Source organism: Mytilus californianus, unplaced genomic scaffold (assembly GCF_021869535.1).
Source record: "Mytilus californianus isolate M0D057914Y unplaced genomic scaffold, xbMytCali1.0.p SCAF_1, whole genome shotgun sequence".
In the NCBI taxonomy this organism is placed as follows: Eukaryota; Metazoa; Mollusca; class Bivalvia; order Mytilida; family Mytilidae; genus Mytilus; species Mytilus californianus.
The window spans coordinates 100,421,325-100,555,724 of NW_026262581.1; the positions used below are offsets into that span (position 1 = coordinate 100,421,325).

At 32.6% G+C, this 134,400-nt stretch overlaps 2 protein-coding genes and 2 long non-coding RNA genes across 10 annotated transcripts; 2 read left to right on the top strand and 2 right to left on the bottom strand.

The window, feature by feature from the left end:
• Positions 1–13,195: 13,195 nt before the first annotated feature.
• On the bottom strand, positions 13,196–115,095 carry LOC127727728 (cAMP-dependent protein kinase catalytic subunit alpha). Of its 7 annotated transcripts, XM_052234859.1 has the most exons (11): positions 114,921–115,095; positions 90,798–90,938; positions 40,034–40,095; positions 35,724–35,852; positions 33,385–33,483; positions 30,310–30,392; positions 29,215–29,341; positions 23,549–23,644; positions 22,282–22,404; positions 18,680–18,844; positions 13,196–17,020 (listed from the first exon to the last, which is right to left on the bottom strand). In XM_052234859.1, the coding sequence occupies exons 2-11, from the start codon at positions 90,904–90,906 to the stop codon at positions 16,895–16,897; spliced, it is 1,119 nt and encodes a 372-aa protein (XP_052090819.1). In that variant the 5' UTR covers positions 90,907–90,938; positions 114,921–115,095; the 3' UTR covers positions 13,196–16,894. The 7 variants fall into 7 exon arrangements, with proteins under 7 accessions (XP_052090819.1, XP_052090841.1, XP_052090848.1 ...); XM_052234881.1 differs by lacking the exons at positions 90,798–90,938; positions 114,921–115,095 and adding an exon at positions 78,302–78,743; XM_052234888.1 differs by lacking the exons at positions 90,798–90,938; positions 114,921–115,095 and adding an exon at positions 66,914–67,165.
• Positions 58,514–62,970, top strand: LOC127727855 (uncharacterized). The gene is made up of 2 exons (XR_007993870.1): positions 58,514–58,601; positions 59,306–62,970. It is a non-coding gene; the product is annotated as an uncharacterized LOC127727855 (long non-coding RNA).
• On the bottom strand, positions 89,025–89,462 carry LOC127727859 (uncharacterized). Its single transcript, XR_007993871.1, has 3 exons — positions 89,417–89,462; positions 89,291–89,353; positions 89,025–89,101 (listed from the first exon to the last, which is right to left on the bottom strand). It is a non-coding gene; the product is annotated as an uncharacterized LOC127727859 (long non-coding RNA).
• A 6,975-nt stretch (positions 115,096–122,070) lies between the features above and the next one.
• Positions 122,071–133,365, top strand: LOC127727717 (alpha-1,3/1,6-mannosyltransferase ALG2-like). Its single transcript, XM_052234835.1, has 4 exons — positions 122,071–122,214; positions 130,111–130,625; positions 131,584–131,781; positions 132,698–133,365. The coding sequence occupies exons 2-4, from the start codon at positions 130,124–130,126 to the stop codon at positions 133,291–133,293; spliced, it is 1,296 nt and encodes a 431-aa protein (XP_052090795.1). The 5' UTR covers positions 122,071–122,214; positions 130,111–130,123; the 3' UTR covers positions 133,294–133,365.
• The last annotated feature ends 1,035 nt before the right edge of the window (positions 133,366–134,400 follow it).

The window sequence follows — 134,400 nt, forward strand, 5'->3', positions numbered from 1 at the left end:
GAAAATTGAAATTTGAGGTTTACCTATCCTTACGAAGTCCATGAAAATTGGTATCCCATGAATATTATTGAATCCACAGTATATCGGTGCATTGAATTTCAAATGGATGCAAAGGGTTGTTGATTTTCTGTATATGCATTATTCAAATGATTTAACAAATTATTATTGGATAAATTCAATAACGCATTAATTTTTTCTTTTACAATTTTCTCCCTACACAAAGTAAAATATTAATATTGAATTGTGGTTTTTCTGTTTTTTTTAATGTAAGTTGAGATATTCTGCTCAGCTGATTCTGCTGCAATTTTAATAGATGAACAACGGTAAAAGATTTATTTAGCATATTATTTATTAAATTGTGATTGAAACATTTAATATAAATTGTGGATTTTGTAGAGAAAATAGCAACAACAGAGTAATTATGTATATTTTGTTCTGATAACTGTTATGTAAATAAATAATCTTACTAAAGGGAAAACATCATAATTTGATGTCAGTCAATAAAATATTTGCAAACAGAAGTACACGTATTCTTTTTTTCCATTGGTAGTGAAAATTTCTTCTTCATAATTAACAATCATGTTCAAGTGAAAAAAAATAATGCAGAATGATTTGTGCACTGTGTATTAATTAACTGAACTGAAAATTCACAGAAATTTTCAGCTTTTTTTTTTCTCACTTTTTTTCTGGTCTTTTTATCTTAAATCCATCAAAATGTCAAGTCTTGTAAAAAATTTCTTTTGATTGATTTACCTGATATATAAACCCAGTCAGGGGAAATGTCGTCAAAGTCGTTGTTTTTGTTTTGAAACAAGAAATACAGCTGCTAAATTCTGCAATAATTAACACATTCAAAATTGAGGGAATCACAAATATTCTTATCAACATGCAAGTTTTACAAGGCATTTTTGTGCAGAAATAACAGGAAAATTCAGAAGTTACCAGCTTTAATTTACTTGTTGCATATTTTTTGTATAAAGAAGAAAAAACATCTAGAGGCCACCTCTGAATTCAGAATTTGGTAGTGTATGAATAGGGGGAACAAATGTTTAACATAAACTTGAACTATCTCCCAAGTTGTGTGATATTTAAACTTGCATACTAAAATATCATACAAACCTGCCCAATGACATTTTTATTCTCAAAATAGATTAGTATATCCCTTTATATACTGATCCATACTTTTCTTTCAGTCTTGTGAAATGTGTTATGATATTTTGTGTCATGAATTACTGATCTTGCACCACATTCCTTCAATGCATTACTTTGATTGAAGGAGATGGATGCATAATATTAAAAAATAAAAGGCTCAGATTTAAAACTTTTTTTACAGGCAACAGTTTGTTAGGTAATTAACAGCCCTTTGATGAAATAAGATATATTGTTGTATTTGTTGCTTTTAATGAAATCTATATTTTCCATAAATAACTAGTCTATATTGATTTGGTGAAAACAGATGTGGCCACATGCAAGTAACAAAAACTAAACATTATATTGAGATAAAGCTTTCATTACTGTTACATGAAGCTGTCAATTTCAAAATTTAGAAAATAAGTCAAAAATAAAAATGATATAATTTAAGTAAGGGTTCTTAAAAAACTGCACATGTGTGACATTCAGGCTTAATGTTCATGTTCATAAAAGAAGCAAAGTCCACTATTGTAGAATGTTGTCCTAGTCTATTGTTATCTATTTGAGTGAATACTATCTTTGTGATACAATAGCATACATTTCTAAATTTAACGACAAATAAAGCTTTATTCTTGAAAAGAAATTTAATCTGGATAAATACATAATATGTTTTTAAATAGGTACAGAAAAAAGGGGATAATTCTGGTTTAAAACATTGATTGATTGTGCTTTTAGTCCCCTGCAACACTGGCCTTTTCTGTCCCTCCCTCTGCAACATCCTGATTTTCTGTTTGCTAAAAAACTTTCATATTTGGCAGGATTATTTTTCATTATATTCACTTGGCTACTATACCATCTTTTTTTATTTTACAATCATTGCTGAGTAATGGGAATTTAGGTTTGCACTCTGTCTGTCTGTCTGTCTCTCTGTCTGTGTCTGTCTGTCTGTCTGTCTCTGTCTGTCTGTCTCTCTGTCTGTGTCTGTCTGTCTGTCTGTCTGTCTCTGTCTGTCTGTCTGTCTGTCTGTCTGTCTGTCTGTCCGTCCGTCCGTCAGGCCGGCAAATCAGTTTTCCACACTTTTTTGAGATATTGATTTTTTGATATTTGGTGTATTGTTTAATCATGACAAGTTACAGATCAAGGTCGAATTTAGTTCGGTCTGACGATTTTGTGCAGAGTTATGGTCCTTGAACTTAGAAAATTCACTCAAATAATCAGTTTTCCGCATTTTTATACGACCACAAAAAAATTTTTGTGGTCGTATATTGGTATGACGTTGGCGTCGTCGTCGTCCGGCGTCGTCTGGCGTCGTCCGAAGACACATTGGTTTTCGCACTCTAACTTTAGTTTAAGTGAATGGATCTTTATGAAATTTTACCACAAGGTTCAATACCACAAAAGGAAGGTTGGGATTGATTTTGGGGGTTATGGTAATAACAGTAAAGGAATTAGGGGCCAAAAAGGGGCCAAAAATAAGCATTTTTGTAACTTCCAGACATAACTTGTGTGTTAGTGTATGGATCTCTCTGACATTGTACCACAAGGTTCCATATCACTAAAGGAATGCTGGGATTGATTTTGGGGGTAATTGCCTCCAAATTTTAGGAATTAGGGGGCCAAAAAAGGGGCAAAAAACAAGCATTTTTCTAGTTTCATGACAATAACTTGTGTGTAAGTGTATGGATCTTTCTGAAATTGTACTACAAGGTTCCATATCACAAAGGGAAAGCTGGGTTTGAGTTTGGGGGTAATTGCCCTAAACGTTTAGGAATTTGGGGCCAAAAAGGGGCCAAAGAAACACATTTTTTTCTAGTTTCCAGACAATAACTTGTGTTCAAGTGTATGGATCTCTCTGAAATTGTACTGCAAGGTACCATACCACAAAGGGAAGGCTGGGATTGAGTTTGGGGGTGATGAATCATAATGGGGGTTCAAAAAATTTTGGGGGGGGATTTATTTTTTTTTCCTTTTTTTTTCTTTTTTTCCTTTTCTGTTTCTTTTAAAATTTTCCATTTTAAGTTGGTTATTTCTGATTTATATTTAAAATCAAATAATAATGATATGGTAGGAGATACACACCAAACAGGATGTGTAAATTATTATATAATAAGTATTGTGCAATAGCAAGAAATTTTCAATTGCACAGTATTGCACAATAGCAAGAAATCTTCAATTGCACAGTATTGCGCAATAGCAAGAAATCTTCAATTGCACAGTATTGCGCAATAGCAAGAAATATCCAATAGCACAATATTGCGCAATAGCAAGAAATTGTCAATTGTACAGTATTGCGCAATAGCAAGAAATATTTAATAGCACAGGATTGTGCAAAAGAAGATACTTCCTATAAATTGCTTATTTCTTGACCAATTTCAATGGGGTTTTATTCTTGATTTCATGGGGTTCTTTAATATGCTGAATCTAACCGTGTATTTAGTTTTTGGATTTTGGGCCCCGTTTTTAAATTGGTCCACATTGAGGTCCAAAGGGTCCAAAATTAAACTTTGTTTGATTTCATCAAAAATTGAATTATTGGGGTTCTTTGATATGCCGAATCTAACTGTGTATTTAGATTCTTAAATTTTGGTTCCGTTTTCAAATTGGTCTACATTAAGGTCCAAAGGGTCCAAAATTAAACTTAGTTTGATTTTAACAAAAATTGAATTCTTAGGGTTCTTTGATATGCTGAATCTAAACATGTATTTAGATTTTTGATTATGGGCCCAGTTTTCAAGTTGGTCCAAATCGGGGTCCAAAATTAAACTTTGTTTGATTTCAACAAAAATTGAATATATGGGGTTCTTTGATATGCTGAATCAAACCATGTATTTAGATTTTTGATTTTTGGGCCCCGTTATCAACTTTGTCCACATTGAGGTCAAAAGGGTCCAAAATTAAACTTTGTTTGATTTCATCAAAAATTGAATTATTGGGGTTCTTTGATATGCCGAATCTAACCGTGTATTTAGATTCTTAATTTTTGGTTCCGTTTTCAAATTGGTCTACATTAAGGTCCAAAGGGTCCAAAATTAAACTTAGTTTGATTTTAACAAAAATTGAATTCTTAGGGTTCTTTGATATGCTGAATCTAAACATGTATTTAGATTTTTGATTATGGGCCCAGTTTTCAAGTTGGTCCAAATCGGGGTCCAAAATTAAACTTTGTTTGATTTCAACAAAAATTGAATATATGGGGTTCTTTGATATGCTGAATCTAACCATGTATTTAGATTTTTTGATTTTTGGGCCCCGTTATCAACTTTGTCTACATTGAGGTCAAAAGGGTCCAAAATTAAACTTTGTTTGATTTCATCAAAAATTGAATTATTGGGGTTCTTTGATATGCCGAATCTAACCGTTTATTTAGATTCTTAATTTTTGGTTCCGTTTTCAAATTGGTCTACATTAAGGTCCAAAGGGTCCAAAATTAAACTTAGTTTGATTTTAACAAAAATTGAATTCTTATGGTTCTTTGATATGCTGAATCTAAACATGTATTTAGATTTTTGATTATGGGCCCAGTTTTCAAGTTGGTCCAAATCGGGGTCCAAAATTAAACTTTGTTTGATTTCAACAAAAATTGAATATATGGGGTTCTTTGATATGCTGAATCTAACCATGTATTTAGATTTTTGATTTATGGGCCCCGTTATCAACTTTGTCCACATTGAGGTCAAAAGGGTCCAAAATTAAACTTTGTTTGATTTCATCAAAAATTGAATTATTGGGGTTCTTTGATATGCCGAATCTAACCGTGTATTTAGATTCTTAATTTTTGGTTCCGTTTTCAAATTGGTCTACATTAAGGTCCAAAGGGTCCAAAATTAAACTTAGTTTGATTTTAACAAAAATTGAATTCTTAGGGTTTCTTTGATATGCTGAATCTAAACATGTATTTAGATTTTTGATTATGGGCCCAGTTTTCAAGTTGGTCCAAATCGGGGTCCAAAATTAAACTTTGTTTGATTTTAACAAAAATTGAATATATGGGGTTCTTTGATATGCTGAATCTAACCATGTATTTAGATTTTTGATTTTTGGGCCCCGTTATCAACTTTGTCCACATTGAGGTCAAAAGGGTCCAAAATTAAACTTTGTTTGATTTCATCAAAAATTGAATTCTTGGGGTTCTTTGATATGCTGAATCTAACCATGTATTTAGATTTTGGATATTGGACCATAATAGGTGAATGTCCAATTTAAAATTTTTAAGTTCTTAGACCACATTCAATCTGTGTTAGAAACCTATGCAGCTGTGTCAAATATTTAATCACAATCCAAATCCAAAGCTGTATCAAGCTTGAATGTTGTGTCCATACTTCCCCCAACTGTTCAGGGTTCGACCTCTGCGGTCGTATCAAGCTGCGCCCTGCGGAGCATTTTATTTTTTTTCTTTTACTATTATACTTACTCTGAGAACATTTTTGAAAAGCTTTCATTTTAAGTAAAAAGAAATTGGCTTCATGTGTTGTAGACAATACTTGAATGTCATTTTGATTTAAACATATTCTTGTGGGTGTTATGGGACTTTGACCCCTTTTTATACGACTGCAAAAAATGTTTGTTCGTATAATACTATCACGTCATCGTCGGCGTCGTCCGAAGACATTTGGTTTCCAGACAATAACTTTAGTTTAAGTGTATGGATCTCTATGAAATTAAACAAAAGGTTCAATACCACAAAAGGAAGGTTGGGATTGTTTTTGGGGGTGATGGTCCCAACCATTTAGGAATTAGGGGCCAAAAAGGGGCCCAAAACTAAGCATTTTTCTAGTTTCAGGACAATAACTTGTGTATAAGTATTTTGATTGCACTGAAATTATACCACAAGTAGAAGGTTGGGATTCATTTTGGGGGTAATTGCCCAAACCGTTCAGGAATTAGGGGCCAAAACAAGCAATTTTCTAGTTTTCAGTCAATAACTTGTGTTTAAGTGAATGAATGTCTCTTAAGTTGTACCATGTTTTACAAAAAGAAAATTTCTTCAAATATTATTTTTTGTAGAAGAAAAAAAAAAATTTTGGGGAGGGGTCAATTTTTTTCCTCAAGATTTAAGAAATTATCAGTCAACTCTTTGTATATAGTCTGAAAACAGATTTACTAAGTATTGCGCAACATCACAGTGTATTGCACAACAACAAGAAATCTTCAATTGGATATAAATTCAAATCAAATAACCAAAAATTTAAGTTCTTTGACTACATTTATTCTGTGTCAGAAACCTATAATGTGTCAGAAACCTATAATGTGTCAAATGTTTAATTACAATCCAAATTCAGACCTGTATCAAGCTTGAATATTGTGTCCATTTTTGACCCAACTGTTCAGGGTTGGACCTCTCCAGTCGTATCCAGCTGCGCTTGGCGAAGCAGTTTATTTACTGTTGTAACACAATGACACCTTATAAAGGTAATTCCTCTAAGACTGTTTGACAAGAGCTTTCATATATGGTAGGATTGTTTGTCATGAGCAGTTGACCATATTATCCTGTCATTTTGATTTGATAATGTTTGCTGGAGTTATATGACTTTGACTTTCCCTGACCTATTGCACGAAATCCACATCTTGTGACTGCTTCTCTCCTGAAACTATATGTAAGAACCCTGTCATATGTGGTATAATATTGATTATCATCCTATTTACTTGACCATACTATACTGCCATCTTGTGGGAGTTAAGGGAATTTGACCATTTAAGGTCTATTGTACTATCTTGGCACATTGTGAACACATCTCCTTATGGACTGTTTAAAGATAAACTTTTAAAATGAGTATTTGTTATATGTAGTTGACTATATAATAACACCTTTTTGACTTGACAATTTTTCCGAGAGTTTTTGGACTCTTGACCATGTTAAGCCTATCAAAAATGAAGGCTGTGAATGCATTGCTATCATCTCCTGTTCCCAGTGCTAACCATAGTATAACATCAGTATCTTTCCATTAACAGGTAACCTGATTACATAATCCTTGATTTGATATGCAAAGTTGTTGATGATAACTTTTTATTTTTACTGTTTTTTATTATCCATCACATCATGCCAATTCCTAATTTCACAAAAGGACCACATTTCCTTTTAAATGCTAAGAATTACAGAAATAATTACAAAAACTCCAATCTGTGATGATGAAGTATTTCACAGTTAAAAGTCTACAAGAGACAAATTTATCACACGAAGTGATAATTTGTGCTAGTATTTAAGTGTGAATAAGTGCCACATGGTGAGGATGAATAATATTTACATTTCTTGACATTTAAAAAGAAATGTGTCACAATCATCATCAGGATATCTAGTTTAAAAATTGTATCCTGCAATAGAAGTCATTTTTCCTGAATGATGATTTTTATCCTCTTTTTTTTGTTATTGCATTTTTGTCAAAAACTTTTGGACTGTTAAAAGAGAAATTTTAAAAAGCAAAAAAAAAACAGCAAAACAAGATTTGCAAGTCACACAAGTAGTAGGATTTATTGCCTTTAAACTGATTGCTATTAAAAAAAAATCAATATCAAAATGGCATATTTTAACAGGTATAGAAATTAGGCTGTTGGTAGCCTCTTGTTTCAAATTGCAAAACAATGACACCTTATGGAGGTAATTCCTCTAAGATAGCTAATTGACAGGATTGTTGTCATCGTGAGCAGTTGACCATATTAAAGGAGGACAGAGAAAAAGGAGAGATGAGGTGGGAGAAAGGAGATGACTTCCCCCTCCTCCTCATATTATCCTGTCATTTTGATTTGACATTTTCTGCTAGAGTTATATGACTTTGACTTTCCCTGACCTATTGCAGAAAATCCACATCTTGTGACTGCTTCTCTCCTGAAACTAGATGTAAGAACCCTGTCATATGTGGTATAATATTGATTATCATCTTATTCACTTGACCATACTATGTTGCCTTAGAATTTTGATAATTCTTGTGGGAGTTAAGGGACTTTGACAACTTATGCTAGTATTTAAATGTGAATAAGTGCCACATGGTGAGGATGAATAATATTTATAATTCTTCACATTTAAAAGGAAATGTGGTCAGAATAATCATTGGGTATCTGCTATCCCGCCAACCAACAACCAACATGGCCTACATGGCTAAGCCTAGAACATAGGGGTAAAATGCAAGTTTTGTCTACTATCTTTTTAAAAAACCTCTATAGTTCGAAAAAATCTGACAGGGACGGAAATGTTCAGAACATTGAGATCTACCTATTATCCGTTTAAACCAAAACTGTCAGACAACTCCTTATAGGAGTTATTACCCTCAAATAACGATTTTATCCATTTTTAGCTCACCTGACGTAAAAGGGCATGTGAGCTTTTTCCATCACATGGCTTCCGTTGTCACAAACTTTTTTTAAAAATGCAGTTTTTGGCTTATATCTCAAGTGGTAAGAGCAAATTTGACTGGTAAAAATGGTCAGCAGGTCGTTTCAGAAAAATGGGACAACCCATTTTGGAGTAATTGCTCCATAAATGTCAATTTTAAAATTTCACAGTTGTTGGTTATGATCTTGATACACTTTAACAGTTAGAGAGAAATTTTTAGCAGTAAAAATGTCCAGAACAATAAGATCTACAAATAAGTCAACTTTGCAGAAATCGTCAATTGACTGCTTACAGTTATTGCCATTGAAAGTTGGTTTAACTTATTACTATACATTTGTATAACTTATTGCAATGAAGGAAAAAAATAAATATTAAAATAGCATATTTTTTACCAGATGAGCAATTCAGGCTCTAAAAAGCCTGTTGTTTAAAACTTTTTGCCTGTTATCTAGAAAAATTCAAATAGACCGTTGACCAATTCTTTTTAAAAGGTATTGTCCCTAATGACAATTTTTATCTATTTTTGCATTTTAGGCCAAAATTACAGTAGATGAAGAAAAATTGTAAAAAAGCAAAATTGATCAGAAAAACAAGATCTTCAAATATATCATCTTTTTTATGGATTGAGCAAAATCTAAAGTAGATAAAGAGAAACAGCAAAAAATGATCGAACAAGATCTACAATTACGTCAAGCCGAAATTGTAAGTCTGCTTCTTAGAAAAGTTATTGCCCTTAAATGTCAATTTTTACCTCTTTTTTTTTGTATTTTGGGCAAACATTTTAGTAGATGGAGAGAAATTAATTACAGAAAAATTATGAGCAGTAGATGATCAACAAAAATGAGACCAAAGTCAAGAACTTTAAAGTTAAATGTTGAAGATGCCCATAAACTATTTTAAGCCTCTTATTTCTCATTCCACTAATTTGTTTATAGTAATTATTATGAAGATAACTCCAATAAGTTGCCCTATCAGAAGACCTATACTTCGGTAAGAATTGTCAAAATGTTCCAAGTTCTTATCCATGATGTTTGTCAGAGATAAGCCTTTTTAAAACTTTGAAAATTTTGGCCCTGTAAGGCATCATCCTTGTCATTTGATTTATCTTAAATAATAATATAGATGTTTACATGAAACACAACAGTGTTAGATCATAATATGCAAATTTTGCATGAAAATAAGATGTTCCAGCCATGGTTTTAAATAAAAAAAGTTAATCCCCTTTGACCAGTGGTCCTTTTCATTAACCACCTTTGTCCTCATACATTGTTTATACTATGTAGGTGAAATATTAGACAGTTTTACAGGTATTAATCCCTCATAGTAAATCACTTCTAATAAACCCTTGGTCACTGGTCAATAACAGGATGTTATTATCCATTAATACTGAATCATTCACTTGACTATGCAGAAAGATCCTGCTCATATTTGTTTTTTTTTTATTTCACAAATAAAAGTACAGCTACCATCAAGATAAATATAATACTTGCAATTAAACTGTGTCTGAATCAAAAATAATTAAAACTTCAAAGGAATAAACAGTTTCAGTATTTAGTAGTAAATAATTTTGATAATATTTATAAATTTGTGTGGAAGTTAAAACTTTTATGCGCTTGAATATCAAATTTTTCCACTAATAATTTAAATGCAACAATTATACTGCAAAATGAAGTGATCAATTTTCATTCAAAATGTTTTGTTTACTTTGCTTTTGTACTTTTATGTATCATCCTATACCAACCTAATCTGTATTAACTTGATGGGAAAAGGAAAAGATACTCAATAGATAAATAAACATGTTAGCACTGATAATAGAAAAAATAAGGAGATGTATCTTAGTATCATTGTAAATGAAACAACTATACAACATAGAAGGTACAGGTCACCATACAACCATCAATGATGTGCAAAACCCATTCCGTATGTTAAGCTTTGACAGGCCCTTAAATGGGCAAAATGTGAAGCACTAAATAACAACCACTGGACTAAAGGCTCCTTGTTTGGAGAAGGCACATAAAGAATGTAGCAGGATTAAACATGGTTGTAAGTGTTCAACCTTCCACCTAACATGGGACAGTTGTGTAACAGCACAACATTTAAACAAATGTTGAAAGTCAATTGAAAAATGACTTGACACTTCTTACAAAAAAAAGACACCATATATTGATATAGAGTAGGCACAGCTACTGAGAGCTAGTCTAATTTAAGCAAATAACTATCTGTCTGAAAAATACAAACAGAATCTTTAATAACACACAGTGACACAACAAAGCTTGTTAACCTTTCTATACTGGTCAGAAATTTAATATCAGTATTATCTTTTACCTATAGGATATAAACTACCAGTTATTCAATGACCAATCACATTATCATGCTATCTCCTATATTTTCAATAATAAGATATACATGATCTGTCTATTATCAGGATATTTATATGGTCATTTACCTTATGAACTTTAGAAGTAAACAAGATTTAGTAATTGATTTGGGATAATGAATTAAAGCATGAAATAATAATCTCATGCTCATACTGGTATATTACATTTTTTTAGATACAGTTACAGTAAATCATTTTTCATAACATTTTATATTCCTGTTGTTATTATGTTTTTAAATGTAAATAAGTGTTGTGATTTCTATTTTATTTTCATTAAACTGGTAAATTAAAATCCCAATTCAGTAAATTAAAAATGATTTGGATATTTCAGTTTCCGATGGAAAACTTTGTACCAAAATTTTAAGACAAAAGAGATAATTGTTTGTTACTTATTGGTTATTTTGCTGTTTTGGCCCCCTCTTATGATATGTATATTTTGCTGTTTTGGCCCCTTCTTATGATATGTATATTTTGCAAACTCGTTCTCTATGCCCATGGTTATATTTTAGATTTCAATGACTGTCTACAGGTATATATCTGAAAAATTACATATTCAGTGATTTTGTTATAACAAATTATTTAAAACCCTTATTAAATTATTTCATAGATACCAATATTTGCTTTGGAAGTTTGGCTGTTTCTGTGGAAATCTTATAATAAAATGTTGACATAGTTATATGACTTGGCTCTATGTAATTTTCATAGTATAATGTAAATGTTGAAATAAAATGGCAATACTTTTGATATGTAAACTAGGCAAAACATTCAGTCAATGAGCCATGACTGAAGGTGCAGGGCCAAATAATCTTTGTGGAAATGAGAAATGCCAATGCTAATACAACTGCATACCAAATACCACAAAACTTATTATATTAGGTGGTTCCCTTTAAACTGACCTAAACCAAAATTTTTAACATGTTAACTATGCAACAGTTTTAAAGTCATTGAACCATGATTGGCAGGGCCATATTATTACCATGAAATGATATGTGCAAATGCAAATACATGTACAACTGCATACCAAATATCATTGACTAACCTTTGGGGGTTCATCTTAAATACCTTAACATGTAATATTATGTATTGTCGTTAACATGTATGAAATATTTGCCACTGGACATTAAGCAACCAACAATCATGTATAACACTATGCCAAAGTTTCAAGGTCAATAGACCATGACAGATGGGGTGGGGCCAACTAAATTCTATGGAAATAAAACTACATGCAATACATTGTTGACACTGCTGGAAACAACACCCCTTAGTTTTGCTTTCTCGCCTTGTTGAGACATGACAGAAATGGAATATCACATCCTAATTTTTATGTTGCTTATAGAGCTTGTAAATGAAGATACCTCTGAATAAACCCATTCTAAAAGGTTATCAATTTAGCATTGTTATAAGATCTTTGAATATTATCTTTACCAATGCATTCAATGATTTTATTCTTAACAGTTTAATACACAACTTAACATGTATTGCCTTCCAGGTAATAACACTCATGGTCCTACATCTGGTTGATACTTATATTTTGGCATTGCACAAGTTGGTGCCCTTCTGAGAAAGATCACGATGTATTTCCACTATATCTGTAGATGTACTGATTGACACTTTAGTCCATGGGAACATGTTTTTTTTATTAATTGAAATTGGGCTTTGAACTTGTTATAAATAAGGTATTATAGTACCACCATCTGATGAGTCAAACCCTTTCCAACTAACTTTTACAGTTTTTCTTATGTTTTGTGCTGTTACACCACTGTCTAGGTTATTTGGAAAGTTGAGCACTCAGTCATGTTTAACCTTGCCACATTCTTTATGTGCCTGTTCCAAGCCAGGAACTTGTAATCAAGTGGTTGTCATTGATTGCTGTCGACCATATTTGTTTTTCATTCATTGTTATAATATAGATCGGGCCTTTGGTTTTCTCTTTTGAATTGTTTCAGATTTTGCCATGCCAGGATCTTTTATAGCTTACTATACACTATAGGTTTTGCCTCTTATGAAGGCAGTGAGTGACCTGTAATTGTTCACATCTTTGTCCTTTTGTCTCCTTGGCAATCCTACCAAATTTCCTCATTTATTCATGTTTTCCTACCTACAGTCACTGACTATGATAGACAACCTTGCTATGATACACATATAATGCTTTTATCCTTTATTGATATTTGGCAAAAAATACACCATTTCCAACAAAACATGGAAAGGGAGGACCTGAAAATCATAGTTTGAAAAATCAAGGAAAATGTCATGATTTTCAAGTCCATCATTTCCATGTTTTGTCTATGACATGGTGTAATTTTATCAGGGGGAAAAAGCCTTCTATAAAAGACTGGATGAATATTAAAGAAAAACACAATATATTATAGACTGAATTGTTTATTTTTTGGTTTGGATTTGCAATTAAATAACAAAAATACATACAGAACTAGTAACACCAGACAAAGATAAATGCCTGATAGTAGTTCTTAATACATTTTTTTGTACCACTGATATTAAAATATATCATTTCATGAAATCCTAAAAATTCCTACGCGAGACAGAAATGTTTTTCTTTCTAGGATATTGAAATAGAGGTTTGAGCCATGAAGAAGGTTCCAAATGGATAAGGAATACTATTGGCTGTAAATAGAGAATGTCTTTTGGCTATTTTGTTTGTATTATCCTACCCAATAAACATTTAAATTAAATTGTGTCACAGAATTTGAACAAAGATTTTATGCAGATTTAAGAATCAGCATATATATATACAATTCTTCAAAAGAACTTCCATTTACTTTCAAGACAAGCACTAATTATAAATAAATTTATACATCTTGATTTGCTTGAAAACCATTCAAAGTTACTTCATGCCATAAAGATAAATAACAGAGACTAATATAATTTTGATTAACACTGGCTTGCAGCAACATTTTATACTCCAAATCATTCCTGGTCTTTGGTCATTCAGTTTCAACATTCCTGAACAGTCATTGTATTTTTACTTGAAATTCTGAATTATGCATTTGAATGTGTTGCTATTTGTTTATAAAATATAATATTAGAATATTCTTAAAGTTGAGAACAGCTTGGAGGGGAAAAGCCAAACAGTAAATGCATTATGCAACTAAACATAACATGCAAATAATTATAGACGTAACAAATATCAAACCAAAAACTAGATATTACACATACAAACAAGCATTTTCAAATTATTATTTTACCTATTATGGTACATTTACACACATAAAATTTCTTTCTATATATAGGTATAAAATTTGTATAATAGTGTATTCTTATAGCACTAATATGTTATTAATGTGCAATTACCCAAAATGTACAAGTTTGGTAAAAGCAAATAATTGCAAAGCAGTTCTCTTAGAAATCCAACAACACAAGTGAAAACATTCTGAACTCATAACAACACATACAAGGCCCTTTCCCAAGATTTGTTTGACATTTTGAGTGATTTGATAAGTTAAACAATGACAAGCTTGTAAGAGAACAAAAATTTCCTATGTTGTACATACAAAGTATCTAGCAGTATCTGACATTTTAATTCCCTTAATACAGCCTAGCTACTTAACATGGTAGGTAAATCTAAGTCTTAACAGGTACATGTTTTAATCCCCCCCCTTTCACAAAAAAAAATGTACCTTCCTCTTTAATTCCGGATATTGAATGATTTTTAACTATATCTGAAATTTCTGCAGGTCTACACACAAAGCTTTAATTGATTTTTAATTTAGCCACAGATTTTTGCTATGATTATATGAAAACTGAAAACCGTCTAAAAAAGCCAGTGAATTTTCCTCACTATTGTGATATTATCAGATTTACCGGTAGTTCTACACAAACCTACAATAAAACCAACATCATTTGTTTATACGTCAACATATAATTTACAGCATGCATCAAACCATCATTTGACTAAAATATCATTGACAATTATATACCAGTAGTTTGCTTTTAAGATTCAAGAATCAGTTTTCACTTATCATGATGGATTTGCTAGATTCTATGTGTACCCTGTATGTTCAAAACACTATTCCATGTTTAGACATTTTGGAAGTTATTATTACTAATACTGCTAAATGAATTTACTGGTGATGTGTAAATGTGCATTCTTAGGCTGGTGTTAGAATCTATGTTACAAGATGGATACAGAAATATGCCAACCTTTGAAAAAACAAAATGGCTTTCAATGATATATGATAACATTTATCAATTTAATGTACTAAGATTTTTAGAGAAAGGAAATCTCCGATGTTTTCATACAAGTGCTTATATCCTAACCTTCCATGGGTTGATGTTCTGACCAAAGAACCAACGAATCTCAGTGGTTTGATAATTATTGAATACTCATATCACACATCAACAGGTCCCGATTTGGGTATGGGAAACCCCAAAAATCAATGTGCAATAAAACATTTCAAACTGAAGATTTTGATTGAATTTGGTTGGTTTCTAGTAAGTCATTTTTTATGAGTTCCAAGATGGATATGTATACCCTTTAAGAAACATGTAACAGCCCTTGTTTGGTTATGGGGAACCCTACAAAATCAATGAAAATGAAAAAAAGATGGCACAATACTATTCACCTATGGGAGATTATGTTCAAATTTGTTTGGTTTTTGTTAAAGTTTCAGATAATGGAAAATGTGATGGACTATGGTCAATGACACAGAAAGTGGATTGTGACATATCCAGGTTACGTTCAACTTATTTTGCTCAATTCTTTGGGATTTGTCTTTTGATTTTGTACAAAAAAAATGTCTTCATATCCAGACCTTATTCATATTTTCCACTCTCAACTTTCAAGAAAAACTTCATCCATAAGAATTCCAAATACCAGAGTATGTAAGTTTAACATATCTGTAACAGTGGCATTACCGTTTGGTAACCAACAATTCTGTATAATAAAAGTTAACAAATCCTTTATTGTGACATAGATTCTAAACACCCATTGATCTAATGAGTACAAAAGTTCTGAGTATCAGAGCTATAATTCACATAGATATACAAACAAATGTCAATCATCTGAACCATACAATTATATACAGACATTATTACACACATATACATGTATTATATATGTCATATGAATAATTAATAAAGACTAGTTCTAACTTCTGAAACCACTAGACATATACATGTAATGTAATTAGGTAGACAAATCTTAACAAAATATAAACAAACTCTACATAGTAAAAACTGTAAACATCATATACATTTCTACGCTCATGTAAACTAAAAATAAAATAATATCTTTAAATAGTCAACAAAATGGAGTTTTTTATCCTCCACTAGAAGTAAAAGTATGCAGTGATTAAACTTCAATCACTACTACATAATGAAACATGAAATAGAATCAATTAGTTGATCAATTTTGAAAATTGCCAAGAACTAAGATTATGAATACATGACTTTAAATGAATTATTCAATCAGTACTGGTGTTTGTCGTCTTTATTAAAACTGACAAACGAGCAATATAAATTTATTCAACTTGATATAAACAATAGCTGACAATTCACTAAAGCTGATGTCATACAAATTTCTAGAAATACTAGATAACTAGCCATAATAATACCATACCATACACAATTCCTGTTTTGCTTTAAAAAATTGAAATTCTTTAGAGATTTTCCTGTCAGTTAAAACCACTTTATATATAGCAAGTTCTTTTTGCTACGTTCAAGGCTATACACATAAAACAAATATCTGTAAACCATTCACTAATACAAATCAGACATGGAACTACACATGAACATCATTTCTTTTGTAAAGCAGCAGCTGTAAAAAGCCTAAAATTTGTCCAACATCACTCCTGGCTATCAGCATTCTACGAGGTTTTATATAATGCTGTTAAGATTGGCAGTAACATCACAGAACGTTCTACTGCTCCAGATGATATAACATACACACAACCTAACATTGATCACTCAATATTGCACATGTGGGGGAAAAAACTGGATGAGATCTAAACAGATATTAATGATAAATGTTCGTTCATTCCCTCTCCAGCATGACTTGTGTAATTTGTAATGACCCACATGACACCTCTCCATTGTTAAATGAACTCTTAAAAATCAGCAAACTCTTTTGCACATTTTTCTGTAGATGAAATCCTGAGTGGTTCTTCTTCATAGTCATCAAAATTACTGGCATCTCCAGGTCCTTTGCATTTAGGTATAAATGGAGCATCAACCTGGATAATACAAAAAAAAAAGTTAAATATAGTGGTCTAAGCTAGTGTGGCTCTAAAAAGACAATAATGTAATATTTCGATAGATGTAACTGTGAATGTGGGATTATCTTTTTACACAAAGTGTTCGAAATTTGGCTAAATGTCATCCAGTCATTTATGCATAAAAATTTTAGTGTAAGTGATCCAAATTTGTTTCAGTGACCCTCCATTACTATCCAACCTGAGCAATCAACAAATATCTATGATTTGTAGTTCAGTAGCCTTAATCAGGATAGCATTTCACAAAAGGATGTAGGACTTACTATGAGCAATGTTTTTTTTAGGTTTGCAGGTTTGTCAGCTAACTTTTTTAAAAGCAAGTCTGGATCCGAGGCATTCATGTGTAACATGTAGATCCCAATGACCAAATGTTTGCACTTCTTAATATAAAACATGTACCCAGTGACAAAACACCACTTCAGTCCCTAGTTGCTGCTTAGATCTGTGCTTTTTACACAAAATAGACCCAAAGTCAACATTGGGTTTAATGTAGGTCAAGTTCAAGGTGACCTTTTTTCCCCATGAATCTTTATTTTTAACTAAGGTATGCACACTAACTGAAAGCATTCCTTATTTAAAGCTGGACCTTAACACAAAACTTTGAAAGATTTTTTAATTTTTAATTTGTTGCTATCACATGGATGTATTCCTCTTTAAGATTCCATTAATATTCTCCTCTCTTTAAATTACATAAATCTTCCCCTGAACACAACACTTAATTGGAATAGACGGCTGAATGAATAAATATATAAATGTACATTTGTACTTTAAAAACAAACTAAACATGTTCATCTTTTTTTCCTTACTTATTTTTGAAGTTACATATCTGACAGTGAAAACGCTAACAAATTATGTGAAACTTTATTGTCAAAGTATTGTTATTCTAAGAGTTTCTAATTGTTGTTATTGAAATAAGAATGCTAAGTCTGAAAGGACTCTCCAAAACTAATAAAACAATATAAAATTGACATCCACCAATGAATACACTCCTACATAGTAAAACTCCTCTTATATTTTTTTAGACCATCATGTTTCTGACTTTCAATATTACTATTACATGCAATTAATCTTATATAAAGGAAGGAGTAATTTTCTAAAGTACTACTTCAGATCGATCCAAGAAAAGAAACACATTATCCCAGATTTAATTTTAATCATACTGCTGAGAATAACAATCAAATCAGAACAACATCATTATCAATTATGTAAACAAGATAATGTCTGGCATGTTTCCATCTTTACTGACATAAAACAGAATATAGTTTTTTTTCATTTGTGTAGTCATCAGGCCATTACTAGCTTTTGTTGTTTAATTTAGCTGCAGTAATATTGATCCAAGATTTCAAATTTGCTTTGAATAATGACAGTTCAGGGCCTGACAATATGAATTTTCAAGTGAAACTTCCTCCTTAAAAAGGTCAAAGGTCCTGTATAAAGCATCAGTGTAAAGAATGAGATGTCCTTGACTTTTGTAAATCAAAAGTTCCTTCTTAGATCCACACAATTTGAACACCGGTCAATCTCTATTTCAAACTTATAAGCTACTCTATAAGGAGAACATGTATCAGATATTGTTATATTCTATGATTCTGTAAAAGTTGCTTATATTCCATACATTACCTTTCTTTGATATATTGCTATCCAGTCTGTAGACTGAAACCATTTGTGGTTTTTGATATCATTAACACCATTTTTCAGATTTCCAAAACGTTTAGTCAAATCTACTTGTAGTAATGACCTCAAAAGATCTTTTAAATCTGAACTAAAGTGGGATGGAAATCGAACCTGAAAACAAACAATATAAATTTAGTTATATGTAAATTCACTTTTCATGATTAAATGATAACAACACATGACCTTGGAGAAATACTATTTGAACCATAGCTGCAGTGAAAGGTTACCTTATTGCTAGAACAGATTTTTTTACATATCAAAACCAAATATCTCACTTCCAAAGGCCTAAGTATTGTAGTATAAACACTGAAAAAATCAAAGGGCCATCTGGCATAGTCAGCTGGAATTATGCAGCTAGCTATAAGTTTAATTTGCTTCCCAATATAATTTGATATTTTTACTGTTAATCTTTAACAACTTATGATAATGCAAAATTAATGAATATGGTTCCTGTATTACAATAAAAATAAAATGCTTTGCAGAGCGCAGCCTGATACGACCGCAGAGGTCGAACCCTAAACAGTAGGGGAAAGTTTGGACACAATATTCAAGCTTGATACTGTCTGAATTTGGATTGTGATCAAATTTATGACATAATATAGGTTTCTGACACAAAACAAATGTGGTCAAAGATCTTAAAAATTTGAAATGGGACATTTAAGTTACCTAGTATGGTCTGATATCTAAAATCTAACAACATGGTTAGGTTCAGCATATAAAAAAAAACCAAAATATTAATTTTAGTTGAAATCAAACAGTTTAATTTTGGACCCTTCAAACCTTAATATGGACTTATTTGAAAACAGGGCCCAAAATAAAAAATCTAAATGCACAATAAGATTCAGCATATCATAGAGCCGCAATAATTCAGTTCTTGATGAAATCAAACAAAGTTTAATTTTGGACCCTTTGGACCTCAATGTAGATCAATTCAAAAATGGGGCCCAATATCCAAAATAGTAATACAAGGTTAGAACCCCCAAAAATTAAAGACTAAATTAATCCCATTGAAATTGGTTAAAAGATTTGTATTTATTTTCAATTGAAGTTTTCTTGCTATTGCGCGATACTGTGCTGTTGCACACTACTTAGTTAATCTGTTATATATAACAATTTACACACCCTATTTGGTGTGTATCTCCTGCCATATCAGTATTTGTTGCTTTTTTTTAAATATAAATCAGAAATAATCAATGTAAAAATGGAAATATTTTGGGGGAAAAAACCCAAAAATTATGAAATGAAAAATCTTGAAAAAAAAATATGAACCCCCAAAAAAATTTGAAAAAAAATCCAACCCCAAACTTTTAGAAACCCCCCGATCCCAAATTTTTTTGAAATTTTGAAGATTACTTTCTTTTCAGGAAAAATGTACAATTTCAGAGAGTTCCATAAACTTTAACACAAGTTATTGTCTAGAAACTAGAAAAATGCTTGTTTTTGGCTCCTTTTTTGCCCTTAATTTCTAAACGTTTGGGGCAATTACCCCCAAACTCAATTCCAAGCCTTCCCTTTGTGGTATGGAACCTTGTAGTACAATTTCAGAGAGATCCATACACTTAAACACAAGTTATTGTCTGGAAACTTGAAAAATGCTTGTTTTTGGCCCCTTATTCCTGAACGTTTGGGGCAATTCACCCAAACTCAATCCCAGCCTTCCCTTTGTGATATGGAACCTTGTGGTACAATTTCAGAGAGATCCATACACTTACACACACGTTATTGTCCGGAAACTACAAAAATTATTGTTTTTGGCCCCTTTTTCCTAAACTATTGGTACCATAACCCCCAAAATCAATCCAAACCTTTGAACCTTCTGGTAAAATTTCATAGAGATCCATTCACTTAAACTAAAGTTATTGTCCGTAAACCATATGTGTCTTAGGACGACGACAACATGATAGCATTATACGAAAACAAATTTTTTTTCGGTCGTATAAAAATGTGTTAAGTATAGCTCAATTAGTCTTGCAATATTATTCACTTAAATAAAACCTCAATTGACTTCTAGATTTACTCTTTTATTTCACTAGACATAATTTGCAAAATTATTTCTGGAATGGAAAAAAACAACATTCCGTTCAAGTCAAAGGTTTTATAAAAATATTTATAATATTCATGTTTTGGAGATACTTACCTATTGTATTCAGTTTTGTTGTGCCAACATGCATAACTTGGCAAAATTTTATCATTTTCATATTAAAATAAAATAAAGTTAAACTTTACTTCCTTATGAATTAAATAATTTATAGAATAAAAATTAGTTTTTCCTTAAATAACTGAAATTTTATAAGCATTTTTTGTTTGTTTTGCTAACTATGCTTTTGTTTTATTGGCTGCCAATTTATTGTTAATTTCCAGGCTAATTAGTGAAGATGACATTTCTGATCAAATCTCCTGAGCTTGTAAGTTGTCATGACAACAAGATAATTGGAAATACAAAATTAATATACACAAGGGATTTACCTGATCTGATAATCTACATAAATCTCAGTCATTCTCAATTTCACACAATATCTTATTAATAAACAAAGAAATAAACTACAACAATTGATGTGATACCTATTTATCAAGTTTTTTTAGATCTTGTTTGAAGATCAAAATTGTTAAAGTGAACTCAACAGACAGCAGAAAATCAAAGAACTATTTCCAGTAGAAGTTTTCAAAAATAACTTGAGAAAATCGACCAAGATTAGCCTTTGACAGCATTAGGCTGGCTTCCAGCATAAAAACTTACTTCTACACGATCTTTAACAGAAAATAATGGAAAAGAAAACAGTAAATCTATTCATTTTCAAATAAACATCTAATCAATGATTTTGGAACTAATAAAACAATGTTGAATACTGTTATCAGATAATCACAAACTGTCAGAAAATGACAAATCAATGGCTAAATATAGAAACCTAATCTAAATGTATGTAAATGAAGATATGACAATATCTTATTCCAATGATTTATTGACATAGACCAACCATAACTTTCCAGTACAAAATTAATAAATCAATACATCCTTGCCATTAATGTAAGCTTACTTTATTTATAAGTAAATTTTCATTTCCAACTGAAATATTTATTATCTTGAACTTAGAATACTAAATGTATGTTCCAGATGACTGATTGCCATAAACTATACTTTTACAGGGGAAGATTTATAGATGTTATTTGAAGACAGTTTGATTTAATTATTTTGTTCTGAATGACAGGTCATTGTACTGTACTTAAAACAAGATTAAAGTACACCAAAAGAAAACCGTTAAAATTCTTGTGGCAGTTGTAAAATAAATAATAAAAGTACATTTTGTTATGCCTTCGGTACATAGATACTGTGTATTTTCTTCAATGAAGTTATACAGTATAGGGTCCTTCTCTATCTTCAACAGAGAAAATGTTGTGAGTAACAAAAACAATACCACTTCTGATATGCAAAATAAAATTGGCCAATTATGATGGGGAACACTGTATTTACATGGGAATAATCAATGAAAGTTTCACTTCTTTCTGTAATTATACTTGACAATTAACATATAAAGTTTTCTTATATTTACCTTTCCAGAGACAATTTTCTCATAGATTTGGATGGGTTGATCTGCGAAGAATGGAGGATAACCTGCTGCCATTTCATAGACTAGAACTCCTAATGCCCACCAATCTACTGCTTTGTTGTAACCCTAAAATATACAATACAATTATAAACAAGCATTCTGTAACTTGTCATGATATAACAATACACCAAATATCAAATCAATATCTTCACAGCACAAAGAAATAAAGTGTGGAAAACTGATTTGCCAGACTGACAGTGGACAGACAGATGGACGGAGTGCAAACCTAAAGTCCACTTCGAAATCATCAGGAGGGGACTAATAACTGGCTTTTCATTGGTTAAAACTAATACCCAAACGGAATTATCAAAAACATATATCATTACATCAATACTACTTTTCCAAGTTTTAACTTCAGTACTAAGGTTTCATTTCATTTCCACTATTTTAACTAATACGACTATTGCTTTCGGACGAAATTTTTTTACATCTTCCATTTGGAGAATCAATGCAAATATGCCCTAAAACAGCACAGACAAATAGGAACATGTCGAATGTGACATTATGTTTTTGTGCCTGAACGACACATATGATACAACTGCATATGATATAAATTATATGATTATATATTTTGTATTCTTTTTTAAAACCATGTACCCTAAATGGGAAATTAAAAAACAGCTGGTAATTTTATGGATAATCTGATGGGGGATTCAAAGAAGTTCCAACATGCAGTTCAACAAGTATTTAAAATTTTGTGAAAAAGTGATGAAAATCACAATCCTTCTGACACGGACAGGTTGATATAATTATGTACAATTGTTTGCAAAATACAAAATTACTAGTTTCTAAATTATAAGAGAATTTAACTAACAACCCCAATATGCTAAATGAGAAATTTCCATAAAAAATTGACTAAGTTCATTAATCTGTAATATTATAAGAAAAGGAAGAAAATCAAAATCCTGTCTACATGCACATCTTCAAGATTTTTACAAGTCTTTATAATATAAAGGTTCTTCTTTCTAAAGTGTAAGAGCAGTATGACAGACAAACCCAGTACCCTATATGAGAATTTCCCCAAAAATTGACCAAGTTCACCAACTGGAAACTAGGTGAAAATCAAAATCCTGTCAACAAGCACATCTTTAGTATATATGTACAACCAAAGGTTCTACCTTTTAAATTATTTAAACAAACCATAATACCCCATTCCCCTACATACTTGTTGTCCCTTAGGCATAAAAAAAAATTTCCAAATTCAATTTACCTTGCTAAGAATAATTTCAGGAGCCAAATATTCTGGAGTACCACATAATGTCCATGTTCTGCCCTTTACTCTCTTTGCAAAGCCAAAATCTGTCACCTGTTTAAAAGAAACACAAGTATGTAACTGATTATCTAAATCTTTTAGAAATTCTATAGTTATTTAATGAACTTGTTCTCAACTAGGAATGCTGTTTAATATGCAGCTAATTTCTATTGCAGACTTAGTACCTATAGCAACCTTTTTCCTATATATTGTGTGACCTTATGGGACAGATAGCAAATTTATATTTTAATGACCTGAATATATGCTTTGAATGAGAAAGCCTTTCTCTTACACTTCTTTCTTAACTAAAAACATTTTAACATACAAGCCAGAATAAGTGCATATTCATCATTTACTAGACATTCACACCTACCAACATTGTTTCACATTTTAATTTTTTGACAATGGAAACAACTCCTTGAAATGTAAATTATTTTCTAGGTATGGCAGAAGCATGGTGCATTGTGCATATAATGACAATAAATTTGACTTCCAAAGTGCTTCACATAAATGGTAAAATAGAGGATTGCAAAATACTGCATATCTGGTTTTGATAATTTTTGTAACATTATATCAACAGAGCATTTGTAATCAGTCACCACGTTCAACCACAGGCCCACCAGCCCAGGCTTGTAAAAATGCGGTTGGGCCTGTAAAAATCATCTCTACAGGCCAATAGAATCTAACTAAAATTTTTGTAAAATTCTGCTTTGGGCCTGTAGATTCAAAAGTTTATCTTGAAGACTGTGTAATGATTAGGCATTTTAATTGTAGTGAAAACAGATAACTTGGTTAAATATGCACATTCTTATGATGTCTTGCTGTATATCATATTTGTTTTTTTCGTTCATTATTTTGTACATAAATCAGGCCATTAGTTTTCTTGTTTGAATAGTTTTTTATTTGTCATTTCGGGGCGTTTTATAGCTGACTATGCGGTATGGACTTTGCTCATTGTTGAAGGCCATACGGTGACCTATTGTTGTTACTCTCTGTGTCATTTGGTCTCTTGTGGAGAGTTGTCTCATTGGTAATCATAACGCATCTTCTTATTTTTATATATACAATAGACCTTATATATTCTTTTTTATTTAACATTAAGGGGAAAATGTGTTCAAAAACTGTATAATGTATTAAACATTTAAACAGCAATAAATCTAGAATATGCAGGAAAATTTAAGTGGGAGTTAAATTTTTACGCTTTTAAGCCTTGAAAAAAGCCAAAATAAAACCCTAACATACAGTAGATGGTTATGAAATAAGGTATAGATTTGTTTCTTTTGTCAAAAATTCTTAATTGGAAAATAAATAAGTAATTTTAAAACATATTCTACTATGAAGAAATATGATAAAAAATTACCCTAAGAAAAACCAACCAAATTTTTGAAAGCAAACCATTGTTAAAAAATTTTAAACAAATTTACATTAGCTAGAGTACGAAGTCAGACCTATACATATAACAGTGACAATGAGTAAGAAGTAAGTCTGCAATACAAATTAGGTATTAAATTGACCATTCAGATTTCTCTAATGTAATAAAAAGATCATTTAGACCTTTCTTTACATATTTTCTACTTACAATTGAAGATATGTAACCAATTACGCAAATGATTGTACATTGTACAAGACTCAATGTATTAATTGAAACATTCAGGACCTTGAAAGATTAGAGGTTAACTTATGGAAATCTCAAAAACATTTTCAATCCAGATTTACTGGCCATGTCATTCATATGTATTAGTTTTGGAATGTCTAAAAACTGATGACATGCAAAACAAAGGGTGGTAAAATAGTTAATTACACAAAATGGGATTTTTATTTTCATAGCTGAACACTTGCCTATGCAGCAAAGATTGTGCATATACTACTTTACAAAAAATCTGTATTATATATGTATGTTATTAACAAACAAAAACACACAAATTAAAGCTAATCTATTCTAGACAAAACTGTTTGCACAATAATACATAATACATTAAATTCATCATTAGTCTTTATAAAATATTAATTGACTTTTTGATGTTGAAAAAAGAGATGTCAAGTCCACATACTACAAGACAAATATAAATAAGCATTCTCAAGGACAGAAAGCTTTGATTTTACATGCTAGAAATGAAACAGATTATTATTATCATTCAAATATAACACCAAGTATACCATGATAGTGTTTACTCTATTTCTTCTCTCAAGATTATGTAATTTAAACACATAAAACCAGAAACATTTACTACATAGAATTGAAAAGTATTAGTCTTACTCCACCCATTGACAATGTATGTATTCAAAATATTTCAACCCACTGATAAGGAATTTCTAAAGACCTAAGAATAATCCAAACTAACATAAACCCTTCTGAACACTGCATCAATTCTACATACACTGATAACATAGCAATCAAGTTAACCAAAACATTTATATAGCTGTCAATAAAGACACAAATGTATATCAATATTTCAGTATCATTACACAATATCAAAAAGTTGAAAAGTTATATACAGAGCTGAAAAACAAACTGCAAAAAAATCCAGACTTTCAGTATTTCTTTATATTTCAAAAGAAATTATAAATCAACAACCAAAACACCCTTTGGCAATAAACAAAGTCAATTTATTGCAATCTACAACTTGTTACCAGTTAACAATTGATCACTAGGATTATTTTAACAAACTATTTGTCCTCGCTGGGAAGTAGATTATTGATGACGTAGACAAGTGTTGTCATATTTTTTTCCTACGTAAACGCCAAAGTTGATGTTTTTGTGGACAGCAAAATAAACAATTATTAAAATCAAAAGATCTTTACTGAAAAAACAAGAATTATGGTGTTTGACGTCCCACAGAAGTTCACATAGAAATATATCTTAACAATTTGGTTGTTTATTTCACATCAGATAAAATTTTCAAATGCAGATTAGCATTTGAATACCTTGTGAGTTGAAAATAATTGCTCAGGTGATTTAAGTACATAGCAAAATATCAAAGAGAGAATCAATAAACCCCTCCCTTCTTCCTTATTACATGTAATCCTCAAATAATTTTCATAAACATGGCTTATTTTTCTTCTCACATATCACCAGACAAAATAATATCATATTAAGTAACTTGATATTTTTGCACATAAGAAAGGAAATTTTAATTTAAAACCAAAATGTTTTTCTTCATATAAAATTCAAAGGACATTGCTCCGAATGGGGGATAGACATTCAATCAATATTTTCATAGTTAACTGAAGGTTGTCTTATTTATTCACTTACAAATAATCCCTTAACAGAGGAAATCAAGTGGAAATTTTCCACAAATGATTTTCTAATATATTAGTAAATCTGTTGACCTAGGTTGTGGATTTAAATGTGGACATCAATAATCAATACATCTAAAATCAGAGGTTGTCCTTTCTCCAGATACACAACTAAGATAAATCACTGGTGATCAACCATGTAACAAGGTCAAGAGAAACTTTAATGACTATTTATGGTAACATCCTAAGGGTGAACATTCAATCTATCTTTAAATAGACCTATCACTAACATAATTATCTGATGACTAAAGGACAACAGGTTAAAAAGCTGGGAAACATGCAAGGTGAAATAAGTCAAGTATAATGAACAACTAAAGGTATACTAATTATCTAACTACAACTAAAATTTCAACCCCCCCCCCCCCCCCCCCCCTTTTTTTAACGGGATGCCCAAAGATTTAATAAGAGAAGAATAAACAGAAATCATGACATCTGTCATTGACAAAGCAACCCAACACAAAAAAACACAAATAGGACATTTAGAGGTCAATTTATGGTCTTCAACAACAGCAGTCAAGGTCAACTAAGGAAATTTTCCCATTTATGTTTCTCTTTTGAAAATCCCAACAGCAAACTAAATAGGAATATAACAATGTTTCTTTCAGTTGATAGGATTTCAAAAAAAGTAAATTATTTTCTTTATTCATTCACAATAGGTTTGCAATATCAAAAATTAAATGCCAAAACTTCATTTTTTCAATCTGATTCAATACTGCAATATTAGATTGACAGTTTGGATTTTTAAATGCACTACATAATGTTATTATCAGATAAACAATTGACAATATCAGTTCATCGTTATGTGATAAACTCAACATATAATGCTGTCTTACCAATTCAAGTGTAGTATTAACAAAACAAAAATTTAGGGAAACATGGGTCTTGTTTAAGGAAAATCTTGTCAAGCATGAAAGAATGTCAGATGATTTCAAATGAAATTTATCAGCAAACAATAATTCAAAAAGCGAACAGAAGTGATAACTTCAACAGAAATGAATGAAAATGATGTATTTTCATGGAATGCTTTTGTCTGCCATAAAAATAAAAATTCTTGTGCAGTTCTTTGATGCAACCATAATTATCGCAAGATAATACATCACATAATAATACACATTCATCTCTGAAAAAGGTTAAAATTTACTTAACTTCTTTTGAAATATGTATTAGTACAAACAAGTTTGAAGGTCGATGCATTTTGCAAAAACAGGAAAATCTATTAATACATTTTTGTTGGCATAACACCAAGTTGAATGAACTTTTATGAAATATCCATAGCAGAAACTGATTATGTCAATTTGAGGACAAGAACAGTGATTTACATAAAATTCTAATTTCAATTTTGTCACTTTTTGTAGTACTCATTTTAGCTACACTACAGCAGAATTAAGACTAAATAATGTAAACACTGTTTATTAGTGTCGATAGAAAGATGAGTCAGGTCTAGCAGAACAACACTATAAACTCTGTAAACTAAAATATACAATGAAACCACCGCCACCAATACAGAAACATAACTGGTAATTAGAAATTATATCAACATAAATGAGAAGGATGTTAGCAGAGCGAGATTTAATATTAAAGCAACACAAGCTTGGGAAGATATCACCACCACCATAGAGGCATGCTATTGTTACTGTAAGCTATGTGTTGTTATCAGTAGTAGCCAGACAAGTTTCTCTTGTAACCATAGTTACCTGACAACAATGCAGCACAAAGACATAGTAAAGCTTACCCAGGCCAATACAGGTACAGCCAATTATCAAAGACTTGTCTTTTTTATGCTAATGACAACGAACAAATTCCAACAAAGCTCATCAAATGTTTCCTTTTAAAATAAGGCATGATAAAACAATGCAGTAATAATCATATTTTAGTATTCATCTTATTTTTTAAAAGAAAATGTTATATTTTTGATCAAATGTAAAATGCAAAGGAAATCAGAATCTACAGTAATCTCCCCTTTTGTTTTTACTGAATGCATAAACTGAACCAATGCAATATGCAAATATGAAGAAAGGAAACAAGATGCTTAGTAAACTGGGAAAAAAGGATGCTTTGTACTTTTATGCAAATGGCTCTGAACTTAACACAAGTTAGTATCATTGTCTTTTAGTTTGTTTCTTTCATGCTCATGAACAAATAGGTTAAACATTTCCAAATAAGAAAAGACTGCTGAAAATGAGCTTTGCTATGAAACAAATTTGTCTTACAAAAGCATGAAATATAAAAATCTTTTGTAACTGGCTGCAGAGAAAGACATGAGACAGTTGCTATAAGCAACAGAACAATCCTAGGTTTGTTTTGTCCAAAACAACACCACACTATACCTTCAGATAGCCCATCGTATCAACTAGTAAATTCTCTGGTTTTAAATCACGGTACATAATATCCAAATGATGCAAGTATTCCAAAACCAACACAATTTGTGCAGCATAAAACCTGGAATGATGCTCACTGTCAAAAATAACAAAATATATTAATTCAAACTTAAAATCACACTGGATGCACGTGGATAACAAACGACAAACTGATCAACCTAGCACCAAAATTTAAAACAAGTTCTGTTTTTCTAAATAATAAATAAACACTTAGTGATTGTGATGAAATCACTCTTGCTAGTGAATTGGAATCATTGAAAATATGTACAAAGTGGTTGTAGATCATGTAATCACAATCACCCTGTTTGACAATGAAACACTCATAACTACCAAGAGTTGTAGTTCACGAAATCTCTTTGTGAGTATAGTCTCAACTTGAATTTAAATAAATTGTGTGTATTCACTGATTTCAGTCAACCACTTATTCTTTTTTTGGTGATAGCTTGATATACATGACATCATAAAGAACAATATCCAGGGCTAAATCCTAACGGCTTTACTTACTTTAAGGTACCCATGGGAATCTATTAGTAAATTCTCAGGCTTCAAATCTCTGTATATAAGATCTAAATAATGAAGATATTCAAAGGCCAATACAATTTGGGCTGCATAAAACCTGGAATGTGGCTCACTGTAGGAAAAAGAACACAATAGACATACAATTTATATCTTCCTGTGAATTATGAGAAGGAGATAAAAGCACATCTGTAATATGGTAAGAATGGTTAACATGTATACATACTTTTTCTATTTGATTACTTCAGCACATTAATTATATGAAAATGATCACTTTTGTCAATAATGTTCAAAATGTCTGATGCATCATAAAAACAATTGATTTAGAATAAATCAAACCACTGTAAAGAGTTAATTTTCTGACAGCTATATTTTGTAAACAATAAATGAAAAAATTAAACATTGAAAGGTGAAAACACAACTTTCTTCATGATAAATTACTAATGTTAATTAGCTTTGTGATCAAAGGTTAAGAATCTTTTTTTATAGAATTCACAAGATCTGCGAACAAGGTGGTGAAAAACATACCTGAACCTTCCTATACGTCGCAAATGTGAGAACATTTCTCCTCCAGTGACAAATTCCAATACCATGTATAAATTTGAGTTGTCCTAAAATTAAAGAATACAAAAATTTGCCAAATTCCAGCATTGTTACTAAAAGCACTTTTGTTTTTTTTAACAGGAATAAAAGAAAGATAAATATGGGTACATCATACTGGAGTGAAACATCTCAGCTAATCCTGCAATTTGATTGGTTACCTTGACAGGGTATAAGAGCCCATACACCCTGTGAACAAAAACGAAGATCAGAATGGTATCAGGACATTCCAGTATAATATAATTGTTATTTGAGCTTCTGACATGGATATTATTATCTAAACTTTAAAATGAATTGTTTCTTTATAATATTGTTTCCCCTTCTGAAAGAATTTTTGATTGATCTAAAAATAACTAAAAAGAACATTTATAATCATTGAAAGTTAACTCTCTATACAACAGACCATGGACTTTATCCATTTCTTGTCCAATAAATTAAATGTAATCAGTAAATTCAATACCCTGAGACAGTATAACATACACTAATATAATAAAATGCTCTGCAGGGCGCAGCTTGATACGACCGCAGAGGTCGAACCCTGAACAGTTGGGGCAAGTATGGACACAACATTCAAGATTGATACAGCTTTGCATTTGGATTGTGATTAAATATTTGACACAGCATAGGTTTCTGACACAGAATGAATGTGGTCTAAGAACTTAAAAATTTTAAAATTGGACATTCACCTATTATGGTCCAATATCCAAAATCTAAATACATGGTTAGATTCAGCATATCAAAGAACCCCAAGAATTCAATTTTTGATGAAATCAAACAAAGTTTAATTTTGGACCCTTTTGACCTCAATGTGGACAAAGTTGATAACGGGGCCCAAAAATCAAAAATCTAAATACATGGTTAGATTCAGCATATCAAAGAACCCCATATATTCAATTTTTGTTGAAATCAAACAAAGTTTTATTTTGGACCCCGATTTGGACCAACTTGAAAACTGGGCCCATAATCAAAAATCTAAATACATGTTTAGATTCAGCATATCAAAGAACCCTAAGAATTCAATTTTTGTTAAAATCAAACTAAGTTTAATTTTGGACCCTTTGGACCTAAATGTAGACCAATTTGAAAATGGAACCAAAAATTAAGAATCTAAATACACGGTTAGATTCGGCATATCAAAGAACCCCAATAATTCAATTTTTTATGAAATCAAACAAAGCTTATTTTTGGACCCTTTGGACCTCAATGTGGACCAATTTAAAAACGGGGCCCAAAATCCAAAAACTAAATACACAGTTAGATTCAGCATATTAAAGAACCCGAAGAATTCAAGAATAAAACCCCATTGAAATTGGTCAAGAAAAAAGCAATTTATACGAAGTATCTTCTTTTGCACAATACTGTGCAATTAAATATTTCTTGCTATTGCGCAATACTGTACAATTTACAATTTCTTGCTATTGTGCAATATTGTGCTATTGGATATTTCTTGCTATTGCGCAATACTGTGCAATTGAAGATTTCTTGCTATTGTGCAATACTGTGCAATTGAAAATTTCTTGCTATTGCACAATACTTATAATATAATAATTTACACATCCTGTTTGGTGTGTATCTCCTACCATATCATAATTATTTGCTTTTAAATATAAATCAGAAATAACCAACTTAAAATGGAAAATTTTAAAAGAAAAAAAAAGGAAAAAAAGAAAAAAAAGGAAAAAAAAAAAAAATCCCCCCCCCCTAATTTTTTGAACCCCCTTATGATTCATCACCCCCAAACTCATTCCCAGCCTTCCCTTTGTGGAATGGTACCTTGCAGTACAATTTCAGAGAGATCCATACACTTGAACACAAGTTATTGTCTGGAAACTAGAAAAATGCTTATTTTTGGCCCCTTTTTGGCCCCCAATTCCTAAACGTTTAGGCAATAACCCCCAAACTCAATTCCAGCTTTCCCTTTGTGATATTGAACCTTGTAGTACAATTTCAGAAAGATCCATACACTTACACACAAGTTATTGTCCTGAAACTAGAAAAATGCTTGTTTTTTGCCCCTTTTTGGCCCCTAATTCCTAAAATATTGCGGCAATTACCCCCATCATCAATCACAGCCTTCCCTTTGTGGTATGGTACCTTGCAGTACAATTTCAGAGCGATCCATACACTTGAACACAAGTTATTGTCTGGAAACTAGAAAAATGCTTATTTTTGGCCCCTTTTTGGCCCCCAATTCCTAAACGTTTCGGCAATTACCCCCAAACTCAATTCCAGCTTTCCCTTTGTGATATGGAACCTTGTAGTACAATTTCAGAAAGATCCATACACTTACACACAAGTTATTGTCATGAAACTAGAAAAATGCTTGTTTTTTGCCCCTTTTTTGGCCCCTAATTCCTAAAATTTTGAGGCAATTACCCCCAAAATCAATCCCAGCATTCCTTTTGTGATATGGAACCTTGTGGTACAATGTCAGAGAGATCCATACACTAACACACAAGTTATGTCTGGAAGTTACAAAAATGCTTATTTTTGGCCCCTTTTTGGCCCCTAATTCCTTTACTGTTGGTACCATAACCCCCAAAATCAATCCCAACCTTCCTTTTGTGGTATTGAACCTTGTGGTAAAATTTCATAGAGATCCATTCACTTAAACTAAAGTTAGAGTGCGAAAACCAATGTGTCTTCGGACGACGCCGGACGACGCCAGACGACGATGACGACGACAACGACGCCAACGTCATACCAATATACGACCACAAAAATTTTTTTGCGGTCGTATAAAAATGTATCATTTGTCAAAAAACCAATAGCCTTATTGTCATCTGTAGTAAAACAGGTTCAAACTTCAGAAAAATACTGAACTTCATTTACAATCAATGATGGTATTACCATTCAAAATTCTATTTTGAGAAGTTACTTTGGTCAAGGGTGTCCGTTTTCCCTGTTTATATGGCCTCTACCTATTCATATATATACATCAAACATACATACATACATACAATTCCATCTAATCTAACATAAATGATTATTCCAAAACCTCACCTTAAAATGATATTCTAAGCTGACAAGGAATGGAAAACTAATAGCTTGTAATATCCTCTTCTCATTTAGTGTGTGTTCTACTTGTTTTAATTTAACAACCTACAAATTAAAAAATAATTAATCAGAAAACCTAAAGTTCACCAAAAGGGGATAATAACACTAATACATGTACTACATATAATCAAATATTTACTGTCAGGAACCTGTTATTAAATTTAAATTATGGTGATTGTTTTCACTATAGATGTTAAGAAGCAACCATTTAACTTCAAAAGGGGGGGGGGGGGGAGAAGGGGGGGTTATGGTTTTTTGTCTTAGTCAGAATTTTTTTTCGTGCAAAGCGTGAACATTTTTTTTAGTTTTTCGACGCTATCAATCAAATTATTTTTTTCAAAATTTAACATTATAAGGTATGGGGAAAATCTGGATTCAGAATATTTTTTTTGTCATCTGCTTGACAACAATATTTTTTTTCATCAAATTGGGGATCAGAATATTTTTTTAGGAAAAAACCATAACCCCTCCCCCCCTTGAAGTTAAATGGTCGTTCCCTTATTCAATTCAATTTGCTGATGTAAAATTGAACTGTTATTCAAAAGACAATCAGGGCTCTTCCTGAAATGAATGCAGGGGAAGGAATCTGAGAAAACTTTTTATTTCATCTCCAAAGGAATTTAATAATATGCTTTTATTTCTTAATGCTTATTTTAAGAAACAGACACAAGTCATTAAATCTTATTTGATTTGTCAGTCTTCGATCTGACCTAAATTGTTTCTGGAAAAGCCCTCAAGTATTTGTTTAAATGAAACTTTGAATTTTTCAGAAGTAAACAACTTATAAAAAGGTTGATATTTTCTATTAAAGAATCTGGTATAAATGATCAAATCCCATGAATCCTGCATAGTCATTGGTATTACATGTGCAGTGCTCCAGCTAGAAATCAAAAGGGGCAGGGTGCCAGTGGAGGGCAGGGCACTTTTTTATGAAAGGAAAAGGCACTGCTCATTTCTTTTGTCTACGTTTCTGTGTGTATCACGAGTTCACATTCTTTTATTTACTGTATATGTTGTTAATAAAGATGCATAAGTTGTTGTTTTGATTATTTATTCTATAAAATTTGCATTAGAAAATGTTATTCATTCGACATGTCCATAAAACATGTCAATACACATTCATACATCACATCACTATAAACCAATAGAGGCAAATTAACTTACTATTCTCCTCCCCCCCCCCCCCCCATTCCAAAAAAAACCAACATAAACTAAACATCTCATAATTTAGCATACATGTGACAGAGTTGTCTTATTTCAAAATTTTCAGCTAGAGTTTGGCCCTCAAAACTTTTTTTCATTGTTGTGTGTTATGGAATTATTTAGTAAAGCTTCATCAAGTTGATGTCATGATAGTTTAACTTCACACTACCCATTTTTGTAGTATTGCAGCTTAACATCATTATAACAATTGAACTGACAAATTTCTTAATTGACAATGTATAGAACATGGATTGCTAAAAGTATGATTATCAAAAATAAATTGCAATAAATTTTTTTTGGTATGTTCAAAGACAGTTAATATCCTTAAGGTAACATTCTTATATAATTTTGTATTCAACTGGTAATTTATTCCTATTTTTAGTACTAGATAATATTTTAGGAGCACAAATTTGTAATAAGCTAAAACAGGGGAAGTAACTCCAAAATTAATTTCGAACATGTTTACTGTTTGCTTGTCGCTCACAAGTTGAGATGGACAGCGTTTCTGTGAAGGCATAGTTGTATTTTGATGACTTAAATTCTATTCTAAAGTCATGAAAGTCTTCATTTATACACTCTTCTTGGGAGATCGAATTTATGACAAAAAGGTACATTGTCTTAATTAAATTACCTAGTTATTAACACCTTTGAAGTCTTATCCACTGTAATTGATTGTAATGACATGATTAACCTGGGGACAATCACCTGGTGTCATATATGTAATTTAACTTTGTGATAAGAAATCGATGAAACAAAAGGCAATTTTACCAAAACGGCACAAGGTTTTTTTGGAAAAAGGCGTCAGGGCAGAAGGGCGCGGATGAAGGCACCCAGGGCGCGGCTGAGAACACCAAGGGCGCGGCGCCCTTCTATTTTGGGCTAACGAGACCACTGATGTGTACATGTTTATAGGATTACAGCTGAAAATCTGCACTTTACTAAAAATCTCAAAATATGAGATTTTTCAAGTTATGAAAAAAAATCTGCAAGACATTGTGCAAGCAAACAACTATGAGTTCTGTTCATATTCATACATTGTACATCTTAAGTATAAGTAAATAAAGCATACATATTATACTTACTTTCTGTTTATCTAAAATTTTCATGGCATAGTAATTTTTGTTTGCTTTGTGCTGGACTAGCATCACCCTTCCAAAGGACCCTGTTCCAAGGGTCTTAATTCTGTCAAAGTCATCTAGACAGGCAGTGTTCTGAAATCAAGTGTATACATGTAACTATACAGCAATTCAAGATTGGTTTCTTTCAATGTATTGGTACATATATGACTATAAACTTTATAGAAGGACAACATATGGGAATCTCATCAAAAAAGTAAGCAAACAAATTCACAAAAGCAGGTAAACCTGGTATTTAATGCATATATGGTGTTCATATTTCTTAAAAAGACTTTGTATATCATAGTCAGTTCCATTTCTTTACATTTTTTTTAGTGTTAAATTGGAAAATAATCTATTCATTGTTACAAATAAAATTAGCATAATTAAAAAGAAATGGGGGGTATACTCCAATGAGACACAACCCAACCACATAAAACAAATCTAGAGGTCCATTAGCAGTCTTTAAAAAAGACAAATGATTATACAATTTTTCAAGTACTAAATGGTAACAAAAAAAACCCTGACTTCTGACAGGCACATGAACATGTGGTTGGGTTCAAACTTAGATTTTAGTTACCACAAGGTCAAAGAGATAGACATTAACCCTAAGTCTTGAGAAAACAAGTTTTGTAATTAATGCAATCAATGATAAATAAATAGACAAAAATAAAGTACTAGTGTTATTTATTTATTATTAATGGTGTTAATTTTAAAGGGGGCAGGAGTGTTTACAACTCGGCAACATCAAAACTTTAGTGACCAAAGACCTGTTCCAGTGAGATGATTTTCATTTTTCCTGCTGTCAAACAAGTTACATTTAACACACTTTATGCACAGATTCCCTGGGTGTGGTGTTACTTAGCTTTACATGTACTAACTCTTCTTGATGTACAACAGATTGAAACAATATTTATCACAAAGGAAGTTATTTATATACACCAAGTGAGAGCTTGGCCTTCTCAGCTTTCCAATTAAATCAATGTCAATTTCAAGAATGAGAAGAGGCTTCCTACAGGAAAGATATGAAATCAATAACTTATATTGATAATGTAAATTGCATGTTCTTCAGTGTGTATACACATCATATTATATGCAGCTGCTTATTTTTGACATTTTGTAAAATTAGATGTACCTGTAAAGACACTGAGCTAATCATATTTACTTAGGAAACTTTCACAAACCCTTCTGAAGATAGGAACTGATCAGCAAAGTTAAAAATGTCCAACTTAATACAAAATTGTTCAAAATACAACTGCACTTAAATCAACATCCCACCTCACAAACATACTTTCTACCAAAAAAAAGGACCAGAAATTGACTGTCTCTTACTTAAATATAACATGTACAAACAGCATGATACAAACAAGCATGATGATTTTTCTCTTCTTTTTTTTTACTCTCAGTAACTATGCAAGTCTGACATCTTATAATAAATCACACATATTTTTCTACAGTGGTGTAATGATAAGCTTGTTTGAATGTCCATGTATGACCATTCTAACACTGATTCAATACCAGGAATAGTGAATAATGTCAAAATGACATGTACATGTAGTTAAACAAAAATGACATGTACATGTAGTTAAACACAAAAACAGTGTTCTCATAATACTTTACATTTTCTCATGCTGAGTAAATCTAATGAATTACAAACTGATTCATTCCTTTCATTTTCAACACAAAAAAATCTATCAAATTTCTTGTTCATGAGCCATCCAATACGATGTTACTTATACCTGTAAGTCCAAATGGACTACACAAAATTTGTAGAGATTTATAAGGCACATAAAATTATATACGCCTGTTTACTGTCTTTTGCTACAAAAAAGTGTTGGTACATGTAGGTCAGAAATTTTATAACTTGTATTCTTACTTTTTGATTTTACATTAACAAAATCCTAGAAAATTACATGTTTTCTTCAAATTTGATCCTTATCATTACTACATATCTGTTGATTCATGCATGCCCAAGGAAACTTTAGCAATGACTTTCTATAATTTTCAAGTTCAATGACCTTGTAAATCTATTGGGACATTTCTAAAGACTCTACTTTTAACCTAAATAAAAATGCATTACTTTTTTTGTGTAATTATAAACATTATCAAACTGTTCTATTGTTTCATACAGATAGTCAAATAGATTGTACATGTATCAGAAACAGGCTTCATATTGTGTAAGCATCTATACTACTAAAATAATGAGGTCCAATTTGTTAGTCAGCATGACGTAAAAACGATGAATCAAAGAATTCAACTGTATTTATATGTAACTAATATAGGACAAGCTGTTGATTAAAAATTACACCATTCCAGGCCCTTTTGTTTTCCATATAATTAATATTACCAACAATGAACAAGTACCGGGTAGAATCCGAAACCGATACCAATAGTACCTGTTACCTGTTACCTAATCTGTATGTTCTGCCTCTGTCAGGCGCACCATCAAACGTAGTATATGGGATTTGCTATATACACAGATCATAATCACACCTGACCTTCTCCATTATACAGGGATTGACACTACTAAATTCAATCATTGACCAAAATAATATATCTACAAGTAGTTTCCACTTGTAGTAAGGAAACCAGGACCGATTCAAACAGAAAGATTTTGAAAGCAAAGAAAACTGTGCACTTTATAATCAACATGACTTTATCAAATGACAATACGAATACTAAAAATCCAGGCTGCAAATAAGACATAGGTACTTAAATTCAGTCATGGACCTGCGATGTTGCGAGTGTGTTCTAGTGTTCTTATAATATAACTGCCAAAATTAACTTTTGTTTAACCTTAAATAAATGGGGAATGTGTCCATGGGACACAGATGATGCCCCCGCTTGCATATAACGCTATATAGGGACATAACTCAAGAACGGTATAAGTGACCCTACCCAAATTCGTACTTGATCTGAGTTTTGTGGTAATAAGCATTGTGTATAAGTTTCATAACATTTGGTTGAGGCAAACTTAAGTTAGAGAACGGAAACGAATTCAGCAATTTTTCTATTTGTAAAGGGCATACATGTAACTCTAGAATGGTAAAAGTGACACCCAAATTTCAACCTGATCTGTGTTTTATGGTAATAAGAATTGTGTATAAGTTTCATAACATTTGGTTGAGGCAAACTTAAGTTAGTAAACGGAAACCATTTACGGGACGTACGGACATACTGATGTACGGACGGATGTACAGACAGACAAGGGTAAAACTTAATGCCTCCTCCGCCAAGGCGGGGGCATAAAAAAAAATAACTTCCCAATCATTATTAACTTAAGTAAATGTTAACAGTAAACACATAAAAAGTTGACCCAATGGCTATTTTCAGGACTTAACCTCCCAACAAACATTTTTTCTAGTGTCCTTATTCTTTTTGAAGCAAAAATAACTGTTTAATGTTATGCAATCGAAAATTATTCAATGACATATCTTTCTTTTTAAGTTCAGTATAATATCATTCAAAGACAGAAGTTTACAAGCCAGTGAAAATCTGTTCTATCCACCTGCTTTTAATATTGTGTTTTAATAAACTTTGAAATGAACCAGTAATTCAGAAGTCTACCATTGATGACTGAATTTGTTCCACATTGTTCGCCACGGTTTGCACAATTGATAAGAGAATTTGCATTCACAGATGTACATGTACATGGCACATTTTCTGCAGACTTTGTCAGTATTATATGTATATGGGCACTTGTATCTCATACTTAACTAATGCAAATTCACTAGAAAGTCTGATTTGCCATCTACCTACATATATTCTTTTCTTTTCAATTTCTAAAATGGAATTTGAATCTACACTCATTCATCACAAATACCATGCATACAATATCTATTTTTTATGCTTATTTAATGTCAGTCATGTCTTAACCTTAAACTTTGCAGGATATATTATACTAATGTGCAAATTTAGAAGAAGACCAATAGATAGTAGATGTAAAATCAAGCCGGTCTTTGCTAAATATGCTGCATATTTCATATACATGTACAATGTACAGTGTGGATTATGTAAATTTAATGATCAGACTATGCCTCCCAAAAAGTTAGTTTCACACACTGTTATACATGTACATTTGTATACATATGCACAAAAATGTACCTAAATGTAAAAAAAAATGTGACCCACGGCCAGCATGATTGCCAGTGATACATCTATCCACTTCAGAACAATGAACGAGGATGTAAGGCTAAATGCATACTAACTATTTACCTAACCAATGGTTGCATCATTAACTTTGCAGACTCAGTATGATATTATTTTATGTAACATACCTGCTGTGGGTGATCCCATTTCTGTGTGAAGTCTTCCTTTGCTTTTGTTAAAAATTCTTTAACTGTAAAAGAAGTAAAAATAATACAAGTTAAGTGATATAAGATTACTTTTATACTGTAAGTTAGAAGTCTTAGTAGAATAGCAAGATCATACACAAAAAATTACAGTCAAACCTGCTACATCTGTATATAAAGCTAAAACCTGTCTTATCAAGTCATCCTGTTCTTGTCCCACTGTAGTAATACCTACATGTACAATGTACATGTTTGATTGTGCATTTATGCATTTAGAACCTCAATTCAAAGGTCACATTTCTTTTAAGGTCAGTTTCTCTGGTCACAAGGATATTCTTTATATACAGGTTTAATTGTACTGAAAATTATGCCTGCTTCTTGTACAGTAACCTACACAATGAATTGTAATTACAACAGTATAAGCTAAGCTTTAAAGTACAAGGAGACAAGCAAACAGAAAACCTTAAATATCAAAGGTGTCAATGAGTTTCTGCAATGCTTTTTAGTTCTAAACGCATATTCCTATACTGCATCCTAAAATATCCAATCTTAACATCATAACTATAAGTATGATATGGCTGGGCAAAAAAAACAGGGGTAGCCATATGTTCAAGATGTGCCAAACATTCAAAAGAGAAAACCCAAAAATGTTGGAGCTGAGAAATTTCAAGGCTTTTCAGTAGTCTATGACCACATGTACAAATGTATGACATGCAAATGTATCTTTACTAAAGTAATAATTAATTTACTAATAGTATAAACATTTGCATATCGTACATGTTACATTTTATAAATTGACTGTTCATAACATTTCAATGGTGTTGTCTGAATTAAAGATTAAAATAATAATAATAAAAAAAACAATTCTGCAAAAATTTTTTTTTTAGGCTGAATGAAACATGGAGCTGCTAAACATTATATGTACATGCATATATGTATAACAGTCAAAACCTGTAAATAAAGGTCACCTTTGGGACAAGAGAAAACTGACCTTATTATAAGAGAGGTGACCTTTAAATTGAGGTTCAAAATCATTTAAATGCATATTAGTACATGTATTACAATAGCAGGACAAGAAGACATGACAGGTTTTTGCTTAATAGAGGTAACCTTTGTTCTGACACTGTACCCCCAATTATGGCTAGTGAAGATTATGAATAAACTTTATGGTTATTGTTAAGCCCAAAATGTATTATCAATCATGTCATTAATCTGAAATATATATATACATGTATGTTAAGGTTTATGACCCCTTCTGTAGCCATGTGTATTACGAATTTTTAAAAGTGAAATTATATCAAAACAGCAAAGATGATGAATAATAGAGATGTGCCATTTTGTACATACAGTATATCAAAGGGAAACTTCGTTCAAAGCAATATTATTTATTGTTTTATTGCATTTAATAGAAAATGGGGATTTTTGTGGCAAATAAACGCAAAATTTCTTGCAGAAAATCCAGACTTTTAAACAAATATTTTCGTTATAAAATTTTAAACAATAGATTACTCACTTGTTTGTCCATGATGTGCTAGCGTTTATTGTTTACAAAAATTTCTAAACAACCTTTACATTCCAAAAAACCTCATGCTGAGTCACTTAAGTTGAGCGCACCCTAGAAGGTGTACTTGAATTGGGCCAAATTTATATTTGTTTTAACCAATATCTTAATATATAAACTTGTTATAGAAAATTATTGCTAGCACTACATGCAAGAATCCTCTATCTATCAAGCACGGAATTGTCAAATATTAGAATACAAGGGGAAAGTCTGTGGATTTTCTATAAAATTTCCATATGTTTAGCATTGAAACAACAAAAGGGTATATAATCATTAACTTAATTTTATGTTGATCAATTTCAACAACCTATTTTTAAGCAAACAAGAAGAATATTTTTAGTGACAACATCATTGGTGAAGTCACCCTCCCTTCATTCACTTCGCTTTTTTTTCAATTGTCAAAAGTGAAATCAAGTTGACCTGGAGTTAAATAAATCTCCATCTCCAATAGTCGACTTTCCCTTTAGAGGTTAGAAGTGCAATCGTTTATGTAGTACTGTAGTTGGATCTTTCATTCTTTCAAAGGAACATTGTTTTGTGCAAACAGAGGTTATTGTATTTGTTAATTGAGAAAACATCAAGAGATTCCAATATGTAATGAAACAAATTTGTCAATTTACCATCCCTTGATTATAATGGCCCATATAAATTGCCCTTTATCAAAATACACATTGGAGATATCAGATACAGAATGAAAAAGATTGAAATTTGTACTACTGTGATGGTAACAATATTCACGTACAGGACTCAGGTCAAAGAAGAAAACATGTGCCTTATTTGAATAAATTACAAATGTTTGATGCCTATTTTCACTTTCGACAAAAAAATTGTTAACTGTCAACACAGATACTAATTCTTTATAGGATATAAATCTGAATCAGTCCTACACATGTAATTACCTATCAAGCAAAGAAAGATGCACTTCATATTGTTTTTATAAGAATGTAACAGTATCACAAAGGAACAAAGTTTACAACATGAAGGTAACTTGGTAAATTAATCCTCAAAAACACAGTTCATTTTAAATTTTTTATTTTTACTAATAGGACATGACACCCAAAAGATCTTCAAACATTTCCTAAAGACTAAGGTCTGAGTCAAAAACAAAAACTAAATGTTCAAACATTTCCTAATGGCTAAGGTCTGCGTCAAAAACAAAAACTAAATGTATCCAAGACTTAAGTTTTGGTTAACTAACACACCCAAATTTTAACCGTTTAAGTAAAAAATGTATATAATCTTAAAAAGTGAGAAAAAAAATCTGCTCATCTACAGAAAATTTTCCACTACAACATAAATGGAACATTTAATAAGAATAACCTACACATGTACACAATGTACCCTCATCATATATCCAAGAAACTTGTTAGACATGACATACACGGTGTCCACTATACCAGAAACTCGAAATATTTTATGTGTCTCTGGCTATACATATGGTTATGTATGCATTTCAACCTAACAGCAGAATTTTCATATTCCTATTAAAATTTATTATATCTACATGTATCTCCTGAAAGAGCATCACAGATTACATAGGGATACAATTACTTATAAGTAATGAATACTTGACTGGAAACCTTTTCCAATTTACTGAACAGTAAAGGATTACATGTAATTATGATGTTTACTTGTTTTTTTTATACATATATCTTAAGGGGATGGGGCATTCAGAGGTATAACAGTTTGTGGATATTTTTTTTTCAACAATATATTCTATTGGCAATGATCAATCCTTGCCTCTTTATTACTGAACTACATATGATATGTATCTGTAGGTATCCAGCACAAGACATCAAATGTTTATCATAATAAATGTAAAATTTTAAGCGTTCAATATCAATCAAAAATAACAACTTGAAAAATAAACTGATCTATAAATAAATTATATGAAATCATTCGTTCATTACCATGACCACTGTAATTCTGTCATACAGGTCTATGTGAATCTATTTGCTGCAATAATATACATTTTACAGTAGTCAGTAGATACATATTAAGTTGAGATCATTGCCTTCAATATTTGTCACAAAATAATTACATACCATTCTCTGTTGGATCCCCTTTCTTTGCAGTAGCTGCATTCCCCATTTCCCTTATTTATATCTAACTGATTTATTTGATGTAGCTCAATAAAGATCGTTTGCTATATGAAACTGAAATCCAGTTCATTCGGCCATTACAATATTTTATTCACACACATTATACACTAAGCGCAGTAATTCGCATCAGTAATCAATTGCTGTGATTAATTTCAATTTGTCTTGTTAAAGAATGAAATGATCAAATTAAAACAATATCATTGACTATTTTGGAATCACATATACAGGATAGAAGTTATAAAGTCACTTAAACCATACAGTAGTATATGAACTATATTTTTACGCGGCGGAATTTCCAATATAAACATAAATAATGTAAGAGTTGAATACACATCATGTAAACCCATCAATAGGGATCAAGGATTTGTACGCTCGTTCAGCGTTAAGATCATTTAAATTGGTCAGTTACTGAGATAAAATAAAATTGTTGATTCATTGTAAAGATCAGACATTGTTGCTTCCTTCAGAATTGTTTGTGAGCAGAAAAAAAAACAAATTATATTTGATATTAGACATTAATAGTTATATATTTTTACGTGACAGCGAAAACCATATTTTCCTTTTCTTTTGGCTTACAAGTTACTATTATTCTGTTGTCCATAATAATATCAGGGTTTTGTTTTTGATACCATTATTGGGAAGGTATCGAAGAAAACTCTAGCTGAAAAGGGGGAAAACGTGTCCAGTTTGTTTTTTAGATAACTAAATTATTCATGGCTTATTACAAAATTTGGTGGAGTCACCATGTCCTTCATCTTCCGTAGACTTCTTAGGTGACATTTTATAATGGCAGATGCTAGACCAATACAGAAGAGACCGATGCAGAGTTTTCTTGCAGACGAATATTGTCAGATCTTGTCAATCAGCTCAACTTTCTCGGCGAGGTTATACGAGACTAGTGTCACGTGAGAACTATCGTACAGAGGGTCCATAAAGGGAACCTATTTTCCAAATTTAACTGCCTTTAATTAAGGATCACGTTCAACCCAATCTTAATATGGCGTCGTTACGCATATCTGTATCTGTGTTGGTACGCGTAGAATCCTATTTAGGCTTTTATACACGGTGCTTCCAATTTATATTATTTTCATTTCCAACCTGTTGCAAGATCTTGCAACCACCAAAACGTTTGGACCAGCCTCAGACATTCAATATAGCCTGCAGTAGGTGGAGGTGACAATTGCAATGTTCTTAGTTCTCGTGAAAAAAATTTGAATAGCTTTGAAGTAAAATTCATCCGAGGTCAGTAAAGCTTGAAAATGGGATTTTTGAGAAACACCGCGATAAGAATGTTTCACAGCATTTTAACAAATCAAGGTCCCCATGTCAAAGATGATCTTCACAATAAGACAGAGTGACTTCATTTTGTTGGCATGGTGTTACTTTTCTTCGATTAAAAATATCATTTCATAAAAGTTCTCTAACTGTATATCACGTATAAATATATTCGACATGACAAGTCTATTTATCCAACTGTATAGAAGGTAGAAAAAGAAGAAAAAATCGCAGTAAATCGTGAAATTTTGTAGCATATTTATTTCTAGATGAACCATTATACAAAGTGATGTGATTGAAGTTCAATTAATTTCTGGGATGGAACACTTGTGGTATTCTAATACTTTACCCATCTTCACTAAAATTGACTTGACAAAAATTCTGGTATTGGCAATTAAACGATTTCATGAGCTTTGATTCTTCTATATACAGTCAGCAGTGATATGATAAATAAGAAAATATTCGTATTTTTTTCAAGATAGCTGATCAAAAATACAGTGAAAGAAAGTGAACATCTGGCAATTTACATGTTAAAACATCTACGACTTGAGACAGCAATAAACACTGATATTTATTACCTCTATAAAATAGTTGAAACTGGTTTTTCTCATCTTTCCTCGGTCACTAACGTGACCTGGGATAAACGAGAGAACCCATATATTCTATAACATAACCTACCTTGATATCATGCATACAACTGTTTCAGAAGATGACTGCACTAACTGGAGTAAAATTTGGAGAGAAAGTATATTCGAAGATAATTTTAAATATAGGTTCGTTGCCACGACACAGGATGGCATTTTTGTTGCTAAGATAAATAAATTTAAACAGCATGGATCGAGGAAGACACCATGGTGATGCCGAGTTTGTCAGTTTGTCTCGGCACAAAGCATTCAAAACAAGCATTCTGAGAGTATTGCATGGCAACATATAGACCCCTACCGGGTAAAAATTCATTGTACTGGAACAAAATGCTAACTTATTATATAACTTGCCATGGTGTAAACAAAAAGTAAATATCATGTCAATATCTTCAAGCATGACTAAAAACAGTGTGGAAAACTGATTATATGAGTGAATTTTTCAAGTCCAAGGACCATAACATTGCACAAAATTATTAGACGGAAACAAAAATTTGAACTTGATCTGTAACTTGTCATGATAAAACTATATACCAATTATCAATCAATATCGTATAAGCATGATGAAAAAAACATTAGATATGATTAATAGTTCTCTAAATTTAGATATGATGTAATACAGTGTATATCTATTTTCAAATTGTAATCAAATATAATTAATAGTTCCAAATATTTTTTTCTTTCATTTGTCACAAACTAATGTAGATTTGTAACTTATCTATAAAATGTCAACAACTTTTATCTACACAATGATAAGATAAGATAAGATATTTTATTTCCAATTATGGGCCCCAAAGGGCATAAACATTACAACATCAATAATTTTTCATAATACAATACAAACAATGAGATAAAAAAAAAAATTTAACGAGAACTATTTAAGTTCTTAAAGACGGAATGTAATGTATTGAAATATATACATAATAAAAATAGATTATTATCTAATTAAAGGATTTCTCTTCATATTTTTTTTTATATATATAGCATTAAGAAAATAAGTTTATACTAAATAACTAACAAACCTGCCAAAAAATTCTTCAAATAATTGAACAAAGAATGGCCTTAAAAAAATTAGTTATCTCCCTTTGTACAGAAATATGGTTTAACATAGTACGCTAACATTAGATATGGTCCAGAGTTATGGTCCATAACTCTGGATTAAATCATCAGACCGGAACAAAATTTGAACTTGATCTATAACTTGTCATGATAAAACTATATACCAAATATCAAATCAATATCTTCAAGAACGAAGGAAAAAAGTGTGGAAAGCTGATTTGCCGGACTAACAGAAGGACAGACAGACGGACGGACAGACAGACAGACAGACGGACGGAGGGCAAACCTAAAGTTCCCTTTGGCTTCGTCGGTAGGGGACTAATAAAAGTATACATGAGGATACCAGTTTCTTCTTTTTTTGTTGTTGCAAAATTGGTTTTAAAAATCTACTATCTTTTTTCCATTGAAGCGAGGCGTAACCCTTTTCATCTGACTCTCTCATCAAACAATTTGAAAATAAAAGAAGAATGTGTCTGAGGATACGAATGCCCCCGTTCAAACTTGCTTAAAATAAGTGAAAATACTTTTGGGACGGACGGCAGGACGGACGGTCAAGGCCCACACTTAATACCCCTTTCGCCTAGTGGCGGGGCATAAAAATGCATCCAAGTTTATAAGCTGTAAATAATGACACTAAAACTACATGTAACTTTACAAGTCCCACAGTTCTAAAAAGGCACTAGTGTCATGAGTGTTTACACATTTAAATTATAAAGCTATAAATAAGTGATAAGTCGTTTGAAATACGTTAAAAATAAGAAAAGACAAGGAATGCTTCAGTAACTTTAAAAGGTAAAATTTAAATGTAAAATCTAAAATTAGGTATTAATTCTATATAAAGAATTCTTTTATTAATTTTAAATCAATTTACATTATAGTGGGGCACTTCCGAAGGATCGACTGTATAACTTTATTATTACATTAAATTGCTTTTATATTGATTTCTGAGTGAAATGAATTCTGTTTGTACTTTATTATATATTTTCCTTGCTGTCTTCTTTATTTAGCCAATGAATTAATGTATACTTATACCGAATTAGTTTAATGTGCATAGAAGCTATATACCGTGGGATATGTCTCCCGATCAGGGACAAACCCTTTCTACTCCGATCGTGGTTATGTTACTGATTTAATTAAATATATCCGCGTTTTAACCGTATGGGGTCTTTTTCAACAATTTCATAAACTCTTTTTTGCCAAAGTAAATTGATTTAGGCAAAAGAGTAGGAATGCTTCAGTAGTTTGTTTTTGTAGTCGAAGACCAATGTTAACATAAATGAATAATATGTAGTTGAGAGACAATATATTCACAGCTTTACTCCCTGAGATGGAAACTGGATTTTACTTTAAAATGTCCTCCTTATTCATATTTAAAGGGAGTAAGAAGATACAAAGGGGGATAGAAAACACTAGTGAATAAAGGCAGACATATTGATGACCACAAGATAACAAACAGACCCACCAAGAGCGTATAATACGCCCTTTTTGCATATTGAAATTTTGTAGCATTCACACTGAATCCCAACAGCAGAATAAAGTTTGCAATAATTTGACCAAATCATAAGAGAGCTACAGTGCGCGAAGACATGAACAAAATCACCTTTAATCTGACGGTGAAGTCACATAACTGTGGAATAAAAAAAAAATCGGAAAACTTCAAAATCAAAAGGTATCTTAATACTTTTACCAATTGCAACAATTGTGTACAGTTTCATGTGAATCTATCGAAGCATACTCAAGTTAGTATACAACATATGAAAAATTAACTAAAATCTGACAATTAAAGTCGTGTTACTCTGCAACGACAAACTAGAAACATGATTAAAAAAATAAATGGGGAATATGTCCATGGGACACAGATGATGCCCCCGCTTGCATATACATGTATTATAAAGGTACATAACTCAAGAACTGTAAGAGAACGGAAACGAAAAATTCAGCAATTTTTCCATTTGTAAAGGGGCATAACTCTAGAATGGTAAAATTGACGCCACAAAAAAATCACATTTGATCTGTGTTTTGTGGTAATAAGCATTGTGTATAAGTTTCTTAACATTTGGTAGATGCAAAACTTACGTTAGAGGACGGAAACGAAAACTTCAGCAATTTTTCTAACTGTAAAGGGGCATAACTCTAGAATGGTAAAAGTGACACCACAAAGATTCACACTAGACCTTTGTTTTGTGGTAATAAGCATTGTGTATAAGTTTCACAACATTTGGTTGAGGCAAACTAAAGTTAGAGAACGGAAACGAAAACTTCAGCAATTTTTCTATCTGTAAAGGGGCATAACTCTAGAATTGTAAAAGTGACACCACAAAAATTCACACTAGACCTTTGATTTGTGGTAATAAGCATTGTGTATAAGTTTCACAACATTTGGTTGAGGCAAACTTAAGTTAGAGAACAGAAATCAATTTCGGGACGTACGTACGTACGGACGGACGGACGTAAAGACTGACAAGGGTAAAACTTAATGCCCCCTCCGCTATGGCGCGGGCATAAAAAACGAGAGAGTTTCTTTTAATCCCAATAACAGCGCACAGTTTTAAGTAAATCAACCTATGTATACTCTTGTAAGTGTGCGATATGTGAAACAATTGCCCCAAAATCTGATAGTTAAAGTTCCGTAACTCTGCATTGGAACGATGGGGAATGTGTCTATGGGACACAGATGATGCCCCCGTTTGCACATCATATAAAGTTATAAAGGGACATAACTGAAGAACGGTAAAAGTGACGCTACCCAAATTTGTACTTGATCTGAGTTTTGTGGTAATAAGCATTGTGTATAAGTTTCATAACATTTGGTTGAAGCAAACTAAAGTTAGAGAACGGAAACCAACTTTGGGACGTACGGACGTACAGACGGACAAGGGTAAAACTAAATGCCCCCTCCGCTACGGCGGGGGCATAAAAATTCAAAATCAAAAGGGAGCTATCTTTTTTCGTCAATCATAATGTATGTTAAAATTTCATGAGAATTGTATAAAGCAAATTCGAGTTATCATATGAAGTGTTGACATACGAACGGATCATCGGAACGGAGGGACTACGGTATAACGAAAAGACAATTAATTAAGACCCTACACAGAAAACCTAAAGTTTGAAAACAAATCCCCCCCAAAAAAACCGGGGTTACACGAAGGCAGGTGTTTCTTGCTCAATTGGTCACATCCGTTGGAAAAATACCCATATGGGGAGGTATGTTAAGAGTACTGAGTAGTAAAATTCTTCAGCCCTTCCAACATTATGTTAATTTATCGATAAATGAAATATAAATATCATATTTTATTCTTTCCATTTAAAACCAATGTTTTTTGGTTTTAATGAGATATTTTATTTGTTCTTAGAACAATCTTCTTATTCGCTGATCTAAGTTACCGAAATAACCTATTACTGGCTATCATTATGGCAGACTTAATATGATATGTGTTCCCGATTGCCATTTGCTATCGCGTACAGCAGATTTTTGTCTGCGTTTCCGATTGCCATTGTAATGCAATGGATTTTGCAATCATGACGATGTACAGCAGAATGTGATCGTGCTGTGTTACCTGTTGCATCTGCCGGTAAAAGGATGTGAGTAAGCAAGTTACAGCAACTTTTTAATTTGCAATGAATAAAACTTTCTCATAAAATCTATAAACCAATGTTTATCCTTGCCGCAATTTGAAGAAACAACCAGGAGGTGAAACACTGAAAATCACGCATTCTTAAATAATAAGAATATAATCTAATATATATGAAATACATGTCGAGTCATTGCGATCATTGAAGTTCTTATTACAAACAGTCATATATTATATGGACCAAAGATAGTTGGCCTTTGACTCATATTAACTGGAGATATCACTTAATCACAAACGCAAACGTTATTTAATGAGCCACGAAAATGAAATCAAAGGTAAGGTCCATCCAGTCAGACCGACTTGTTCATGTCACAATTTTACTTCAGCTTAGATACGGTTTTCCTACTTATATCTAATTGACCTTATTTTTTATGTCATTGGGTTGCAGTCTCATTGTCATATATCATCACTTCCTTTATTCACACTAATCATGAAACCTTAATGTTGATCGATTAATCATTAATATATATGGTGACTGGTCAAAGTCGAGCGTAATAAATAAATAAAATAAAATATTTTTTTTATTTCAAGAACCAAAACATATCTTTCTTGCCTCAAAATAAGTCAGATATTTACAAAAGACATACAACATAAGATACAAGTACATTATATACATACAATTCCATAACATTATTTACAGAAACTACAGGTCATTAAAGATGGCATATTTTTGGTATTAATATTGATTCACTAATAGGGTCCTTTTATTCTAAAACCAGTTGTTGGCATGATACGGGTTATGTTCTTCTCATATATTTTATGATGGTATGATACTAAAGTCAATCCTTCTATATGGGGCAGAATGCTGGAGAATTATCCAATCAGACATGAAAAAGCTTTCCTCATTCCATAACACTTTCTTGAGGAAAATCTGTAAGATATTCTGGCCCAATACTATAACCAACAAAGACCTGTACCACAAAACCAATCAGTGTTGTATTGAGACGGATATTAAAAGGAAGAGATGGCGTTGGATTGGTCATGTATTGAGGAAAGGAAATGAGGATATCACCAAGACTGCTTTGAGATGGACACCTGATGGTAGACGAAAAAGAGGGAGGCCAAAAGAGACCTGGCGCAGAATGGTAGAAACTGAGATGAAAGACCTTGGGAAAACCTGGAAGGAGATTGAGAAGAAGGCAACAGACAGGCAAATGTGGCGAGTACTGGTTGAGGCCTTATGTGCTGACAGGCACGAAGAGGATGAGTGAGTGATGATACTAAACCCCTAACAGGAGGGATTGTGCTTGATTTTCATATGATGAAGATATAATCTTTCGATTAGTTTAATTGAGGTCTGGAGCTGGCATGTCAGTAAATATGCTGCTAGTAGTCCTTTGTTAATTTATGTATCACTGTCATTTTGCTTAGTTTCTTTTGTTACCTATTCTGACATCGGACTCGGACTTCTTTTAAACTGAGTTTTACTGTGCGTACTGCTATGTGTTTGTTTATTCTACATTGGCTAGAGGTATAGGGGGAGGGTTGAGATCTCACAAAACATGTTTAACCCCGCCGCATTTTTGCGCCTGTCCCAAGTCAGGAGCCTCTAGCCTTTGTTAGTTTTGTATGTTTTTTAATTTTAATAAATTTATATGTTTTGGAGTTTAGTGTGACGTCCATTTTCATTGAACTAGTACACATGTTTGTTTAGGGGCCAGCTGAAGCCCGCTTCCGGGTGCGGGATTTTCTCGCTGTGTTGAAGACCTATTTAGTTTAAACATATTTTATTTACTCAAAGTAAAATGGATTGGACACAAGTAAACCATACTTATGAAGTCCGCTCCGAATAACAATAAATTACAATACAATATTAATGTGAGCATGCAATAATTCAGAATATACAATACTATAAGAGTCTATCTATTGAAAAAAAAAGATAAAACAATAATAACGGAAAAATTGGTAATATGATGAGGATGATGACGTGAATGTACCGCAAATACACTATTAGTATCATATAACAAGAAATCTCTCAGACCTTTTAATAAACTCGAATACATGTTTAAATATATTGACGTTTTGTTCATACGAAAGGTTTGGATTACCAGATGTTAATAACTTAACATTTAATATAAGGTCATCAGGGAGCCATCTTAGATTGTTCATCAAAATTTCTCTCTGGTGTGTATATAAAGAACAGTCGAAAAGGAAATGGTGTACAGTCTCAATGTTGCATTTACAAAAACAAGATGGGTCAGAAATTATATTGACTCTAAACAAGTCATAGTTCAAGAAAGATGAATAGCATCTGAATTGTGTTAGAATCATATTAAGTTTCCTCGGTCCATATGAATAGTGCTTCGGTACATCTTTATTTATAGTATTTAGCCTTTTTAATTGGATTTTAAATTTTGAGATAGAGTCTGATTTTCGAAGGGACAAATCGGTATGATTCCATAGTCTAATAGTTGATGGTATAAAAGATTCTTTAGTAAGGGATAATCTACAAAAGGGAACAATAATAGCATTGCCATTTCGCAAGGGATATACAGTTGTGCTCTGTACACTGGGTGGAACTAGATTACATAGATAATCCGGAGCATGTTTGTATTGAATGTTATAAAACATTTGTAATTTTCGTCTTTTCCTCCTGTCAGCTAAAGTTTCCCACCCAACTTCCTCATACAGATTTTCAGATTTTGTAAATATAGGCAAACCAGTAACTATTCTAGCAGCTTCTAGCGGCAGACTTTCAAGTTTAATAGCATATCCTATCCCACAATTATCCCAAACCTCAGTTGCATATTCAATAAAATGCTCCGCAGGGCGCAGCTTGATACGACCGCAGAGGTCGAACCCTGAACAGTTGGGGCAAGTATGGACACAACATTCAAGCTTGATACAGCTCTGAATTTGGATTGTGATTAAATATTTGACACAGCATAGGTTTCTGACACAGAATGAATGTGGTCTAAGAACTTAAAAATTTTAAATTGGACATTCACCTATTATGGTCCAATATCCAAAATCTAAATACATGGTTAGATTCAGCATACCAAAGAACCCCAAAAATTCAATTTTTAATGAAATCAAACAAAGTTTAATTTTGGACCCTTTTGACCTCAATGTGGACAAAGTTGATAATGGGGCCCAAAAATCAAAAATCTAAATACATGGTTAGATTCAGCATATCAAAGAACCCCATACATTCAATTTTTGTTGAAATCAAACAAAGTTTTATTTTGGACCCCGATTTGGACCAACTTGAAAACTGGGCCCATAATCAAAAATCTAAATACATGTTTAGATTCAGCATATCAAAGAACCCTAAGAATTCAATTTTTGTTAAAATCAAACTAAGTTTAATTTTGGACCCTTTGGACCTTAATGTAGACCAATTTGAAAACGGAACCAAAAATTAAGAAACTAAATACACAGTTAGATTCGGCATATCAAAGAACCCCAATAATTCAATTTTTGATGAAATCAAACAAAGTTTAATTTTGGACCCTTTGGACATCAATGTGGACCAATTTAAGAACGGGGCCCAAAATCCAAAAACTTAATACACGGTTAGGATCAGCATATTAAAGAACCCCAAGAATTCAAGAATAAAACCCCATTGAAATTGGTCAAGAAATAAGCAATTTATACCAAGTATCTTCTTTTGCACAATACTGTGCAATTGAATATTTCTTGCAATTGAGCAATACTGTACAATTGACAATTTCTTGGTATTGCACAATATTGTGCTATTGGATATTTCTTGCTATTGCACAATACTGTGCAATTGAAGATTTCTTGCTATTGCGCAATACTGTGCAATTGAAGATTTCTTGCTATTGTTCAATACTGTGCAATTGAAAATTTCTTGCTATTGCACAATACTTATTATATAATAATTTACACATCCTGTTTGGTGTGTATCTCCTACCATATCATTATTATTTGCTTTTAAATATAAAACAGAAATAACCAACTTAAAATGGAAAATTTTAAAAGAAAAAAAAAGGAAAAAAAAAAAATTCCCCCCCCCCCAATTTTTTGAACCCCCTTATGATTCATCACCCCCAAACTCAATCCCAGCCTTCCCTTTGTGGTATGGTACCTTGCAGTACAATTTTAGAGAGATCCATACACTTGAACACAAGTTATTGTCTGGAAACTAGAAAAATGCTTATTTTTGGCCCCTTTTTTGCCCCTTATTCCTAAACGTTTTGGGCAATTACCCGCAAACTCAATTCCAGCTTTCCCTTTGTGATATGGAACCTTGTAGCACAATTTCAGAAAGATCCATACACTTACACACAAGTTATTGTCATGAAACTAGAAAAATGCTTGTTTTTTGCCCCTTTTTTTTGCCCCTAATTCCTAAAATTTTGAGGCAATTACCCCCAAAATCAATCCCAGCATTCCCTGTGTGATATGGAACCTTGTGGTACAATGTCAGAGAGATCCATACACTAACACACAAGTTATGTCTGGAAGTTACAAAAATGCTTATTTTTGGCCCCTTTTTGGCCCCTAATTCCTTAACTGTTGGTACCATAACCCCCAAAATCAATTCCAACCTTCCTTTTGTGGTATTGAACCTTATGGTAAAATTTCATAGAGATCCATTCACTTAAACTAAAGTTAGAGTGCGAAAACCAATGTGTCTTCGGACGACGCCGGACGACGACGACGACGCCAACGTCATACCAATATACGACCGCAAAATTTTTTTGCGGTCGTATAAAAATTGGTCTTATAAATACTATATAGAGTTTTTCTAAGTTTTTCCTACAAAGTTGATACTTGAGTTTTCTCAGTATATTTAAATGTTTCGTTACACTAATAATCAAATTGTCTATATGGCTTTTCCACCGAGCATCAGAGCAAAACGTTACCCCAAGGTGTTTGTGACATTTTGTAATAGGAATTTCTTTGTTATTTAAGCAGAATTTTAGATCTGGAGCGTCATTATTTGAAAAAATCATTATTTCTGTTTTGTCTGGATTAAAAGACATAAGCCACCTTCTTGACCATTCGTTCAGCTGCTCAAGGTCACGACCAATAACATTTTTTATCTGTTTTTATTGGTGGCCTTCGGCTGTTTTCTGCTCTTTGGTCGGGTTGTTGTCTCTTTGACACATTCCCCATTTCCATTCTCAATTTTATTCAACAAACAAACTTGCAGTATTCAAGGACTGTTCGTTAAAACGGAAATTATACTATTCATCTCGAAACTGTTTCAATGATTTGGAATCTTTTCCTTTTGATGGCAAATAATTCCATATTTGTGTACCTGAATACATTAATATTTTCTTCATTAAATTTAGTTTTGGCAGGTGTAAATTGGTATTGTTAATTGAACACAGCCGATTATTTTCGAATATTTACATATTGAAAATTTTTCTTCTAAATATAAAGGAGGTGTAATTCCATTTAAAGATTTAAATACCAGAATAGCTTTCTGATGTTTGACAATTTTTCTCAATATTTCTCTATTTTAAACTTTGAAATAGCAGTTATGTCAGTTATGTCGTGGAAAATAGACGAACAAATATAGTTTGCAATGATTCTATAAACCGAATACCCGGTATATAGTCGACCTTTTACGAGCACTTATTAAAAACTGACCTAGAAGCGAACACATTACGTTGGTCGATGAACCCTGAAAATGAGATCAAGGTCATACAAGTCATATATGTCTTACAAAGATTATTAAGACCAAATATGAGTGAAGCCTTTTTCTTATAAACTGGTACACTAACCTGAACACGGAAGCTAAACATTTATTAACGAACCATGAAAATGAGGTCAAGTCTAGGTGCTTATCCTGTCAGATCGACCGTATACTTCATCTTTTACTTATAGTAACCGAATAACTGACCTAATTACAAAAACTTGATCAATGCACACTAAATACGAGACCAAGGTCAAGTGCACCATGTCAGACAGAAATATATATAGTATATACTACTTAACAATGATTATATAAATAAAGTTGATCTATTACTCAACGTAACTAAAAAGTACATCAAATCAAGAAAATTAAATATTGATCAATGAGGCATGAAATAGAGGTCAGATGTCTCTTATCAAACATAAAAGTACCCCTTAAGCTAATTATTTAGATCAAATATAGACACCCTCAAATATAGTAATAGTAGCCGTGAACCTCATCTAATCAAGATAGTCTAACGGTCATTAATGGACCATGATAATAATTTCAAAGTGGGAGGTATAATTACACAGCGATGAGTGGTCGGAACGGGGACTTTACATCCGATGCCCAATATAGGACGAGCGCCTCGTGTATGTTTATTGGATCTTAGGATCGCCACGTGTATGTGTTATTGGACCTTTGGAGCGCCACGTGTATGTTTTACTGTGCCCTTTGCAACAACTATTTGATCAGGTCTAAAGGTGGCCTGTTGCAAGGCAAAATTAGTATTTTCCATTATATCCCTTTTTTTCTAGTAGCAGTCCAAATGTATCGCCATTCATTTCTGTGGACCCTCTCTGTAGAAGCTACCTTTTATTTTATTTTGTTATTAAATTGTTCTTGTTCTCAATATACATGATATATTTGCTACTGGACATTAGGCAATTAACATTAAATATGTTGAGGAAAAAACAGCAGAGATGTTCTTTCAAAATGAGTTTTCTTGGTTTTGAGTATTCTGTTTTAGTAAATGACAATGGGCTGATATTCTCCTTGGTCATTTTTATCCTATTTATTTCACCTGTGGACATGTGAGCTAAAATTAGAAACTTAACAATGAAATCTTTCCTAATGAGTCGCAATGATGGGACATACACCACAAAAGGATGACATTTGAATAGATACACATTATGTACATCGCCGTAGGACAGTAGTACAAATGACAACATTATCTGAAGATGCTAAGCATAATAATGAGTTAGTGACTGTATTTTGACCATTCACATGATGCAGGTAGCTTTACATCAGAATATATTTTGTTGATTAAAATAAATCTTATCAACATGATCAATAAAAGAGGTAAATGTTTTGAGCTTTTTTTTAGATAAATTGTAATTATATATATTTTAAGAAGATATTTAATTCTTGTCTTTAACCAATATACCCCCGAACCCCCTCATTTATCTAAATACTCATACCATTACGATACGTATGTACAATAGATTTTGAAATGAATATGCAGATATTTGTAATGTTGACAAACTATTTTAATTGTTGATTACTTCATGAAAAAGTGCCGTTTCCATACCGTTCTGTGTTTATCTTTTTCACGTGTATCTTGATATCTAACAACCAGATGTGTGCAGTTTGAAAGTACAAAATGATTATAACGTGTGTAGTACAGAGAGAAATAATTAAAGAAGCGTATGAACTAACCTAATTTTATATGTATATTTATGAAGTATAGAGTTTTGAACTTACTGTCCCATAAGTAAAGTCGATGGAGTTCTCGTTTCAAACGTTCATCACGAATTCTATTGGTTTCACGCTGGTCATACTTTCTTAAACTAAAAGTTCTATAACCCCTGTCTCTCCTTAGAGGGGGTAGTTCTCCTCCACTCCCAGTTCTATTCCTAATGTGTTCTTGGTTTTGTTGTTGTTGTTGAAGCTGTGCTTTTCTTTTCTTTTCAGAATCAAACAAGTCAAAGAAGAAATCCATTTTTATTCAAAATATCAGATTACCTAGAATTTGTCACACACTAAAACTCCTTAAACTATCCTAAAGACTCATTGTTGTGTACACACGAAATCTGATCCATGCGAGTGCATTTCAATCCATTCAAACAAAGTACATTTAAATATTTTTAGTCTATATTCCCATTATTTGTTTCCAAATTTAGTGTACACATGGTAGAATTCACGCTTAATGTTTTAAACGCACTATATATAATGATAAATTACTGCGTACTAAAGAAATAAATGTATATTCCCACTGTGATTGACAGCTAACAAGTCAAATTATTCACTCTTCCATTCCAAGACGTTTGTCCTGCCTGCCTTAGGATGGTCTTTTTGTAATAAGATGCGAACCACTATGTGTAATTTAAGTTTAAGATATTTTGTTTACCATTCAAATTGGCCTAATTTTCGAAAGTTTACGCATGAGTGTCGCCGGGATTTGAAAAAATACGCATGGCGTGTTTTGGGACAGTTGTTTCATTCACCGTATTTCTGATTTAGTCATTATTTCTAATTTTAGACGAGAAAATCACTTGTAAGATTTGTGTATAGACGGATATATCATCATTTTATCGTTACCTATGAACAACATATGTCGAAATTTAATATTTGAATATTTTTTCAGGTAAATGACAAATTGATAACAAAGCACATAGGAGGCACCTGTAAAGGTATGTTATGCTTGTCTAATGTAAAGCACAAAGGATTATTTCGAAAATATGTTTAATATCTACGTGTGTGCCCTTTTTTTTTTAATAAAATTAAATCTGCATTTGTATTGTTACAAACAATATATAACAAACCTGTCAGATATAGATTTTGTTTTTTATTTATATAGTTCGATTTTCGGTCGTCTTTTCAAAATTAATTTTAACTTGTCACGAGTCTAAGCAATTGGCCCGGGACACAGTTATCGTCCTTTGATTTTGTACAAATTGAGTCCCTAGTGTGGACAGACTGGGTATAACTTGTAATTTTTTTTCATACACCTTCCAAATTTATTTCTTTATAGTAAGAAGGGGAATGAAATTACATGTAAAAAAAAAATGAGGGCAAGAATGTTTAGGTAAAGTAGTGATTTGGTCCAGTTTGAAAAGGTCAAACATTAGTATGTCTGAAGCTGTCAAACTGAATTACAGACCCCCTTGAATTAAAATTGTCCATATTTTGAGTTAGAGCCGATAGACTTTTTAATAATTTTGATATACTTTGTCCCAAAAGTAGTACACTACACTATATCTTTTTTGGATAGAGCAGGTGCGATTTTTTTAATTTGCGTTTTTTGTCTAAAAGAAATGCACTACGAAATAACTGTGTTATCGGGCCAATTCATGAATGAATATTTAAGAAGCAGTGTATATGTCTTTATTTTCAGACAGAAAACCAGCGACACAAAAACCAAAACACGTCGTAGAGATCAACATATGATCTTCAACATTATACAAGTGTCTACACATGCTGTAAATCGCCGATTCTGGAAAAGTTCTGATTAAACTTAATAGAGGATGTCAAAATCTGCCATCAGCACCAATTATAAAAAAAAAATGACAAAAAGATTTAAATTAAGCTAAAAGCCGACAACTACTGACTAGGCACACGGAATGCATCTGTTTGCTAAGCAAGATTTCTTGTCTATTGAAGATGCCTGTAATGAGACTGAAACACGGATATTATAAGTTTCCATATACTTTGGATGCTTAACTACCTATCATTGAAGGTCACGTGGTTACTTGAGATCCTCTAAATTAAATGTGCTGTATGTCCACGAGGTGACGTTGTTATTTCAAATTATTCAAAGTACCAAACTATAAGATTAATCCACGAGATAGTATCTCTATAATTCCAATTAGGTTTGCGTCGTTCAGTTGTAGATATAAATAAGAAGATGTGGTATGAGTGCCAATGAGACAACTAATCATCCAAGTCACAATGTGTAAAAAGTGAACAATTATGGGTCAAAGTATGGCCTTCAATACGAAGCCTTGGCTCACACCGAACAGCAAGCTATAAAGGGTCCAAAATGACTAGTGTAAAACAATTCAAACAGGAAAACCAACGGTCTAATCTATATAAAAAACGAGAAACGAGAAACACTTATGAACCATACAAACAAACAACAACCACAGATCAACAGGCTCCTGACTTAGAACAGATGCATAAAAATGCAGCGGGTTTAAACGTTTTAACAGGCGCCAACCTTCACCCTAACCTGAGACAAAGGTGTAACATTACAACATAAAAAGACACACAATAAAATATCAATTGAAATGGCTTAGCTCGATCAAAAGGTCAATGTTGTTTTGTGTCTATATTATTTTGTGTCTATGTTGTTTTATCATATTTCAGGTCGTTGGTTTTTCTTCGTTGAATCGTTTCACATTTTGGGCCTTATTCATGACTAACTGAAGGAAATTGTGAAAACAGGACACAGAGGTTGTGCACCAATTCAAACGTAGGAAGATCCAACGGTAAAGGTGGATTTAGTACCTTCCAGTAAAAGAACAATTAATGCTGAAATGTATAGTATCAAATGTCCACTTCTTGAAAACTATATATATCGCCTTGAGGCCCCATTCCGAGTTATGGGGCTCATTGTATAGTACTTAATGAATATTTCAATTTACCCAAAAAATTCAAAAGCATTTAAATATCATTAGTGAGTAAAGAAAGCGCTCCCACGTGAAAAATGCTTTTGTGCGATACAGAGAAGCTACATATATGGTTAAAGCATTGACTATTTTCATGTCCCACTCCTAACGTTGCCTTGATGAGTTCGTTTTGTAAAATACTGGATCCGCATTTGGATGACCCTATAGATACACCTGCCGCTATATAAAGGGGAGGCACTGTCGATTTTGAACATTAGACTTGGATATCACTTGATTCAATGATCAAGTTCAATTTTAAAAAAAAAATACTTCTTATTAAAACAAATACATCCCTGGTTTTAAAACCTTGTGGTCGCATTGTATATTTACATACATAGGCAAATTTACCCCTGTTAATATGCACGTGTACATTTTCACCATGTGCACAGGGCTTTACATTGTTGGGCGTAATTTCAGAAGTATATGATTATGATGGTGTTAGTCCTGTATAACTATTGATATCATAATGGGTTCAAATCCCATTGAGGATTATGATACCGCATCCAGCAGTATGATACCGCAAAGTTACAGATCTAACATTGTTGGTCTAAATTTCAGACTAAGTCTATGTAATTAGTGGTTATCCAATAAAGAATGCCCGTCGAAGAGCTGTCACATAGAAAGACGTATAAAATAAAAACATATAAACTGTCCTGTATGACTAACTTATACACGGCATGAGTTGATCTGCAAGGTAGTCATTCTATACAAGCATCCATAAATCATGTGAACTGTGTTACAAACCCAAAGGAAGCCGATTAACAAAAAAATATATTTTTATATTTTATATGGAGCATGCAGTTGACCGAGTAATGTAGGTCGTTGCATGCAGAATTGCCTCCTGCTGAGGGGAGAACAAAATGTGTACGGCTAAATTTCAGACGAAATATTTTACATCAATTTAATTTATTCATACTAAACGTTAAACTTTTTTTTATATTTTAATTTTGTACACAGATTAACCATTAATATTGCACACAAGGTCGACGTTGTCGTATGGTATGGATATTTTAAAGTACTACCGCCGATATCTGAGTGTAAAATAGCAGGATTTACTTTTCAAGAGATAAAGTGCTTTAATTTAACAGGCTAATTATATTTTTTTAGTCTTCGACTGCAATATCATTTTCGTTAGCAACCATAATTTTATCTCTATCGACATTTCTTATGATAGTAGCTTAGTAAAATTATATTTAGGTTCTATGTATGGTCCGTTTTATATAGAAAGCAAATGTTTGCGAACAGGTAAACTTCACTAACCACTGCCCTCAAGGCTTTTCTTGGGAATTGAAACCATCTTTGAAAGTGTCTGGATTTCTGCAGTTGATCTAACTCATCGCGACTCTCTAAATAAAATTTCATCATTACGCCTAGTTCAAACAATTATACTGCGAGTTCTTATGTCACCTTTACATAATCAATAATCTTTAAGAATACCTCTGTTACAGGATGAAAAACTATAGTAGCAGATTATAAAATATCTGGTATTTTTGTTAATTCAGATTCTATTAATAGATTCATTTGTCTTCTCAGCTTGTTAATCAGTACAATCTCTGTGAAAGTTTTTTATCTGTTGTTCGTTATGCTGTATTACAGGTCGACAGGTACAGTACCTGGCGAACCTCCATTCACGTTTACAATCAAAGAGAGACTACTCTTGTGAAAATGCTGAATATTTTATTCTGTTTATATAAACTGACAATCTGCAAATTTCACATTCAAATTATCTAGCTATTTTGTTCGTGTGAAATACTGTATACCCTCTGTTTATTTCGACCGGTAACCGTATATACATTTCTCATAGTTGCTGCCTCATAATGGGGAGAGTTACGGCGGGCTTAATTTTTCCAAGGTTAGTGAAACAAACACATTCTCAGAGTCAACTAAAAAACGCGCCCATGTATCGATGGCAGCCAAGAAGAATCACTAAATTTTCCATTGTACCAAACATTTTTATCAAAATCTCCTCAATCATTTTAGCTGGGACTGATAGTAAATTGTTCTATTGGTCCCAGCTAGATATTCAAAATAGAATAGACAATCACAAGATTTCCAGGCTTAAGGGGGTTCCTAGGTTAAAATGGGTTTATTGTATATTTATCAAGCGAAAAAAAAAACCACCCTGTCAAGTTATTTTGACAGATTCTGTTTAATAAGGTATTACGGGTCTTTTGTTTTTTTGCCATGAAACGAGTTTAATGGTCGACGTCAACAAGACACGAACACTGAAAATTATGGTTTATATGGTTATATTATAAACTCATATTATATTCCATGTTTGAGCTGTTTTTTCTTTTGTATTACCTATATTGTAAGTGTTTAATTTATTAATCATTGTACTGATTTTGCCCATCATGGGTCCTCTATTGGAAATAAAATAATTGATCTCTTATACGAAGTATATAAGCACTTCTTTAAATCGACCTTATGCAAGTGCGCGACGCGGCGTAAACATGTTCATGTATAATGCTTTGGTTGGTTTTGGAACATTCAAATACGAAACAATAGATGATTTTATGTCTGTTTTGTTGGATTCTTATGTCAACTCAATTTTCAAACCGTTACAGACTTTGCATAGAGATTTTTTAACCCGAATTAAGTTAACAGATGTATTGATATTCATTGCATAAGGTCGATTTCTATCCGATGCAGCTCATATATACAGGTAGTGCACAAAACATACATCAACCCAACGCCACTCGTGTGTCGATTGCAGGGCGAACCTGTGCGTTACAAGGTTCTCTCTATTGTTCAACACTCCTATTTTCTTTCAAAAATAACGCTTTTAAAACCTATGCCTAGAAACGTTTAGAAATACACAAGTTGTTTCAAAGCAATGAAACATATCGAAAGCAGATTTAATTAAGTGTTAATTGATACTTTTTACTCTTTATGAAGTGTGTGCCTTGACATGTAAAATGAATTGATGACCATTGTTGTCAGTATGTATCATCACGTCTTAATCTTAATCCAAAACTTGTTCATATAGTCACGATAACACAACTAACAAATGTCTCTAATAAAATTAATTGAAAAAGTTAAAAAAAATCTTACTTCTATAACAAACTGCACTTATTGCTTGATACAAATATCAATTACTTTTGATATCAAACACGACATAAATAGTAGCAAATGCTAAACTTTGTGGACATTACTATCGCTGGATCATTTCACTTAACAAATTTACTGCTTTGGGGGTTGCAATCCGATGAATGTACTCGCTCTTTGATCAGAGGATTACAAACCTTCTCCAAAAGCACTTATTACTAATGGTACTTTATATAAAGTTTCCATAACTTTGGTAAATATTGCGGACCCTATACGAATATATTTATCAAAATTGTGACAGTATTTAAGTCCCAAAATTCTTCAAATTACTTTCCCCGAGTATACTCCATGGGATCACATATGTCAGTTGCGCTTGGAAAAGGAAACTCGTGTGAACCTGTGGTCATATAGTTACTCAGTGTGACACTGTGGTTGACATTTTCCAGAAAAAATATTAATATTCATCGAAACAAAAACTAATGCATTTAATCACTATTACACCCCACCCTGTTTTCCCAAATCTAAATCCTCTGAAGTTTCTATTGCTGCCAGTTATCCCCCCTAACTACTATGACCTTGTGTTTTCTCCCATCTGTTATAACTAGTTCTGGTATCTGTTATTTAATACAGCATCTTAAGTCGCATTGTATTTTTAGCTTTTATCGTGTATTTTGGAAACTTCACAAATTAGATCCTCTGAGGAAACATTTGTTTTAATATCACGTTAGAACTAAAGATAGTTTACTTAACGAGAAATCTAATTTTTTCCACACAGTTATAAATCTGCCTTTATCTTAGGTGCCAAGAATCAGATACATCTTTTATGCGTAATTGTGAACATGAAAACTTCTACCAGACTTTATTATAATATTCTAATATCACTATTGATAATATAGACATAGCGGCTTTGGTGTGTAGTATACCCGAAAAAGAATGAAAAGCAAACCAACAAAGACCACAAGATTACGACAGCCTCATACACCGATGTTACAGTTTCTGATAAAATAACTTTATTCGAAACGTATAAGCACACGAATTCGAGGTACCCAGGTATTTATGTAGTATGTAGTATGTATTGAATATTTTGTGACCAAAGGTAAATAAATTATCGTGAACTATTACTTCCTATTAAATTGCTTACTTCTGACACAGGCTGTTTAATTCGCGCGCACATAATTTATGATTACGACAACAATTTAAGACTATCAAAATCATTAAACAGGCCAAACTAAGAACATTATAGATCTATACAGTTGTGTAATTTGCTAGATCTCATTTTTTAACGAGAACAATTTTAATTTTAAGATTGAATTTGGCATCAAAATGTTTGCCTGTTTAGTTATTGGGTATTTTTTTAAATGTGTGTATGATTTTCTTCATGACTGTAAAATTGTCCATTTGTCAGTAAAATACGGAAATATGGATACTGTCTTTTGATCACAAAGAAGCTTCTGTCCAAATTTCATGAGGTTTTGACAAATTTATTGATGTCTGGGGAAAAACTTTAACCTTAGACTAAATCTTTATGTTAACTTTGAAAAAACAACTAAGACCATTTATCAGTAAAATATAGAATAATGAATAAAAAAAATAATTTCAAAATTTTACCCTGCATACTGTCTTTTGATCACGAAAAAGGTTCTGTCCAAGTTTCAAAATTCCAAGAAGGTTTAACGAAGCTATTAATTTCTAAAAACAACTTTCACCACAAACAGAACCTAACTGTTGACGCCGACGCGTATTGGGATATAAACAAAAGAAGATGTGTGGAATAAGACAATGAGACAGCAATTCAAAGACAAAATTAACCAAAAGACATCTTCAGAAATATTATACTGAGATGTGATGTGATTGCGAAAGAGACAACTATCCACAATGGTTGTAAGCAACTACAGGTACCCAGTCTTCAATGATAAGCGAAATTCATGCTTTGTATGGTAAGGTATAAAAGGTCAAATATCAAACGGTTAAACATTTCAAAAGGTACTGTGGAATGTAGATTTTAGCAGCATCATGATAGGCGATGTGCTGGGGAAATGAGGTAGGGGAATACAGGTTCTAGCTCCGTTTTTTTTTATTTTTTGGGGGAGATGCAAAAATAAGATCGAGTTTCAAAATTATACAGTTTTTAATCATTATCTAGAGTACGGCCGTACGCTAGTTCTCTTTTTATAAGAACAATTGATCTCACAAGTTTCGAAAAAATCTTATTCATATTTTATTCGTTTTGGTTGAATGTTTATATATATACCTGCGTCAATATTTAGGTCTGCTGATCTCCTAGTTTTACACCTATCAAACAATCGTATAATCTTTAGTAAGATCATTACGCAAGTTAGTCTAAACTGCTAAGTGATTCTATTGTACTGGGTAACTCGAGACAATATATTCCCGTTACCTACTAGGATTTAATTTATGTGACTTGTTCAAATAAACCTTCCTCGTATTTTAAATGAGCATTGTAAATTATAAATAAGATAAGACGATTTAATGAAATTTTATCTACTGTCAATACGTATATTTAAATCAAAGTAAACATGTTTATTAGTTTAAGGGAAATCAAGAGGCGATTCGTCTTTATTTCATAAAACTAAAGTACGATCTTTTGGTCTATAGTTTCTCAATGTAAAATACCCGTGGCAATCATGCATTATTTTTTTTGTATAACTATGACATTTTTATACTTTCAGTTTGACTAAAATTCACAAATATCACACCTGGAATATACGCGTGTGATGTTTTCCACTGAACGTTAGACAATCACCAATCATTCCAATAAACTATGTTGGTACTTGCTTGGCACACAACTGGAACACTCGAGTGTTTATTATGGAAATTCAACATAATTTAAGAAAAAAACTAAGTTTGTAAAAGATAATCGAAATTGAAATCTCTATTTGAGTCCCTTTTATGTTGTCCCCCCTACCCCCCCCCCCCCCCCCCCCCCCAAAAAAAATATAGGGTATTATTCATTTTAATTCCTCATCTTCATTCTTGATCTGTTCATATATTTGTTGATTCAAATGCATTCCATTATATTTGTTCAATGTTGATGTAAATTTATTAAATTATTCATGAAAAGTATATTAGATAGACACGAAGCATACAAAAAGTAATTTACTTTTAACTGTTCATTTCGGGGTTCAAAGTGAAAAATAAGGCATATCTTTACGATCCATATACATATTACAACAAATAAAACTGTTTTCATCAGATATACATCTTCTTGCAAATAAAGTAACATTTATACGATTGGAAAAAAAGGAAAAATATAAGCGTTTACTTACAAACATTGCCTTTGTCCTTTTTGCTCATATTCACTTTCTAATTGAAAATCCTGGAATATTCCCCGATGCAATGTACAACTGAGGTTTTCTAGATCCCAAATAAGTCCTTTTGAAAGGTAAAAATATCACAGAATTTGATTCAATAATCGATTTCACGAGCAATGTTTTTCTGTTACATACATAGCCATGTAACAGCTGTTTTTCTATGTAGGACAACAGATATACACTGAAAAGTTTAAATTCAACAGATAATTCGACAATGTGCACTATAATATAAAAAAATAGACGGACACGACTGATCAATTGGGATTATTGATTGAACTTGAACAATCCTGTATTGTTAGGAGCCCTTGTCGGGTATTTCAAGCATAACATATAGTATTTATCATTGACACATAATCACCTTTATTAAGGTATAGTTTAATAATCTGTTTTAAATACACTAACATGCATTTAATAAATGATCAATAAACTAAGTATCATTATAATGCATAGGATGAAAGTTCAAACTTTTAAAAACCGGTATCGAGACTGGTTCTTATTATACCTCTTTTCCAGAGGAAAAAGCTTTTGACCATGAAGTAATTATCTATAGTGAAGGGAACTGCACCAAACGTGCATGGCACTATAACACAACATAATGACTACGAATAAACACATATTTGGTAACATAGACAGACTTTTTGCCTCCCTTTTTATGAAAATGAATAGGTTTCATGTGGATAAAAGAACCTATGAACAATTCAAACTGTAAAAAGAAAGATGATTGACCAAAAGTTCTGTTTTACGATGCCAATCTCTATGTTCTTTTAAATTTGACCTTTGGCCAGTCTTTCACCTCTACTACACCGGTTTGCATCAATGTTACCATGGTTGGTAGGTATACCCACGGTATCCAGAATCCCCCCACCGACAGGGTTGCCTGCCCACAATAAAATTGTGGAAATGTATATAAAGAAGCGCTTATATATCGAAAACCCGAAACATATTAGAAAGGATGCTTGATTTATCAATAGCGATTTGCCCAACGTTCAATTAATGGCAGGTATGTCATACATGGTCAGGACGTGAAAGTTTAGATAATTAAAATATGTAGGTTCCAAAAAGTGGATCGACGGGAATGAAGGGCAGATGATTTGGATTGCCACCGGAAAAGCGGTATGTTAAGTAGAGGCAAAATATTTTCCTTGCAACAGGTCACCTACTGACCGTTTAAAGATTTGTGCAATAGTTATTTTACATTTGGAGAGAGTGTCAGTTTCCTAACATGTGGCGTTGTATTTAACGCCCTAATTCCGACCGGACGCGGCTCTTAAATCCTCCTCAGCCCAAGCCTAGCAGTCATAAAATTTTCGAGTACGGTTATCGAACTCAGACATAGAAATCAACCAATCAAAATACTGGATTTGGTTTCGAGCACAATTTTTCTTCTATAGTAGTGAGTAAAGTTTTATGACGTAGGCCCAGGCTATCTGGGCTCTCGGTCATAAAACTTGACTCATTACTCAGAGCACAAACATTGTGTTTAAAACACCAAATCCAGTATTTTGATGGGTACATTTCTGAGTCCGAGAACGATAGTCGTACTCGAAAGTTGTATGACTGTAAGCATTGGTCTAGCCGTACAGGAGAGGCTAGAATATTTGTATGTCTTTTCTGAAATTAATATTTTTTTAAACTGCATGACGAACTTAACATGTGAAGACAAATCATTTCAACGTAAATGACCATTGACGAGCGAAGACAACGTGTTTGACCTTTGATGGATGGGTTGCTGTTTAACGTCCAGTGGCAAAATAAATGCAGATTTAGGACGAGAACATTTTAATACGATATGAATGAGAACCCTGCTTTGTACAAGGCCGACGCACTGAGCCGGATTTTAACGTGCGGATCGACCAGTCTTTGCTCTTATTCCCAAATGCCGTGCATAGCAGAGAAACAAGAAATAACAATTTTCATGTCGTTGGTATAACACAGCAGGGATCGAACCCACGATGTCCCCCATTCGAGTCGAGTACGTTACGTTGAGAAGCGAAGACAACGTAGATGATAATTGACAAGCAAAGACAACGTAGATGACTGTTGACAAGCGAAGACAATGAAGATGACTGTTGACAAGCAAAGACAGCGTAGATGACTGTTGACAAGCGAAGACAATGAAGATGACTGTTGACAAGCAAAGACAAGGTAGATGGCTATTAACAACCGAATACAAGGTAGATGAAAAATGACAAGCGAAGACAACGTAGACGATTGTTGACAAGCGAAGACAAGGTAGGTGATTGTTGACAAGCGAAGACAAGGTATATGACTATTGACAAGCGAAGACAAGGTATATGACTATTGACAAGCGAAGAATGCAACGTAGACGACCATTGACAAGTTTGTAAAAAAATGTGTATCAAATTGCATCGTTTCCAAACAGATGAATAGGTACTAATCGGTTTGTGAGTTGATGCATGAAATCGGCCATAGTTCCGATGAGCTAACAAAGAATGCCAAATTATTTGATTGTAGTCTAAAGTTAAAACAATCGCTTTCCAAGAAAAAAAATATTACTTCAAGATATCTCGCTCTATTTTGCGCGAGCGTCAGAATATTGAAACAAAGGGGAGAGAGGACATTGGTTAGGATTTGTTTATACTAAAAACCTTTGAAGTGATACTTGTATTATTATAAAAGGCTTGCATTCTCCCAAGTTTCTATGTAAAATGGAAACAAATCAATAGCACTTGATGTCATTAAGAAAATGCGACCATGAATGCAAAGAAATATTTAAGTTCGATAATCGGATTGTTTCCTACAATCACAATAAGAGATCAATGTGTTGAGACATAAATAGGATTAATTATTCTATACACCAAGGTTTAATATGCACCCGAGAATGGTTCACTGTCTTAGGTGTGCGATGAATCAATTTGAATAACAATAAATAGAAATTATTCGTAAAAATCAATCGAAAATAAACAGAACTTTCTGCATTGCAATTTTATTTACTTCCCAATTTATTAATTTCATTACCGTCGGTTTTTTTTCTAACGGAAATTGAGACAGATTTGTCTTCGATATGTATTGATGTATTCATTCATTGAAATTGCTAACGTCTGCTGAAAAGTTGGGAGTTAATTTGATTGTAGGGTTCCATGATCCACATCATAGATTATAGGCTCCTATCAACAATGTTTCTGGGCTCCGAGATCCACTGATAGGGCTTCAAGTTCCAGTATAGTTCCCATGTCTAATCACCTTAAACTTAATGGTTCACGACAAGATTTTCCTGTGGTAGCATCCATCTTATATTTTAGAGAAGTTTCTAAATGATAAATTAAGGATCATTTGCCTGCAGTGTTAGTCTAATTCTTATTTCTATATTGTCTAGTTAAAATATAAAATTCTGACCCATTAAACAGTAATAGTCTCTGCAGTTTAGTTACCGAGAGTTATTGAAATGTAAAAAAAACAACAGTGACGCTCGGAACGAACAAAAAGAATCATGTTATTGGACCAGGTGAGCTGCATATGTTCATGTGGTGTTTAAATGATGATGGTGCTATTTTGAAATCCTCATGTAACAATGTTGTTTTAGAGACACGTGTGTCAAGGAAAGTCCAAATATACAGCAAAGTTAGCAGTGAATATTAATGGTATTGTATGACAGTTGTGAAATCAACAATATTTATTACCTGAATGTCAAAGATGTAAAATATACATTAGAGTTTAATGAAGCGAGAGTCTACAGAAGAATTACTGCAACATTTTACCGAGATTAGGCTATTAATACATCTGAAATGTATAAACCATCTATATATGATTTTATATTAAATCGAAAATATGTAATTTTATTTATTGTTGATATTCATGGAAACTATAAGAATGAAAAGCAAGAAATTGATTCTCACATAAACTGAAATCAATATCCAATAAGAACACAATTATGGCAATATAACCATAACGGATTTTGACTTTGACGAAATTAGTAATAAATCAAAGCACTCCCGCTTTTAAAAGTATGTACTTTTAAGATCAAATCCTTAGTCGGACAATACAGAACTATTGAAGTATTGAAAAATAAAGAGCTAAACACCTATACCGCATTCTTCTTCTATTGATTTCATTTATTTTAGATTTTGGGGATTCGACTAGCGAGGAATTTTGAATTAATTTCAGATAAAATCCAAATATTTCTGTGTAAGGGAAGTAATCGTACTATATTCGTATGCTAACTATTACATTATATATGTTTTAAACATGTATTTTTCACCGTTTGCTTGTTGTTGGGTATTATCAATACTAGCATACACCATATTTTCGAAACGGGAAAAGGAGGGTATCTGTTAGCAAGCGCTGTTCCAGATGTTTCTGAGGGGGTCCCAGTCTGATTTTCGTCGAAGTTTACATGATTAAATAAACTTGAAATGAATAAGTTGACTAAAACCTATACCTCAAATGCCCTATGTTATTCAATGGGAAATGTAGGACTTCAAATCTAATTAATGAAGCACAATATGTTTATGTCATGATACCAGACGTTGACCTTTACATAATACGTCTATTTCTAGAATAATAAAAAACAAACTTCAAGTACTTTCAAAGCGGTTTGTGTTTGTACCGGCCGACAAATCAGCCAACAATGTGGTGGTGGTATGCCGTCAATACTACACGGACGTTCTTAAGAATGAGATTTTAAATTCTTCTACATTCAAGTCCGTGCGCTCCACAGAGAGTCATATAGTAAACAAACATATCATAACCACATCACAGCTAAAGGCCTCTTCTGAACATTTGAAGGTCCCTACTATGTTTTGGTTACCTAAACTACACAAAAAACCAGTAAAATATCGTTTCATCTCGGCCTCTAGCAAGTGTTCTACAACTAATCTGTATGTGCCTTTAACTAGTTCCTTAACTACTAGAAAAGAACTTATCATTAACTTTGTAATAAAATATATGAAAATAGTGGAATTAATTTTGGAGTGTAAAAAATTCTTTGGATGTTTTAGATCAATTACGTGCTTTTGGTGGTCCTTTTGATTCTGTTGACAATTTTGAATTTTCAACTCTTTACACTACACTTCCACACAATCTTATCAAATAAAAGTTTTCCTATTTAGTTAACTGGTCGTTTGATAAATCTGAATGCAAATATATTTGCTGCAATTCATTTAAGCCTTCTTCTCTAATGAGAAAGGTAAATATGCTAGATATACTTACTGGAGGTGTGATGAGATGATTGAAGCTGTTAATTTTCTCCTTGATAATATTTATTTACGTTTCGGCAATAAAGTTTATCGACAGGTTGTAGGTATTCCTATGGGCACCAATGGCGCCCCTTTAAAAGCAGACATGTTCTTGTACTGTTATGAATCACAGTTTATGATCAAACTCAGTAAAGACCCGTCTTAATTGCATTTAATTGATAAATTCAACAACACTAGCTTACCGTTATCTTAATGATATTTTTTCGTTAAATAATCACGAATTTTCTAAATATACTGCCGAAATTTACCTAAAGGAACTTACTCTAAATAAATCAAATATAAATGGTAATAACTGTTTCTCCTAGATTTAGATATTTCAGTTTCACACGGGAAACTCTACACTAAAATTTACGACAAAAGGGACGATTTTTCGTCCCCTATTGTTAATTTTCATTTTTTTTAACGGTGATGTTCCTTTGGCACCATCTTACGGTGTTTATATATCACAACTCGTTCGCTATGCCCGTGTCTGCTGTGACGTTTTTGATTTCAACGAACGTAATCTATGTTCTACTGGTAAATTATTAAGTCAGGGATTTCGTTACCATAAATTAATTAAAACCTTTACTAACTTCTTCCATAGATATAAAGATTTGGTTTAGAAGTTTGGTTGTACCTGTAGAAAACTTATTTCAAACGGGATAGCACATCCTAATTATAACGGAGATGTTGTTTTCCGAGCCCGGAAATTTAGAAACGATCCGGGTAAACTTATCGATCCTTTAAATAAATTTATTCTAAAAGGTTACCAATTCAACACTGTAATTAAATCTTTGAATATTGTTTATATTGATATTAATATTGATTTTGTTATCAGTAAATTAAAATCAAACTAAATATCATTTCTATATACATATGCATATTCATGGCTCTACAATCTGTCGATACCCGTATCTTGACATTGCACAAGGTCATGTTTTTCTCTGACTGTTTATGACTTCTTTACACTAAATCCATTGGATGTTGGATGTGTACTGATTGATATTTTAGTCTTAGTTGCATGATTTTTTTTTATTGTTATTGGCTATGAACTAGCTGTCAGTAACTGCGAGCACTCTCATATCTGTACTTATTGTCTTTTTGTTGTGGGGATGTATAAGTACCCTGCCACGTCCACTCTGTGTTTTTGTTACTTTTTTTTTGCTTTGTATCTATCTGATGAGTTAAGCCTTTTCAACTGATTTTTATAGTTTGTTCTTATGTTGCACTGTTACACCACTGTCTCAGGTTAGGGGATGGTTGGGCACCCGCCGAACATGTTTAACCCCACCACATTCTGTATGTGCCTGTCCCAAGTCAGGAGCCTGTAATTCCGTGGTTGTCGTTTGTTGTTGTATATCATATTTGTTTGTCGTTCATTATTTTGTACATAAATCAGGCCGTTAGTTTTCTCGTTTGAATAGTGTTACATTTGTCATTCCGGTGCCTTTTATAGCTGACTATACGGTATGAGCTTTGCTCATTGTTGAAGGCCGTACGATGACCTATAGTTATTAATTTCTGTGTCATTTGGTCTCTTGTGGAGAGTTGTCTCATTGGCAATCACACCACATCTTCTTATTTTTATACTTGAGGCAAAATGCCAATATCAAAAGTCACATCCAACGCTTTTGTAGCATACCACCTTAATGGTGGTGTACCCAAATGGTAAAAATTATATCTAAGGCCTTTGTCAAAAGATAAATAAGTTTTGACCCGAACACGATCATGGCACTTAAATCGAAAATTGACCTTGAAGTTCAAGGTCAGGTCTAATGGTACGCAACACGTAGTCTCTGGGTGATGTAAACACATGCCAAATATCAACTAAGGCTGCCAAAATTTGAAAAAAAAGTTATGACCCGGACTTGATCATGTCATTAAAAAACTATATGTTGACATTGAAGTCAAACGTCAAGGTCAGAAGTCAGACCCAGTGGTATGCAACCTATTATCTCGGAAAAATTTACTCACATACCAAATATCAAAAGATCAACAAAAAAGTTATGACCCGAGATCGCAAAAGGTATGTCCTTTCAGATGAGGAAGGTCAAACAAACGAAAAATCATTTTCCATGGTTCTTTGAGTATCTGGCCCTCGAAATTTACTCAACCCCAGTTTTGTGATTACTTTATTAAATTTAAAACGAACCAAAGACTATCATACGACCTAACTTTCAATTCAACTATTTTAAAAGTATTTGCTTAATACTAGAAATTCTTCGACACAGCCGTTCACATCATCTTGTCTTTGATTGAAATTAAGTATATACAAGTTTCCAATTGTTATTACTCTGTTATAAATATTAAAATAAGGAGATGTGGTATGATTGCCAATGAGACAACTATCCACCAAAGTTCAAATGATGTGGATGTAGGGAAGTATAGGCAACCGTACGGCCTTCAACAATGAGAAAATCCCATACCGTATGGTCGGCTATAAAAGGCCCCGACATGAAAAATATGAAACAATTCAATTGAGAAAACTAACGACCTAATTTATAACAAAACAGTTTACGAAAAACAAATATGACAGACATGAACCAACGACAACCACTGAGCTACAGGTTCCTGACTTAGGACAGGCACATAAAGAATGTGGCAGGGTTAAACATGTTTGTGTGCGCTTAACCCTTCCCCTAACCTGGGACAGTGGTGTAACAGTACAACATAAGAACAAACTATAAAAATCAGTTGAAAAAGGCTTAACTCATCAGATGGATACAAATAGAAATACATCTAACAAAAACACAAAGTGGACGTGGACGAGTACTTATACATCTCAAAAACAAAGAGACACCAAGTACAGATCTGAGAGTATTCGCAGTTACTGACAGCTAGTTCAAAGCCAATAACAACTACTGAACAAAATCATGTATCTAAGACTAAAATATCAATCAGTACACATCCAACATCCAATGGATTTAGTGTAAAGACTATTATAATTGATGTAGAAACAATATTCCCTATTTTTATTTCGCCAGTCGGGAAAATTGCCGAATTGCATTTAATCTCAACTTAAAATCACAGTATCATAAGCATTTTCTTAGCTTAAGGTACAATGTACGTATTTTGAGCTTTGTATTTGTGCTTCTTAAATTTTTTTTTTTTTTGTCATATTTCTATGCCACTAATCAAATCAGAAATACTTCAAGATGACTCAAATCTATAGTTTGGATGGATTTTGGCAAATTGAAAAAATATCTATTAGAAAAATGAACTTGAAAGGCCTAACAGATTATAACAAGTATATTGATATTCAAACTTTTCAATGTACAGTTTAACTTTTGAAATTGATCTCTGAGTGAAACCAATATATAGGACAGTGGCAATGCCTCTCATGCTTCAGTACAACTCAACCTAAGTATGCCTGATATTAATATAGACAACCCTATACTATAAATACGTTGTTTGTAGGTTCGGTCAAATATTTAAGTTTCGGGGGAACTAGTTGGCTTTATAATATTAAGTCCAAGTAGCTGGAAACTTTGCATATTTAATTCACATCCGTATATTTCAATGATCAAAAACATAACCGAATAAAAACATAAAACCATATAAAACATACAAATGCAAAGTCTGATTGACATGCGCAATTGAACGAATCAAATTATTAAGTTGCCGAATGATATAATTTCGCGTTTTGCCGAAAGCTGGGATTATAGAATAAACAGTATATTTTATTACAGTTTGACAAGAGTCGCTTTCGGTAGTTATCATTACGTGTCAAATTATCTATATTCTTTATTGCGCAATGTTTGAACATAGCTTGAGACGAATATAAATCTTTAATAATTAATGTAAATGAAAGGATTATAATAATCAAGCGTAAAATACATAAAACTTTTAGGCCGATTTAGATCGAAAACCAATCGGGATGATTATGAAAATCACAAAATATGAAAATATACAAAATCAACAATAATAACTTTAGAACGAATAATCTTCAGATGCCTTACTGCTTTATTGGTGGATTAGAACTACATGCATTTGTAATATGTACAAATGTATATAAAATACGGAGATGTGGTGCGATTGGAAATCCACTAGAGACATAATGACGTGGATTTAAGCAACTATTTTTCACCGCACGGTCTTCAACAATGAGCCAAACCCATACCATATAGCCAGATATGAAAGGCCTCCTCCGTGAAAAAAGTTCAACAATTAAAAAAAAAATGCCAGGCCTGATTTTATCTGACAAAAACAAAAAAACAATAACCGAATTACAAATATGACGGACAGCAATCAACGAAAACCACTAAAATAACAGGCTAACTTGGTACAGGCACATAAAGAATATGGTGGGGTTAAGCATGTTTGTAAGTGTTCAACCCACTTACTGTGTGTTGGGATGCATAGGAATCAATAAGCTATCATATATAAAGTTAACGGTGCTTTTTATTCGAAATTCCACCCTCACTATGGATGTGCTATAAATATATAAGAACCATTTCTTCTAATATATAGATGGCCGTATACACTACGTAGATCAATTTAAAATTAAGAAGATTTAAAAGTGTGTTCGTAAATTTCTAGTTCCTGACAAATGGTGCAATTTCAGTACGTTGGTCGGTTTTTCATCAAGGTTTGTAAACTGATAACTATACTTGTTTGTACTAACGTGAAATAAGATAAAGACGAAATATGACAATAAAGCTGGTAAATTTCAATTCAACACTCTTTCATTTATTGATAAATATGTTTACTAACGGTTCTCAATGTAAACAAGAACTTGTGAGGAACAAATTAAAACGACCAACTTTAATCTTTGTTTCGATACTTGTTTCGGCAAGTTCTCTGTTTATTGTATATTGTTATTACATGTATATAGATTTTAGTTTTGCCTCTAGAAATGAAATAGTGAAAACCTCATTTGAAATCCAAAACAATGTTTTCCGAATCCTTCCAATTTACATGATTTATTTATACATATTCATTCTGAAGCCGTAGTTGTTGGCACTATTATTTGTTTGCTTACTACCATACTATGTCATATGCTTAGGATAGGGACTAAAGGTTATTCATGAAAGTGGAATTGCCCCCTTTTTTCCTTCCATAGCAATGGGTGCAAAACCTTTAACCTTTAACAAATTACTATAACGACAAAATAAAAATACAAGCATAATAATATGCAAATCACTGTCATAATTAACGTACATGACCTTGGATATCATTATTTAAGACATGATGTACGTATAAATATAATCATCATAATATTTGTAATTCCTGTAGTGTCTTCAATAGAGATGTTTTTTGCATTAATGAATACACTTATGTGTTCTTTTTATAGAACAGCTGTTACCATATTAATTGTATGTGCAATGGATGCGTTTTAAATGAATATATACTGTATTGAATATGCTCGAGGGCGATCCATTAACACAGTTATGTGTTGTTGCATATTTAAAAGACTCATAGATCAGTAAGTTAGAAGGGAAAAAGAACCAAAAAAACCCACAATAATGGAAATTAAAAAAAATGATACGAACACATTTACAAAGGATAGCGAATTAGGTTATCTTTTCCGTGACAGTATAGACAGATACACTCGGATATACATTGACTGGATTTCCTATTTTATTAGAAGGGTAGTTGTTAAAATACAAAATAGATAGACAGCTATTTTGCTACGTATACTTCAAACCACTTTAGCATTTATCCTAAGAGTACTACACAACCAATAAAACGCAATAATATAAAGAGAAGTTATTGAACATGAGTATGCCACTAAACAATATATTGAATGTATTTATCTACAATTATGCATAAAACAATAGTGAAACCATAAGAATGATTGCCACCCACGTTGCAGATTTTCTTTGCAACACGCAACACCTTTATTATATTTTCATATAAAAGAGCAAATGTGTTACAAGGTATGCCAGAGCCAAATCTGACAACTAGTAAATAAACGGTTTACAACCAATGCGTATATCAACATTCATATAATTTTTACAACCAATATTACGCATTCAGCTACATATGCAAGCTGCAATATGCATGTTTGCTGCTTCTACATGCACACAATGACACGTCCTTCAGTACTGTCAAATTACAAAATGTTTTCGTTAGAATCGAATATTTGAAATTCCAAAGTTTTGATAGTTTATAAATAATTTTTCGAAATATTGATTTGAATACTTACAGAATTTCGCTTCTTTTTCTTCCTTTTCTGACATTTTAACAAGGTTTAGGCGTTTTTTATGTCCTCTAAATTAATCCAAATTTGATTGCAAAATAATGTCCTTCTTATGCAACAATTGACTATTTTTATTTACTCAAATCTTTCTTTCCATCAACGAAAGATTTCAGTATACACCAGGTGAGTGATTACAGAAGTTAACAACGTACACTGATGTTCTGACGAAACTGTTGATAAAACATATATCTCTCCAATAACGCAAACAAAAAAACCCAAACAAAACCAAATGTATAATGGTTGACTTTTAGTTGTACAGTATAAACACAAACCCGATTAAACTCTTAACATTAATACATAACAATTTGAAAAGTCCTTTTTGGAAAGTTTTTAATCCTTCAACCACCAGAATTTGGTTAGCAGGCTAAATTTAACAATCGCTATTTAAAGAGTGATCAGGGCCTGTATGTCATGTTATCACAAATTATATAGGTATAACGATAATGTAAACTAATTTTATATATGATAGTCATATATTTATCAATAAATTGTGTTTGGTTAAATATTAGAATTTAAATCCCTAACAAAAATTATGTATGTAAATATTTATAGTCATAAGGAAAACTTCAATCTAATATACATATACAGCCTAATAAATACACATGTAGTACATTAACCCGAAAACCTCTAGCTGTTAAATTGTTTTGCTCTAGTACATGTTGTATAATAGTGTTTCATATCTCTTCCTATTAACGGTATACATCCCAAAAATTAACACTCATAAGAATATATTCTAATGCAAAACATGTATACTTTTATTTAAAGTTTGCATGCTGTTTAAAGTATAATCAGGCTTTGCAAATAATTTGATGCTGTAATATGATTGTTCAAAGAAAACCCCTAGCTGACAAGACGAATCATATCAATTAATTTTCTATTTAAAGCAATCAGACTGGTAGCATGTCATTTACTTGGTTTTGGTACAACTTTATAATATCAGGATTTCAAATTTTAAACATATGATTCACATGCATGTGTTTCTGGAATAATCTTCATCAGATATGCTAATACTAAATACAAGAAATTTGGGAAGCCTGATACATATAGTACAGAATTGATTAGTTTGATTGTTTTCAATATAAAACCCAACCAGGGTATAAGTTTAGTGCTAAAACTAAGGTTGAAACTCCCTCAGACAAAGATGACCTTTGACTATATTGGCTGCCCTTCTAGTAAATTGGTCCGTCCTTCGTAAACATGACTCAGTATGTGAAAGGCATGGTTTTATAAGAAAAACAGTTTGCCCATATTCAACTCAAATTTCTACGTAGAATGCTCCATATTCATGTTATACTGCATGGGACTTAATATAAATTTCTACCTGGCTTGGTGTATTGATATAATGCGGTTCCACTAGGGGCTTGCAAGAACCAGTGTTTGTTCTACATCAATTACTAGCACGGAACTGCAAACTGGAAATGGACAGACATGCAGGAAGAATAACAGTAGTGTCGCCATCCCCATGCACTCAAAAGAAACACCTAATAGAATTTACTAGGTACATAAATAAACTTACTGTCCATGGGATTACTAGCCATTCTAGTAAAACTTACTGTCCATGGGATTACTTACCATTCTAGTAAAACTTACTTGGTAGAAAGTTAACTTACTAGAAGGACTAGTAATTAACTAGAAAGACCAGTAATTTTAAGAATATAGACAGACTACTTATTTAAACCAGAAAGACTAGAAAATAAACAAATAAACCAGTTGGAATTTCCTCTTTACTAGGCAAGCTTGTACATATACTAGGTATTTCTAGATCTTATAAATATTTTTAAAAAAAGAAGACCAATATGCTTCAACTATCTCTTATACATATATATCGACCGCATTGCAAATACTATTTTCAAATCTTATACAGACACGTGTAGTAAAAATTAAAAATTGACGATATGGAGTCTTAACTTGTGTATCTTAATTTTCCTATACATGTGAAATTCCTCTTGATTTGGCAACTTTTTACTAATGACCTTCTTTGTGAAATATGTTTGCACAGGGCTATACCGGAAACACAACTTCAAAAATATTTATAAATTCTGTTGAAGATTATACAGACATTGGACAAATCATGGAAGAGAAGACTTAAATACTCTTATCGAAAATGGTTTAAGCTGGGAGGTCTTTGATGTAAGTTAGAATTGAAAAAAAAATTTAATCGGGCCTATGAACACGTATATGTACCATCTATCCTTATTAACTTCTATATATCGGAATTAGGCATTGAAATTTCACTTGGAGATCCAAAATCCCTCGAAAACGTGATTTAGAAGAGAGTAAATTCTTTACAATCATAGGACTGTTTGTCGCAGCCACGACCTTCCTCGTTTATGACTTGTGACCTAATACAACCTTACAGTATCATATTTGATGAACTATTGGTTTGTTTTCCATCTAGTCACTGTTCCATCATCGAATTTTTTTTTACATAATGTAATTCAGCTGATATTGTGAGATTTCTTCAAACCAATCTAATTAAAATATAGATCTCTGATTCTGTTATGCTCATAAGAGTAAACGAGTTATGATAGATCTGAATTTTAATAAGATTGTCGTTGAATAATTCTGAAATAGGGAGGTTTTCCACAGGCGTTTGTAATACGAACAGACCCAGTTTCTCTGTTTTTATTTCTTTTGTGGTGTTTAATATTTTCAAATAAATTTTCGGTAGTATATCAACTTATTTTCCCTTATTCTATACGTTATTGTTCATATCCAAACAATTTTATAACAACTGTAGTTAATACGTGTTGCCCCTGTACTCTAGAGAAAAAAAGGGGGTCCATGCCCCAATCACGTGGGTTTTTTTCTTTTTTCTGTGTTGCAAAATCGAGAGACATTACTCGAGGTCGACGAACTTGCGGTATCAAAGTAAAAAGAACAAGATTTATACGCCTTAGAGAAATGTCCCCAACTCTGTGTATTGAGTTGTATAACAGGAACGTGTATAGATTAGTTATATTAGTTGGAACCCCCTTTTTTTGGACGATCAATGCATTTGAATGGGGACATATGGTTGGAATGGTTAAGCCCCCCCTTTATCCTGTGTCGGGAACCCTCCCTTTTAAAAATGGCTGGATCCGCCCCTGACGGTCATCTTCACATCATGATGGTAAACAATTATCCTACAAGGTATGAGAGCTTTCTGTCACACAGTCTCGAGAAAGTACAACAATCAGCAAAACCCATACTGTATAGTAAGTTATAAAAGGACCCGGTATAAACAAACATGGACACAAATCAAACGAGAAAACTAACGGTCGGATTTAAGCATTAAATTAAGCGAAAAACAATTATGATAGACGGCAAAAAAAAAAGACAACCACTGAACTAAAGACTTTTGGCTTGCAGGTAAACCGGGTCCTTATTTGTATTAATACCAAATTTTCTATCGATTATTTCAAAACTTTAGTTACATAAAAAAAACGTGAATTTTCCTTTTCTCTATCGAACATTTTACGTCAAGCAAAACATAAATATGTTTGCATAATCAAAAACAATAACGACTCGACTGAACTATAAAAGAGACGAATATGGCATGTGTTTAATGGTCCTTAACAACATTTTCGAATTTCAAATGACTGCGATTGATTGATTTATAGTTACCTGGTTAAAGTCCTAATGAATTTGTGATGACTAACTTATATTAAAAGTTCAAAGATAACACCGGTTATCCCCCTTAGCCTGAAGAATCGGTTTAGGGAGGGTGTTGAAAAGAAGACAAAATATCCTGACAATTATTCATATACTAATACATGTATTTTAAACTGAAGTTCAGGTTCGCATAAGTAGAAAGCTCAGGTTCGCATAAGTAAATAGCTATCAAATTATTCAAGTTTTTCAAATAGAACAGCAGCAATTTTAAACTCACTTTTCAACTGTAACACACACCACTCGGTAGATTCTCTGAGTTGTTTGAGAGATTGCATTTTGCCACATAAACCACAGTTCTTCAGTCAAAGTATCAATATAACGTTGATTACAATGTTATAAAAGTTTAATATTGAGAACATTTTTTTAAATATTTTGTCTAAATTTACATCATATAAGCCGGATACAGGATTTCAGCATGAGAACATTGACTGTATAACTTCAGGCGAATAACCTATTAAACTCATTGTCATAATTTAAACAATATAACATATTATTAATATAGATTATTAATCCCTACAAAAATATAAATTAAATAACTGTTGACATCTGCTACGTATACATGTGCAAACTTGCGTACATTGACTAAGTAAGATTTAATAAAGCTTGACTATCCTGTATTCAATTGACGAGGAATAGGCCCGATCTTTGAGGAATAGGTCCGACTTCAGGGGAATCAGAATCGCTTATTTCGGTAGGATTCATTCAGAGTACTCTGCTACAGTTCTATTCACTTTTTGAAAAACTTACAGGAAATACCACATCCAGCCGGTATTTTTACAACACTTACAGAGCATACCACATCTAGCCGGTATTTTTACAACACTTACAGGAAATACCATTTCTAATCGTTTTTTACAACACTTACAGGAAATACCACATATAGCCGGTATTTTTACAACACTTACAGGAAATACCACATCTAGCCGGTATTTCTATAAAGTTTCCTTCTGAATAAAGTGAAATAAGTGATTCACAATCAATTAAGATCTGAGATATGATAACATTTTCCCCGTCAATGACACGAACTAGTACTGATTTATTGTTGATTGCTTAACGTACAGCGGATAAATATGTCCAGGACGAGAAAAAAATTAACAATTAATACAATAGGAAGATTATGCAAGGTAGGTCGACCAAGATGAAGGATTGGAAATTTGGAAACGAACTGAAATTGAGGGTTCTTTGGATTGGGCAGAAATTTTGCCTTACAAAAAACATCTACGGTCACCTCAATTAGTTGTTCAAAGGGTTTTTTAAAGCGCAGAGAGCATGAAACTCTCCCTACATGTGCCTCGAAATTAACGGTCCCTATTCCGACCGGACATGGCTCCGTATTTATACATCTCAACATCAGCGTATGTGTATATATCCTACACCAAAACAGACGCCTGACTTTTAGCAAGGGTTTTACCTCAGAACAGGGGAAGTCCATAGATGAAAATATGTCTATACCCCAGTCAATCCTTTGGGTAATTTGTATTGAAGCTGATAGAATGGGAATGATCGTCTGTCTTTTGAACTATCAGTGGACAATCCAACATCTGACAAGTACAAAAAAAACCTAGCCACAATAATGAGGATTCATGTTCAAGAAATTTAGGACAATTAGTATTTCCTATTCTTTCAAGGTCTGATATCAAAAGAATAATGTTGAAGTTGAAGAACTATAATTAATAAAAGAGTTAAAAGAGTTAATTTGTTTTTCATTTCCTTGCTGATGATGTACAAAAATCCTAAAAGAAATCCGAGGTATGCTATTATCAATATGATTTTGATATTAATAATAATAAACAGGAACCGTTTCATCCAATGGGTGATAGGCCAATCATCAATGTAAACCATGAAAATTATTTTATCATGATCTATCATGTCAATATCCTTTATGATCATAATTTTACATTATTGCATAACTTGTTTAAGAACAACGCACTAAAACAAGAGAACCTCGAATGTTTCATTAAAAATAAAACATAGCACTCCAAATTTTGCAACTTCACAGGACTACCTGGGGCTGTTGGACATCATACGTTTATTGAAAATAATGCACTATTATACTCTAATGGGGTTGATGGCATACACGAAAACAAAATAACACATTACACAATACATCACAAAAATAATAAAAAAGACATGAATTTATATATGTACATATCATGCAGTTGTTGAATCCACTCTCCTCAGTGACCAGGACTTTTTAATAAACGGAGCAGCATTCATTATACTCTGCAGTATACTTTAACATCCAATAACATTTAAAAGTATAATGTATACAAGCTGAAGCCCCACCAATCTATTGATTACAGATGTCAATCTTAATTACAATTCTTGAGCAAACATTTATACAATCAAAGCAAGCAAGCCAACCAAACCTTTAAACTACAAGCATTAGGAAAATAGCTCTAAAGAGTTTAATTTCTTAAAGAAAATCTTTTTATAGTTTTCTTGTATATTAATCGCCTTCATGTGTTTATTTATTGTAAATTTTTCTTGTACAAAGTTGATATTTTCTTTCTCTGATAATTCTATATTATTTTCATGTATAATATTTTTGACAAATGTTTACCAAGAATAAGTTTCTGCTTCATCCAATAGTTTTGTTGTGCAGTCAAAGGATTAACTTCAATTAATATAAATGGTTGTTGCTCTAAGAGGCATAACTCCAATTTGTCTGTTTAAATTCTGCTAATGTCCGTATGATTTATCATTTGAAGGTTTTTCCAAGCTCGTGCATCGAAAATGTTTCATTCTGCTTTTGATGTCATGTACTGACAGAGTATCGCCTATTCAGCTGTGTGTTTTGTAAGAATCATTTTTTTCTCTCACAAAAACCGAAATAAACCTTACCATGGAAATAATAAACAGACATATTTGCAAGGTCAACATTTTCCTCAAATGCAAAGTATGAATAAATTTTTAAAGGAACCAGAAAGGAGTAGGTCCGGTAAGGGCCGATTTTGGCCTCAAAATTCAGGTTCATCTGATGAAAGGTTTTGGACACTTTTTAAACACTTAAGTGTCTACTTCAGTCGATTCAATTAGTTTATGTGAAAGATTTGAACTGATTTAGTCAATAAAGACGCTCAAATTCAAGCTTAAATATGAGAAATCTATCAAATATGCCATAATATGTCTTTTTTCAGATGGTTTTTGTCAAAAATGAAAAAGGCCGCATCCGTGTTCATTCTCAACCTTTATATATGTTATGTATTATCATCAAATACAACTTACATTTAAATATTAAGAATGAACAAACATGCGGCCACTTCCATTTCAGACGGAAACCGTCTAAAAATTAACCAAACTGCTAAAATTTCGAAGATTTCAGTAATTTAGCATGACTTAATGATGCTAGTACCCGATACATGTGCATTGTATTGTCAAAAACAGCATATATTTATGTAACAGAAGTATTCTTCTTTCCAATAAATAGCTAAAAATTTACATTTTAACAATTTTGTAAAACTGCTACATTTTGGGGCCAAAAAGGGGTCTTACTGGGCCTACTCCTTTCTAACTGTAAATTTTTATTTTGACATCTCAATAGAATTATCAAGCAGGCAATAAAAAGTTATTGGCAGCTCTTAAAATTAAATTGGAATTCATATTTGTTTCCTGGTGACAGCCCCCGCAATTCTTTTAAAGTCGTATGAAACAAGTTTCTTGTAATTATAACGTGAAAATATGTCCTTAACTAAGTCCGCTAATCACGTTATTTTACATTTATTACGAATCCATAACGTATAATCGGCAAACTAAATTTGCATACAGTGATTGTTGATCAAAAACTTTAGTTGCTAATTAACTCTCTGGTTTTGATGCATGACGATGTTTACCAATAGCTACTTTGATAAACAATCAACACAGAATCATGGAACACGTGAAAAATAAGTGAGATGATAGCATGGATAGAGAAACTTTGTCATGACATCTGTAACATGATTTGGTGAATTAAAATGATTCTTTGAGGATCAATTAATACTATCTTCCTAACTGCTATGTTTGTTTACCTTTTCTTTCATCACGGGGTTTCTCTCGTACTTACGCCGTGCGGTTGTCAATTTTGAACGAGTGGGGTCATGGATAAGGTCACTGCCTACGAAAAAGCCGTCAATTCAATAGCAGAAAATTTCTGAAGATTTGGAGAAGATAAAAGATGTTCTTTTAAATGAAAGTCCATGTACACATATTTCAGGGTAAAACTTAACCATTCAAGTAAATTAAACATATTCAACTCAGTATTTTCTTTATATTTGAAGTTTCACATAACTTTTAAAAAACAAGTACCTATTTTACCATTCCTTTATGAATTAATTTCAAGGGGAAATGCAATGATCACTTCGCTCGCAGTCCGCTGTACGTTAAGCAAACAACAAGCAATCAACAAATCGTCCATTCATGTTTCCGCACTGTTTAACGATACCGATAGAAATTTAGTTAATGAATCCTTACTTTTGAAAATTATGAATATCATGTTAGTCGTTTTAAAGAGTACTATTAAGACTAGGGCGTCAATAAGTATCCATAAAATGTGCATATGTTATTCTAGCAAACGTTTTTGTTCCGTTGCTATTTTATTTCTTATTTACTTCTCGAGTTGTTCATCTTTGATCATGATGCGTAATTACTCACTAACCTCTTGTAAAACATTTCCTTTTGATATGCATACTTAATTATTGACGACATAGAGAAACTGGGGAAAGCGTACTTAAGATTGAACCAAAACTTCATTGGCATGCATAGACAGTGCATCGATGCTTCTCTCCTTTACATAAACCATTTAGATCAATAGTGTGTAACAGGTTCTTACAGAATATTATTCATAATATCTGCCATAAGTGATCATAAGTAGAGCATTTTCTCAGATTCTTCTTATTCACTACTTAGTATAAAGAATTTCCTCAATCAGATTACAAATAGAGACCGTATGACATAAATCAGTTCAATTAAGTGTCTTATTCGTAACAAGTTCTAATAAGTATATATTAAATTAAATATCATTGGCACTCCATTAGTGCGATGTTAGCTTATAAAAGACAGGGAAGATTACTCAACATGCAGACGTGGAGCATCATCCGATTTAAGTTTATAGGATTAATTTACAAATGGATTTCAGATGATGGGTTCTTTTTGTTATATAAGATGGGGATTTTCGTTTTTTCCCTCCCCTTTATTTCGTAAGCAAAAGCACCAGAATTATGGAAAATTAACTTTTTCTAAGAAGCATTGATTTCAGAGGTAATTATTAAGCATAAATAGGATAAGGGCAAAAGGGTAATGACATTGGAGACTTTTAGAATATTTGAGATCGGGTTGAATATTACAATGCTGACAGGTATATATACGGCATTAACATTTGTTTTTACTAATATGAACATTTAATATTTCATTTCAATATGACAATGTTTTACAAAATCATATTGTACTGTTTTGTGTATGCAAATATCATGCTGCCCACCAAGGGCCCTTAATTGGAACAATAACTATTTTTATTCTTATCAATTGTTGAAAATAATTTGACCCTAATTTGTCAAACAAATAGGTACACGTTCTTAAATCTCGTCAATGTTGGAAACGAGGATGAATTTAATAAACATATTTACTCTTTGGTCCATTCTAGTTTTTGTTCTTTTAACGTGAAACTTTCTAAATGAGATATTCTGTGTTTCTAAACCTTTATTCACATCATAGGCTAAAACGAAGTACGTTCTTACTGTTTATAGACCTATGCAGATCCTCTTTTTTAACTCATAGTATAGTTATAAAGTTATCTTTAACCTTGCCATAATCTCTCTTGTAAACTTACATGTAACACTTACACAAAAGAGTAATGTCTCATAAACTCAATGAATGATAGTTTTGTATATTTTATTATTTCTCGTTTTTTTTCTTCAAATTGCCATTGTATACCATTAAACCAAGATTGTATACCATTAAACCAAGATTTGAGGTGTATGGAATTTGCACAAACATTAAGATTCCATGACTTTGGTCAGGACTAAAAGTATATAAATATTGACCAGAACGAAAGGAGTATGCTACTGGACAAAAATCAAAAGTGAATGACCATGGATCAGGATTAAACTTTATACATATGACAAACATGAAAACATAAGACCATTATTTAAAAGTTGTATAATATAATGAAGGAACTAGCAATGTATGATTATGGACCACGACTAAAAGTGAAAGACATAGGATAAGGAAAAAGAGTTTGACAATCAACCAGGATTTTAAACATTGAATGTTGTACAAATGCTTGAAAGTAAGATACACAGGACAAGGAATGAAAGTGTATGACATTGAATTAGGAAGAATATGAATGACAGTGGACAAGGGTTGAAAGTGCTTGACACTTGATCAAGACTTAAAGAAAACCTCAGTTTTCATTCTCAGTTGACCAGTCTGTGACATAAGGCATGCAAGGACTTAAGTGTTATATGACATAAGACCAGAACTGCGTTTTACAAAAACAATTTACGACAAAACATGATCGTAAGTATTCTCAATTGTTCTAGTAAGTATTCTCAATTGTTCATGAATTATGATCAATTTCAGTCGTAAGAGTTTTTGAAAAACGAGGGCAAGGACCTTTAGTGTATGACATTAGGTATTAACTTGAATGTATGACAAGGGACCAACGAGGGCAAGGACCTTTAGTGTATGACATTAGGTATTGACTTAAATGTATGACAAGGGACCAACGAGAGCAAGGACCTTTAGTGTATGACATTAGGTATTAACTTAAATGTATGACAGGGGACCAACGAGGGCAAGGACCTTTAGTGTATGACATTAGGTATTGACTTAAATGTATGACAAAGGACCAACGAGGGCAAGGACCTTTAGTGTATGACATTAGGTATTAACTTAAATGTATGACAGGGGACCAACGAGGGCAAGGACCTTTAGTGTATGACATTAGGTATTAACTTAAATGTATGACAGGGGACCAACGAGGGCAAGGACCTTTAGTGTATGACATTAGGTATTAACTTAAATGTATGACAAGGGACCAACGAGGGCAAGGACCTTTAGTGTATGACATTAGGTATTAACTTAAATGTATGACAGGGGACCAACGAGGGCAAGGACCTTTAGTGTATGACATCATGTATTAACTTAAATGTATGACAGGGGACCAACGAGGGCAAGGACCTTTAGTGTATGACATTAGGTATTAACTTAAATGTATGACAGGGGACCAACGAGGGCAAGGACCTTTAGTGTATGACATTAGGTATTAACTTAAATGTATGACAGGGGATCAACGAGGGCAAGGACCTTTAGTGTATGACATTAGGTATTAACTTAAATGTATGACAGGGGACCAACGAGGGCAAGGACCTTTAGTGTATGACGTTAGGTATTAACTTAAATGTATGACAAGGGACCAACTAGGGCAAGGACCTTTAGTGTATGACATTAGGTATTAACTTAAATGTATGACAGGGGACCAACGAGGGCAAGGACCTTTATTGTATGACATTAGGTAGTAACTTAAATGTATGACAGGGGACCAACGAGGGCAAGGACCTTTAGTGTATGACATTAGGTATCAACTTAAATGTATGACATTAGGTATTAACTTAAATGTATGACATTAGGTATTAACTTAAATGTATGACAAGGGACCAAGACTAAAAAGTGTAAGACATCGAATGGGATTTAAAGTGTTGGACAAAGCATTAAGAGCATTTGACATTTCACAGGACTTTTATATGAATATAAAGAAACGTTTGGTATATGTCAATGAGACAGCAACCCGTCTAGATGACAACATATAGTCTTCAACAATAGACAACTATGTCTATACATTATGTCAAGCTCTAAATAGCTCTAATAGTCTAAATATGTTGTGAATAAAGTAAACGGAAACTATGAAAGATCTCCTATCAACAACAAATTCTTCAAATAATAAAAAGATATTTAGATATGGCACAAAACAACTCTTTTTTTTCTCGACCAGTGGACTTAAAAGGGTTAGTTAAGGAAAAGAAAAATACAGTACAGGAAAAAATTTTAACTCTAAAAAAAATCAGTTGAATAGAAAACAAAATTACAAGTACAAAATAAAATAATAAGTTATAAAATAACGTATATCAAAGAATGCTCACAGTAATTACAAGCCAGCTAAAAGTACTTTAAGATATGTTAATAAGAAACCCTACAGTCTAATATCGGTTGCTGCACTTCATAGAAGATACGATACACGATACGATTTTAAAGTACTATATACTGGACCAGGACTAAAATTGTATGACATTGCATATAAAATCAAAATGAATGACATTAGACCAGGACTAAAATGCATTACATTTGACCAGGACTAAAAGATAATGACATAGGATCAGGACTTTGTGTGTATGACATTGTACCATGACTAACAGTTCATGTCATTGGACCAGGACTTTGGGTGTATGACATTGTACCATGACTGACAGTTCATGTCATTGGACCAGGACTTTGGGTGTATGACATTGTACCATGACTGACAGTTCATGTCATTGGACCATGACTTTGGGTGTACGACATTGTACCATGACTGACAGTTCATGTCATTGGACCAGGACTTTAAGTGTATGACATTCAGGACGATGGCGTATAGTGCATCACAATGGACTTCAAAGAGTACCCCATTTTCTTTTACTCATTAGACCAGTCTTCAGTATAGTAAATTTCTATCCGTAAACATCTGATTTTTGCATACTAGAACATTTGCATGTAAGTAAATGATTCATATTTAAAATCAAATATATTACAAAAAACATTGTAAATTGTTTATACTTACAAAACTCTATTTGTTGTTTTGAATACCCCTCCGAATCGGCAGATTTACTGTCGTGTTTACTATGTCCATGTTTCTGTCCACCAAATATTTTATGTATAAAATCTCCCATTGTCTAAAATGCTGATTGTCTTGTTCTCATTCCTTCAAAATACAAATTGAATGTAAATGATACACAATAAATGAATCAATCCATACTGTAAAGAAATACATGTATCGATTATAAATTACAAGGTCGACGTGGTTCCACTAACTCAAGAGAAGTATAATAACTTTCATATCAATGATAGCATTTATATGAAATAAAAGGAGATATTGCATATAAGTCAACGAAACAGCAACCAAACAACAACAAAAAAACACAAAAGACGTCTAGAGATCAACATATTGTCTGCAACAATTTACAAGTGTCTATATAATTTGTCAATCTCTGAATTGACCACAGTCTAGAAAACATGTGTATAAAAGCAAACATTCACAAAGATCATCCATTCATTCTCTAAATGACATGACGATATAACAAAAGACAAAAACAAAACAAAAACCTTGCTTCGTTTCCAGTTATCTGATATTAAAAAGGTACATTTATTTGCCCTGTATTTTTTTCACTCACTGTTTGAATCTAAAAGTTGTCCTACGTGAAATTTTATATGAAAAAGTTATCATACCACAAAATCAAAATGTTATTAAATGACATATGTTGCGCATATATTCTTTCTTATCACTGTTCTGAATATGAAAAATTAAATGCTGATTTGAGGAGAGGCATGTTGACACGCAATTAAAAAAAAAAGGAAACAAACTTAGATTTTTTTGTAATGTAAACATATTGTATCTTATATCTTATATCTTATATCTTATATCTTAAACCTTATATCTCATATCTTATCTTATATCATGGTTTTGTAAAATTTTGCATCGAAGGACGTCTCTCACCAAAATGAATCAATTAGTATCCAAATTCAATATATAATTTGACTACGGACACAATTTTGGTTTTGATTAAGAATGTCCTTATGCATTTTTTTGGTATAAACCTCAAATTCTCCGAAAACTGTCAAAACTGCGGTTTTAAGCTATCTTACATGTTTTAAGGTGTTGTTTTTCATTGATTTGTTGTTGTTTGTTTTGCGTCCAGTGGCACATATCTCATTCATGTTCAGGACGAGAACAAATTAACAAATATAATAGGTAGGTACTGCAATAGGGGCGGGGAATTTAGAATGCCACTGGAAAACGAGGGTATATGGATATGGACAGACATTAAGCCGTTGCAGGCATTGATTAGTTAACCGTTTATTTTTAAAAAATAAGTCATCATAATGTTAGAACCTCAAAATACTAACACAGAGCTATGATACAGCGAATTTAAGTAAATATTAAAACATTTCTTGAAAATGGCCCTTTTGTGAAATAAATTCCGCAGAAATCGGTCCTCTCTTTTTAATATATGACGACTTCTGTATTCAATAGTTACAAAAGAGTTCATGATAGATATTCACATGCAGACCCTATAGACTGCGTTTCAATGGATAAGAGAGTTTTATATCAAACGTTGTATATTATTGGTATTTCAAACATACATGTTGTAACATTCGCAGTCTGCTAGCTTAGCTTATAGCTTATTTCACGTGTTGCGTAAATTCATCACTGTGCTGTAATATTTTTGTTGATGCAATATTAGCAATATTTTCATATCATGCTGAAGTTGATTGAACGTCCTTGTAAGAATTATCAATAGTGAATAATCCAAAATCATTCGTGAAAACAAAAATTAAAGATGCTCAATATGCTTTAAATCCTTAAACAAATTAAAATCAATATATACACTAAACTATATGTCATTAGAGGAAAATACCATATGGAAATAAAATATATTTTGTTCAATATATGGAAATAAAATATATTTTGTTCAATATATGAAAATAATGTCAATTTTAATAAAACGGATATATACACGATTTGATTGAAGATATTGAAGGTTTTAAATCTAAGAAAATTAAATATGTACATGTATTGATTTTCTACTGCAAATATTTCATATTACCAAGAATGTGTCATTACATCGAAAAAAGGGGGCTATCTTCCTATATTGAAAATGCATCATAATTTGTATTTCTTGCGTGACAAACTGTATTGAACTTATTCTTTGTTACATTGCACTACACTTGGAACAATATTTAGAGGGACAGTCGCCATTAACAACCAATATACTAAAACTACAAGAGTTGTCTAGCCACTGGGTATAGATTGTAAAGTACATTTGTTTTTCCTATAGGCCATAATAGTATCATTTTTCGAGACACAGACTTTAGAAAATTGATTTTTAGAACGAAAATGCTAGAATTAAAGAAAATTATTAGGAAAGTTTTTTAGTCGAAAAAAATATAGGTGCCCGTTGCTTTTTTTAACGCAATTTTTAATTATCTCCATTGCCTATCTTGTTGCAAAGAAAAGACTTAAAATGTTATTTTTCGATCAACCAAGGCCCATAATTCTTGAACAATAAAAGTGAAAAGTAAATGCACGAAAACAACAAAAAGAACCACTTTCAAATCAATCAAGGATCTTAATGATCAGCAAAAGTGGCAATCGTTAATTTTTTAACTCGACCCCAATTTTGTCTTAAGTAATACAATATTAAAACTTGAAAATCATTTGTTGGACGGTTTGTAAGTTATTGCACGGAAACAGCTGGAATGATCAATCGTAAAAAAGCTCATGTGATTTTTTATCCGCGGTAATTGTTGTACTATCGCCTCTGGAAAATGCTGTATTAAATTCGGTTTTCATTACAGCATGGAAGTATAATATTGAAAATATAATACTTTCACGATTACAGCAACGATGGTTTAATCATATTTTTTTCTAACGATCATGAAAGAAACTTAAATATGTCCCTCTCGTAACTCCTGAAAAGCAAGCTGAACTGTCGACTACTGTTCACTGACGATACCCCCGCTATCAGTATTCGGTTAACAGGATGCTGTTTGGCGATAAATGGGAAAACACACTACACAGTATAACATGCCCACGTGAAGCTTGATACCAAATTTCAGGAAGCTGTGATAAGTAGTTCTTTGCGACGAAAATCCGTAAGAATGTATAAGTATTCGGTAAACAGTAAGTTGATGACAATGAATGTGAATGCCACCATACTGTATACTCACATGAATATTGATACCAAATTTCAGGAAGCTCTGATTTGTAGTTCCTAAGAAAATTACGATTAAAATTTCATGGGACGGACGGATGGACATAGGTGAACGTTCTGGGCGGGGATGAAAATAATGAAATTACAACAAAAAAATTACATGCTACTTTAATACAAACTGCCATAGAGCACCTATATACCAGTTTAATTTCGAATATTCATTCAAGGGCTTCCAATTGTTATGTTATTATATGCTTGTCCTGTCAATAACTCTACTCAAATTATATTGAAAATATTGACAGTCAACATTCAGACTAACAATTTGTCTTAAATTAATAGTGTTAACAAAGTAATTCTTTTTTCTGCAATGGCTTTATACATAGCTTAAGTGTATGGTTTGAATGATATTTGTTAACAAAATCAAACTCGTCATTCGGTTTATCAACACGCCAGTTCTGTAGTTACATGGGACTTGTGCTTCGATGAAGCTGTGTCCTGGGCACTTGTGATTCAATGAAGCGGTGTCCTGGGCACTTGTGCTTCGGTGAAGATGTGTCCTGGGCACTTGTGCTTCGATGAAGCTGTGTCCTGGGCACTTGTGACTCAATGAAGCTGTGTCCTGGGCACTTGGTGCTTCGATGAAGCTGTGTCCCGGGCACTTGTGCTTCGGCGAAGCTGCGTCCCGGGCACATGTGAGTCAATGAAACTATGTCCCGTACACTTTTAAGCTGTGTCATGTGCATTTAATTCATACGCCCTTCTTCTGATTTTATTTATTTGTTTCTAAATTATTGAATTCTTAAGGACCATAGGTCCAATAAATTTAAAACGCCAATTATGAAAATATAAGAAAAAAAACTTTATGGAACCAAACATTGTAAACACTTCGCAAAGATTTTTTAACGAGTTATTATGAAAAGCTCTAGTTAATGTCAAATTTTGAAAATTTAAAGTCCCAAAAACTGGAATAACAAATCTGAGAACCTTCACAATCAAAAACCAAACATTGTGTAAACAATTCTTATAGATTTATTTATGTAAACTTATACAAGCTCGGAAATTGTCGAACGTTAAATGATTAAAGTCCCATTAATCTTAAGATGCATGTAAATTGTCATAATCGAAACACTTAGATTGATGTACTCTAACTCTTTGGAATTTGTTAGTATCCACATCTAAGACGAGAATAGATTAAACAGTAAATCAAATTGAAACATTTTGCAAAGTGAGTCAACAGGGATGAATGAGTGAAATTTGGACTGCCTCTGGTAATGTAGAAGTGGAGATAGGCAGACATTCTCCTTTGCAAAAGGTCAGTTTTTGTCCCTGAAAGAGTTCTTACAACGCCAACGGTTCTAAAGCGTGAAGAGAACGTTAAAATCTCCCTAATTCATTGCATTTAAGTTCTAATTACACCTTATGTAAGAATCCTGGGTTTTGATTGGTTGATAGCCAGTGTATTTTTCACCAATTTACTGTTATCAAATGAATATCGTTCATTTTTTAACGCCGCGGGGGTATATGCAAAAAGGATATGCCTTTTTTACCCTCTCTGCCATGGTAGTTGCAAAAAAATACTCTATCCGACTGGACGCTTGTAACGTCACGATCATCAATGCGTTTTTGAACTTACATTCGGTGTAATTAAACAGATATAGCATGTTCTTGAGGGGTATTTGCGAAAAATACCAGTCTTGAGAATGAATTTCCCTCGCCGTACGGCTCGCGAAATTTAACATTCTCTCGACTGGTGTTTTTCGCAAATACCCCTCCTTAACATGATATATCTGTTCAATATTCCGACATAACGTCATGCGTATTTAGACAGTCAAGACGAACGTTTTCTCAGTGTGAGTAACACATTCGCACGAAAGACGTTCGAATAGTCATATTTGTATACCCCATCATCCTTGTGTTCTGTACAAACGGATATTTTGTTTTGCAAAATAACATCCTTTACAAGTGAAATTGAAGCATAACCAAACGATCGGAGTCTGGTGGGATTCCATACAGTAGAAATATATACATTATGCATTTTTTTTTATCAATTTCGTGTTATGCCAAGTTATTTCACATTACCAATTGGATACGTCTGTTTGTTCTTTATATTTGTTAATTTTGTCATTTTGATATTACATTTATAATTTTATAAATTTTCAATTAAGTCGTCAAAACAATGGTATGCTGAAATCATTTTCTAGACGATCACTCTGGCTTATTCGACAGTATACAACTGATAAGACTTTCTGTCATTTGAAAAATCTCCCAATATGTTCAAATCTATATCCACATTACTCAGTCTCTAAATTCGTCTTGAATTAACAGAAATAGATGATTAACCTTGAAACGTGCAAATGATTTTAAGCAACAAAAATGATTCATACAAAATCGCAAATGAAATGATGACGGACAGGCATACTGTTGGGATAATCATCAAAAAGCGTCAATAAAAGTTCCACAATGGATCGCCGAATGGATGAACCAGATCAATATTCCATCCAACTCTAATCAAACATTAAACACCAAAAAGACTCCAGGAACTGTCGTCCAAGTCTCTTGTTAGACATTCGCATTGTGATTCCTATGGTTGCGAAATACACAGGAGACTTTCCTCTTATCTTAGTATTCTGAAAACACGAAAAACATCTAACTTGTAATTCACTTTTCGTTAGTAATAATTGGCAGTCTGAGGCCACTAGAGAATTATATTGTTAAGTGCTGTGATTTCAAGTGAATTAATATAAATATACCGAGAAACAATGTGTCTACAATGACCAAGTCTGACCAGTCAATTTTTTTATGTTTTTGGTGTATAAAATGTTAATTCATTTCCTTGAGGATATTAGTGCCATAATGAGGGAAACTCATCTCATCAATTCCTCTCTCCTCGAACCATTAGTCGAACTATCATATAGCAAATTATGTGAAGGCTTTTACTGTGTGTTAGGTGGAACAGATTAGTTTATTTTATTAATGAAAATTTTCACCTTTGAAAGTTAAAGCTATTTAAGGGTAAAAGGCCTGTAAGTCTTCCTGTAATTTCATTTTTTTCTGGACCGAGTCCTGAAATATTTGCACAATACTCTTGTGATAACAGTTTCTTTTTTTTTCTGTCAATTGTGTAATTTGTGTAAAATTTTCAAACTCTTTATTGCTTTTTTGCTTTGGTAAGTTTGTTTGTTTGTTATTGTATTTTCTCTAAAGCAACTTGGGACGAGTTAGAGCTTGACAGATGGTTTATGTCTAACATTGAAAACTGTATGTTCACTATTACTGCTGACCTTTAGAAGTTTCAAGTTAATCATGTATAAACTGGTTTTAAATCCCGACTTTCCGCATTTTCAGTGTTCTTTTAATTCAAATTTGGAATATTTATTTCGGCAATAGCACGTCTTTCTCGTTCATTATAAATTTACATCCATCTATTATGTACCATCATCCCTATAAAAACCTGCATTTACATAAATGGTAATAGCTCTATTTAACGTCATTACAAACTATTCTGATTGAATATGTGTCAATCAATGCATTCTTGGAAAAACTAATGATAGAATTAACAATGTATCCCGTGAAAAACTAATGAGAATGTTATATAATGGATTCAAATCCCTCCCCTTACTTGTTCGAAGTAGATACAGACAACATATGTGGAGTGGTTCACGAAATGATCAAATGATGTTTCATCCATAGTTTTGTGGGTTTTTGAAATGAAAGTTGTAACTGACTATTGAATCTCCCCCAGTCATAACCAAATGATTTCCGTATATTTCATACAATTTTCTTTAAGTATGAAAGTAATCTTTTGCACCTTGTAAAAATTGAAATTATATAAAAAAAAAAGTGACGTGGGGTATACGTCAATGAGACATCAACCAAGCAATTCAAATAACGAAAAGACATCTAGATAGAGGGCAATGCATACAAAATCAACAGTAAACAGGAGTCTATTATGTTGACACTTTCGTCTAATATTACACTACACAGAATACTAAAGATTGAGCAAAACGAACCCCGCAAAATGAAAAAAAAAAACAAAAAATAAACAGGGATGTAGTCAGGTTATCCGGAAGGGTAAGCAGATCCTTCTTCACATGTGGCACCCGTCGTGTTGCTCATGCAAGTAAACATTTGGTGGCAAGTCTTATTCGGTAGGTCATAACCAATAGAAGTGACATCCTCAGACTTTCGTGTTGCTTATGGCAACTAAAAAATCGGCGATAAGCCCAGTAATAGATTAAGTGACAGTCATTTATTAGGGCAAACATCAAAGTTGTTGATTATTACATATAAAATAATCTTTTGGATACATCTTATTTAATTTATTTTGAAATGAGAAAATGAACTATAAAAACTTATATAGGATCAAATACACCGATATACCACAGGAAAAAAATATTGTAAAATTCCTATAATTCTTTCAGTTTTTAATCAGTTGTTTTAAAAATATACCTTTGTGTATTTTGAGTAAGAAACATAGTGTAGTATATTCCAATGTTGGATCGTGCATGTATATAGAATGGAATCATGTTGGATCGTGCATGTATATAGAATGGAATCATGTTGGATCGTGCATGTATATAGAATGGAATCATGTTGGATCGTGCATGTATATAGAATGGAATCATGTTGGATCGTGCATGTATATAGAATGGAATCAACACGGGCAGTTTCAGTAGGGTCAGCTGTTCCACTAAACACATGTGTTATTGAAGGACATATTCCATTTAACTTAGTACAAGTCTGTAAGGAACAGTCTGTTCAGAAAGGGTTAATTCCGTTTAACTAAGCAACAAGTTACAACAGCCATGAGAAAGTCATAGCAGTAAAGGACATATTCAATTGAATTTAACACAAGTCTATAAACAGTCATTTTAGTAAAGAGAAATTACATTTATTAAGCACAGCCGTCTGTAGGGAACAGTCATTTTTATAAAAGTCATATTCAACTAGATTTAGCACAAATCTTTAGAAACAGTCATTCCAGTAATGGACATGTTACATTTTAACTTAGCACAACCGTCTGTAAATATAGTCACGAAAAAATCTATATTTTGTCATAGTTAAACCGCTCAGTATATAGTTACATAATATAAATTCACATTGTTTAAAACTGAAATAGGAAAGTTTTCATATATAGATTTTCTTAAGAGTGTTGGACATAGATAAATCTAAACCGGAAACTTCTCTCGGGAAATCGTGGGAGATTATACAGGATGTAGAACATTTTCAGTCTGTAGTATAGTCCGGAAAAATTCATGTAATTTCATAGTTAATGTATTATACTGCATTTATTATTATGACATAAAAAGTAAAATCAATTTTACATAAATATAGAACGAAAGTTCACTTTTCATTATCAAGCTATTGTGATATTTCCATTCTGGTAACATAATTAGTGAACTATGGTATTTATAGGTAACTGTTTTCAAATAATATTCTAAACTACAGAAATACAAATACTTTTGAAAAAAAAAATAATGTTACATTTCTGGAAGTCAGTATGACCTTTACGTTACAGAATGTAGAGAATTGTTCAAAGAAATCTCAATTTAATCTGGATGTACATCGATCGTCTCAATATTTTAACGGCACGGTGAAACGTGATGCGAGATCGGAATAAAGTAAAATGAACCAATAGTTTGAATAATTTGAAGAAAGAAGAAAAATTTACATAAGAACTTAAAAAAGAATGTGGAAAGAGTACCAAAACATTTTTAGTCTTGATTGTACATCCATTTAGCACCCTTCTCTTTTTAAGTAAGTCCATGTATGATATAGTCTTCAATATACACCTATGTGGCACCCCTCTTTTTAAGTTCGTCCACATATGTTATGTTCTCATGATTTTGAAGACTAGACTATATGATATATTACTAACATTAGTAGAAAATGTGTAGTTCTGTTCTTGACAACATTTGATGTTACACGTTAAGTTCAAGCTTTTTCTACTTGCCGTACAATACATCAACACAGGAAATAGGAACATGCATAAAGAATTTACGAGTCAGTGATTTTTTTAAAGGTTAAGACCCTAAAATTCTATACACACATCCAAGTAAATCATATAAAATATGACATGTATTTGGTCATAATGACAAAATGTTAATAAAATTTTGACAAGCATTTTGAGTTTTAAATATATATAATCTATCATTAATATAGTTTAAGTATCTACGCTAATTTTAGCTATATGTACTAGATGACTGACTGGATGGTCATTCCTTCTTGAATAAGGATTATCCTCCCCCAATGCTCCTACTTTTTATTCAGTTTTAAAACACACGTTGTGCAAGTGGCTGACAAAATTCCATCTCAGCACTAACTCAAGCGACAAACATTTTTTTTAATATTTTGAACAAATATCTTTATTCAGTTTATTCGAAATATAAAATTGAATTATTATTATAATATAGGTTTTTAGATAAGATTTGCTGACAACTTGTATACTGTATCATGATAAGAATTCCATATATATAGTGATAATCGTGACCTAAAATTCATTTTTTGTAGTAAACAAGTTTATGTCCTTCAAATATCATTAAAACGTGTAAAGGTAACGAAATGTTGTGTTCCAAGGGTAAAAACACAGCTTGAAATACTGGTCCAAACAAATAATTTCATGTCAAATAACATTTCCCCTTATATTTTATAATAACAAAGAGAGGGTCACACCCATCCACGATGCCTTAGTCCTTTTTGGGTCAATGATAGAATTGCTTAGAGTCAAGACTTACCTTCAGTGTATATAAATCCTATAAAACATGACGCCAGTTCGTTAATACTCCATTAATTCAAATGTATTCTTCAGTATGAACTTAATTAAAATATAAAAATATGTATGACTGACCATTAGGTAGCCACAGGAAAATAGATAATAAAAAGTCGCATGTAATAATGTCCATATAATGAGTAAAACATACAGAAATTAATGTGTCATGAGGTGTACAAAAATATCTTACCATCAGTCAAATTAACAGTCGACACTTGTTTTTATCATGTCGTTGCTTGTAGGTCGATATTTTCCCCCAAATAAAAGATTTATTAGTAAATCCAGAAAGAAAACATTCGGCTATGTGTATTTAAAACATTATCAGAAATGGATATATCATCTTTTATTTTGATTAAGACGATTTAAAATGTTTATGTATTGTAAACAAAACAAAACATAAGGTCCAATATACTATTTGCAGTACATGACTTGAAAGGAACACATAATACACTGATTAATTCAAGCTCAAAAATCTCATTCCATTCGTAGTATTGTCTATACTAGGTAAATTCACTTCATATTTTATCAAATTTACAGAATCGGTAAAAGAGATATGCACATATATATTCAACATTCCTGGTTAGTGGAAGTGGAACACCAGTTTTAGATTATTTATATTCATTCTACCATCTTTTTATGAAAGAATTACCAGTTTTGCATGTATTTTAAGCAACTTAAGATGGACGCGCTCGTTTTTGTTTACCTTTTTTTTTTCAAAACAAAACTACATTCGACCATTTTCAAATGAAATTACAATGGCTAGCTTTTGAATTTAAGCATAAAATTTGATTTTTAAAATATTTAAAATTTACTTTTCGATAAAAGGAAAACAAACCCCATCATAGTTGGCTATTGCATATGAATAAAAGAAGATGTAGGGTATACTCCAATTTAATAGCAACCAAACGACACACGTAAGAAAAAGACACCTATTTTGTTTTGAAGTCATATACAGAAGAATTCAGTTTACTTTGTGTTATATGCTCTTTTATAGCATTGATTAGTTACACGTTCAGCGAATTTATGAAATACTTGTCATTGGACGTTAAGCGAATGACAAAAATAATCAATCTATAAACTGGCAACAATAGAGTTAATATCATTTTCAGATCGTTAATGTTCCTTTCTCGTCTAGATCAGGAAAAACTGTATATTCAGAAATTATTGCGTGCATTTATTTATGCGATTTTTGAAGAATGAACAAAAATGCGAGTTTAACTGTTGCGATTTTCGGAAAAGCCACATACAGATACATTGTATATATATATATCAGAAACCAGAATGCGAGTTCTTATTATTGTGATACTCAATTAGTTGCTTTTTTCGCATTACTACAAACCTCGCAATAATTTCTGAATGAGTATATGATCAATATTGCATACATGTATATTGCGTTCTCAAAATGATGACCCTAACACAAAATGAGATTCGCAATATGAAGGGTTATAAGTTATAACCCTTTATATTGACATCATCCCTTTATAATACATGCATTTAGATAAAGTATACGTCTAAATTTCTAAAAAATAAAACTCAAATGTGACAAAAAAAGAGATAGTCACATTAAAGGAAAGGGGTTCTTTTTAACATAAATGATTCTCATTCAAATATAAAATATGTAGGGCATGCTAAATAATACACTGCTCAAAACCTGTTTAAGCATGGAAATAATCCCAAACCCCAAACGACCGACTTATTGCAAGACTTGTGCAATCCCGGGGAACGGCATACAGAGACAATTATCTTTCGATTGGAATTTTTATATACTTTGTGAAGATATCTCGTCTAGACTGAAATCCAATTATAAAGTGAACTTCACTACTTATATCCATGCTAACGGTATATCTGTGTAAAATTATCAAAATATACAATGGACTCAAATGGTAAATAAGTTATTCCATAGTATCTCCAAACTAAAAAGATAGGAAAACAAGAATGTGTCCATAGTATACGGATGCAGCAATCGCACTATCATTTTCTATGTTCAGTGGACCGTGAAATCGGGGCCAAAACTCCAATTTGGCATTAAGATTAGAAAGATCATATCACAGGGAACATGTGTACTAAGTTTCAAGTTGATTGGACTTCAACTTCATCAAAAACTACCTTGGCCAAAAATTTTAACATGAAGCGGGACAGACGGAGGGATGAACGGACGAACGAACGGACGCACAGACCGAAAAAACATAATGCTCCTAAGGTGGGACATAAAAATGATATACGACTCAAAAGATATTGTACGGAAACAATTTTTTTTCAAACTTAGGCACTACGACCTTTAACCTACTGACTTAAAATCAATATGTCCTTCTTTCCAAGTGGCATAACCAGGTAAGTTTGGTGGAGACTGGACCAATGTTAAAGGCCGTATGGTAATCTTGAGTTGTTTACATCCTCGTCATTCTGTCTCATTAGGAAATATACCACATATCTACTGAAACCCGTTTAGAGAGGTGATAGGCTGAGGTTCACTGGACCCCTACTTAGGAGCTAGGCTATAGGCTTAAGTTTACTTGAGTAAAATACAAACCCCTACTATACAGAGGTGATAGGCTCAAGTTTACAGGAGTGAAGTCTGGAGTATAGCATGAACCCCCTACTACAAAGGCGATAGGTTGAAGATTACTGGAGTAAAACATAAAGCCCCTTTTAATAACTGCTGTGACCTTGACCTTTGACCTATTCATCCCAAAATCAAAAAGAGTCTCTCTCGCCCCATGAGGCAGTATCCATCCAATTTTGGAAATAATTTGTTATACAGTTAAATTCAAAAAATTACATACAGAAATTAAAGTTTTGCCAAATTTCAGTCTATGAGTAGCTGCTGTGACTATGACCTATTGCTATTGCTCGTTGTAAAAAAATTGCCACAAAGACACAACTCGTGGTAAAATCAATATAAATGAATTAATTATTTCTTATGTTTAAAACTGCAGCGTATTGTTTATGATGATGCGTCTGACATCATTCAAACACAGATCATGTAATTATATACTTTTAAAAGTAAAGCCTCGTGCACTTAATTTCACATCACTTAATTACCCCTTCTCTCAAATTATAACATATTTACTAAACACATGCACTAATATATCGATTGAAATTTGAAATTGTTTTTGAGTTTGTAGTTAATTAAAATTGACAATATAGGTGGTGGTATTTTTCATAATTGAACATTTTTACTCCATCAATATTTATGGCTCCGGTCTTCGGTAGACTAGACATATTATACAAGGTCACGATATTGTTGTTTTTTATTCTAAAATTATTCAGCTTTTGGCTACTGAATGACAAATTTATTAACTAAGTGAAAAATACCAGCTATACAAAGAAAATTAATTTACTCAATTCATTGAAAGAATGATTGCCTTTTTGGCATATCTTCAGTATATGTGTGTTTTAATATTATTAACTTTAAGATAAAGTTTGTTAATATCATTTTGTTTGTTCGTTTATCAGTTAAGTGGTCAAAGTAAGAAACTTCAATATTTACATTCCTTGTATAAGAAAAATGACGTCTTGTCTTTACACGATGTCATTTTCATATTGACAAGCGTTATAATGAAAAATAAAAATAGAAACTCTATCAATAATAGCCTATATAGAATGTTTTAGTTACTTATAAAAATGGTGTCTCACAGATTGAACTTAGATTGATCATTGATTAAAATTATCATATCGGCCTTTCTAGTTCTAATGACAACGCGCGTCACGTGCTTCGTCGATAAATTGGTTGGTTGGTGTTATTTGTGCACCGATGAAACGGTTGATTTAAGCTAAAAAGCACGGTTCAAGATTTTATTACACTCAGACAGCAAACGCTGTGACAAACTGTCATAGCCATATTTGGCACAACTTTTAAGTATTTAAAGCTCTGCAACTTCGTATTTGATTTGGCCTACCAGCTGTTTTAACTCAAGCGCCACTGCTAAACCTTAGGAAGACGAAACGTGCGTCCGGCGTACAAAACTATAAGCCTGGTATCTTTGTTGAGCGTTCACAAGAACCAACATAACATAAACGGTACCAATTTTTCTGCACCAGATGCGCATTTCGACAATCAATGCCTCTTCAGTGATGTTCGAGGCCAAATAATTTGAAAATCCAAAGATTATTAAACAGTCGAAGAGCGTCTAAACCAAAAAGGACAAAAAAGTATAGCCAAAGCCGGGCAAGGAATCAGAGCTTTGCACGAGGGAGATACATTCCTTAATTTCAAATAATTTCCAACATTTTGTGACAGCAAATTTAAATAACACAAAATCCGTATTTTCATGCCAGTACTACTGGGCTGGTGATACCCTCGGGGACTATCAGTCCACCAGCAGAGGCATCGATCCAGTGGTAGTAATAACATAAACGGTACCAATTTTTCTTCACCAGATGCGCATTTCGATACTTTTAACACTTACATAAATGGTGAACAAGACAGAGTGGACTGAATAATAAAAAACAACATGTGAATATAAAACTGAGTACATAAAATTGCAAATTACATTTATATATAATGATACAATTACAAGTAATAGTAAACCATGTAAATGAATCGAGTCAGTTGTTTAAACGATTGGCAGAGAATACCAAATAACCGTTTGATAGGTTCACATATATCAAAAGTGCAACAATTTCTCCGGTTGGCAGAGAACACCAAATAACCGTTTGATAGGTTCACATATATCAAAACTTCAACCATTTCACCGGTTGGTAGAGAACACCAAATAACCGTTTGATAGGTTCACACATATCAATACTTTAACCATTTCATCGGTTGGCAGAGAACACCAAATAACCGTTTGATAGGTTCACATATATCAAAACTTTAACCATTTCATCGGTTGGCAGAGAACACCAAATAACCGTTTGATAGGTTCACATATATCAAAAGTACAACCATTGCATCGGTTCGCATACAAGAGTTAACAATTAAACCTATTAAATAGTCCACATACACTAACCATTTTTGGGTCCGCACTTTCTTACATCAAAAAATTAAAACAACACGTTATAATTTTCAAGCGTCCGAAGCACTTTTCTGGATTTACCTTCATCAGGAACGCTCAAAGCCAAATGATGTATAAGAACCGAAACAATCGAAGAGCTATATAACCAAATGGACCTAAAAATATAGCCAAATCCATCTAAGGTCAACGTACTTTGCCAGAGGGAGTTGAAACTTTGTTTCTTTATAATTTAAAAATCTATAAACGACCAATTTTAGAAAGGTTTGTTATAAATTATGTCAGTACCGAAGTACTGGCTACTGAGCTGATGATACCCTCGACTACTGAGCTGATGATACCCTCGACTACTGAGCTGATGATACCCTCGGGAAATTTATAAGCGGCCAATTTTAGAAAGGTTTGTTATAAATTATGTCAGTACCGAAGTACTGACTACTGAGCTGATGATACCCTCGGGGACTGATAGTCCACCGGCAGAGGTATCGACCCAGTGCTGTAAAAAACGAAAACAACACGTTATAAATATTACTAAATGATATTTCAAGTATAAACATCAAGAACTTTTATGTCAAATCTAACAACATAACTAATTGCATATTGTGTAAGTTGATTCCTCGTGACATCGGAATAAGCCAACACAGGAGAACATGAAAACACAGCTATTGCATGAAAAAAGGTATTATAATTTTTGATACAAATAAGTTGTATTTGACAGTCTTTGAAAAGTGTCTGTCATGTTAAAAAGAGTGACAGGAGATACCGTTGTTCGAGTGCATGGTTGTCCTAATACTAAGTCTCCTGACCCAGGAAAATTTTTAAAAGTCTTCTGGACAATGAAAAGTCATTAGGAGAAAAACTGTATTATATTCATTGTTGGTCAAAGAGTTAATAAATAGTCGTTGAAAACTAGACCGGGGTCAGAGATTATGTGGTTTTAATTTCAAAACTGAAACAAAAGTTGTCCAAAACATTTGATATGCTCAATATAAAAGAATTTTCTTTTTACTTTGTATCTTTTGTATGCAGACAAATAAGTACCAAGAGTGCACACACTGAAATATCTCGCCTGCTGTACTTATCATGATTGAATTTATTTTGAAAGTGTGTAATATGATGGTTTTACTATAAGTTTCAATTACAATTAACATTATCAATAATCAATGTAAATGAGGTCAAGGTCAGATGAACCCTGCTAGACAGACTTGTACACCGTACAATCATATTAAACCAAATACAGTGAACATATTGCTTATTGTATATATATCTGAGAAACATATACCTAATTAAGGAAATTGAACATTGACCAATGAACCATTAAAATGAGATCAAGGTCAGATGAATCCTGCCAGAAAGACACGCTACAATCATTCGATATACCAAATATAATTAACCTGTTTCTTTTAGCATGCAAAAAACTAAAAAGGATCCCAGCAAAAAATAAGGTGCTAGTTGAAAATTGAATGGTAGATTGATTATTGGGGTTTAACGCCTCTTTCAGCAATCCTGGCTGTATTGTGGATGCCTGTTTTTTTTATATTGGTGGGGGAAGCCAGAGTGCCTGGAAAGTATGTGCAAAAAGACCAAAAAAGTTCGGCCATACGGAGAAGGCTTGTAGTCCCTATGAATTCTGAAACCACCAGGAGCTCAGGGTGAATTTGTTGACTCTCAAACTGGTTTCAGTTTCTGGGAGGTTTGATAAACCACCTTTTTGATCTGTCAAACTAATTCGGAGCTGGTCTCGCATTTGTTTCATGAAAACTGGAACTAGGAGTCGGTTTCACAAAAAAACTTACGACTAAGATTGGTCGTAAGTATATATACTGAATTGTTCATGACTTACGATCAATCTTAGTCGTAAGTTTTTTTGTGAAACCGACTCAGTTTCCTAAACTGATCAAACCTCTTCATATGGTTTGAACAGTTTAACAAACCATTGCCAGAACTTTTGATTTGTTTCAAAACTGGTAAACCGAAGTCAGCTTTAACCCAAACAATTAATCATTCAAGCTCAAAACTAGCTTGACTGCAACAAATTCGCCCTCAGTTATGTTCTATTTTGTATACACGAGATTCACGCTTAAGTCAGGTACTGGCAGATGCACGTCAGCCTTTACTATTTTTCCTCTGATTTTTCATAAGTTGTTCAGTTTTATTTGATTGGATTGTTGTGATCTATTTAATCTTATATTTTGATTAATGTTATTACGCACTCGAGATTACGCAGGAAAATATATTTATTATTTTGAATAATTACCAATGCGGCAATATTTTAAAATTTTATGATCATTTTTTTCCTTCACTGTTGTCACGCATACTACACGTGTTTGTACGCAAACTGGACAGGTTTGAGGGTAGATAAGAACGAAAATCATCTTTCTGCAATGAGCTAATAACTGAATTTACATCGTCAAGAAATTTGATACAAAATCTCAAATGACCTTTATTATGTCCAAACCTTAAATTGAAAACACCTGTAATTAACGGGAACATTAATTAAGATCGATGACGTGTTTATTGCTACGATTTAGTGCTATTCTTCGATAAGAAAACTGCAGTACGTGCAGAACTGCATATTCAAAGTATCAAAATTAATGCACGGCGTGATCGTAATATGATGCTGTGTAAACTTAATGGGCTTATTCATTATTTTCATACAAAAAATACAAAATTTTGTTCTGACAAATAGTTTTGTGTTACACAATTAAAACATGAAAAGAAAATATATGTGGGAAAAGTATCAATGTTTTTACCCAAGGTATATTTATTCGTAATAATAATTTGATATTAGATAAATTCAGCATTAAAGACTTATTCAAACCGTGACCGTCTGAAATCCTTTTTTTTCTTATTTCAGGCAGCGGTCATGCGAATTTCATTTCATTGATATTTTAACACCATGATGTTGCATAGAGTTATTTTAATATAGAACACATTAAACACTGGTGCTAAATAAAGAAATAGAGATTTGGGGTATACGTGATGAGACAGCACCTATAAATGACATTTAAAATATTAAAACCTCTAGAAGTTCATTCACGGGTTTCAATCATAGAAAAGTGTACATACAACATAACGTGAAATAGGACCCGAAGCGGGGCGTCCGTTTGGCCGTGCGGGATGTATAAATTCGCAGTCACGTCCGGTCAAAAAGGGGACGTTACATCCGATGCCTCGTGCAGAGAGAGTGTCACGCTCTCTGCACGTTAAGAACCCTTGCAACAACCCTTTATACTCTCATCCAACAGTGGCATGCCTAATTTCCCGTCAATCATCCCTTTTACAGAACCTACCTATTGTATTTATTATTAATTTGTTCTTTTCAAGAACACGCATGAAATATTTTGCACTGCCAGTGGACGAAAAAATAAACAACAATCAATCGATACAACATACCAATGTCAAAATCATCCAGTCTAAAAAAAGTTGTGAGCAAAAAAACAGACCAGCGAAGATCTGATATACCAAGTTCTGTGAAACAAGAACAAACATTTAAGATATTACTCATAAAAGGTAATTACTAATTAAGTTTCTCAGGGGGGGACAGATACTTGATTTCTCTCTCTCGCTAGTTTTAATATTCATATAGGTACTTATTTTGTTGATTTCCCACTTTTTTCCAAAAACCGTTATTTTTTTTTTTTTTTTTTAGTTTCAATTATTTTCGCGTTTACCTGTGTTAAATTAACATAAATACAATAGAAATAACATGTATTTGCTATTTACTATCAATTCCTAGTTTACTATCCACAGCGGTCCCTGATAATATATATCTATATATGATCATATATATTATTAGTGACCGCTGTAGATAGTAAACTAGGAATTGATAGTGAATAGCATACTACCAGTGATCGCTGTGGATAGTAAACTAGAAATTTATAGTAAATAGCAAATACATGTGATTTCTGGTATATTTATGTAAATATAACTTAGAAAAAACATTGAAAAATTGAAATTAAAAGAAAGAAAAAAAAAATACGGATTTTGGAAAAAAAATGGGGAGGCTAAAAAAATTGTCCTGTCCCCAAGTACCTATGATAATATTTGATGCTTTTCAATGTAAAAAAAATCCGTACTATTCAATATTGCATCTTGCAAATGTATCTTTAGGTCATCATTAATACATTTTTTTTTATTTCCTTCAAAATTGGAATTCAATTTGAAAAATCAAATTTGCTTTCATAAACTCATGACATAAAATTATTTTTGAGACAAAAAAGAAAGAAAAAAGACATCAATGGTAACGATGAAAGTTCTTTTAAAGATAAAAATTAACAAGAAATTGTGTGTCACTGTTGACACTGTTTTGTCATTCCACTCGGGAAATATTTTTACAACGAAGTCACATATCCTTGTGAAATACTCCACGAAGAACATCAGTGATACTTGTTTTGAATCCTCGGTTGACGCTTTTGAACTAAACCATGCAAGGCATCACTCAGAATTAATAATAAAACGTTATGGTTTTCTATTTCTATTTTGAGAGAGCTTTCTATTATGGTGTCCTCTTTGCGGTCCGCGTCCAATCATGCCAATTCCAATGAGCCTAATAAATGTAATTTTCAGAAAATATACAGTTTATCTTATAATCATTCAACAATAAAAAAAGATTATTTTTTATTTATATGTTTTCTTTGGCGTAATTGTATTGTAAACTAATATCAATATCCTCTAAAATTTAAAAATTAACTATGATAATTGAACCATGAAATCTATGCCATACTGTATTGACTGCTTAAATCTTATAATCTGAAACCAGATCACTTGACCCTGAAATTGTGGCATAACATCAATAAGCCGTATATTTTACAAAGATTGTCTGGTGATGCGACCTTAAACTTGAAACTTAATCATCCTTTGGAACTTTCCTTAATTGATCTGTATCTTGGTCTGTTTTGTTAATGAAGAAACATAAATGTAAAAGGTCTTTATTTTATATAAAAAGAAGATGTGGTATGATTGCCAACGAGACAACTCTCCACAATAGACCAAATGACACAGAAATTAACAACTATAGGTCACCGTATAAGTCACCGTATACCTATAAGTCAAAATTGGAAGAACAAACTAACAGAGCACACGCAAAGAAGAGAACATCATATGTACCCTTCCGGCACTTGACAGGCGTTTCAGAAAACAACACAAATGCACACGCTGAAATTTGCAGCAAGTATTACATAAAATTCACATCATCAATGATCCATGCAAATGAGGTAAAGGTCAAGCGAACCTTGTCAAACAGACGTATACAATTCCAATCATTCCATACACCTACTATAGATGACCTATTGCTTTTGTTTCTGAGAAACGGATCAAAACACACAAAGTTAACATTGACCAATGAACAATGATAATCAGGTCAAGGTCAGATAAAACCTGCCAGACAGACCTGTAAACCTAACAGTCTTTCCATACACCAAATATAGTTGACCTATTGTTCATAGTATCCGACATACGAACTTGACCACGAAAAATTAACCTTGATCACTGATGCATTGAATCAGGCCGAGGTCAGGTAGCAATACACAGTTACTTAGGAGTTTGGATTCGCATTTTCGCCCAGTGAATTTTTCAAATAAGAAAGTTATTGTGTAATAAAATTAATTTTTAGATAGCTGAAGAATAATATAATCTTCAAAGTGGGTTTATATGAACATCAAGATTGTTTTATGCATGTTTTACAGGCCACTTTTTTGTTTGGTAGTATTTTCACATCCGTACTAGCCATAGGTCCAGAAATTATCGTAATGTTTTCCTAAGAAAATATTATGCTCGAACTTTTCAATTCAATTTGAAGGAAAATTAGGTGAAATGCATATGATTTTTATTTAAACTCCTGATAGATAAATGTCAATGGTTTCAGAAAAGGTACCACTGAAATGGGTGAAATTTTACATTGGACCAAAGTTTGTGGTATGACATCTACCATCTCAGTTTTTTAAATATTTTGTATCAAATAAATGCAGATTGTTGCCATGTTTATATTTAACAATTTGAACTATTGGAAATCAAATCTATGGAATTACTATTTCCATACATATGCACATACACGACACAAATTGTAAGCCTTATTTGGTAAAAAGCAAGGAAAAGAGGGTGGTTAAAAATATGTGACAATTTTAAGTGTTTTCCTAACTGTGTATTGCTAACTGCTGTGAATCCTGTCTGACCGACATGAAGACATAACAAGGACTCCGTATACCAAATATTGTTATCTTATTACGTATTATAAGTGAGGAATTCACACGAGTAACAAAACTATACAGTTCTTTAAGCAGTCGCTGAACCATGATAATCAGACCAAAGACAGAGGACATAATTATGGCACACGGACACTTCGTAACAATCATCTGTATACAAGGTAAGAAGCATCCTGGTATTCTATCCTCTGAAATATAAAGCGTACGTCACCGCCGGATTATAATCCCTGTCTAACATTCTTCATTTTCGTCCCATGCAAGACAAAACAATGGCAGTATATAGCACGAATACGGAATGTTATTTAAAGTGTTTTACATAGTAAATGGTATGAATGGTATAATTACATATATAATAGTTTACGTCACATCGTGCATCAAATCAAATAGCAAAGCATATTATAGTATAGTGTAGTTGAGATTGCTTATATTTGTGCTTTGTGTCCACAGGCACTTGTCTCTGAAAAAAAACCCAAACTTATATACCTTAATGTTATATCAAGGTATATAGGTATTTTTTTCAGAGACAAATGCCTGTGTTTATGTCCATTTTACATTTTTCTCATGATATGCTGCTACACCACTGTCCGAGGTTATAGGGGAGGGTTGAGCGCTCATAAACATGTTTGATCAGGCACATTCTTTATGTGCATGTCTCATGCCAGGAACATGTAATTTAGTGGTTGTTGTTGGTTCATGTCTGTAAAATTATTTTTTTTCTTAAATTGAATTCTCATAAATTAGGCCGCTAGTTTTCTCGTTTGAATTGTTTCACATTTTTCATGTCAGGCCTCTTATTGCTGACTATACGGTATGGGTTTTTCTCTTTGTTGGAGGCCGAACGATGACCTATAATTGCTAACATCCAAGTCATTTAATCTCTGGTTGATAGTTGTCTTATTCGGCAATCATACCAGATCTCCTCTATATATTTCAATATTAGATTGATTGATTGTTGGTTATTGAAGATCCAGCGGCAATATTTCATTCATATTCAGCATGTTAAGAGTTCAAAATATAAAACTTATCCAAATGATAGAGAACAAAGACTTTTGGCCCATAAGTGAAGTAGTGAGATATGGACATACACGGCATATTGAGTCTTTGTGTGACTTTAAAGATGTGATTTGTTAAGTGGCATAAAAAAGGGGTGTTTAGAGTGCACAACAAAACATCTCCAAATGGGCTTTTTTTCCAATGAATCGAGCGCACACTCAAGAAGATCAGTCGTATGAAGCATATAGTGTGTGCTCGATTCTTTGGGATGTACCAATATAACCTGGAACAAAGCCATTCTTGTCGAAAAAGGTTATGAATTTAAGATTTGAAGTGTTTATATCCTCTGCCGGTTTTTCTCAGAAGTCTTTAATATTTAATTATTTAGTGAAGAGACTTTTGTCTAGCTCAACTAAACGGGGTATCCCTATACATGCTACCTTAAGTATCAAAGTTCTATAACTCTTTCAACTACAAAATACAGGTTCGAATGTACAAATTACTATGTAAATTTACATTTTCAAGAATTTTACAATATACACGTATTAAAAGATATCAGGATATTCCAAGGAAACAAAAATTAAAAGGATTGGTAGGCAACATTATGACAAAAAGGATGATAAGACAAACAACAGTTTTCAGAGCACTACACAAAAACTATATAAAACACCAGAGGGGGATTTTGGTTCTCCGGAAGGGTAATCAGTAACTGATCCACTCATTGACCAATTCGTGTTGTTAAAATACATACGAACCCTTTTATTTGAAGAAACAAAACAACAACAATATAACTTCAGTATTCGTCATCATTTCAGAATATTCCTTATTAAAGACTGACACGTCATTGTATATACTTACTCCAGTATACATAATATTTGTCATGTTTAATTGTCTTATCACGTTTACTATCTACTGTTAGTAGTTGGTGATACTATAAACAGAAATCAGATGAAGACTGAAGAGCTAGAACATTCTTGACATTACATTATATATAATTCTGATTATTATCAAGAGGGTTAATAAATAGCAATGGAAGAGTCGTTATATTTTATATGATATATGATATTAATATCCTTTTAATATTAAATTTCCTTTGTTCTACAGGATTTTCATAAAACTGTTATATCAGGCAATACTCATAAATGAACCTCCTACAAAATTACTTGGGAGGTGCACATTAATGTGTCGCATCAATTTTTAAACGAACTTATAAAAATAAAACTTTGATAAAACCTTATTGTAAGATAGTCCCTTATTAGCCCAGTACCTTTAAAATTTTCGGCTGTACAAGAAATAACTGTTTTAAGGGAGGTGTCAGAGAGGCATTTAAATCAGATGGGTGTTTGTTTGTTACCCACCCCCCCCCCCCCCCCCCCCCCCCCCACCACCAAGAAGGAATTAATCCTGAATATTGAATACATAATATTGTGAGTGATTGGTTTACTTAATATTGCCTCTCCAACAAACACTGGATTTATAGAACAACACTTATTTTTACCAGTACACGATCACTCGTTTTTTACTTTCCGTTTAAATCAAGGAAACATTTGATGAAGGCCTTGATATCAGCGGTTTACTCCTGGTTTGCCCACATTTATTTATACCAATTATCTATTAGTAAAGAAAACAAATAAGACAAAAGGTTTAATGAGCATACAATTGTATAGTCTCTTTGGTTCCTTTTTTGCCTAGGTGTATACTGACAGTTAGTCTTTGAGAAATAGGGGGTGCTGCTATTTGAAGCTGATTTTTTTTACAAACAATTTTTATACATATTTCTATGTCCATCAATACAAGGTTTAATAATACTAAATCTTCTTATTTTATATTAACAACAATTGGTCCTATCAAGTACATGTACTTAGTTTATTAATTACAACAGGATCGACTGACCCTTAAAATACAGATTATCTCTTGATGATTGTACATTGTAATCGGTTCATTTAAATAACCCTTCAGTATAATGATAGGTTTCAAATTTTAATTTAACTAAATAACAAACAGAAACAATTAAAGGATGAATCGACGAGGGAAATATAGATGTTTCCTTACCTTGATTGTTGACGTGTTAAGAAATTGTTTGTTGTTGTTTCTTTCACAAATTAATTATCCTTTTTAAGATTTAAACATATGCAAGCACACTGTATACTTTCACCTGTGTATGTAATCACCTGAACCGATCAAATATGTATAAACAAAGTATACTGAACAGAAACAATTTTACATCAAAACTACTTAGCATTTAAAAACTTACAAGTTGTACACAATTTTGTGACGTAAGCAGCTTTTGTAAATAAAACTAGAGGTCCAACTGAGACTATATCGTCAGACCTTATATTGAACTAGATTGATAGATAAATCTTTTACTTCTGAAGTATACTTTCAAGCAAAATTAAGTTAAGTCCAATTTACTGGTCATGAACAGTAGATATCCCTGTGGAAGTAATATACATAACCTTGAAAGACAAAGAAACAGCATTTGGTAAGTGCATATGGTCTACTGTTAGAAGTTGAATGAACTGCTAGTGTCGCAAACAGCTGTTCGAGTTCAAAAGTCTGAACTATCCACCTCCATTACGTATAAGGCATAACCATGACATACCACGTTGTGACTGGCCGCATGGGCTAGCTCTTGTTAAGAAAATCCTATAATGACTAGCTATATTTTGATTAAATAAAAACAATTTTCACGAAGAGAAATGAAAAAATCGTGCCTTGTATTTTAATTTTTGTACACAGCAGCCACCAAATCATCTATACAAATTAATCAATTAAGTTTTTCGTATTTTCAGTCATTACTGGCAGAGGAAAGTAAGTACCGTTCTATTTTAGCCTTTTTCCTATGAGGATAAGAATCATCAACGATTATTCTCAGAAAGGATATAAAATGTATCATTTAATCAAGCCTTACCAGGATTTTCATAGAATTTTTCATCAAATTGTTATTCTTAGTGACGATGATGTGTTTGATTCGAATAACAAAAGTTAAACGGCCAAATGAGGCACGAAGTTGAAGAACATTGAGGAATCAAACTTCCGAAAGTGTCCGTCTGTCGTATTTCTTTTGTCCTTGGCCTTATTTCTATGGTTCAAACACTGTCTAAACAAACAGTGATATGATAACTATAATTTTTATGTTTGATCCTTGTATGGTCTACACGTCCGTCAGACAGACGTCACCTGACCTTGACATAATTTCATGGATCAGTACTATAAGTAAAATGTCAACTATATTTGGTGTATGGAATGATTGTAAAGTGTACATGTCTGTATGGTAGGTTTCATCTATCCTTGACGTCATTTTTATTGTTCAGTGGTCAATGTTATGTTTTGTGCTTTGGTCTGTTTCTTAGATACTATAAGCAATATAAAGGTCAACTATATTAGGTGTGTGGAAAGATTGTTGGGCGTACTTGTCCATCTGAAAGAACCTCATTCATTTTCATGGTTAGTTGGTCAATAATAACTTTTTTTGTGGTTTGGACAATTTCTCAGATACTATAAGCAATAGGTCAACTATATTTGGTGTATGGAAGGATTACGACGTGTAAACGTCTGTTTGACAGGGTAACCCCAGTTCGCCTGACTTTGAATATATTTTCAGGGTTCAGTAGTCTTGCAATGTTTACTTTTTGTGGTTATGTCTGTTTCTCAGATACTGTAAGCAATAGGTAAACAATAGTTGGTATAATGGAATGATTGTAATGCGTACATTTTCGTCTGGCAGGATTTAACTGACCTTAACTTATTAACTTGTATCATTGATAATGTTATATAATACTTATAATAATATGAATCTGAGCATGATAAGTAAAGCTATCGCGACATTTCTCTTGTTTAATAAGATGTACAGCGAGCTATTGTTCATTAATGTTACCCCCGCTATAAATATTTGTTGAACAGGAAATGGATATTAGCGATTGATGTGAAAAAACATGACATGGTATTGTATGCTAAAAGTCACGTGAAACTAGCTAACAAATTTCAGGAACCTCTGATTCGAAATTCCTGAGAAAATGCGTCGAAAAGTTTCATGTATGGCTATATGTGTAGGAATATTTAAGTTTTGTTAAACAGGAATGTGATGAGCGATGGGTGTGAAAATGCAGTATAGAGCATACTTTCATAAAGACTGGTACCATATTTTAGGAAGCTCAGAAAAATGCGAAGAAAATTTCATGGGGCGGACGGACGGAAATAGGTACACTAGTACACCCCCTCATTAGGAGCAGGTGTATACTGTGACAAAGTTTACAGAAAGAAGGACGAAAAGCCAACTGATGACAATAACACATTGGTCCTTTGGGGCAAGGGAGCTAGAACAAATAGCTTTGTCTGTTGTTTTAATTGGACAGTATCTATTTGCCCAATAGAAAAAACTTCACCTTTTGCACAAAAATGAAATTTACAAAATGCATGAAATACAGGAAAAAGATATACATATAAGTGCAGCTGCTCCAAATTAAATTTCTATCCGATTTGCATAAAAGATTAACTCTAAATTGAAGCAGAATTGGAATTATCTTCTGAATTTCTTAAATTGATACCAATCACCGTGATATTTATGCAGATTTTTTTTTTCCTTTTGGTATCATTTATATTTTTTATGACTCCTTTCTCATTTTTTTTTTGTTTGGTCTGTCGCATCTGTGATCGCAAGTTATGATACCAATAGTCGCTCAGTTAACAAAGTATTATAGATGTCAAGTATAAGTTCATCTATCGGTCGCATAATATATGTAGAATCATTAGTTAATATCATGATGTAGTAAATTATTCAATTGCTTCTATTAGTATTACCACCGAGATCAAAAGTATATGTTTCTAACAACAACCAAAATGCCCACGCATCTGAAGTGAGTGTGTTATGCAAAAAGTCTGCCTCACAACTCCTCTTTATTTAGTTTCTAAGTTTATATAGGTATTTATTAATGGAGGTACAAAAACACGTGTACAAAAGACGGGGGTTGCTTTTATATTTTCATATCTATCTGAATATAGACATACAATTTTCCAATATACAAGGCTTAAGTAAAGATTTCACAAATAAGGCAAGACATCGTGTTTCCAAATAATTACATTATATACTTAATCAATATTACCAGATAACAGCTTTTTTTGTCACTCGCCTAATAAAGGCAATTGCTGTTCTTATACTCTTATTGAGCGCCAATTTTGTTTTAATTATATACATTTCGATGTATAACGGACAAACGGCTCAACAGGTTGTCATGAACTTTCCAAATCAATACAGTTTATTTATTGTGAAAGAAATGAACAGTCTTAGGAATAATTTATTTTGTCAAGAACATTATCTTTCGTGAAATAGAAGAAAGTCATAGAAATTACTGGCTTGCCTCCATACCACAATTCATCATGTGTAAACGAACTCAAATTAACATTTTGATTTATAGTAAAATCAATATGTTTAGCAAATATTTAATAAAATTGTGTTTATTCTATGGTGGTTAGATGCGGCTATTACGCGTTTTAGCCTCAAGTTGATATTCCAAAACCGAAAACGCGAAGGCAAAATCGTCGATACTTCGCGTTTTCACCTTCACATTATTTGCAATTTTCGCATTTTTGCATTTTTGTGCTTTCGCCTTTTCGTCACAGAAGTATGCTTCCCATGCATATGTATAAATGCGTTACTCAGTTTGTTTGAAAAGTGGTAAAAGTTGTGATCATTTGACAATATACTAGGACTATTTGTGACGTCAAGGATTCCCGAAAAGTCTGTGGTTGGGAGACGATCTAAATAAAAACTGCATACACAATGCATTCGTGAATAAACCGGCAAACAGTTTTATACTTGTAAGAGTTCATATGCTAATGCGAGAACCAGCAGCACAATCTAAAATATATCTCTTCTGGTTTGAGCCCCGCGTTTTCCTGCAAATTCGGCCAATAAAAACAGTCCACTGACCCTCCCCCAACCTAAAAGAAAAAGAATAAAAGAGAAACTGATTTTTTTAATATGAATAAATGAAGATGTACGTTAATGACACTTATGGTTGTTCTTGTCTAGTTTGGTTTAAATTGTCCCAGAAGTTATGCAGAGATGTAGAACTTTAAAACTAAACTGCAATAGTGGGTAAAAGTAGTAATTTAAGGGCAGTAACTCCAATATACAGTCAATTGATAGTTTTGGTCATGTTTCATTATTGTTCAACGCGTATTGTTCATCATGTTTACCGTCAGAATTTATGTCTATCATTAAAAGTTTGCAAGATAATAGGGAGAAATGCTTTAAATGCTAATATCGTCACTTATCCGTGCAATTACTTTTATAAGGCGTCAATTGATATGCTGATTATGTCTGATGTTTACAATTTTTTGAATATTTAATAACATTGCGTTTATTCTATGGTGGTCAGATGCGGTCATTACGCGTTTTAGCCTCAAGTTGATATCCCAGAACCGAAAACACGAAGGCAAAATCGTCGATGCTTCGAGTTTTCGCCTTCGCATTATTTGCATTTTCGCATTTTCGCATTTTCTCATTTTTGTGTTTTCGCCTTTTTCTCATAGAAGTATGCTTCCCATGCAAATGTATAAATGCGTTACTCAGTTTGTTTGAAACGTGGTAAAAGTTGTGATCATTTGACAATATGCTATGAGTATTTGTGACGTACATTAATGACACTAATTATTATTCTTGTCAACTATTTATAGTTTTGACAATTATAAGCAAATACGGTAAAATTACCCAAAAGTCGATTTTAAGGGGAATAAAGGTCGTTATTTGTAAATCTGGTATAGCTGATATTTTTTTCTGTTTACAGTTTCAGTCTATATACAGTAATAGTTTTTAAAATACATTCTGTAGTAGACAGAACGCTAAAATTGGTCGATAATCCTGTAAGGTTTCGATACTGGTCAATTTTTGCTGTTTACAGTTTCTGTCTATAGATAGATAGATAAATCTTTATTTCCAATCGAGGACCCATTATGGGCATTATCAGTACAGTGATTTTTTTATAATAAACAATTGCAATATAGACAATAAATCAGAAGAAAAAAAACTCAAACAAGAAATATAAATTGAGTTAATAGCCATACAAACCATAATGATAGTTTTGTTGTTCATATGCAGGAGTCACCAAGGGCACGTGCTTAAAGGACACTCTATATATAAATAAGAAGATGTAGTATGAGCGCCAATGAGACAACTCTCCATCCAAGTCACAATTTATAAAAAGTAAACAATTATAGGTCAAAGTACGGCCTTCGACACGGAGCCTTGTCTCACACCGAACAGCAAGCTATAAAGGGCCCCAAAATGACTAGTGTAAAACAATTCAAACAGGAAAACGAACGGTCTAATCTATATAAAAAAAAACGAGAAACGAGAAACACTTATGAACCATATCAACAAACGACAACCACTGAACATCATATACCTATTATAGTTATCAAGATGACACAGCATCGCTAAAATATTGTACAACAATTGTCATTTAAGACAATACCTCCTGTAAGTATGTATAAGAAGATGTGGTATGAGTGCCAATGAGACAACTCTCCATCCAAGTCAAAATTTATAAAAGTAAACCATTATAGGTCAAAGTACGGTCTTCAACACGGAGATTGGTTCACACCGAACAGCAAGCTATAAAGGGCCCCAAATATTACTAGTGTAAAACCATTCAAACGGGAAAACCATGTTTATGTTTGATCATATTTGCTCTACAAACTTTCTATATATATCTTAGTCAGTTTTAAGTTAACAGCAATGAGTAAAACAATATTGCAAATGTGTAAAATTGTCATTTATGATCAATTGTTATTACAAGGATTTGTGTCATATTGACTATATATGCAAAACTTTCCTTGATAATTATTGGTGTTTTAAACGTTCCTATCTTTCCTTAATAGTTTTATTTAGATAAAGTCAAAAATACGACAAAATAGTGTGTAAAAATCCCTATTAAAGTACCGTGAAAACTCCAACCTAGAATCAACTGACAATTAAGGTCATGTGACCTATATGTAGAACTTGTATTGCTGATAATGTTTATGTCCATCTATAATAGTTTTTCATGATGTGTATAAAACGCTAAGCAGATCAAGGATTTTGAAAAAAGTTTGGAGTAATAGGTAAAAAGTCTGGATTAGGCGTAAATGTAGACTTATTTAAAGTTAGCCCTGACACCCCGGCTCCCCCCTAAATCCGCCTCTGATAACATTTTGTAAAAAATCGTTTAAGACAATAGGTATTATCAGAGACATATAATGTATTATATGGCTCATATAATGTATTATGTGTCTCTGGTATTATACATGTAATAGTCAGAGAGATTGCCATGCATAAGCCGTTTGACTGGCTTGTTTTTGGAACTCACTGTGGCCGTCCCGTATGTCAGAGGTCAAAGAAATTACCGACTTTTGGGAGTCGTCTGATAATTTTGGTATAAAAAGAGAGTAGGTAGATATTGACACTCTAAGGTTCATCAGAAGGAATTGAAAAAAATGGCCGTGTTTACACCACAAAATTTACTCTGGGTCTGTGACAGACAAACGGCTGTGCACTTAGGAAAGTTTTCAGGCATAGAATTAAGAAACTACGTAATTAAAACTTGAATGCATTTTATGTTTCAGAAAATTAAACACTTACCTAAAATTTGAGACTCCTTTTTTTTAAGACTGCAGAACGGGTAATAAAATAAACAAACACTCGAGTTTTATTTGATATGGTCACTCATTTACACAGTTTATATTACCTATTGTTGTGCAGATATCTATTGTCCATCAATCAATACAACTCACTACAATCATTTACATAGGGGAACATCTCCAACATTTTTCCAAACTTAATTTAGTTTGGCACCTTCTGTGCAGTGGCGGATCCAGGGGAAAAGGGGGGGGGGGGGTGGTTCGGGGGTTGGAACCCCCTTTTTTTACGATCAATGCATTTGAATGGGGACATATAGTTGGAACCCCCCCCTTTTATCCTGGGTTAGGACCCCCTCCCCCTTTTATAAATGGCTGGATCCGCCCCTGAAAAAAAAGGAACCTCAAAATCCAGAAAAGTTTATACGCATAAAATGCATTTAAAATTTAAATCTCTAGTTCCTGTCATGCCTTAAAACTTTTCCAGGTGCACAAGTTTGTGTGTACTCAGAGTAAAATGTGTGGTGTAAATACGGCCATATTAGCCCTAGATTGGATATTACAAATTTTTCAGTTCCGTAATTGGTTCTTTTTTTAACACGGCTTACTCCATTTCCGGTTGTGAATCGTGCAGAAGATTTTTTCCTAAAAACATCAAATGGTTTAGAAAACCTGACAGTTGCTCGTAGATCGATTTATTCTTGCAGTGAGAATAGTATTTTACTAAAGGGTTAGTTTGATAATATTTGGTAAACTTTAGGGACGTTGCAGTTTTATGTGTCAGTACAAACGGACTTCACAGCCACAGGCACTTACTTAAGGTTCATCAAAACGAATGGACAAAAATGACCGTATTTACACCTCAAAAACTACTCCGAGTACATACTTACCTATGTAGTTTGGAAAGTTTTAAGGCCTGGCATCCTGAGCGCAGCTGGATACGACCGCAGAGGTCCAACCCTGAACAGTTGGGGCAAAAATGGACACAATATTCACGCTTGATCATGTTGATACAGGTCTGAATTTGGATTGTAATTAAATATTTGACACATAATAGGTTTCTGACACCGAATAACTGTAGTCAAGAACTTAGAATTGGATATATGATTTGAATTTATATTCAATTTTTTGCTTTTGTGCAATACACTATGCTGTTGTGAAACTGACCCCCCCCCTTAAAAATAAAAAAAATTACACCCCTTTTTTTTGCTTTTGTGAAATACACTATGCTGTTGCGTATTGATCCCCCCTCCAAAAAAAAAATTTAACCCCCCCTTTTTTGCAAAAAGAAATATTTGAAGAAATTTTCTTTTTAATTTCTGAAATCTGAAATGAAAAAAAAAATTGCCCCCCACAATTTCTTTTTTACCCCCCTCCCCCCTAAATTCCCCCCCCCCTTTTTCCAAAAAAAAAATTCTTTCCCTCAAGATATGGTCATAATCTCAATTCACATTTTCAATGGAGTTTGCAACCATAATTACAAATGTAAATACATCATTACATTATAAAAGTCTTAAAATAGAAAAAAAAAATCCCCCCCCAAATTTTTTTTTGAACCCCTTATGATTCATCACCCCCCAAACTCAATCCCAGCCTTCCCTTTGTGGTATGGTACCTTGCAGTACAATTTCAGAGAGATCCATACACTTGAACACAAGTTATTGTCTGGAAACTAGAAAAATGCTTATTTTTGGCCCCTTATTCCTAAACGATTTGGGCAATTACCCCCAAACTCAATTCCAGCTTTCCCTTTGTGATATGGAACCTTGTAGTACAATTTCAGAAAGATCCATACACTTACACACAAGTTATTGCCATGAAACTAGAAAAATGCTTGTTTTTTGCCCCTTTTTTGCCCCTAATTCCTAAAATTTGGAGGCAATTACCCCCAAAATCAATCCCAGCATTCCCTTTTTGATATAGAAGCTTGTGGTACAATGTCAGAGAGATCCATACCCTTACACACAAGTTATGTCTGGAAGTTACAAAAATGCTTATTTTTGGCCCCTTTTTGGCCCCTAATTCCTTAACTGTTGGTACCATAACCCCCAAAATCAATCCAACCTTCACTTTGTGGTATGGTACCTTGCAGTACAATTTCAGAGAGATCCATACACTTGAACACAAGTTATTGTCTGGAAACTAGAAAAATGCTTGTTTTTTGGCCCCAAATTCCAAAACGTTTAGGGCAATTACTCCCAAACTCAAACCCAGCTTTCCCTTTGTGATATGGAACCTTGTAGTACAATTTCATAAAGATCCATACACTTACACACAAGTTATTGTAGTCTCCATGGGGGATTTTAAGCGCAAGAGGACCTAATGCTCCTCTTATATTGTCATAAGTGTCCTTCATCTACTACTATATTGTTTGTATGAGTATATATGTGCTTAAATACCCTTTTAACTCATTTAAATGACTGTTTTGAGATCTTCAGTTTAAATAATAAAGAATTTCAAAATTCAGGTCAACACCTCTCATGGGGGATATCCCCATAAATCGGGATAGTTGGCAGGTATGCATATTTCTATAGCAATGGCTATTTTGCTGGCGTTGGCAATATAGTGAATTTGTTATTTTGCCAGTTCTGTGTTAAGAGTGAATTTTGATATTTACTTTTGAAAAGTACTACGAAAATGTTTATTGTCAACATAAAAGAATCAAATTATTACTCTGATTTACTCATAATGTTAAATAAGATAACAGTAACAATATTTGAGATACATATAATCGTTTAAAAACATTGATGAGTCAAAGTGAAAATAAGAATTTGTAAAAAGATATAAAAATAAAAATATTGAGCATCCATTTGTAGCAATGGAATCATATCAAAAAATTTAGTTCTAAAATCAGTCACAGTCTAATGCTACATGTATAAATAAGAATAAAATCTTAGATTTTTTAATTGTATGTGTAACGGTTTATTTCGTCCTCTGTGATATTTTTTCTGACAGAAGATTTGTCACCGGAAATAGTTTCCAGACATGGACATGGAAAATAGTTTAACTAAACAAGTTGAACACATGCTTTTATATTGACTTACGCAATCAGCATTCCCCTTTTTAAACGAGTACAAAATAAGACGTAAAACAGAACATAATTTCATGCCAAATAACATGAGTACAGCAATTATCGATAATGTTGAATAACTTTACAAGTTTAAAAGTAAATACATGAAATATTAACCTCAAAAGAGGGACGAAAGATACCAGAGGGACAGTCAAACTCATAGATCGAAAACAAACTGACAACGCCATGGCCAAAAATAAAATGACAAACAGACAAATAATAGTACAGGTGACAAAACATAGAAAACTTAAGACTAAGCAACATGAACCCCACCAATAACTGGGGGTGATCTCAGGTGCTCCGGAAGGGTAAGCAGATCTTGCTCCAGATGTGGCACCCATAGTGTTGCTTATAATTACAAATCCGGTAAATAGTCTAATTCGGTAGGTCACATTCGTGAAAAGGGAAGGGTATTCAATTGTAGTTACGACATAAGGAACATATCCGATATCATCTGTGAAATGGTTATTCCGTAACGGTCAACCAACTCTCGACAACTTGATAATCTGAAGAAATTTCGTACTGTAATTCCGAATTCATTTCGTAGTTTACAATCAAATTGATACATCCGGTTTTCCAGTTTACATTCAGAATCAAAAGATGCATGTTGCATAGTATATTACTATGACATACGCTGTTTAAAGTCATTAAAACCTTTTTAGTTGTAAATGTTTGCCCTCCAAATCTTTCTTTAGCGTTTTAAAAAACGGGTACGAAACTTCTTGTTGTTGATGCTGCAAATTGTCGATACCGGTTCATGACTTCTGACAGTGAAAAAAAAAAAGATCCCCCCGATTTTTAAGCCATATTCATTACCAAAATAGCAAGAAAACAACATGGGAACCTTAAGGTATAAAACCACTAATTCATAGCCCCATTGCTTTCTATGTTAAATTCTGCAATTTCAAGCATTAATGGCTACTTTGTCTTAAGTTCAAATAAAGTGGCAGTTATTTCATGTCAAAACTGTACCTTATCCTGACTTGTGCTGAAAAAATCAACATACCTTTAATTGCATTTTAGAGCATACTGGTTCCCGGAAGTTTGATAGTACAAAAACAGGAACTTCTGATATGAACAACAGGCCAAATGAGCCCTCCTATTAAAATTTCATATACTTCTTTATTATTCAAATAAACCTTTCAACAAGGGTTCTACAGTGATCCCAAGTCCCCAACCTTTCATTTGATACTAAAACTACCCAAATATTCCCACTATTGACAAAGATACAGCTATGCGTAGGAACTATTTTGTTTAAAATATGTACTACTTTCTTGTATGTTCTTTCCAACCGGGCCTGAATTAGTGGTTCTATACCTTAAGGACAGCTTGTGGTCATTCTTGACTAAGGGGGAGCCATGCAGGTTTGGCATTGGAATTGTTACAAATGACAATTAATGAAAATATTGGTTTTCTATAATGAAATAAATATAATAAGCAATATATCAGCCTGTTCACCATTTCTTACATGGAAATGAAGGAATGAAATACTTTGGATGACGCCACTCCGTAGACGCAGGTTTTTGTCATGGTGAAAGTTCCTCCATTGTTAAATTTTCATCCATGGAGATCCCTGACAATTGTTTGGGTTTTTTTAATCACTCCTTTAGCTTTTATTCAATTTCTTCATTATTAGTCCATAGTATTTTCAAAGATTTAGTTTTTTATTAACTTTTCAATATTTTAATCGTTAAATATGACTACTTTTGCTGAAAACAACAATTTTGCACCATCTATCAGTAAAACTTTCTGGTCAAAATTTCATGTCAATGGAAAATATCTCACAGTGAAATAATTTCCTGTGGAAAGAATCTTACACTATCATATGTAATATTTTTTCTGCCATATGTTATTTCATCCTGGAAAGAATTATGCTTTACATATGTTGTAGAAAATAAAAATTAAAAATCTCATAGCAAACATAAGTTTAATAAAAAATATACTGTCTAACAAAATCAATTACATACATGTAGCTTCAAAATCAACAATGTTTTAAATTAAATTTGCTTTTGAAATAATAGTCAGTTCTTTGAATTGCATATCTGTAAACAAAATCTTTTCATACTGGCAAAATTGGCTTCTGCTTAATAACTAGAGCCAGCAAAATAGCATATTTTCTATTTTTCCAGTGCCAGCAAAATAGCCATTGCTATAGAAATATGCTGTTTAGCCAGCCTTTATTAAGATTTTTTAACCAGAGCCGGCAAAATACCATAATTTCTATTTTGCCATTGCCAGCAAAATAGCCACTGCCAAAATAATACCCCACATTATAAAACCCTAATTGACAAACTTTACTTTGTACTTGCTGTTTTCTTTCTGAAATAATGTCTGATATTGTGCTGTGCTCCTTGTGAGCATTTTTTCCTTTTCATATTTCTTGTATTAGTTTTAATTTACTTGTGGGCAAGTTTGCAGTTACTTTTAGTTGGAATCAATGAGTGTGAAACCATCTGTAAAACATAAATGTTATTGGTTGGGCAATTGGAGGTCTTGTTAGATTGAACACCTTTATTATCTGTAAGAGGCGATGTCAGGTCTGAATTTAAAAAGATGGAACTCTTTTTTTCCCCCAGTATTTTTTTTCATTTGCATGATATAATGGAAATATCTATAGATAAAGCCACATTGCTTTTATGACTTGACCACACAGCAAATATTGCTTTTATGAATCAAGCACAATGCAATAATTCCTTAATTAAAAACTAAAGTGAAAATAACAAAATTGAAAAGAGAGCTTATTTAATCAATCTTAATATGTATAAAAGTGGATGTGGGTATTATGTCAATGAGACTGCAACGGAAGCAAGACAACTTTCCCCACTGCAAAATCGCCCCACTTTTCCACCAACTCACCCCACTCTTGTTTACCCACTCGCCCCACTTATGAAAAAGGGTAAAATCATGTTGAATTTAGTCCAGAAAACAAACATCTTAAACAGTTACAATGGTCAATAACATCATACATCACAGAAATGCTGATACTTACTTCTTTCTGCTTCGTTTCAACCAAAAGAAATAAAAGTAAAAATAAAACAAGATCCATTTCTATGGTTTCATCAGTATTCATTTAATTCTTAAGTAGGGCGAGTTGGTAGGCCTTAATTCAGTACGGTTTAATTCTTTTTTATGCCCCCACCGTAGTGGAGGGAGCATTAAGTTTTACCCTTGTCTGTCTGTATGTACGTACGTCCCAAAATTCATTTCCGTTCTCTAACTTTAGTTTGCCTCAACCAAATGTTATGAAACTTATACACAATGCTTATTACCACAAAAAAAAACAGATCTAGTTTGAATTTGGGTAGCGTCACTTTTACCATTCTAGAGTTGTGCCTCTTTACAAATGGAAAAATTGCTGAATTTTTCGTTTCCGTTCTCTTTCTTTAAATTGCCTCAACCAAATGTTATGAAACTTATAAACAATGCTTATTACCACAAAACACAGATCAAGTTTGAATATGGGTAGCGTCACTTTTACCATTCTAGAGTTATGCCCCTTTACAAATGGAAAAATTGCTGAATTTTTCGGTTCCGTTCTCTTTCTTTAGTTTGCCTCAAACAAATGTTATGAAACTTATATGCAATGCTTATTACCACAAAACATAGATCAAGTATGAATTTTGGTGGCCTCACTTTTACTGTTCTAAAGTTATGCCCCTTTACAATTGGAAAAATTGCTGAATTTTTTGTTTTTGTTCTCTTAAGTTTGCCTCAAGCAAATGTTATGAAACTTATACACAATGCTTATTACCACAAAACACAGATGAAGAACAGATTTGGGTAGTGTCACTTTTACTGTTGTTGAGTTATGTCTCTTTATAATCTTATATACAAGCGGGGGCATCATCTGTGTCCCATGGACACATTCCCCATTTATTTCATTAGTGGGTCCACTTAGCAGAAATTAAACTCCTTTTCATAAGATGGGCGAGTTAGTAGTCTTTAATGTAGTATGGTTAAATTTTTTTTCATTAGTGGGGAGAGTTAGCAGACCTTTATTCATCGTGATTAAACTCTTTTTCATAAGTGGGGCTAGTTGGCAGGACTAAATTATCGGGATTTTAATATTTTTTTCATAAGTGGGGCCAGTTGGCAAGACTAAATTCCCCGTAATTAAACTCTTTTTCATATGTGGAGCGAGTTGGCAGGACTAAATTCAACGTGATTTTACCCTTTTTTATAAGTTGGGCAATTTAGTGTGGGTCGATTTGGCAGTGGGGCGAGTTGTCATGGATTCACTGCAACCAAACAAACAAAAAACAAAACCCAAAGGACATCTAGGGGTCAACATACACTAATGGTCTTCAATAACATGTGCTTATACCAAAATTTATAGTGAAGTTCTAAATTGCCCTGAATCTAAGCAAGTTGATCTGCATTTTAAAATCATTATACAAAAATCTATTAAAAAATTACCTCTCATGTACGGTACATATAACATTGAGGTGTATGACTCTACAAACTTAACATTACATTTCACTTTTCCTGATGTTGTTGAAGATTTTTCTTTTAAATGATTATTATTAGTCATGATTTATGAATTCTTAATGGATACTGATTTCTACATAACCATCCATGGCCCTATCAAATTTAATATTTTCCTGTACATGTATTTGGAATAACATTAACATTACTAAATTTGTTATAACCATAAAACATCTGTCAACTTGTTTTAATGAAGCTCTAGACTTTCTCTCACTTAATTTCTTGATTTGAAATGTAAATGTTCCTTTCTATAATACCCCCTAAAAAAAATCCCTCAAAAACAAATAATAAAAAAAACAATACAATTACAAACAAGCATTCTGTGAGTATTGCCATCAATATATAGTCCCCTACCGGTTACAAATTCATTTTAATGGAACGAAATTCTATCTTGATCTATAACTTGTCATGGTGTAAACTACATAAAAATATCAAGTCAAAATCTTCAAGCATGACGAAAAAAACTGTTGAAAACTGATTATTTAAGTGAATTTTCTATGTCCAAAGACCATAACTCTGCACAAAATTATCAGACGAACAAAATTCCAACTTGATATGTAACTTGTCATGATAAAACTATATACTAATTATCAAATCAATATCTTCATGAATGACAAACAAACCTACCACTAAATTCTTCAAACAATTTACCAAAGAAAAGGAAAAAAATCCAAAATGTCATTTTGTCTTTTAAATCTTTTAAAAAATGAGTTATTTCCCTTTGAACAGAAATCTACTAATTAATAAGTATTTCATCAAAAATTTAATTCTAGGGAAAGGGCTTTAACTGAACAAAGAGAAAAGCTAAAATCGTTAAAATTGAACTTGACCTGTGACTTGTCATGATAAATCAATAAACTAAATATCAAATCAATATCTTCAAGCATGAAGAAAAAAAGTCTGGAAAACTGATTTGCCGGACTGACAGATGGACTGACAGACAGACAGACAGACAGACGGAGTGCAAACCTAAAGTCCTCTTCGACTTTGTTGGTAGGGGACTAAAAAAAGTTCATAAAGAAATGAAACATTTTGTGATGAAGGCTAAAAACATACTTTGTGTAATTCCAGATTTTTCTCAGTAATGGTGAACCTGAAAGTCCTCTTCTTGCATCCAGATCTTGGAATAGGTGGAGCTGAGAGGGCAGTCATAGATGCTGCTCTAGCCCTGAAATCAGAAGGTCATCAAGTTCACTTTGTGACTTCACACCATGACATAAATCATTGTTTTGAAGAAACAAGGGATGGAACTCTGTCTGTAACAACAGTGGGTGATTGGCTACCCAGGGGAATTTTTGGCAGATGTCAGGCATTGTGTGCCTACTTGAGAATGTTGTATGCAGCATTATTTGTGGTGTTCTCCCCTCCAATTGAGTATGATGTTATCTTCTGTGACCAGATATCAGCATGTATATATATTTTAAAACTATTTAATGCCAGAGTGTTATTTTACTGTCATTTCCCTGACATGCTTCTAACAAAGAGAGAAAGTCTGCTAAAGAAATGGTACAGAGCTCCTATTGACTGGTTAGAAGAAAAAACTACTGGAATGGCTGATTGTGTCCTTGTAAACAGTAAATTTACTGGTAAGAGAGAGTCCAATTTTATCCATGGTTATTTCATTTCCGTTATAGATACTAATTTTCACTTCCAAGATGGTGGATGAGATTGTATAATGTCTCTCTATATAAAAAGACCCTGCTATCTTATAAATAACTTCACATATGGGCTAAACATTAATTTTAATTGTTTAAATACCTGTAAAGATAATAGAACCATTAATTTAGATAGAGATGCAAAAGTTTTTGTGGTTTGTAAATTGGCTCCTCAGTCAGGAGAGACAACAAACTATCAACAATGTCATTTGCCAGCACAAATTTTTAAAAGGGGAGTTTTGCCTGTAATATCTTCGTTGAATTTATGTGATTTAAAAAGGGAAAGTATTAGTAAGCAAAAACACAATGAACTGTGGTATACTTTACATATGTACATGTACATGTGACATGTAAAGACAATATACACAAGAAGATTCAGTTAACAAAATTTTATAGTGAATATTGGTGGTTTGTGATAAATCACTTTGAAAATACTCTACAAATGTATATATAAATTTATTGGTAATATATGATTAATTGATTGATTGGCATTTAACACCACTTTCAGCACTATTGGCTATTTTGTGGTGGTCAGCTTTTATCAGTGGAGGAAGCCAGAGTGCCCAGAAAGAACGATGACATTCGGCAGGAAAACTGACAATCCTTGTCAATTAAGAATGGAGTTGAGTGCACCTGCCAAGTGCAGGGTTTGAACTCACAACCTCAGTGTTAACAGGCTAGTGATACTTGGACCACTAGTCCACCAAGGCCCTGGTAGTATATGCAGCCAGGTTGTAAATACATGTAAGACTATTATCACTCTTAGTCACCAACCATTGTACTATTTCACTGTGAATCTTTTATAACAGCAAGAGTGATTTTTATCTGAATCACCACGTGTGTACTGTATGGTTTACAAAAACTTATTCCTTGTTTGTTTGTTTTTCAGCTGGTATATTTAATGAAACCTTTAAGTCTTTAACATCTGTAAATCCAAAGGTCTTGTACCCAATACCAAACTTTAAAGCCTTAGACCAGCCATTGGAAACATCTGCTGATATAATACCTCCAAATAAAACAACAATATTCCTGTCAATTAACAGATATGAGAGGAAGAAGAATCTCAACCTAGCAGTAGAATCATTTGGTATGTAGTTGATTTGTTACTTTGTTAACTAAGAACAGGATGTATAAAATCCTTAATTTATTTACAGTGAATGCATTATTATTTGTTGGATACCAATTTTCTTGGATTTGGTAGGTATAAGTGAACCACAATTTCGAATGTTCAATAAAGTACAAATTTTCTATAGGCTAATATGCAAACTTTGGCAACATCATGAAATCAAATATCCACGAAAATAAATGAATCCACAGTAGTTTGATTTGTTTGTTTTTAAGATGTATGCAAGATATCTCTTTTTCAAATATTTATATCATGATTGTATAAACATTCTAGAGAATACAGAAAATTTTTCAAACTTATTGAAAATAAGAGAATATTGATTACCGGTATTCGTTTTAAAAATGTGAGTTGTAGAATCAATTTTTCCTAGGGGATCTTTGAGCAACGACTGTTACGGTATTATTTCCCTGTAACCTGCAAAACATTGCTTTTTCTTCATAAGTCATTGCTACATTTGTATTTCACTTCGAAAAGCAAAACTTTGTGTTTGACTAAATACAAGAAAGTTTGTCAATACAAAATCTCTCCAACAGTTTACCTTTTTGCTTTGTAACATATGCAGTTCACTCAGTTGTGAGTTTCAAAGTTTTATCCTTTTTGAATATTTTTATGCCCCCACTGTAAGCAAGGGGGCATTAAGTGTTACCCTTGTCCGTCCTTTGTCACTTACATTGTAGATAAAATTGATACATTAGAGTTGTAACAATAAATATTAAGTTTTATAATTAATTATACCGTATTATTTTCTCTATGTTTAACTGTGGATGATTCGATTGTTTGCTTCTCTTTATTTCGGACAATAAAGGCTAATATATTCCCATTTCTAGTCATGCTTTTGTCCATACTATTTGCAAAATTGAATATTTTTATTTTTAAGGCATGCTACAGAAGAAGCTAGGAAACAATAAAGGTGTACATTTAATAATGGCAGGAGGTTACGATGAAAGAGTATTGGAGAATAAAGAACATTACCTTGAATTAATGGAGCTTGTTCATAAATTAGGTCTTGAGGATCATGTAACCTTTTTAAGATCATTTAGCGATTCAGATAAAAGAACACTGCTTTCAAATTGTACATGCCTTCTATATACACCAGACAAGGAACATTTTGGTATAGTGCCAGTTGAAGCTATGTACATGCAGTGTCCTGTGATAGCTGTTAAAAGTGGTGGGCCATTGGAGACCATAGAGGATGGGACAACTGGATTTTTATGTCCTCCAGAACCAGAGCACTTTGTGGAAGCAATGGAAAAATTTGTATCTGACAAGTCCTTACGTAAAAAAATGGGAAGTGCTGGACGTAAACGAGTTGAAGAAAGATTTTCTTTTGGTACATTTACAAAAGAATTGAATAGTGTAATAGAAAAGGTTCACAATGGGAGATCTAGTAATTCAAGTGTTTTATTGTTTACTTTAGGTTTGGCTTTACTTATTAATATTTGTTTTGCTGTTTTGTATGTATGTATCTTTTGATCTGACATAGTTTTCTTATAGGAGGTTAAATTGGTTTTTTTTACGTAAAAAATAAAAAAAATTACAATAACACCATGGGTGCATGAATTGATTTGTGATCTTTATGGATTTGTAGAAGAAATAGATTTTTGAATCGAGATCAATGAATATAAAATCAGATGTTGTATGAATGCCGATGAGACAATTATCCGCCATAGTGCATTATCTGAACAAGTTTAGTAAAAGTTGGATATACTTGCATGGTCCATTTACAACAACCAAAAAACCAAAATTTTGCCCTAATTTCAGTCTACCAATAGCTGTTGTTACCTATTGACCCCAAAATCATTAGGGGCCTTCCTGTTCCTATGGGTCATTATGCAAAGTTTGATAGAATTATATTCCTTATGACTCAAAAGATTTTGTCTTGAACCTTAAATGTTCACATTGGGACATCCAGACAACATTCATCATATTATAAGCAGAATTTGTTTTCTTAAAGAAAGAAATCTAAGTATTTTTAGCTCACCTGGCCCAAAGGGCCAAGTGAGCTTTTCTCATCACTTGGCGTCCGTCGTCCGTCGTCGTCGTCCGTAGTCGTTAACTTTTACAACAATCTTCTCCTCTGAAACTACTTGGCCACAATCATCATTGGGGTATCTAGTTTAAAAAATGTGTCCAGTGACCCGGCCAACCAACCAAGATGGCTGCAATGGCTAAAAATAGAACATAGGGGTAAAATGTAGATTTTGGCTTATTATAACTCTGAAACCAAAGCATTTAGAGCAAATCTGACATGGGGGTAAAATTGTTTATCAGGTCAAGATCTATCTGCCGTGAAATTTTCAGCTGAATCGGACAACCTGTTGTCGGGTTGCTGCCCCTGAATTGGTAATTTTAAGGAAATTTTGCCGTTTTTGGTTATTATCTTGAATATTATTATAGATAGAGATAAACTGTAAACAGCAATAATGTTAAGCAAAGTAAGATCTACAAATAAGTCAACTTGACCAAAATGGTCAGTTGACCCCTTAAGGAGTTATTGCCCTTTATAGGAAATTTTTAACCATTTTTCGTAAATTTTTGTAATCTTTTACAAAAATCTTCTCCTCTGAAACTACTAAGACA

Bases quoted from the DNA above. Each gene is read 5' to 3' on its own strand.
- LOC127727728 (XM_052234845.1), bottom strand. From the start codon at position 57,910: ATGGATTTCTTCTTTGACTTGTTTGATTCTGAAAAGAAAAGAAAAGCA. The intron at 35,853-40,033 runs GTATGTTACATA...ACTTGATTTCAG, and splicing joins AATGGGATCACCCACAGCAG to AACACTGCCTGTCTAGATGA. The intron at 18,845-22,281 runs GTAAATATAAGA...GTTTGTTTTCAG, and splicing joins AGAAAATTGTCTCTGGAAAG to GTTCGATTTCCATCCCACTT.
- LOC127727717 (XM_052234835.1), top strand. From the start codon at position 130,124: ATGGTGAACCTGAAAGTCCTCTTCTTGCATCCAGATCTTGGAATAGGT. The intron at 130,626-131,583 runs GTAAGAGAGAGT...TTTGTTTTTCAG, and splicing joins TGTAAACAGTAAATTTACTG to CTGGTATATTTAATGAAACC. The intron at 131,782-132,697 runs GTATGTAGTTGA...TTTATTTTTAAG, and splicing joins CCTAGCAGTAGAATCATTTG to GCATGCTACAGAAGAAGCTA.